The sequence below is a fragment of the Schistocerca serialis genome, chromosome 3 (genome assembly GCF_023864345.2).
Source record: "Schistocerca serialis cubense isolate TAMUIC-IGC-003099 chromosome 3, iqSchSeri2.2, whole genome shotgun sequence".
Taxonomy (NCBI): Eukaryota; Metazoa; Arthropoda; class Insecta; order Orthoptera; family Acrididae; genus Schistocerca; species Schistocerca serialis.
In genome coordinates this window covers 217322281-217444325 of record NC_064640.1, presented here as the reverse complement: position 1 = coordinate 217444325, position 122045 = coordinate 217322281, and the positions used below count along the sequence as shown (strand labels likewise).

Below are 122045 nucleotides of genomic sequence, written 5' to 3'. Positions count from 1 at the left end.
TGTTGCTTTTACAATATCAGCTGCTGCTGGTGTCACACTGTTTATTTGATGGGCTAAAAACACAGCAGAGAGTGAACATTATGACTGCGAGTAGTACGAGGTCACATTATTAATCATGAAGAATGTCTGAATCATTTTAAGCAACATTGCACAATTCAGAGTTCCAAAACTGAAGTCAGGCCGCCCAAGGGCTACTGCTGCAGTGGATGACTGCTACCTACGGATTATGGCTCGGAGGAACCCTGACAGTAACACCACGATGTTGAATAATGCTTTTCGTGCAGCCACAGGATGTCGTGTTATGATTCAAACTTTGCACAATAGGCTGCATGATGCACAATTTCACTCCTTATGTGCATGGCAATGTCCATCTTTGCAACCACGACACCAAGCAGCATGGTACAGATGGGCCCAACAACACGCTGAATGGATCGCTCAGGATTGGCATCACGTTCTCTTCACCAATGAGTGCTGCATATGCCTTCAAAAGAGACAATCGCCAGAGATGTGTTTGGAGGCAACCTGGTCAGGCTGAACACCTTGGACACACTGTCCAGCAAGTTCAGCAAGGTGGAGGTTCCCTGCTGTTTTGGGGTGGCATTATGTGGGGCCAACATACGCTGCTGGTGGTCATGGAAGGCACTGTAATGGCTGTACGATATGTGAATGCCATCCTCCAACCAATAGTGCAACCTTATCGGAAGCATATTGGCAAGGCATTCGCACCCCCTTCAAGCACATCTTGTGAATAACTTCTTCCAGGATAACAACATTGCTCGACTAGAGTGGCCAGCATGTTCTCCAGACATGAACCCTATCGAACGTGCCTGGGATAGATTGAAAAGCTCTGTTTATGGACGACATGACCTACCAACCACTCTGAGGGATCTACGCCAAATCGCCATTGAGGAGTGGGACAATCTGGACCAACAGTGCCTTGATGAACTTGTGGTTAGTATGCCATGACGAATACATGCATGCATCAATGCAAGAGGACGTGCTACTGGGTGTCCGGGGTACCAGTGTGTACAGCAATCTGGACCACCACCTCTGAAGGTCTCGCTGTATGGTGGAACAACATGCAATGTGTGGTTTCCATGAGCAATAAAAAAGGGGGAAATTATGTTTATGGTGATCTCTTTTCCAATTTTCTGTACAGTTTCCGGAACTCTCAGAACCGAGGAGATGCAAAACTTTTTTTGATGAGTGTAGTTTGTTCTATGTGCTGTCATCCAGGCAAACATGCGTATAAGGTAAGTAATAAGTAACAACTGACCTATGGAGCACAGGGAAAGCATTACTGTGAGCATCTATCATGTACAGCTCCATAGGGAACTCAGTAGAGTGTTAGTTTGCCGTATCAAGGGTCCCGGGTCAGAGCCCTGGTCATGACAATTTTTGTACTGTAGTAAGTTTGAAACAGTTATATGGGACAACATGTTCCTGAAATATAAAGAGACTGTTCAGAGTTTATAGCAATGTTCTACTAGCAGTCCACTTTTGCTTAGTTTACTTGAAAGTAGCAAACCTACAGAGTACATTTGTAGTTTCACAGAATAAGCATAAATAATCGGAACAGCCAGTAGAATATTGCAATGGAATAATCTTCTTAATCTGCAGTCCTTCGCATAAATCCATTGTGTTCTCCACATTTCTGTAATTCTCACTGTCACGGCTGGATAATGGCTAAACTCGTTAATGGTCTCAGACCCTTTGAAAGTTTGACACAGTTCTGTTTCAGGCATAAGCTTTCATTCTGCATTCTACAGGGTGGGCGTGCAAATATGGGATTCATCAAATCTACTTGATGAATGAATGCAACTTGCATCACACACTACTTTGTGCACAACTACTATTGTCAAACCTTTCTTCCTGAATGAAAACACTGTGCATGTGTGACGGTATTTGTATTTATTTCTGAATGCTATGTACTTACTATTATTTTGTTTATTATTAGTATTATTATTTTATTATGCCTATTATTATTATTGAGAACTTTTAACATTGCAGCGCATCAGCAATCATGAATAATTTGAGGATTATAAAGAACTCGCCTAGATTGCAAATAGAAACCGGATGTTGCCCTAGGTTTCGGCGCAGATAACCACGCCTTCTTCAGAACACATTAAAACTACAAACTGCCTAAAGAGGCATGGTCCAACATTAATACAGAACGCCCAAAAGGGCAAAAGACATTGCATAAAATGTACCTAAATGGTACGTGTGTACCATGTCAATAGCTGTACTTAGCTCAAACGTCAGAAACGTGCTTCCTCACTCCAGTCAATGTTCGGTGGGCCGCGGGCTCTCAGGTGTTTGTTACTACCATTAATACTTCCTCATGTGTGATGCAACTATTTCTTTATTCTGCTGTTCAGATTATTTATGTTTATTCTGTGAAACTAGAGATGTACCCTACAGGTTTCCTACTTTCAAATAAATGAAGTGAAAGCAGACTGCTAATAGAACATTGCTATGAACTCAGAACAGTCCTTTCACATGTGAGGAACTTGTTGTTCCATAAAACGGTTTCACATAGAGTACAGTATAAAAACTGGCATGATTAGGGCTAGAACCCAGGACCCTTGGTACTACAAAATAACATTTAAATGACTTCCCAGTGGGAGATCTACAGGAAAGTGGGGGTCCTGGGTTCAATTCCCAGCAGTGTTGGGGATTTTCTCTGCCTGGGGACTGAGTGTTTGTGTTGTCCTCATCATTTTATCATCGTTCATGAAAGTGGCTAGCCTGGATTGTGTAAAGATTGGGACTTTGTACAAGTGCTGATGACCGCGCAGTTGAGCGCCCCACAAACAAAACATCACTACCCTCACAGTTAAGCTTTTCCCGTGCTCTGTAGGTCAGATGTTGCTTATTACTTACTGTTCATGTATGTGTTCTTGGGTGACAGCATATCAGAGTTTTGGTTGATACTCTGTCGATATACAATGTTTTGTACCTATCTGAGTATCTGGCATCTGAAAGTTTGGATGTAACACACTCCTGCAGTTGAGTCAATTTAAGGAACTCCCTGACACCTGACAGCACTTTTGACAGTTTTCAGCTGTGAAGTGCAATGGCTGCAAGCAAAAAACAAAGAGCAATGAAGAGGCATTGCCATAGAGACATTTACAGAATGGCCTTGTAGACATGTGAGATAGCTTTGTAAATTATGCATCTTTCTTTGTATGAAAGTTTCATAATTTCAAAGGTGTTTCCGCAAATACATGGAAATTAAGTTTTTTCGATATTACACTAGAAACATAGTTCTGTTCTTGTTTCAGTTTCCAATAGCAAACTGGCAGAATGAATAACCGGACAATGCTCGGTTTGTCAGCTACTTATCCTATGTTTTAGCTTCACTTTACTCAAAGCCTTATGTGAACAATTACAACTACTTGGTGGGAAAAAGATAAAACAATCTATAGTTTCTATGTTCACGGCATTGTAATTTATCATCTGTGACATATGAAAACCACAATCTTCTCTTCACAGACATCAATATGTACTAGAGCTACTGCAGTCAATAAAAACAAATGTCTTGAGGCTTCCAGCCTAGTGCAAGCCTTTCAGTTGATGCCTCTTTAGCCACTTGCATCACTTACTTTCACAAGCATGTTTTAATTTGGTCTTGCAGCTATCAAAAACTTCCCCATGGAAGAAAAACGTAAGGTGGTCATCAGGAATTGGATCTAAGACTTACTCTTTAGCATCCAACAACACTAACCTCTAACCTGTGGATGCACTAATAAATCTGTAGATGTCTTACCTGTCCACAATAATACAACAATGAGGCTAAACCAAAAGACACAACTTTTTCTTTGTGCGTTGTATCGTGTTCCAGTTGTACCAACTTACACACACACACACACACACACACACAAACAAACTGATGAGCTATAACATAATGGCCACTGTCCCCTGCAAGAATGAATGCTGCCTAGGACTACAGCTGGCACATGAAGTGGTAAGGAAAATACATAAGCAGAACAGAGATGAATGGGGAGCTATTCTAGTGACACTATGGGCAGCAAATGGAAAAATCCACTGACATAATTGACTTTGACAAAGGGTAGACTGTTAGTGCCCAGCATCTGGGAAGAGGTACTCAGAAATGGTGAAGTTGGTTTGTGTTCATGTGCTACTGTCATGAATGCCTACTGAAAGTGATCGACGGACAATGAAACCACCAGCAGGTGATAAGGTGTTGGACATCCACACCTCATCACAGAACAAAGAGGTTGGAGGTTCGCCCACTCTATACAGAAAGACAGGCTACAATCCACTGCAGATCTGATGACAGAGTACAATGCTGGTGGAGGACAATGTGTTCAATCCACGCAAACTGCTACTCAAACATGCACAAAACCAAAAGTGCAAATTGGTGGTGGTAGTAGCAGTAGCAGTAGTAGTAGTACTAGTACTAGTAGTAGTAGTACCATGCTATGTGGGATATTCACCTGGGCTTCCATCGGACCTACAGTAGTTGTGGACTATGTGAACATTATCGTGGACCAGTTGAATCTCTTCATACTTGAAGTTTTCCCTGATGGCAATGGCATTACCAGCAAGGTGACTGACCACATCCCAAAGCTGTAATTGTATTACAGAGCTTTGAGGACCATGTTAGTGAACTCACTATGTCTTACCCAGCAACTTTGCCTGATCTAAATCTGATGGAACACATCTGGGACACTACTGGTCACTAGCTCTGTGTCCCGAACCCACCAGGCTGGAATTTATTGCAATTGCATGACTTGCACATAGACATCTGGTGCCACATACCTCCAGAAACCTATCAAGGACTTGGTGAATACATGCCAAGCAGCATTACTGCTGTATTGTGTTGCAAAGGTCAGCCAACACGCTATTAAGCATGTGGTTGTAATATTTTGGCTCATGCATGTACACAAAGTGTGAACAGGAAGACTGAGTCACAAACAGATATTATTCTATGGCCACATTCACCAGTTCTCCATCATTTTTACACACGATAAGTAGGCTCTTTGTGACACTTTCAATTTTTTTCACACTATTTTAACTTGTTAGATGTAGCTATTTGTCTGGCTTTTGTTATGTGTGGATTATAATTGTAGAATATGATTGTTTTGTCATCATAGTAGGCCAGTGAACTGCAGGTAGTCTTTGGTTGGTCTGTTACAAAGGTCGAACAGAAGAAACCCAGACATGCCTCTTACTGATCATTGTTCAAAGTTCTGTTCCACAAATTGTATAAGCAATTTTTGTGTTTCACCTACATCGATTGACATAATTGACATTTTTAATTTACATAAAAACCTATTTGAGTAACATCTGAAAATATTATTTTGCAGCTATGCTAATATTACCACATTTATTTATGTTGAATGTAACAAAAACAGCCACATGTATTACTGGGTTGAAATGGCATGTTACTCTTGTATCTGATGTAGTTATGTGCCAAGTTATAAATACTATTCTTGGTAGTGATAGCTCCTGATTGCATGCTGACATGACCACATAATTCTCTATTTTATAGTTTGTGTTTCATTATATGTACACACCCAAAAATACACCAATTTGTTTTGGAGCAAATCTTCCACAATTGCTGTGTCTAGGTATACGAGTTACATTTATGCATCTTTAAAAATATTTCTTCCTGTCAGGTGCTTGTAAGTTCTTACTGTTAATTTTTTGGGCTTTTTTCATACCTATCTGGTGAACAATAAACCTCAGAAATTACATCTTTGATATGCACAATTTCAGCTATGCAATTGGTTTCCAAGTCAGTACCAAATTTTGTGGCAATGAGGATATGCAGAGTCACCTTCCCTCACAATTATCTCTCTCTCTCTCTCTCTCTCTCTCTCTCTCTCTCTGTGTGTGTCTCTCTCTCTCTCTCTCTCTCTCTCTCTCTCTCTCTCTCTCTCTGTCTCTCTCTCTCTGCCTTCCACGCTAGTCCACACACACCACAATGAGTTATCTTAATTATATTTTCATACAACAAGTGTCATTTCCTAAAATTTTATTTAAATAATACTGTATTGAATACAATAATTCTGTGATATTAGTATACATAAATGAACAGACACATAATTAGTGTTTGACAATGCAGCAGTAAAAAGTATCACATGCCTCAGAGGAACTATTATTAAACATGATCCTATATTACTAATAAATACTTTGTACATTTCTTGGTGTAATGCTAATTTCACTTTGAGAGCCCACATTTGAATCAAATATGGGATCCTCTCAATGTTCTAATTAACTTCCATTTATTGAAATTCTTCACAGCCAATTGTAGCTTACAGTGGTAGAGGTGAGATATTTTATTTCTAGAATTAGCTGATAAAGAACGTAGTAACTAAACAATGCAAGCAGAAACCACTTAAAATTACAATATTTAAAATGGAAGACCAATGAAAAGTAAAAGCTATCAGTGACAATAAGAAATAGCAGAGCAGCCCCCAAGTCTTTTGCTATTAAGACTACATTTCGATTATTTTCAGCACGGACCATGAACCATAGGGAGTACTTGCATAAAAATATGTCAAAAGAACTTTATCATTGATCAAATACAAAGGTGAACAATTTATGCCACAATAAATATGAAGCAATCAAAATGCACATAATATAGATACATAATAGCAGCCAAACACTTAAACTAATGTATTTGAAGGTTGTAATGATAATAATAATAACAAAAAATTTAAAAAAGAACCATACAATCTTACTTCATATAAGGATATTGCCAGTCTTTTAAGGGTACAAATGTTTCCTTCACTGCCTGTATTGAAGTGAATCTCAGTAAATAATGTGGTCCACCAGCTTTGTCATTTGTACCTGAAATTATGAAACACCAAACATGAATCAGTGTTGTGGAAACAGTAAGCTCTCAAACATTAGTCAACTTTTTAGCCCTCCTCTATCCATTAACCAAGACAGATTAACATAAACACAAAATTGCTGTTGCTGTGCACAGAAAAAAAGGAGGCAGGGGGGCTGAGTCTTTTCTCTAACGTTTGTCATAATCACGTTGGCAGCTATAAATATTGATAAGATTTCTTGTCTCCCCTGTACATGGCATCTCAAAACATACTAGATAGCACAAATTTGTTATGCGTATAAATTCCTTACTATACTGAGAGTGTATCACCATGACTGTTCAAGAGAAGGCAATGTGCTGAATGGTGTGTGTTCAGACCAAATCAGACACTCAAATGCAAAGGTACTTTCAAACACTGTAAATGAAGAAGCTGTTCTCACACCCTCGATACCAAGTTGGTACAGTGATTTTATATAGGTAGGCACTGTGAAAGTTCACTATCCTTCTGGCCAACCAATTACACACGAATACATACAGCTGACATTCGAGTATTCATCAAATAAAAATCTCTTTGGAGGGCCTTACAGTAGTTACAACTCCCCAGGATGACCATGGAACATGACAGACAAGCATGGCTAATACGCACAGGTTTGACAGATGGTGTTGTATGACCCAAGTCCGGCACAGTCACTAGAAGGTAGCATGCTGAAGCTGTTAGATTAGTGCAGACCTCACATGATTTCTGCTATTGGAGGGATGTATCAACCACAAAGTAAACTGCAGCTCTCAGGAGGACAGATGGTAAACTTAAAGCTTACTGTGTACCCCCCTCCCCATTTGAAGCTAATTCATTTGTAACACAATGAACATCTAATGAATGCAATCTTTGCACAACTATGTCGTTCCTTCAGAAGATTAAGAGGAAAATAACCTGGTTTACATTTAAAAAATATTCCTTTTTCAGTAATTAATTTTGATGCAAACTGAAGTGCTGATACCCAGTTTGTGGACAGAAAATAATCAATAGCACCAGTGTACAGTGACACTGCACAGCAGTAACTGTGCAGGAAGCGGAGCGATTCACCACACCAGGGCAAGTATCTTGTTATGGGAGAGATGACTAGGCATAGAGATTTAGTGAAACAAATGGACAATGGAGGCATATAAATTAGTCTGGATTTTAAGGCAGGGATAACTTCTTGCTGTTGGAAGCCAGCAGCAGGATCATGATGCCAGAAATATATCAGAAAGTGAGATGACTGGGCTACACCAGTAGCAGCCATGGGTTCGAGACTGGACTACACCTTCCACCCACACTAAGTCCTTTATGGGCCCGGTGCCATAACCCTGTCGACCTACAATCCATGACAAGACCAACACTGAGTTCCTAGTGTGGTTTGGCACCACAGCACCAGCTGCTATCACACTTGTGTCCAAGGCCAACGGGTTGAACCCTGTCCATAGCCGACTCCACACAGTGCCACCAGATCCACTTGTGGAGCCAAGGAGCTGTTCCTCGAGTGGAATGCCATCAGAGCACAACACATAGCACCACTGACATCAGTCATGGCCTGCAAAGGTAGCCGGCCTCAGCAATGCAGAGTGCTGGCTCAGCAGTTATGGGCGGTAGCCATTGCCTTTTCATCAGCACCAGCCAGTGGCAACGGGGAGAGGCGTTGCATGCCTCACTGTGTCATGTAATGAAGTCAATAAAATTCATTTGTAACTTTCAACAGGGTCTCACACGGACCCACTGGCCTGTTAACACCATTCACTCATCCCCCAGCATGTAAAGCATGCTATAATACCATGAATACTATAACATTCTCTGGAAAATCAGTGTTTAAAGTTAATCATGAATGGTGTGGCTTGTTATTATATCCACTCAGTTGTGTAATTCCTGCTGGATTTCCAGAAGCAGACTGTAATTTTGAAGCCTTGAAGTAAAGTATTTAACTTAGCGATAAAAATAAAAATCATGTGGCTGGCACACAGATATGCAGTTTGGCAATATTACTTCCACCCTGCAAGTCGGTTGACCCTTGTAATCTATAAACATGCTATCATACATGATGGTGTTAGTTTGTCCACACCAAGAATTCAGGATCAGACAAAACTTACAACTGACCTCTCCCGTACCCTGAGGACCAAATTAATCAATAGTTTCTTTGAAACATGGAAAAAGTTTAAGCAACAATTTTCCAGATGCTTTGATGGAATACTGCACTATGTACGAAAGCACTATTTTATGTACACTACCAACTGCAACAAGGATTAGCTATTCTCCCTTATGTGATAACAGGCGCTGAATGTTACTCTTCACAAGTCTTGCTCACAATTGTTTTCATACAATGAGGCTTCAAATAATCTGTTGTTATTTCTTGCCAATTTGCTTACCTTATTAACCCTCTTATTCCTACCAATTTTGATGCAGAAAAAAAAGAAAAAAAGTACAAACTGCAGAATGCATATGGGAACTGAACACAGGTTCTCTGCTTTCGAGCCAGATGCCTTGGTCGTTACATCAGTGGCGCTTTTGTCTAACACTGCATACCTTATGGGTACAATAGTGGAAGTTGAAAAAGTTTATTTACCAGATTCCTAGAAAAATATGCATTTTATGAACCCACTAACATGTAGATGAAAAAACGCTCGATTTTCAGCTACCTATTGATACCACCAGTTCTCAGTCGATGCATGTCATCAACTTTAGGATCAGTTTTGTCAAAGACTGTGTGTGTGTGTGTGTGTGTGTGTGTGTGTGTGTGTGTGTGTGTGTGTGTAGGGGGGCAGGCATTGAGCCAAACTATCTAAAAGAGTTCTTAATTTTAGGTTGTACACAAGCAACTTGCCAAATAAGAGCCAAATCGGCTGGCTGCATTTGAGGCCTTCCCCTTGTAAATGTTTGAAATTTTTTATGTGACATGTCTACAGACTTCTAAAATTTTGGTATGAGTCTGTGGATTTTGCAGCCTTTAACTGTGAACTACAGTGTGGTGCTGAAGACTAAGTAAATTCTTGAATGAGTTCATGGAGCTATCTGTCACTGCACTTGCAGCATTTAAACACATGTGAAATAAACATTTCATTCAGTGAACTGTAGCCACTATGTGATAGGACATTTTTATTTCACAAACCACAGCCTGCCCACAATTCAGTCAGTTACCAGGAACATAGCAGAACAGTACTTTGGCAGTGCAAGAGGTGGGTACCCTCCATCTACACCCCAACATAGTAAACAAACTTTAAAGTCAGTCACACACTTTTATTAAGCTTTCAACATCCAAGGCTATTTATTACTATTATATAGCCACATCCCTAAACAAAGTCCAGTGAAAAAAAAAAAGAAAAATACAAGCCATAAAAAATGCAATTTGCTGTTCATAATCTTGAGCCATTAAATTAGCAATAGTTTTTCTTAAAATACATGGCATTAATGACTTCTTTTCATGTATGAAGTATGGTAAACAAACCTAATCCTTACGTCTTGCCTCCTACATCACCCAAGGAAAATCTGGAGGGGAACTGTCCAGTAGCAAATGGGTTCAGCCTGTGGCAGCGTTTAACTATATAGTCCCAACTGATGACCTAAGTGAATTCTACAGTATTGAACTGTAATTCCTCCGGAAATATGAGATTCCAGGAGAAATTCGAGTCTCACAGGTAAACATCTATTTATCTTATTACCGTATAAAATTTGTATGTGTCAGTTCCTTAGAGAACAATTTGAAATTGTTACAATAGAACCAAATTCCATTTTTATGTCACTGTGTTTCTCAATTCACATATATTCATAATAAAAATATGGATCTTCACAACTGTCTGATCTAGGATTTCAATTTTTTTTTTTTAATATGCCATTTTAAAGAAAATTTTAAGTAAATAGAAAAGTTACAAATATCACTAACAGTTTTGTGTTAAAACCTCTGCACTTTTACTTCATATACTTACCAAAAGGTGTGTTGTTGCCAAAAGATTTAACAAGACTACTACAGGTAGCTTGACTGTATCCAAATTGAATTAATGAACTGAAGCACAATATTATTAACCACTACACTTAGTAACATAAGAACCAAATGTAGTCAAACTGAACATGGCAAAATAAAGGCTTAAGTGAATGTTTATACCATATGAAGGGAGTGCTACTGCAGAAGCCTGACTGCAGCTGACTGCAAGCAGAATATTACCACACTTTGTAGAAGCTATATTCAATTTCTAACTTCCCAAAATCCAAACAGTGAAGATCACAATTTTATGGAACACACCATGTTTCACAATTACGCAGAATGGTGCTTCCTGGACTGTGTCCATCATTTAGGTAATAGAAGACTTGTGGCACAGACCAGTATGATTCATGGCTCGCACAAATGAAAACAAGCTATTACAATACATAGCACAAGTTAGTACAGTATGTGACTAAGAAAACACAACACCCCTGACTTGTGCCACCAAATTTTAAATGTAAACAGGCATTACATTTTTGTAGGTCTACATGTGAGGCACATGTGCCACTGACGATATTTTACACACAATAATTACGACCTTTAGAAAAGAAAGTACCTGATTTTCTAGCACCGCCAAATGGTTGTTGTGCCACAACTGCTCCTGTCGATTTATCATTAATATAAAAGTTTCCAGCTCCATGGATAAGATAATCATGTGCTTTGGCGATGAATTCCCTGTAACCAAAAAATATTCAGTTAGAAATTGCTACAACACTTAAATGATACAACTGAATGTACTGTTTTAATCTGATTAACTGTGCTTCAGTCACCACTGTTTACAAATTTTAGAGTAAGTGCTGTTCTACATGCACCAATTTTTAGATTACAGACTTCCAACCAATACAATGAATGGGACTTATGTTTCACCAAGTAAAAAACTTATTTTACAAGACAACACCATCCATAGTTCTCTCTTGCCACTTAAAATGAAAGGCAGAACACCAGGAATTTTTAACAGTGTCCTCCTGTTGGAGCATACAATATCCCTTGCCGATAATGAGTGATACACCACAGTCAACACACATCACTAGGCTTCCCACCAGAAGACGTTGATTGATTGATTGATTGACTGACTGACTGACTGACTGACTGACTGATTTCAGAACCTTATTATTATCTACCTCCAACTGCTGATGTAATAATAAGTTTCTGTAAAGATACTCAGAGAAGGTGCTTCCTTCACTGTTGCAGGTAACTTTCCTTCTCGCAGACTTACCCTGGTACCCAGCAGAATAACACTGCCTTTCCTTGGATCTGTTTATGTTGGAGTGTGTCTTGAGGATTCTGTATGGACCCCTCTGTTGTGTTAATTTGTTGTACTGATAGCAAAGTATTTACACAATCAGACCATATGAGGAACTTTGCTTTCACTCTAATTAAAGGATCATTTTTGTGAATTTAAGCTCTTTGCTCCATACAATAAATGTATTTAGTACATCAATCTTAGACAAGCTAAAACTATAGATGAGAATACCAAATCCCACTACCCAATTTAAACTCTGCTATTTATAGTGAAGTAAAGCCACTATTTTGTTTTAAAATATTAGTGAATATACACTTAAAATCATTATCAAACACCCACAATTACTTATTCTGAATCATGACTAAAAATCATTGGATCTTCTAAGGAGCCATGGTGGTAATCTATGCCAAGCATGACTAGAATTTATCTGACCTTAAAATTTCTAGACGCAAAATACTAATGATGGGGCAGAATCACTTTCTGCACTTCATGCACATGCTCAAACTTTCATTCAACCAATGAGGAAGTCATTCACTGCCTCATACCAGTTGTGTAGAGCTGTACCACATATTCATTGGAATCCTTGGTTCATTTGAAATGACTAAATATATTTAGAAAAGTAGCTATATCAAGTTTTTGATGAAAGCTTGGTGATTCTGAAAGCAGTAGTTTGTAAGATGCAGCAGGATTTTGGTGATAATGCTATGCAGTAAACAGAAAGAGAATTAACCAGATTCTAGATGGCTACACACCAGTAGCTGCATTGCACCTGTTGTTGACAAAGTGCAAATTTTGACAAAGGAATATAGTTGTTCAACTATACAGGAGATCACAGAATAGGTCAGGACCAATTAAGATCCTGTGCACGCAATATTATGCAACAATCTGAACATACTGGATACTGTAGACATAAATTCAGAATCCCTTAACATCGTTATAACTGGCAATGAGTCACAGGTGTACAGGTAACACCTGGAAACAAAAGCACAGTCATCACAACGGAAGCATTGCCCGCTCTCTAACAATGAAGAGAGCATAACTGGTGTGAAGCACGATAAAAGTTACACTGAGTGTTTTCTTTGATAGCTACTGAAATGTGCATTTGAAGGATAGTAACAAAAATAGTAGGAAGTAGAAGCTCTCAGGCATCTCTGTAACTTAGTTTGGTGCACAAACACAGATCATTACATGGTGAAAACCACAAGGTGTGTCTGAAAAGTTTGGTGAACAGTTCCATATGTTAAAAACTGTGCTGGTTAGGGTGAGGCACCCACGGATACACACTGAGATACATCACCATGTGTCTGTGGCTCATGGTTTAGTGGCTAGCATTGATGCCTCTTGATCATGGGGTCCCGGGTTTGATTCCCAGTTGGGTCGTGGATTTTCTCCGCTCAGGGACTGGTTGTTTGTTTTGTCCTCATCATTTCCATGTGTCTGTAGCTCATGGTTTAGTGGCTAGCATTGATGCCTCTTGATCATGGGGTCCCGGGTTTGATTCCCAGTTGGGTCGGGGATTTTCTCCGCTCAGGGACTGGTTGTTTGTTTTGTCCTCATCATTTCATAATCATTCAGGAAAGTGGCAAGACTGGACAGTGAAAAGATTGGGAATTTGCACAGGTGCTGATAACCACACAGTTGAGCTCCCCACAAACCAGATATCATCAACACCCCCTATTGTGTCCTCTATTGTGCAAATCGCCAAAGTGAAGTAGTGGTGCTTGTTGAGACCATGCTGTCAGTCAGTATGAGAACTCGTGTCATTGCAAAGTAGAGTAACATGTTAACATTAAGATTTACTTCAAATTATGGAAAATGATGGCGGACTCTTGTGGAATGTTAGTGCAGATATACAGCATTGAAGCAGTGAGTAAAAACTGTGCATTTGAATGGTTTACAGCTATATCTGAGAGTAGCCAGACATCCGTGCATGTGTCAGAACCCAGGAGAAAAACACCGAGAGCTGCAAGGCAGAAGGGCCACCTGAGAAAGAGAACATGACACCGAGCTATAGCCAAACTATGCATGGCTGACTGATGGTGGAAAGGAGAAAACCTAAGCAACTGACGTCAACAACAAAGTGCAAAGCAGAAACCCTCACCACAATGGTGTCAACACATCAAGAGCAAAGAGAGAGACAGTCTGAATTATAACCAGAGAGAAAGACCAATGGCCAAGTGAGATAATTATAGAATAGTCCATACTACAATGATGATGATGATGATCGACAATATGAGATGCGAATAGAGAACTGACTGACTGTTTTCTGGGCAGCCACATTTATATTGGTCACAAGAGCCACTAGTGGCTGGCATATTCACATGGCGGGACAAGTGGTACACCCAAGCAGTGAGTGCAGTGCTGCAGCTAGACTGCGTCTCCTAATGGCCATCTAGGTCAATTTCCTCCAGCGGGCATTCAACTTATGTGCAGCCTGATACCAGAGCTTTACAGACAGATGAGCCATGTTCAGGCCGACTGTCAACAAACAGATATCCCAGACAACATCAAATGAGTGTGACGGATGCTTGTGGATGTTTGGTGGCTGTCTTTGAGAATGATAATGGAAGAGTTGAGGGTAAGCAAATACAGTCTAATCACAAGTTTTCACAAACGTGTTCAGCACACGTTGACAGATGAGCAGAAGCAAACTGATGGAAAAGTCTGGAGATTTCACTGACATCTGTGACCGGAATCTGCAGCTTTTAGAAACCACCATTACAAGACTTAAGAGCTGGCGATACCAATATGATGCAGAGGCCAAATGACATTTAATAGCATTGTGTTCATTTCTTCTTCAATTCCTAAAAAAAAGTCTGCTAACAAAACCCAAGATTAAGACAATGTTGACTGCCTTTTTTGACAACAAGGGCATGATCCATCATGAATTTCTACCCCAGAATCAAACTGCCAATGCATAAATTTACAAGGGAGTTTTGAAATAGCTGCTGCAATGCATCTGGCAGGTTTGGCTAGAACTTTACTTGAGTGGACGGTGGAATTTCCTCCACAATGCCTTTCCACACACTGCGGTCAGCTTGCTCAACTTTCTCAGTCAATGCAAAGTGACTGTACTTCAAAATCCTCGTTATTCTCCAGATTTGGCACAAAGCTGAATTTTTGTATCTCCACCTTAAATTGGCCTGAAAGACTTCCGCTTCACAGATGTTGGTTACATCCAACAAACACATGACCGTGGTGCTTAGAGTGATTCCACAAGAAGTGTTTGCTGACAGTCTGCTACAGCATTGCAACTGATGTCAAAAGTGTGTTGCAGCTAATGGTGAGGACTCTGAAGACCAGTAAAAGTAATTTTTTTGTAATGCTTGTTTCCTCACAACTCATTCATTGATTCCAAACTAGTTTTGAGGTTGAGAAGTGGAATTATAGTGTAGCGAGATTCTTTAGCTGGAGACACATTTCTCCTTGCACCTGTTATTCATTTATAGAATTGAAGAATCTACTGAAAGGATACAGTGATAAGAGGGAGGATATGAAACAACAGTGGAGCTATGGCCCATTCCAAAAGAAGTCCTCTGCAAGTGTTTCCAGCAGTGGAAGGGTCAGTGAGCTAAGTGGCCAGAAGCTCCAGGACAATGTTCACAGAGCCATTTAACCAAGCCTCCTTCCCAAACTCCAAATGCAGATGGAATGGGAAGGAATCTTAATAGATAATGAAATTGGAAGTTCCATTTGTCATGCACTTCACTGTCATCTGCAGGACATAAGATGTAGAACCAGAGGATTTGAGTTCTAATCATGTTAGTTATGCAATATATTTTTCCAAGACGAAGGGCAGTACTTTTTAAACTGACCTTTATTATTACAGTTTGCTATACCTACCAGTAATGCTAAAAGGCACTTTCAGGTTAAAATACCAACAGACTCCGTGGATTTTAAATGGTTATTAATGAAATGATCACAGGACGATGACTCAAATTATCAGAAAGTATTTCCACTCGCCACTCGAAGAAATGTTCTACAAAGAAGAGTCACAAAAGAATATGTAGCCATTCCTTAATGCCTAAGGCCTCCGGCATGGTCAGGTTGTCCAGGGTAGTGGGGTACCTCCTGAACTCGCAGTGCAGTGGACTAATAAGACTAAGATGTGCTGCTCATGTTCTAATGGGGATGTTCTGATCATGATCGTTAGATATGTAATATACCTTAATTAGGAGTGATAAAGAGAGAGGACGTCAGAAGAAGGAAGGGAGGGAGGGAGGGAGGGAAGGAGGGGGGGAGGAGAGGAAATCACGTCAAACATCTTCATTACTGCAGCACCTTTGAGTTTGTCAGATCCAGTAACCTGAGCTGGGGCTGTTCAGAGCCATTAGAACTGTCATGGTAATCTCTGTGGATTGCTCTCTCTCTCTCTCTCTCTCTCTCTCTCTCTTTTTTTTTGGCTTCATACCATACAACAAAAAATTGATCAACATACATTTGAAATTATTGTTATTAATATTACATATATACATATTACGTGCTATCATTTAGAGATTATTGGAAAGGTCTGAATGTACCATGGCAGCCAATTTACTGTAAGGTTTTTTGTGTGAAACACCCTTTGTATTTTATGTGCTGTGAGCTGGCATCGCACGAGGGATGGCCATAAAGTTTTGATTAAACCTCAAAAAACTATTTCCTCTTCAATGTGAGACCTTTTTTTTTTTCGGGGAGCTGGATTGTAGTAGTTTGCGTTTTTGCTGTTCAGTATATCTTCCAACTCAAAAACTACCTTGTCACCATTCTTGAAACATGCAATAATTTCAAACAAGGAAAGAGGATGACGTCACTGGGTGCCAAGACCAAGAACGACATGCCGGTCATATGGTCCTGTAACAGTTCGCTCCTTACAAGCATGGTTTGCCCATTACAAGCATCATCTGTTAGCAACACACCAAGCAGTCCCAAAAATCACTTAGCATCATGTTGTCTGATTATGGATGAGTTTCTGCTTGTTTCGACAGTGGGAAATCTACAAGTTTCCACTGCTTGCTTTACTTCTTTGCCCCAAGATCATAGTGACACTTAGATATGCGTAGCACTCATCTATGTGATTATTTATTGATTTAATATATGTGCTCTGATAGTACACAGTGTGTTACAGACAGATGTCTAATAAAATTTGTTAACATTGTTAACATATAGTACGGACAGATTATGGTATTATAATACATTGCCACAGACTGACTAAATGGAAATGGAAATGCTGTGTGGTTAGGGACCCCCCCCCCCCCCCCCCCGTCGGGTAGACCGTTCGCCTGGTGCAAGTCTTTCAAGTTGACGTCACTTCGGCGACTTGTGTGTCGATGGGGATGAAATGACGATGATAAGGACAACACAACACCCAGTCCCTGAGTGGAGAAAATCTCCAACCCAGCCGGGAATCGAACCCGGGCCGTTAGGTATGACATTCTGTCGTGCTGACCACTCAGCTACCAGGGGCGGACACTGACTAAATTAGCTTCACTTAACAGTTCATGTCCTGCACTTAAACATAACCAGCAAGATTTATTTTGCTGGTATTCTTTAACAGAATAAAAACAATGATACTGCAATTAGGACTTCATGGCTCTGCTAAATTGTATGTTATTTTCAGTACACTTAATAATGTGGAAACATGTTGAACAGCTGGATGCCCATGCATAATGCTCTCTTTTTACAAAGTTGAGTGTTTCCATGTCACACAGAGAGTTGAGTTTCTTCTGGTGTTGTGTTTGTCTATTTCATTATTTTTTGAGTCTGGGTTCAGCTGGCACTGTGATTAAAAAAAAAAAAAAAATACAGTCTTCAGAATGTATAGACAAGGTAGTGTTAGGGTCTCCAGCTTCCTGAAGATGGATTTGCAGGAGTCTCTAGGTTTGCTGCCATTAATTATCCTCACGCTCTCTTCTGAATTTTGAAAGTGCACAGAGCAATTGAAGAATTTCCCCTAGAATGTCACTCCATGTTTTAGGTGGGCCTGTATGGAAGTTGTTGAGAGAGATGTGCATTTTGTGTGATGCGAAAATTCATGGAAACTGTCTTTTTATTGTTGATGGTTATTTTGGTGATAGTAGCTCAGCTGCTGAGTTCTCCCCTTTGAGGAGTACCAATTGTGTCATCAGCAAATATCATGGTCTTGCGTGCATATACACTCAGGCTCAAATCCTTAATATACAGGAGGATTAGTAGAAGTCCTAATACTGAGCCCTTTGGCACATCTTTTTTAACAGTGTAACAACTAGATAGGATTTCGGTTATTGAATTAAGCTGTTTGTTAGTGTACTTCATGCTGACTTTCTGTATGTGACTGCTTAGGAACAATGCAATGCTTCATTAGCCAGTCTTCTGATACCATATTGTTAAATCTGTTCCAGCAATATTCTGTGATCTGCTCTGTTAAAAGCCTTTGGCAGATCTACAAATATTCCTGTTGTGGACTGTTTTCTATGCAACAGATCTACTGGATAGATGTTATTAAAGTACAGCTACTCGCGAAGGTCCAATGTGCCGTAATTATCGTATGGCAGTGAAACTTGATAAATATTCTAATGCTTTACTTTGGAACCAATTTATGCTGGAAGACAAATTGGTTACAATTTTGGCCATCAGGTGCAAATCTGGCACTGTGAATGCAGGGAAGATGTATAGAAATGTTTCCAGGTGTAATGGATAGGGAGTGGAAAAATTCACATGTTGCGACAAATGCAAAATAGATGTGAATTCTGCTTCAAAATGAAAAAACACAAAATTCCCTAACAGACACTATTTCATGGTGAACTGTACCCAGATGAACTACTTTATCAGAGACAGTGTGAAATACCTCTACTTTCTGCGTATAAATATCGAAAATGTAGCCAATTTTCAGTTACTGGTATTGTACATTATCTGGCGAGGCCCAATTTGGAAAGATAATACACAACCCTTACAACACCAGAAGAGATTGGTAATCTGTGTGTATGTTCTGCTTTTGCAGAACACGGGTGTAAGCTGTTGTCCTGTGAGAGAGAGGTGGTGCTTGTTTCCCCTCTAGCAGTCAAAAATCTAACTGTTTACGCTCATAGCAGTCTGGCACTATACAGTGTCTGCACTCTGTGCTATAGCATCTGGAAAATGAAATCTGTGAAGTTTTCCTATTGCACCAAAATCCTTTCCCTAATGTTAAAATAGTTACTTTCAGTTCTACTTCTACACTAAATGCCTTGTCAGTTCTAACTGTGGTGTGGACCGCACTGCTACAAATGCCTACAAAAGGTTGAACTTAATATTTTGCAGATTTTCTAATCGTAAAATTGGATGGGAAAAGGAAAATAATGTCCAGAAACACCTTAAATCAGAGGCACATTCAGTTCACTGATGGGAAAATGTCACTCTTTACAATATAACAATCATTTGTTTAAAGCTTAAATAGAGCCAAATGAAGAAAACAAAGGCCATTTCTGAACAAATGCTGTTGAAGTTCTTACAAAACCAAACATTCCAATAAAAAAAGCTCGCAATCAGCACTTTTTAAACAGTTAATTTCAAAGAACTAAGGCTTTGCTTGCCTTCAACTGTATAATGTGACAAACTTTTAGATTTGTGGATCTAATAATTTACAAAAAAACAAAAAAATTGAAATTTTTTGCAATAATAGAAGCAAATTTTACCAAAAATAGAGGCTACATTTTCTGGTTCCTTAATGGATTAGCAACGGGATGTGGGCAGAAAAGGTCAAACAGGTGAGACAGGCATAATGTTGATTTTATTACTAACTACTGCTTACACAATTTGTTCACCATGAGCACTGGAGATGTCAACGATGTGCTGCATCTTTAAAATCATGTGATCACAGCAGTTCCAGTGGATGGTGGGCTCCATGTGGTTCCCAAGTTGTACAGCGACCGTAAACCATAAAATTACCCAATAAGTAGGAACCAGGCACAAAATCATTTTTATTTATTTACTTTTGCAAATCAATTTCAACTGATTAACAACCATCATCGGTGCTGTCAACGAATATGTGCCCTGAGTAGTAACACTGTCTTAAGCAGAGGTCAAACATAAAATTACGTTTGACTTCTGCTTAAGACAGTGTTACCACTCAGGCCACATATTCGTTGACAGCACCGATGATAGTTGTTAATCAGCTGAAATCGATTTGCAAAAGTAAATAAATAAAATATGATTTTGCGATTGGTTGCTGCTTATTTGGTAATTTTATAGTTCCAGTGGAATCTGAGCAACATGTCACCGTATACTGGCCTTCAGGTCCCGTAGAGACCGAACATGTCCCTGGTAAATGCATTCTTTTAAACATCACCAGAGCCAAAAGTCACATAGACTCAGACCGGGCAATCCTTCAGGCCTTACAACTGGAAAATCTCTGGAGATAACATGTTAATGGAGGGTTTTCTTTCACTGGGCGAGTGACATGTGGTGTTGTCCCATCTTGCCTAAAAACTGTGGTGCTCTTTCAAAGAAGGGATCACCTGCTGTACAAGGAGTACTCAACAACATGCAGATGTAACAGTATACCTGACAGGCCTTCTGGGCGTGTTCTCTTCAAAGAAGAATGAACCAAGAATAAAGGTACTTGTGAATCCACACTACATACTAACATACGGGGAGTACAATGACTCTTTATGCACAGAATACAGTTTAACAGTACCCTGTATGTGACAGTTGTTTGTATTCACTGCACCCTGTAGTGTTAACTGTGCCTCCCACATTTCATTAGCTTTGGTCTGTGCCAGAAACTGAAGAGCAAATTCAAGATGTTGCTGCGGATCATGAGATTTTAGTTGCTGCATCATCTGTATCTTGTACAGGTATCAGTGTAAAATAGACCCAAAACTTTCCATACTGTTGACCATGGGATGGACAAGTTTTGTGACACTGCATGAGCACTAGCACTACCCAGGGCATGTGCTGCATGGTCAGTTACAGTAACAGCCACCTTGTCAATGATTTCCACGGGGATAGGACATCTTCCTCCTCCAGGTGCCACACCAATCCCACACGTGCTTCTGAATTTTGTTATCGTCTTCTTTACATCATGTAATGATGTCAGAGGTCTCCTCAGACCTTCCAGTTGGCTATCCTCTCTCAATCCAGCACTGTAATTACTGCCATTCACACAAAACGGTTTCACTAACAGCGCTTGGTCTCTCTTCTCAATAGCCATATGGTTCACTCACGTTATGGCTTGTGAAGTGGATGTCACATTGTCATACAAACAGTCTACAGTGCCAATTTCCACATGGTGGGCACAACTGGAACTTTTTTTTCCAGTGTAAATCGGTTCCACATCAACACATTAGCAAATCTACCACATTTCACTGCCATACAATAACTACAGTCTACAATGGACTTCCGTAAGTAGAAACACTTTGAGTATAACCACCTGGTAGTATGGTATTGATGCAGTTACATACTGCTCTTTTTGTAGATTTATTGTTTCTAAACCCAGTTTAGGATAAACTCTGTTAACCTTTTTTATCTATGAAGCCCATCAGTTGTTTGTGCATAATTTGTTTCAAATATTGTACAGAACCAGGATGAAACTGTGATAGGCCTAGAGTTGTTCATGTCTTTATCATCACCTATTTTGAAAACAGGAATTACTTTAGGCAGTTCCAGTGCTTCTGGGAAAGGATCTGCCTGGAGAAAACAGTCACAGAGGCGAGTCAGTGGTTCAGCAATAGCATGCACACAATTTTTGATGACTGTTGGTGGAATACCATAAATGCCAGCTGAATATGAATTTTTCAGCACACTGTGGCCTTTTGCAACATCATTTTCCATGACTGTTGTAATGAATACTAACTCTGTACATGTGTGATATTTCTGGTTGGTATTTTGTGTTTGGATTATTTTTTACCAATTTTTCAGCTATGCTTGTAAAGAATTTGTCAAATGTGTTCACCACAGCTTCAGTATTAGATATAAATTCACTGTTGTGTTTAACTTCTATCTTGGTGTGTGTAACTTTTTTTCAACTCTCTTTCCCTTTTCATAATATTCTACACTACTTTCACTTTGTTGTTGGATTTGGCAATGTACTCGTCATTGTGCATCCTTGTAGCATGTCTTTTCACGCTTCTTAGGATACATGTGTAGCTTTTATAATATTTGATTGTTGAGGAGAGTCATTACTTGGTTTACATAACATATGGAGAATTCTCTTACTTTTGCAAGAGGTTTTTATAGCTAGTGTTTTCAGTTCTCTTGCTATTATTTATTGTTACTCATTTATGTGTAAAAGCCTTTTCAAAATGGTGGACCACTTTGTCAAGAAGTATGTTGCATTCTATGCTGACATCATTGGCTGCATACATCTCTGTCCACTTTTCTTTACTTAAGAAGGTATTTAGTTTGTTTAAGTTCCTTGGAGTGTACTACCTATGTAAAGTTTAATGTGGGATTGGGTTTGAGGTATCTGATAGTATTGACATCTAGTATGACAACTAGGTGAGCAAGGAATCCTGTATTGTGTACTTCCAGTGTTGCACTAAGTTTATTTCTATTTGCAATAATTTGGTCTATGGCTGTCTTTGATGTAGGTGTTATTCTAGTGGCCTTATTTACAAGCTCATGCAGATGGTAAGATCTTGCAATGTTAAGCAATGTCTCCTTGTTTCTATATTCAGTAAGGAAGTCAATATTAAAGTCACCCCATATAATGACAATCATATTTCCACTGAGTTATTTTGATAAAAGAAGAAAGTCCAATTTAAGCAGGAAATCGTGAATATTACTGGAGGGGGAATGGTAAATTTTAACTACAATGGGATTTAGATTTGCAAGTTTTATGGCTGCACTTTAAAAGTTATTGTATACTCCTATTTCCTTTCTGGAAAGGGCGAGGGGTGTCAGAAAGTTTTCATTTGGTCTCTGTGACTTCTTTACCCATTTGCACAGTATAACCACTATTACCCTTTATCTTATGGCTTGTTTGGCTTGACCCATTTGCTTAAAGGTAGCTGTTTTTTGGTTTCTGACTTCCAGTTTCATATTGTCTCCCATAGTCACCAGGAAGGCCAATCGATTGCAAATAATCTCCTTAGCACATTTGTTCAGGTGAAACTTGTGTGTTGTGAAGCGGTTTCTAGTTAGTCTCTCTATTTCAAAGTTCACAGCGATTCTTCTTTTGTATACACATTTTGCATCACTGAGTAACTGAATCAGGCAGAGGTTTGCACTATTAATTTTTCTATTTAAAATGTGTACACCATATCTCCTGGTTATAGAATGGATAATAATATTCATTTTGTGACTTAAGAGTGCCTATTGGTTCCAATGGTTCTACCACACGTTTCATCATTAGTTCAAGAGGTTTGTCAGTTTCATTCGAACCCCCATTACAACCACAGTAATCCACGTACAGTAGCTTCATGTCAGGTTTGTGCATTATTTACCACCTCTTTTAGAGAAGCACCAGTTTTCACTATGCTTTTTACTTGGTATGAGGGTCCTAGTTTGCCTTGCAGTATTTGAGCACAGTCTCTTCCACAACCATGACATAATATTAGTACTCCACTTTTTTCCAAGATTTTTTTGGTAGGTAACAGTCTGTTATTTCTTTTGTTTTTGTCTTGCACACATTTGGTAGATAGTTTTGCTCATTGGCAGATCGCTCATACACAGTGTGGCTGATTGCTAATTATTTTTGCGTTAAATCTTGTACGATATTGAACTGTATACTTTCTTTAATGCATCCTGCACCATCTGGTTATCAGACATTACAGATCTTTTAGCAATTTTTGAATCTGTTTCATATTGGCCTACTGTCACATTAGATTTTTGTAATATGGAAGTGTAGGCAACACTCGATAATGTTGGCAATCAATAGTGAGTTTTGAGCATAATTTATGGCATGACTATTTCTTGGAATTTGCTGAACCGGCAGACATCACTTTTTGCTACTGATATGTCTATGGGATACGAGTTCATAATTCATGAGTTTACTTTTTTGGTCCACTCAAGTACATTACACTTCTCTTCCAGATCTTGACAGGTGGCTAAAGAAGTTATATGGATCAGTCCAACTCAGCTGCCACATTTTCACTGTGTGTGTGTGTGTGTGTGTGTGTGTGTGTGTGTGTGTGTGTAGGGGTGGGGGTGGTGGGGTGGGGGTGGGGGGTTGAAAGGGCACGAGTCCAGTGGGCAAAGGCTTTCATCATGTGAGGTGTTGAAAACTTATCTGTGACTGAATTTCAATTTTTCCACTGTTGCCTCATTTGTGGTATGTGGGTCTCAACTACCAGGGCCTCCACTTCTCTTGTGATTCCTGGTTCTTCACAGAGTGATGGTCTGTCACTTTGTTGTTCAACATTCATACTTGTTGACCACACTTGAAGGTGCCACATACCACTGAGTCATATTATGATGCACTTTTTACCACACACTTCGATTTGCATGGATTGTTGCGGCACTGTTTCTTCAAAATTCAGAAAATGAACTACCACATATTATTTCAGTTTACCAATAGGCTGCATCATTTTGTTTTGGCTCCTCTAGTGTTGTATTATGGTACCGTGGAAGAAGAACTTCAGTGTGTGCCAGGACTGCAGACGTGTACTTGCAAACAAACAAAAAGTGAATTATGAACTTTCTTTCTTTCTTTCTCTTTTTTTTTTAGGTGATAATTTCCTGTTCATTCGGACATGTCCAAAAGAACACACACCACATATAGGCGAGTAGCCAACAATCTCTTCAGTGCAGATGCATAACAGGCTCGAACTGTAATGGGAATCGGTGAAATGCCGCGAGTAATGATAATAATCGACAAGGGGCACTACATTAGTACTGTGTGGATAAGTTGAGAATTTGGTTCTGACAAGAGGTGTGCTAGGGTAGTCCTTGCAGTTGCAGTGACCAATTGGTCCAGATGGTTTAGTGGTCACAGCATCTGCCTAGTAAGCAGGAGGCCCAGGTTTTAATTCTAGTCCGGCACAAATTTTCAACCTTCCACATTGATTTCAATTAATTCCCGCTGGCAACCAATGCATGTAATTCCTTTGTGTCTTAATTAAAACTTTTGACAATCCCTTGCATAGCGAGATCCCCAATAATTGGGGCAGGGAACATTAATTGTTTCATAGATTGGTGTTGACTGTAGGAACTCACCTACGTGTGCTGGTTTGATCAGGCTGGCTGGCTGTTTTGTGTATTTAATATATTTGTGGTTTCACTGAACAGCTGTTTTATTTGACATCTCTGAACAAACTTTGCCAACAGAGCCATCAATCATTAACTCAGACTGAAGAAAGAGATTCTATTGCTAAAATAGGTGTTGTCCTATAAACTCCTGTACCATATGAAAATGAAATAGGCAGACAGGCATAGAGGAGGTGGGGGAGGTGGTGAAGGGGGGGGGGGCAGATGGAAACACACTCACACATGATAAAATTAATGCCAGAGTTGTTTGCAGAATACAAATGTACACATCTATGTCAAACAACTATCAATAAACCTTTGTGTAAGTTCAAAAGTATACAATTTTATAGTTGTGGTAAATGTTTTAATTGCATGTGGGAAAGAGCTGGTCAGTAGATCAGGTTAACTGTTGAGTAACTCCAGTTTTAGGTAGCGCACTACTTCCATTTACCTCCGGTACCACCATATGAGCTGGCATGCAACCTGAATCTGACAGGAGTATATCTATTTCACAGATCCTGTCACCTGGCGAATTAATCTGATTTTCCAACTAATTAGATGCTTCCGGTTATCTAAAGTGTTGTCATCGAAGGCAGTGAAGAAACTGATAATGTGCTCATTCGATGAAAGTCAGCAGATAAGATACTGACACTGTGTGTTCTAATATGTTTCACATGTTATAAAGAGAAGAGGATACAGAAATGCTTCATACAAGAATATTATTACAATTATAATCAGAAAATAAATGTTTTTTCAGATGTGTTAAAATGGGGCTTGGATATGTGTTCTATGCCACATGTTGTAGCACAGCAGACAGTAGAGACCCAAGCTGGTTTGTTTTGGTAAGGTGAGGCAGTACATGTGCACACGCTATGGTGCAGCCACTAGGCAGTGCACCACCCTTAACTTGACAGGGAGGCCGAGAAAGCATGGTGACCCTGCTAGCGGGAGACACTCGGCACACCTGGTCCTTACGTATTCCATTAAGTGCCTCTGAAGTTATGCTTAAGAGAATATCTGGAGCAGCATCTAGTCCACAGCCCTGCTGGGTCGATGGACAAATTGCTTGATTTTGTGGAGCACACAGATAATGTGATATGTTACAGGACTGACAGAAGTAACCATCACAACAATAATGGAAAGAAACAGAAATAAAGGAACTGGAAGTGAGTGAAAAATTCAGATAGGGAATGATGCCAGCAGGACATGTATAATCATCAACAAAAACTCAAGAAATCCTGGAATTTATTGGCATAATAGATATGTAGATGAAAGCAGGCATATTGGCAATGGGCAGCAGAATAACATTCAACGAAGGTAACAGCTGAGAAACTAAGTTTCCTTTAGGCTGGGGTAGAAAATGGAGCAGGACAAACTTTGCAAAGCACTGGAAAAGTGATGAGACACGTGGCAGTAGCCTTTACGAGGCAGAACAAGAGGCAAAGAAATTTGCTACAGAGGCTGTGAAGGGCAACACGAAATTATGGGAAGGTTGGAGACAGTAAAGACATAGAGGTAAAAGAAAGCAGAAGCGATGCAGAATGTCAGTGGACGTAGACTTAAATTGCCTATTGAATCAAGAAGATTGTGATGAATATGATTTGGTAGGTTTGGCAACACTACAGGCGAACACTCAGGCAAGTGAATTTGTGATGGCTAAGGCAATGTTTCTTTGGGTGTGGCATGGGCAGAGAGAGTTCCAGAGTTACATACTATATGTAGTACCCAAAAGGATGTGGAACCTGTGGCTACAGATACAGGGATCAGGCATGCAATGGAACTTAAGTGTACTGGTAAAAAAAATTCCACTGTACAGCAGGATTCTGCAGTGAGCCTTATAGCAGATTCAGCAAAGGGCCTGCTGGAATCTGTTCATCATGAAAATAACATAAGCACTGCTAACAGCCATGATGAAATTATGATGAGAGTGAGCAGTTTGTTGTCGATGATAATCTACTCACTGGTTAGTTCAGCAAAGATGAATATGATTATGAACATAGTGATTACAATGCACAGACCAGAGTGGAGAAGATGTGGGCAAAAGAGAAATATGGTGATTGGTACAAATTTCCTGGCAAAGCAAGTGGGTAACATCACTTACAAGCACCGGTTTATAGAACTGGATACTGGTGTAAACTGAATGTATTTCAGGTTCAAAGGTGCACTTGCAGGAGTAAAAATGATGGCGAGATTGTGTTCAGATGATACGTATCAGCAACACTGTGTGTGTGTGTGTGTGTGTGTGTGTGTGTGTGTGTGTGTGTGTGTGTGTAAATATGGTAATTAAGACACAGAATTAATTTTGGTATATGGAGATGGTGAGGGTTTTCACACAGTTATTTTTGTTTTACTCTCCCCATGATTTCTTTATTGTATAAATTTGGTTTGCACAGGGGGGGAGAGGCTTCATATATCCTCACCTATGAGGGCATTGACTGAGATTTAGTTGAGTAGCTCATGGGTTGCTTTGTTTCTTTTGTAGTGAATGGTCTAGTGGGCACAACACGAGGGTGATGCAGCAATGATGGCTGCACAGAAGCTACCGCCACCTGAGGAAAGTGTGCACGAACATCAGACAAAATGCAAGCAATTCACAGCATACCATTGAGTGAGTTAAATGTCAGTTCAGTGCTTTGTAACATGGGTAACATCAGAAGATGCATGATAACTACATACATACATACAATCACAAAATGACATACATATCAGACTGAAAGAGGCATTTGTTCCTGCGAAATGGGTTTTTTTTTTTTTTTTTTTTTTTTAAAGTAGTCAGTTTATTCTTTGTTCAGCTCAATCTGTACAATTTTTAGCATAGGTACTGATTAGAACTCTTAACGCAGTCTCTGTAATTATATGTCTTTTTTCTTGTTCACAAAGTGTTATGCAGACATACACACAGTTACACATGAGGTTAAGTGTTTGTTTATGTTTTGGTACGGGAATGTGTTGTTCTAAGTGAGATTAAGAGTGTTACTCTCACATATTTCTGTTACATGTTTGGATTATAAAGTATCAGAAACTAGCCACAAATGCTGACTCTGCCAATGCCCAAATTGTTACACTTATATTTATGTAGTTTGCTGACGACTCTATGGAACTCTTTTGGTGAGATTGCATATTTTGGTACTAGTTTCCTTGTCTTATTCACTGTGTAAAAGATTAGGTAATCGGAGGCATCAGAACATGATGGAAAGTAGAGAAATCCAAGAGGGTTCGTTCAAGTGTGGCAGTTGGTGCGTACATTGTAGTGCGGCCACTGGCTGACACGCTGCTCTGACACTTGACAGGGAGTCCGAGAAGGCATGGTACCCCCATGAGGGAAGAGGCATTTGATGCACCTAGTCTTGTCAAATTCACATGAGTGGATATAATGTCACATCGACCCTGCAGCCTGCACAGTGGACTAGACAACAATATACATGTTTGCGCGTGTGTAAGTAAACCATCAAAATTAAAGCACAGTATGATATACTAATTTCAAGAGCACAGCTAAATGATTCATCTTACATACAGGTCAACTATTCAAATGATATATTTAATTAGATATTCGGCCAAGAAAGTGTCTGTAATTAACTTCCACATTATCTTTAATAACATTGTAATAATTTACTACAAAAAAGAGATCAATCAACCACATAAAAGTGCTCATCAAGGTACCTCAAGTGAGCTGCTTACAAGTTTATTCACATACTAAATTAGCCAATGACAGGAAAATGAATCAGATGTTTAATTAAAGTCAGTATCATTAATTACAGAAAGACAGATCCACAAACAGCATGGCAGTATGTGTTGGTATATGTAGTCACATATCTCAAACAACACTTGGATCATAAGTTTTCTGTGTTTAATTAGTGATTTAATTAATTAGAATTTTTCATTGTTTCACTCATAATTTAAATTCAATTTATATATGGATAGCTGAAATGGAAAGCGCAGTTGTTTCCTACAAAACTGATTAATGCATGTACTGTAACTAAACAAGCGTCAGGCAACAAAAACCAAATATTGATCTCATCATCTGAAATGTGAAATCATTCTAATTAAAACTGTGAGTGAACTATTTAACTAACTGTTTATTGTAATATATCATTTTCATAAGCATTTCAGCACACTTCAACTGCCACCTCTAGCTTTGATTGAATTTCTGCATCAAAAGTTGGGATTCAAACTCATGACTTCTCTAACTCACTACATGATATAAATTTGCAGAAATTCCAGTTACGGAAGCTGATCTTACAAAAGGGGGCCACCATCTTGGCCCTGGATCAGTCGTCCAGATGCAGTTGCGGACATGGGGTTTGCACTTCCCTGGGTGCTGATTTTTCAGCATGATTGCATGGACTTTGAAGTTTTTGGGACAGCAGTCTCAAAAATGTAGAACAATTTTTGTGGTGGTTTATTATGGACTCTGAATATTTTTGCTTCAGTCAGCACTTAGAATATTTCCATCATGTGTTAGATGGACTTGGGTTTACTGCAATTACTACTGGTCTGGACACAGAACATTATGGGACAGTTAACTCATGCATTTTAAATAATTTTGCAGTGTTACTGGATTTATTTAAAATTTATAGTGAGCTTCTAGCCATTATATGGAGGCTCTAGTCATATTACGTCTGATAAGCTGCAGCAAGCAGATTTTTGACCAGTCTTCCATTTAATAAATGAATAAATACTATATAATATTGAACCCTATACTCTTTGTTGGGGAACACTATTTTCATGCCGCATCTATGTATCAACCTCACAGTTATTTATTCCGATTTTGTGCATCACATATTCATTTACATCTTTATTAAAAAACACAGTGTTATGAACTCTAAGCCCCAGGACAGTGATACAAGCCAAAGACAATTATTTATTGTTATTTATCACTGTATTGTAGCAACCTGTAGGAATGTGTAATCTCTACAATCATTTAAAACTATTCCACAAAGACTGTAATAATATTGGAGCCAAACATAAGGAAATCAAAGCATGAAAAGGAAAGCATGTACAAGAAAATTTCTGAGGTTAATTGTATGCAAATGTATAAAAAACTTCAAAGCGGAACAAAGGGTATACACATATGGAGAGGGAGGGGGAGGGAGGGAGGGGGGGGGGGGGAGAGAGAGAGAGAGAGAGAGAGAGAGAGAGAGAGAGAGAGAGAGATATTTCTTTTTTTAGTTTTGAGTAGTATAAATGTATTTAAAATTAGGTTTTCCCAGTGTTCTTCTTTTGGGTTGAATACACACCATGAATTTACTGATCCTGTACTATGAATGGAGAATGCCTAACGAATTTCAGAACTGATCTAAATTACAGTGATGGGCCAAAGAAAATGGTACACCTGCCCAATATCGTGTAGGGCCCCCGCGAGCATGCGGAAGTGCCACAACACGACATGGCTTGGACTCGACTAATGTCTGAAGTAGTGCTGGAGGGAACTGACACCATGAATCCTGCAGGGCTGTCCATAAATCTGTAAGAGTATGAGGGGGTGGAGATCTCTTCTGAACAGCACGTTGCAAGGCATCCCAGATATGCTCAATAATGTTCATATCTGGGTAGTTTGTTGGCCAGTGGAAGAATTTCCTGGAGCCATTTTGTAGCAATTCTGGACGTGTGGGAGGGTGTCACACTGTCCTGCTGGAAATGTCCAAATCCACTGGAATGCACAATGGACATGAATGGATGCAGGTGATCAAACAGGATGCTTGCTTACGTGTCACCTGTCAGAGTCCTATCTAGATGTATCAGGGGTCCCATAGTCCTGTATCACTCAAACTGCACATACTCCACACCATTACAGAGCCTCCACCAGCTTGACCAGTCCCCTGATGACATGCAGGGTCCATGGATTCATGAGGTTGTCTCAATATCCACACACACCCATCCTCTTGATACCATTTGAAATGAGACTCATCCGACCAGGCAACATGTTTCCAGCCATCAACAGTTCAATGTCAGTGTTGATGGGCCCATGCAAGACGTGCAGACCTCCAAAAGCCCTTATAGATGATGTTTTGTTGAATGTTCCACACGCTGATACTTGTTGATGGCCCAGCACTGAAATCCGCAACAATTTGAGGAAGGGTTCCACTTCTGTCACGCTGAACGATTCTCTTCAATCATCGTTGGTCCTGTTCTTGCAGGATCTTTTCCTGGATGCAGTGATGTTGGAGATTTGATGTTTTGCCAGATTCCCAATATTCGTGGCACACTCGTGAAATGGTCATACAGGAAAATCCCCATTTCATCACTACCTTGGAGATGCTTTGTCCCATCGCTTGTATGCTGACTATAAAACCATGTTCAAACACACTTAAATCTTGATAACCTACATTTTAGCATCAGTAACTGATCTAACAACTGCGCCAGACACTTGTTGCCTTATATAGGTGTTGCTGACCGCAGTGCCCTAGTCTGCTTGTTTACATATCTCTGTATTTGAATACGCGTGCCTATACCAGTTTCTTTGGTGCTTCAGTGTATATTCTGGAACCAAAAATCCCACATAGTTTAACCTGAAAATATGAATTTTATACCGCCACATTGGTGGTTAATAAAGTTACGATAACATGCTGTTCATTATTTTACGAACCCAAAGACTTTATTCACTGAAGAGAAAATGTATCAAAGTATGAGGGTTAGAACTTAAATAGTGGCAACTATTTATTCACAACTGATACAAAAGAGTTACATGTTTGCACCTGTTACTGTCCTTCAAAATAGTCACCAGTGTTGTGTAGAACCCATTGCCAGTGATGTGGAAGGCGTAGTATACTGTTAGCAGAGCCTGTTCTGATGATGGTGCTAATGGAGCGGTCTACTGCCTGTCGAATCTCTGGAACAGTTCTGAAGCGAATGCCAGGCGCAAACATGTAACTCTTTTGTATCAGTTGTGAATAAATAGTTGCCACTATTTAAGTTGCAACCCTCATATATAAAATGAAATATGTCTCACCCTACATGTGGTTGCAATGCTATGTCATGACCACAGACATCAGCTGTTTGAAAATCCTGCATACTCCACTCAATCAAAGCAACTCTGAAGCTAACACTGAAATGGCTCAAAAGCTCAACCTGGAGAACCACTGCTCTGTGGCCAGGACTAATGTGGGGCAAAGCAATATATTGATTGACTCTTATTAGCATGCATTCTCTGAATGTATTTTGTTAATAGCCCTGTGCGTTTCACATCACCTCTCTTCTAACTACTGCAAATAATGGCTGCGTTCCACCCTCTGCAACTGCAAGTGACGTACAAAGTTTCAGGAGGCACAAGTGGCTGTACAGCAGCCAGGGACATGAATGTAAAATAAGGGAGACAACTGAAACATTGAATCAGCCTGAAAACTTGAACAGATAAGACAAGAGAGACTTCCGGACCTGACTGGCAGCACTCACAATCAGATGGGTTGCATGTAGTGCTAAGTATCAGCCTCTGACACATAAAAACAGAACTGGCATCATATACCTGTGACTACTAGCAGGAAAATACAGTCTTCAGAAGCTGGTTGCAAATTCACATTAGGCTACTAGCCATCAACAGGACTAAAATTCTACAAATTGCCATGAACTTACCTTCATCCTGTACACATGCTGGATAGGGACACATTAGACATAATGAAAATGTATTATAATGAGCCCAAGTAATCACATGACAGCAGTAGAGATGCAGTAATTGGGAGTCCCTATCTACAGCACCAACAGTGTATGCCCTAAATAGAGGCCTCTGACTATATGGACAAAATGAACAGTACATCCAGAAGGACTTTAATTAAAAAGCAGTAAGCCTACTGCTTAAGCTGTATATACTACTTGACAGTGATGAAAATGGTTCATATAGCATGTATCATAGATATTTTAATGAAGTCTTCTAAACCATTCACTATTATCTAGCCGTCTGATGTATGTTCAGTTCAATAAACACATACCTATCTGATGCAAAAACAGCTCCTGTAAGAGCGTATGGTGTAGTGGTGTTGACTTTTTCCAGAGTTGGCCACAAATCATTGTCCTTGTACACATACACAGTCAGAACAGGCCCAAAAATTTCCTCTGTCATCTGCTTAGTGTTTGGTGCTGTAGATTCTATTATTGTTGGTTGTATAAAATAACCAATCCTGGAAGACAAACAAGAAAATATTAATGAGTCTTACTGAAAGAAAGCAGAAATTGCTGACCTCACTATCATCAACTGAGATACTGTATTACACAAAATTTCACACTTACAAATATCGTGCAATTATGTGTTACATTATGTCACTGAAGAATAGTTTGGTGCTATGGGGTGAGGAGCTCACTCCAGATGTTTTCTCCTTGAACACTGCAGAAATTGGTGGTGATTACAAATACACTAGAAGGTGGTAGTGGAATAGAATTCACAAAAACTGCACTAGTGTTAAGACATAAGCCCTCTCGACTCGAGGCTAAAGAGTAGCTGCTGGTTTATCGTTGTTTCTAGTGGCTTTCACAATCCCTTTATTATGCAAAGTGGCTGCTCTGAGGCCATTGAGTAGCCCTCTTTTGCGGCTTTACGCAGCTGAGATTCTTGCAAAGGCTTATACACTGAAGGTGTGGGGACAGATAAAGAGCAGACAACACTGGGAGAGGAGTCTGGAGAGGGCCTGCGAGAGAGAGAGAGTCCTGTCACTAGTAAACATTGGAGGAGGTAGCTGCTTCTCCAGTTGGGGGAGGGAAGTGGTTTGAAAATATGGTGTCACAAGAACTCTGCGAGTGGAGGTCAGTGTGGTAGATCTGGCTTGGAAAAAAGTGGTGTGGGGTGGGGTGGGGGTGTAGGGTTACAGTAGTGACTTTTGTGTAATTGGTTATCAAGTCAACACAATGCAGATGTTCATATTTTTTTCTTACCTCAGCATGTGACAGGCAGTCAGGTGATTTGTACTTTTTGTATTTTCTTTTCTTTTTTAAATACTAGGCAAATCTGTCAACATGGAGGATGGCGTTCAGTATGAAGGTGACTGTTCATGATGATGACCTATGTGGAGTGATTGTCCATGACGACTCATGACCAAAGTGTAAACATTGGAAACACCTCATGGGCAGTGGGAGATAAAGTTTCATGTCACACATGCACATCATAACTACCTTTTTCTGCGAGGACATTTCTTTCAAAGGCTAGAATGAAAGCACCTGTATCTGTTCTGTTATCCTTGGGACCCTTTTGTACGGATCAGACAAAATGTACACCTTGCATTCGAGATTAGCTCATAGTTCTTTGTCCCTCTGAAGTGTAAGATCTGCCTGAAAGATAACTCTTTGCACCATATTCAAAGTTGTATGTGGGATAGTAGTCACCAGTATGTCACCCTGTCATTCACATGCCTGAACAGCTTGAGATTATGCAGCAGAGGCAGCCTTCATCAATGGTAACCCTTTGCGCAATTTTTCCAATGAATCAACTTCTCCAAATTCGTCTTCCAAGTGTTCCACAAGAAATAGTGATTTTGTAGCAGTAAAAGTATCTCCCAGGTATTGAGTAAATTGTTTCGCTCCGAGTCACCCAGTTTGTCTTCCCTTGCCATGGGTAGCCAGGGTGAAGAAAGCAGTAGGATTGTAACCATCCACACTGAAGTAGCTAGACCTTTCTGTCAAGATGACTAAATCAGAATGGCCATTGTGCTGGTTCAATTTGATATCTTTCATGTGCAAAACAATGAAATGTCCATCCTGATGGTACCTACTCCGAGCAAGAGTTCTGCTCAACGGCACTGCCTATCTGCAGCAAAGGTAGACTGGCAAGATGGCCATTGCTGAGAGTCCTAAAGCCCCAGGAAGATGGACATCTGCCCTTTTGGCATGTGTGGGGATCTAGCAGTTTCAATATCAGCAGTGTGATTCCCTGCATTGTTAGGGGGTTCTACTGAATGGGTACGTAACGACCCTGCCAGATCATATATATTACTGTGTTGGTTTTCAATTGCACATGAGTCTATGCATTTATTTTTCACAGAGGGTCACCAACACCGTAGGCAGTAGGGGCTACTTAAGGCATTCTTCCCCAGTCCGTCCACAGCACAAAAAGAATTTGACAATTGAGGTCAAACTCAGTAGGGAACCAAAATTATTTTGCCTCAAAAGTGGTGTAAGGAAAATGAATGGAGATGCCAATGAACAGAAGTGAAACCTAGGGAAATAGCCAGTTCAACATCAAAACGCCATCAGAAACAGAAGTGCGGATGTTGAAGATGAGAGATTGCAGTACAAGAAAGGAAGTACCATTTTTACCTGATTATACGATGCGATTTTTTCCTATACTCGCCATTTGAAAAATATGGGGTCCCTCATATTAGCAGATAAAACTACTGCTACCGAGGTCAGTGTTTTCACATTGTTTAACTGAATAATATAGGAGTCATCTAACATTTATGGATGAAGCACTGGCTATTAAGGTTTTGTACAAATTTATTTTGAAGAATTCCAAAGCCACTTGCGTAAGAGTAGGCTCAAGATTTTCTGAAATATCGAAGCACTTGATACAGTATTGACCTTTCTCTAACAACCATGTGAATTTGACTCATGGTCCTAGTGCAAGGGATATGTGAGAAACTATGAACTAATCACTGCTCTGCTTAAAAGTTGACAGTTTTGTGAAACAGGAGGAAATATAATTTTATTCTAAAAACTTGCAAACTTATGTTGTATTTGAACAGATTTGCCATAAAAGTTCTCATATATGTATGAATACTGTATACATACATTTATGCTGCTTTTTAAGTAAATGTAACATTCAAAAGCAAAAATCTTGGCCTTCAAAAAGCATTCCTTGAAACTGAACCAAAGTCAGTATTTTATTTGATTGTGAGAAACTGTAATGGTTTAGCAAGTAGGTTGTAAATGATTCAGTTGTTGTTCACATGTTAGAATACTGGAGAAAACTGTTACCAGGTTTTAGTCAGCTTCAGAGCAAGGTTGTGACATTCACATGAAACAAGGGAAAAAATATCCTGAATCAAACATCTAACAAATGAAATAAATCACATTAAACAGATTGCCATTGCTATTGTGAGAATAAATTACAGTGGCAAAACCCTACATGGAGATAGTACCAACAGAGGCCACTATAATGCAGGAAGAGCAAAAGTTCAAGAATTGGACTGAATCATAATTGTGATCTTTTATTTATGTACTACTTACTATTGTGACAAATGATTTGCACACTAGAGTACATTGCGGTCTGTGTTTCACTTTTGCTCAAGCACAGCACTACGGAGCTTTGGACAGGGAACAGTGACACCATCTTGGCTGAGAACTACATTAAGTGCAGGAAGCAGTGTGTTGAGCAGGCAGAAAATGTCATCCTCTTGTGAACCGTGGGAAACTATACTGCTTCCTTCAGCTTTTTATGAACATCTACAATGTTTAAACTGCAGTTTGCTTGAATAAGTTTGTATTTGGAATTGAAATTACTTTAAAATTTGACAAAAATTCAACAATAACATACATTTCTGCAGGAGATGCTGAAAGTCTAGATTGAGGTCAATGACATACCTATATGTTTAGTGCAGCAATGTTGTTGATGCTCAGAGTAAGGTATGATGAGAACAAAAAGGTGGTTTGTCAGCTGCTGCTTCTACACAGCCAATGAGAGAATGGAAGGCAGATGGTACATTTGGAGGCAAGAGACATTATAACATTCTCATGCCAGTATAGATGTGACATCCGCAATGTTTTCAGAAAAACAGTTATGTACTACCCACAACCTTTGAGATCATAATATATTTGAGATAAACAGCCAAATATTTGTGACAATAAAGATATAAGTTTCACAGCTGTCACATTAGGATGATGATGATTAAAAACAGTGACATCATAGATGACAGGCTAAGTAAACAGAAAAGGCAGTGAATATAAAAATTAATGTAAACAATTTCTTTTTCTTTATTTTATGTCTCCTTGTACTATCAAAATGTAGACAATCAATAAATGACATAAGAATGAGTGTAATGTTAATTTCTTAAGAAGCTGCCTTACGTCAATAAAAGTTTCTAATTTCACTTGGTCATAATATGTTAAAAAATATATTTTTCTCAAGGAGCCTTGTAAAAAAAGGGGGAGGGGGAGGTTGTCTTACATTTAGTGTCGTCTTATTATCAGGCAAATATGGTACGTGCCGCAACACCTTGGGGCCCCGTGTTCACCATGCACAAACTCACGAAAGAGTCGTGAGGCCCCTTAGGGATACGAAGATCTAACACCAGGGTTGTAAACGAATATAAATTCTTTTAAAAATTTGTAAGTGTTCCCCAGACAATAACTTTAGTTTTGCAATCAAGGAAGGAAAAAAGCAATTTTCCAATCAAAGGCCTTCTAAAAACAGGTACTTACACTCCAACATTAATGATAATAACGAATAATTGGTCACCTGTGTTGCACAGTTATGAATTATGGAGTGAAATAATAAATCTTTATTGAATTTTCTATGAGGAAATAATAATTTGTTATGTTCTTGTACTAGACCAGTAAAAAACAATGAAGTTAGTTCTTACTCATCTGAATAATCTCCTCCAGCAATGATTGTTGTGGAAGACTCCTTCTTTGCTAGATCTATGTACGATTTGATTCTCTTAAATGCATTCTCATCGATTACAGCACCCATGAATGATTTGAAGTCTGCAGGATCTCCAACTTTTATCTGATCCCGAACTTCAAGAAGTCTTGACTTAATCTGCAAAGAATGGAAATAAATAATAGCTTTGTATCAATTCATCAAGACACAACACTGGTGAATATATATATTTTTAACTAATGTCTTTTTACTGAAAAGTTGAAATGTAATTAATGATCTTTTTTTAATAATTTATAATTTTCCAAAATACCCCACCACCATTACAATTTTAAAAATAAAAACTTCTGTTCTAACATAAATCAAAGAAGCTTTCATGTCACATTCACCCATGTGAAATAAACCTGGTTTCTGAAACACTATTTTTGGTAAATACGGTGTACACAGTGTGTGTCAGAGCATATTCAAAATACCTAATTAAAAATCTAAATTCTCATTATGATTCTTTTGTTTCATGTTTTAAGTTGTTATTTTATGTTCTAAATTCTTTTTTGTCTTTAGTTTATAGTTATACATATATGTATTTTGTTAATTCAAAATAATAGGTAACTCATTTTTACGATACAAAATCATCACAGTAATGATAATCTGTACACAAGTGCTGAAAACATAACATTCTTCTACACCATGCACATAAAATGAACAAAACTTCTTTACATAACACTAACGATGGACAACACAATATAAAACAAAATTCAGCAGGGTTCGATAATATTGGCGGGCGATCAACTAAATATCCTGATTTGTATCAGGCATATTCAAGTACATTGGAAAACCTTGACAAAGAGAACTGATTATGAACTAGGACTGCAGCTTCACTATATTGTGTCTCAAGTGGTGATTGACATTGCAATTGTAGTAACTATTCAGTAAACGAGGCTGGTCCAAAGTAATCCAAATATGGCTTTTCACATGAAGCACTCAACTACAATGGAAAACACATTTCCATGGATCACCATGTAACAAGACACAGTACACTGATGTGAACAGCGCACTGGAAAGACACACAAGAGAGACCAGTTAGCACTGCTCCGTGCCTACGTATGCTTGAGCCACTGGCAGACACCTCAGTGGAGACCACGCCTTCCGCTGGTGACCTCCAAAGGCCAGTCCACACTGATACAGTTGGTGGCCGATTCAAATGTGCTTGCAGCGACATCACACTCGGCACACATGCACTAGTTGCAAGATATCACATACCTCTGCCTCGTGTGAAGTGGACAGCCATGCGACGGAGGAGATGCCAGTGGCCTGACGAGACACATCCATCAGGTCCGGAGTGGCAGCAGCCGGTGCAGAGGGGGTGGGACAATGCGCCAGGCGGCCATCAGAGCACAGGGTCAGAATGTGAGGGGACGCAGGCTTGTGGGCTCGCACGAGAGCACGCGGCACCTGATGACAGCGCCGGAGAGGAGGAAGCCATTGCCATTTCAACGTCATCATCATCAAGTCCCAGTGCAGGGACGACAGGATGGGAACCCACTCCCCATCGATGACGACTGATGTGGTAATGGAGAGGGGGGCTGGTGGAGCGGCCTGATCAGAACAAGGGGCTGCAGTAACGGACCTGAGGTGGGAGATGGACTGTCACCCAGAACTGGAAAGCTGGAAACCCTGGGCGCCGCACTGGAGTCAGCAGCCAGTGTAACAAGGGTGGCTCCACAGCAGGTGATGGTGGGCTTGGGGTGGAGGGCAGTGGGGCATGCGATGGTGACAGGGGCACAACCCACAAACCAGTAGCTTCTGGCAACTCATCAAGGTGCACGCCACTAAACCATCAGCCATATGGATGTCACACAGACAGTGTCCTCGGTGGTGGACAAACGTAGCCAGTATCCACTTGGGCCAGCTCCTGAAGTCTTGTGCCGACACTGGCGATCCCGGCACTAAGTAGCCAGATGAACCCACCAGTGGCAGGTGCTGCGCAGGCCGCAGAAGGTGGAGGAGTGTGCATGGCTGCTGGCCATGAAGCATCTCAGCCAGGCTCTGCTCTCCCATAGGCGTGAAGTAATAGGTGCTCAGAAAACGGAGAAGGGCATCATCTGGCAAAGAATCCATAACAAACCTTTTCATTTGGGACTTCACCATACCAATTAGAATTTCTACCGCACCACTGTACTGCGGGTGGAAACGCGGAGGCATAAGATGACCAATGCAGTGATGGGAATGAAACAATTGAAAAGTGTGAGGAACAGACTGGGGGCCATTATTAGAAACTAAGTCACAAGGCAATCCCACAATAGAAAACAAACCCTTAAAACTGTACCAAAAAAGGAAACTGGGAAAATGCATCCACAATCAAGAGCCAACAGGAATTCAAGAAAGGACTCGCAAAGTCTACATGAATGCATTCCCACAGCTGGCATGGAGTGGGCCACGGGGACAGAGAAGCCCTGGGAGCTGTTGTTGTTAAGCACACTGCTCACAAGCCGCAACAAAACAGGCAATTTCTCCATCAATACCTGGAAGGGGGGGAGGGGGGGGAGGGGAGGAAGAAGTCTCCTAGCTAACTCCCCAATGGCCCTGGAGAAGGTGTACGTCATACCATAATGAAGTGGGAATGACGACTCTGGGAGAGTAAGGTCTTCTGTGGACAACAGCAAAACTCCGTCAAAAACAGGGGCGATAATGTAAGGAAAAATAGTTGCACAGAGGGTCCGAAGCCCGACGTGGTGGTTTATCTGGCAAGCCCTGTTGAACAAACTGAACCACCTGGCAGAGAACTGGGTCAGTGGCAACAGCAGCTGTAATGCGTGAGCTCGTAATTGGGAAACTTCCAAATGCAGCCTGCATTTCCATATCAAGACAGAAGCAAAGCAATTCTTCACAATCAAAGTCAGGATCAGGACCCACAGGAAGACGGGACAAGACGTCTGCATTGGCATGTTTAGACGTGCGTCGAAAGCAGATTTCGTAATTGCATCAAGACAAGAACAGCGCTCAGCATTGGTGGCGATGTGCTGCCTTGTGTTAAGACTCAAACTGTGCACAATAGGCTCCATTATGCGCAACTTCACTCCCGACAACACCAAGCAGCACGGTACAGGTGGGCCCAACAACATGACGAATGGACCACTCAGGATTGGCATCACATTCTCTTCACCAATGAGTGTCACATATGCCTTCAACCATACAATCATTGGAGACATGTTTGGAGGCAAACCAGCCAGGCTGAATGCCTTAGACGCACAGTCCAGCGAGTGCAACAAGGTGGAGGTTCCCTGCTGTTTTGGGATGGCATTATGTGGGACCGACGTACGCCGCTAGCAGTCATGGAAGGCGCTGTAATGGCTGTACGATACGTGAATGCCATCCTTCGACCCATAGTGCAACATATTGGCAGCATATTGGCGAGGCATTCATCTTCATGGATGACAATTCGTGTCCCCATCATGCACATCTTGCGAATGACTTCCTTCAGGATAACGACATCACTCGACTAGAGTGACTAGCATGTCCTCCAGACATGAACCCTATCGAACATGCCTGGGATAGTTTGAAAAGGGCTGTTTATGGACGACGAGACCCACCAACTACTTTGAGGGATCTACGCCAAATCGCCGTTGAGGAGTGGGACAATCTGGACCAACAGTGTCTTGATGAACTTGTGGATAGTATGCCATGATGAATACAGGCATGAATCAATGCAAGAGGACATGGTACTGGGTATTAGAGGTACCGGTGTGTACAGCAATCTGGACCACCAAAACCTCTGAAGGTCTCGCTGTATGGTTGTTCAATGTCCAATGTGTGGTTTTCATGAGCAATAAAAAGGGCGGAAATGTTTATGTTGATTTCTATTCCAATTTTTTGTACAGGTTCTGGAACTCTCGGAACCGAGGTCATACAAAACTTTTTTTGATGTGTGTATATGGCATTCGATCTTGGGAGAACATGAAGATTTTCAGATATAGTTCTGGTGAATGGTTATGTCAAATCTCCACTTGAGAAACAATATAATCAAGCTGCAGTGGCTAGTACATGATCAATTCTCTTTGCCAAGGTTTTCCATACTAAAATATGCCTGAAATAAATCTGGATATTTCAATGATAGGCTGCCACTATGAGCAAACCCTGCTGAATTTTGTTTTCTATTGTGCTATCCATCATACGTATTACGTGAAGAAATTTTGTTGATTTTGTGTGCATTGTGTAAAAAAATGTTATGTTTTAAGCATTTGTTTACAGATTATCATTATTGTAATGATATTGTATCATAATAATGAGTTTCTTATTGTTCTGAATTAACAAAATATACATATGAGAGATGGTATACTAAAAACAAAAAACACGAACTTAAAACATAAAACAACAACTTAAAACATGAAATGAAAATAAGTAAAACAAATAATAATGAACATTTAGATATTTTAATTAGGTATGTTGAGAATACTCCAACATCACACCGTGTACAGCGTATTTACAAAAAAGGTGTTTCAGAAACCTGGTTTATTACACATGGATGGATGTGGCATGAAAGCTTTTTCATATTATGTTGTAACAAAAGTTTTTATTTTTCAAAATTAATTAATGCTGGTGAGGTATTTGGGAAATTTTAAAATTATTGCAAAAGCTAATTAGACAGTTTTCAAGAACATTAATTATGATTCAACTTTTATACAAAACACATTTTTTTATCCACCATGGTTGTGGAGTTATTCCCTGTAAACCTAATATGCTAAATTACCATTCACGGTGTGTATTACATCTTAAAAGTGAAACTGGGCAAAAACGAAAAAAACCGTGTTGCATTATTTTGCCCCCTTTACACACCTGCCAAGTTTTATCAAGATCATATATTTACAACTGGAAATGTTCCCGTGTCAGTGACAAGAGACAGCGCCATTCAAAGCAGAATTCCATACTCACTCAGTGAAGAGACTGAATAACAAGGCGTATATGTAGACAAGAAAAAAATATTCCTGGACTTTTCCTGGTTAAAATATATTTTTCCTGGGTGAAACAACACTATATTCCAGGCAAAAGCATATATTTTCCATGTCAATTGACAATATACTTTCCCTCGGAGCTGTAAAACTTATCAGTCCTTTGAATGGTATAGGTTTTATACACGGGCGTAGAACATTCTAGCATTTTAAGGGAAAAAAAAAAAAACTAATTCCACCAAATACAGCACACTAGCTTCCGAAGCACTGAAATTGAGATTGCGTGTCACATGACCTTCATAGATGTTCAAAGCACAGGACACATAATGTAGTCAGCCTATAGCAACATGATTGTTAAAGGAGTGTGAACACACAATTAGGAAAAGTTAATGGTTTACATTAAAATATATACAGTACAGTTACATGGAAAGCTGAGCTTTTACCGTGCACAGAACATTTCATGGGTTACCTGACCGAATACACATTCTGTCGAGCACTTTGATCTTTCCATGTGAAATTGCTCAAGAATTCACCTCACACATTTTTAGGGATAGTTATAATTTTTGCCGTGTTGTTGCATGATTTATTATCTAGGAAAGAACTAAAAGAAATATGAAAATCTAACCTTGAAGCTTGGTCGTTTTTAGGGTGTGTTACACTTTAAAATATATAAAGCACAGCTGCACCAGTAAAATTTTAAATAACGGTATAGATGGTTGGTCCTTTGGACCCAAAATTTTCCTAAGTTCCTCAAAGTGTTAAATTTTGAATGAGAGTCAAATGATCTGCAATTTAATACATTCACCATACAGTCTCATACATAACATAATTTGCCTTGCCTAAAAGGAAACTTACACTGAAAGTTGTTTGTTCTTGTGGTCTTCAGTCCAGAGACTGGTTTGATGCATCTCTCCATGCTACTCTATCCTGTGCAAGCTTCATCATCTCACAGTACCTACTGCAACCTACATTCTTCTGAATCTGCTTAGTGTGTTCATCTCTTGGTCTCCCTCTACGATTTTTACCCTCCACGCTGCCCTCCAATACTAAACTGGTGATCCCTTGATGCCTCAGAATATGTCCTACCAATCGATCCCTTCTTCTAGTCAAGTTGTCCCACAAATTTCTCTTCTCTCCAATTCTATTCAATACGTCCTCATTAGTTATGTGATCTACCCATCTAATTCTTCTGTAGCACCTCATTTCGAAAGCTTCTATTCTCTTCTCGTCTGAACTATTTATCGTTCATGTTTCACTTCCATACATGGCTACACTCCACATAAATACTTTCAGAAATGACTTCCTGACAGTTAAATCTATACTCGATTTTAACAAATTTCTCTTCTTCAGAAACGCTTTCCTTGCCATCACCAGTCTACATTTTATACCCTCTCTACTTTGACCATCATCAGTTATTTTGCTCCCCAAATAGCAAAACTCATTTACTACTTTTTTCTCATTTCCTAATCTGATTCCTTCAGCATCGCCCGATTTAATTAAAATACATTCCATTATCCTCGTTTTGCTTTTGTTCATGTTCATCTTATCTAATCCTTTCCCTTTTCCTACTATCGAATTCCAGCCACCCACGACTATTAAATTTTTGTCTCCCTTCAGTATCTGAATAATTTATTTTATCTCATCATACATTTCATCAATCTCTTCATCATCTGCAGAGCTATTTGGCATATAAACTTGTACTACTGTGGTAGGCGTGGGCTTCGTATCTATCTTGGCCACAATAATGCGTTCACTATGCTGTTCGTAGTAGCTTACCCACATTCCTATTTTCCTATTCATTATTAAACCTACTCCTGCATTACCCCTATTTGGTTTTGCATTTATAACCCTGTATTCACCTGACCAGAAGTCTTGTTCCTCCTGCCACCGAACTTCACTAATTCCCACTATATCTAACTTTAACCTATCCATTTCCCTTTTTAAATTTTCTAACCTACCTGCCCGATTAAGGGATCTGACATTCCACGCTCCGACCCACGGAACGCCAGTTTTCTTTCTCCTGATAACGACATCCTCCTGAGTAGTCCCCACCCAGAGATCTGAATGGGAGACTATTTTACCTCCGGAATATTTTACCCAAGAGGACGCCATCATCATTTAACCATACTGTACAGCTGCATGCCCTCGGGAAAAATTACAGCTGTAGTTTCCCCTTGCTTTCAGCCATTCGCAGTACCAGCACAGCGAGGCCGTTTTGGTTAGTGTTACAAAGCCAGATCAGTCAATCATCCAACGGCAAGGTCCATGGTTCATGGGGGGAACTCTGAAAGTAAAGCTTTTCAAACCATCATTTGCAATTTTTTCCCATGACCTGTTAGAAATGTAAACAGTCATGACATCAAAAGCACTTTCTTGTTACATAGTATTGCATATCTTCATCCTATTGCCTTTTGACACATTTTGCTGTCAGCAGACGCTTGTGTGTGTGCGCTATATTTTGTTGTTGTAAATGGCACATTTTCTTTGCAACTTAAGTTTTATTTTGGTGTTTTTCTCTAGTTTGTTTTATTGCTGCAGTAGTATACTGCAGTAGCAGGCTAAAGTAAAATTGTTAGAATATCAGTTCTTACCAGTCAAAAGTACAAAAATTTAACTCAGAACTAAAACAATAAAAAATTCCCAGGGTTTTCCCCAGTGAAAATATTCCCAGTTTTCTCCCAGAGTTCTCATTTGTCTCAGGGCATATACACCCTGAATAAAGTTGAATGCCAATTCTGCCAAAAGTTTCTAATATGGATTTCTCCATTGAAAAAGTATGAGAAATGGATAGTAATAAAAATAAAGCAGAATATGAGCAATATAATTATAATGCATTTAAATTGAGTACGGACTCATAAGAAGGAACAAATACAAGCGAGTCCATAGAACACCATGCGATGAAACCAGCTTCTGTTTTATATGAGACCAAAACTATCATGGAATCATTCTCCTCACTCAATATTATGCATGCGAGCAAAAATTAGGTAGAATATGAGCAACATATTTACAATGCAATTTGAAAAGTGGAATACACACACGAAGTCTTAATTAGAAATACAATGCGATGAAGCCACCTTCTGTTTATTGCAAAAAGAAAGGAAATATGAAAGACTTTAAATTGCCCAATAAGAAAGCAATATGAGAAATAATTGATAAACTAGCAGTGCTTCAACTGACCTGGCAGTGAATCAAGGTTGTGTTATCAGAAGTCTTTGAGTTTTGCCCCCTGAGCTGCATGACAATGGCAACACACAGGGAAAACAATGTTGGATAATCACACATTGTTACTTAATACTGGTACTGATATGGAATCACTCCCTAGCAGAGTCGATGTGATATGTGTGTAAATTAGTTTCAAGATAGTAATAAATTTCTGCTGAAAACCATACAGAGCTACAAGCTTCCACGAAGCTCTAGTTTTCCATGTCAAATGCTTTAGCGTGGCCAATAAAGGCAATGTAAAGAGGTCTATTTTGTTCTCTGCATTTTTCTTGAAGCTGACATGCTGCTAATACCCGGAAGTTGCACTGGCTCTCTGGTAGCAAATCTTCCTCAAAGGGAATGGTACAATCTGTGAGAATTCAAGCCATTAGCTTTCCAAAGGCAGACAGTTACTATATTCCCCAGCAGTTACTGCAGTTTCTTAAATCAGGAGACATTTCTTCAGTGGTACAAGTTTTGACAATAAGTTCCTGGATATGTCTTAGGAATTCCTCACCATCCTCTTTGAGCTTCTGATGGGGTACTATCATGACCTGTTGCCTCATGTTCCTTTGCCTGCTTAATAAAACACTTCATCTAGTACTGATTCGGGTCTTGTAGATGTTCTTTCCACCCATTCATCATGGAGCACTGATCTTTTAGACACTGATCTTTTAGAAGTGAACTCTTCTTACTAAACCTAACTGATCTTTTGTAGAAGGTCGTGGGACCATAAATTGCTTCTGTGCCTTGGAAGAACTGTCCCATACTTTTGTTTGCAAAATATCGCTATTGTTATCCACCACACATTCTTGAACACATGGATAGTTATTTGTAAATCTCCTTTGGCAAGACACAAGGCCACACATAAAAGGCTTTCCTGTTCTCTAATATTAATGCTTCAATTTCATCACCTTTCTGTTGAACCAGTTCTGATGTTTCCCATTTTTATATCCCGTTTCTTTGCAAACATCCAGAATGATGGTCTCCAAGCTCTTCCACTGCTGCATTACATCAAGACATTCCTTCAACACTTTCTGTACTGAGAAGCATATTCTGACTTACGAGGCTTTTTGGAATCATGTGTGTGGTTACAGCTCTTCTCTTGTTTCCTCCTCTTGAGGGGATAGAGACAAATGCATGACGGATCTAGGAAGTTCATGGTCTGACCAAATGTCATTAGTTCCAGTTGTTTTCGTGATGAAAACTTCCTGTAGATCTTTCCTGTGCACTATCACGTAGTCAACGGGATACCACTGCTTTGATCGAGGTTGCTACCGTGCTGTTTTGAAGTGATACTTTTGTCAACAGATGGTGTTGGTACTTGTTTATCCATGTTAAGCACGTTTTGAGAAGAGTCTAATGTCACTTGAGTTTTCACTGCCATCGTCCTTGCCAATTACATCACTTCACACTTTGTGGTCCCTACTTTAGCATTAATATTGCCAAGTAAGATTATTTTGACTTGGCAACTGATATTTGATACAATGTCATCCAGATCTGAATGGAATGTTTCTCTGATATCATCATCATAATCTAAGAGTGGGGGCATACTGTGGCATGTTATTTACCACCCAGTCAATATCTTAATGTCATGCAGCATTCATTAAGCTCAGTTGGAAGCTCAGCCAGGTGCCTGAGAAGCTTGTTCTTGATAGCAAAGCCCATTCCATGTATTTGATGCTCATTGGTAGTCTTTTGTATACATAAGAAGCTGTGTCCTGGAGAGTGCTTCCATGTCAATGTATATCTTCTTAACACTCTAACCACAAAAGGGGGGGAGGGGGAGGCGGGTTACAGTACCTTAAGATGGTATCACCCACATGTCCACTAAACTTCTATTAACATTTCAACCACCTGCTACACTTATCCAAAAAAGGCTGTGGAGAAAAGACAGACATTACATTTAATCAGCTATAGTAAACAAGTGGACCAACCCATGAACAGAACATCATTAAGGCTTGAGTACAAGCTCAGATTGGATACAATTTCGGAAGGAATTCAGCTAATGTTCTTTTTTAAAGCAATCATCCTGGCATGTAGCTTCAATGATTTAGACAAACTATGGAAAACCTACATGTGGAAGGTCAGGCAAGGACTTGACCTTTGCTGTTAAATCCAGTGGTCCACTTAATGGCCTACTTTCTGGGATGAAAGCTGGCCATGACAGGGTTTTCAGACATTTCTCCACAACCATTTCAGAATATTTATGTATTAAAGCTGCAAAAGTCATTACTGGAGTTCACAGGAAGTGAGTGGCTACAAATCTGCCACCCTGGAAGAAAACAGAAAGGAAGGGGGGAATTTCCATGTATAGCAAGTGGAAATGTGCTAATGGATAATATGACCTGGACTTGATCTAGATTTTTTATTTTATTTTTATTTAAATATGGTTTTCCTGGGTCACTTCAACTGTTACTTAAATGCTACAGATATTTGTATAATTGTAAGTTTACAACATTGATTATTTTAAGGCATAATTAGCTTTACCTTCGGCCACAATGATGCAGGCACATAGAGTCGTGAACAAGCGGAACACTTCTGTCCCTGGTACTCAAATGCTGAACGGATAGTCTGAAGGGACGCAGACTCAACATCAGCACTTGGATGAATGAAGTGGAAATTTTTACCACCACATTCACCAATCAATCGTGGATAACTCTTGTAACGGCTTACGTTATTGCCGACAAGTTTCCAAAGTACCTCGAATGTCCTGAAAAAAAAATTTCTCTTTTATCAGAATGCTATGAGGAAAATCACTTTATATGTAACAGCATTTTATTAAAAAATGTATGGAATGGAAATGAAAAAAATACAAAATACAGAGTAACTACCATTATTTTTATGTTCTTTAGTTGCTCCCATATAGCTATTATGAATGAATGACACCTGGGGCATTTTACTTAAGACCTATGTAACTTATTAATGCTGCTACATATATAACTAAACACTCTAAAGGTGGATAGATTGTCACAAATATTTATTTACAGCTTACAACTAAAAGTAAGAACAATCAGAACATGAAGCAGAACAGAGAAAAATTGAAGTAAAATGATGGGTGCACAGAGTATGAGGATAAAAAGTGAGGCTAGCAGATACATATGAAAGCTGTGACAAAAGGAATGAAAGAGATATTCAAGATTTCATTGTGCCCCAAAAAGTTGGAAGTTTAAGGAAGATTCCACAATATTTGCTGAAAATCTAGTTCTGGAGTATTGTGGCATGTAATATCTTTATATACAATTAGCAGTGGTACTTCGATGCAAAAATGTATTGTTCAGAATGTTCTTCCAGTCATTGGAGGATAACAGTTTTAATCCCAAACGGGTTGTATGAAACAAATATCAGAATATCAGTATACGAGACCTGTTCAAAAAATTCTGGACATTCATAATTTCACACTAATATAATGTGTAACTGCCAGATGTTTCATTGTTGCATGTCAGTTATTTTTCAGTGCTGTATTGAGCAGAACGTTGTGTCGCTGAGTTTGCGAATTTCGAGATGGCAGAGTTAGAGGAGAAATGCATCTGCGTTAAATTTTGCATGAAACTCAAGAAAACCTTTACAGAGACACACCAAATGGTGCAGGAAGCCTGTGGTAATAATTCCTTAAGCCATACTCAGTGTTACAAATGGTTCACATGGTTTAAAAATGGCTGGACGGAAGTTGAAGATGACCTTCACTCAGGACACCCTTCGATGTTTACCGATGGATGCTCATATCTGGAACACCAATGAAATTGTGCGGGCCAATCAAAGACTGATTGTCTGCAGAAGAATGTGACATTTCAGTTGGATCATGTCATGAAATCCTGACACAGAACCTTGGAATGCATCGTGTTGGCACTAAGTTCGTCCCACTGCTCATGAGTAAAGATCAGAAAGACCTATGCCTCACAATTTGTGAAGAGCTTTTGGATTGCACAAATGAGAATGAGATGTTCCTTAAGAGAATCATAACTGGTGATGAGACATGGGTCTATGGAAATGATGGTGAGACCAAGGTCCCACCTTCACAGTGGGTTGGGAAAGGTTCTCAAAGACAGAAAAAAGCTCGTCAAGTCAGTTCAGGTCAGGTCTTATGTCAAAGCCATGCTGATAGTTTTCTTTGACGTTGAAGGATTAGTTCATCATGAATTCGTGTCACAAGGACAAACTGTTAATCAATGGTACCATCAAGAACTACTGCAATACCTGTGAGAAAATGTGTGAAGGAAACAACCTGAATGATGGGAAGACAACTTATGGCTCCTGCATCACAATAATGCACCCACACATTCATCCCCGTTAGTGCCCGACTACTGCACAAAAAACGAAATCACTTCACCCTCATATGCACACAACCAGTTCTGGATGATGCATGCTGTGTGAACAGGGACCTTGTCATTTTGGAACATTGCATCACCACTGGGAACAAACATTGTACCATGGATGGACATGACCAGCCAAAATGGTCACATAATCCTTGGCAGTAATCTGACCTTGCAGGGTAACCATGGAGCCCATGGAACATCACAGACAGCTGCCCAAATCACCACCGAACCCCCACCATGTTTCACTCTTGGAATGTAAATTAGGCGAGAAGTTGCAAACAGTGTGAAACAAGACTCACCCGACCAAATGACACTCATCTGACCCAATGCCCCCATAACGGGCATTTTCATCACTGATGAGCAGGTTTGGAATTCAAGATTGCCCTGCTTCTGGAGCTCCCTTCATGGTGTTTTGGCACTGACAGGGTTCCTGAGTGTGACATTCAGTTCTGCAGTGACTTTTGCAGCTGTCATCCTCTATTTTGCGTCCCAATCCTCTTTAATGGCTGTCTGTCAGAATCACTTAACCCACACTTTTATCCACATTGTAACTTAGCACGTGATGTTTTTCTGCATTCCCTGCATCCGGTATAAATCTTTGATACCGTGTCTCTTGAAACACCAAACACTTTGGCTCCCTTGGTTATGGAAGCACCCACCATATGACCACCAATAATCTGCCCATGTTCGAATTCACTTAGCTCCAACATAATGCACTCATAACTATACAGAATACTGTTTTGATCACAACTGACACTTGCAACACACTGAGGACATTGAACAGGAGCCTTCTGTGGTCAAACACAGTGCTACAACATGCAGCCTTGGCTAGAATCTGTATTTAAATTCAAGCATGCGTTTCTTGCAATGTTTCCATATTTTTGCCCAATCCCTGTATGTACCCTGTAGAGCAGTTCATGATGAGGAGCACCCTCCCTGGTATACAGCAAAGTAGTAAGTACTGCCATCCTGCAGGTGGTGGGAGCAACCAAGCGGGCGGTCAAAGTATATTGGCCTGTGGGGGAGCGACTGAGCTGTATCCTCCTCGCACTGAGCTTTTGCCACTGGTTGGCGCTGACATCTGATGAGAATTGTCAAAATAATGAATAGTAACCACTGCTGATACACAAGTTTGCTCTTAAAATAAAAACAGGTTGCCTGCGCTGATCCAGTTGGATTTGTGCTACTCTATTTAATACATTTTTCCTACAATGAAACATACTGAGGGCATTGCACAGGAGCCAGAAACAACACGATTTATTATCGTACCTTTCAAGCTCACTAGCCAGGTAAGTTTCAAAATTGTAATATAGGCCTAATAGCCTACTGAGGATATAGTAATACATTTTTAAATTTATTAAGATGCAGAGCCCAAACATAAACAACTTTTTTTCTTTTTTTCTCCACAGATTGCCACATGTTAATAACAGTATGTTATAATTGCAGAAATATAATGAAATTTTTTTTATGAAGTTCAGTTCCGAATGCCGAATATTTTAGAAAAGAAATTGCAGATATTAAGAAGAAACATGCAGAATATAACACAGAGTAACAGAAATATGAATGTATACCAGGGCCTACAAACCATCAGCTATCAGTGTGCCTAATATGTGAAAGAGTCTTCTCTAATAAGGCCATGAAGCTTTCCACAATAAATGAACACCTAAGAAAGGCACATCCTGACAAGGTGACCACAAATTTAACTTTCTTTAAGTCCCTCCAAATAAATTTGAGGAGCAAACTACTCTCTCAAACATGTTTCGCAAGGGTTCACAGCAAAATACTGATGGTTTACTTGCAGCATACAGTATTTCATTGTTGACAACTAAGTCTGGACAATGACATACAATAGGTATGGGATTCATCCTACTATGTGTTGGTGAAGTACTGCAATCAGTGTTAAGTAAGTCACCATAGAGGATAATCAAGACTACACTACTGAGCACCAGTTCTGTGCAAAGGCAAACAGATGAAATGGTTCAAAACACAGAAAGCATGTTATACTCTACACTTAGAATGGTTGATTTTGCATTACAACTTGAGTCAATTTTACCAGAGTCTGCATCTTTACCTTTAGCTTTTATGTGCCTTAAAAAGGATGTAAAAGCTTGGTTCATGAGCTATTATTTGCAAGGCTACTAGACACCAAAGGAAAATAATATATGGTGTGGTATTGAACAATTCTTCAGAAAGAAGGAAAACCCAATGAAGAAAGCTGTTCTGGGTGGGTTTAGAATTCTCTTTGTTATTCATCACCAACATTTAGTGGCAAAAAACCTAAGTGACTGTTCTTACAAATCACTTTAGACTGTCATTGCTGCAGTGAATAAAATTAAATCCAAAGCTCTCAATGACAGACTTTTTTGGCTGCACTGTGATGAGTATACAAAAGTTAAATGTCTATCAAAAGGCAACTGTGCTAGGATATTTTATGAACTCTTTGATATTGTTGTGGAATTTTTTGAAAGAAAGAATTCATTGCTTGGTGAAGTATTAAAAGTCATCAGACATGATGTTGCATACTTGTCAGGTCTGTTTGCAAAAGTTAATAAAATTAAGGTCCAACTGCGGGGTAACAAAACCAGTCTTCTCAAAGCCACATCTGTGAGCTCAATATTTGTTTCAAACTTGGCTTCGTTCAAGAGAAACCTAGGCTGTCGAGAGTTATACTGATTTCCAAGCCTCTCGGTGTTAGATAAAAAGAATGGAATTCATGCTGCTGATCTGCAAGTTTACTGTGATCATTTGAGTATGTTGCATGAAGATATGCCTGAATGACTTAAGAATCTGCTTTTGATAGAAATTCTTGACTGGGTGATAAATCAAGTTTCAGGTATTGGGAAAATGGGAATTTTGGAGGAATAACTAAGGAAGCTAAAAAAAAGAATGAGAGCTCAAACCAAAATTTAAGATTTCTTATCAGAAGTTTTGCCCACAGAAAAAGATCACTGGCCAGTCTCCTGCAGTATGGAGATAATAGTGGATTAAGAAGATTTGTATTTCATTCCAAACATTGTATTTGGTAGAAGATGGTTGCAATGTGGTGGTGCAGCATGTGGTGAAGCAAAGACATTAACTTAAGATTACTCAATGTCGAGATCTGAGGCTCTTATTAACTGGATTAAACCAGATATCGGAAAATTTTATATAGACATAAATGCTTCAAATAACATGGGGGTTTCATCAAATCCAAATAAAGAGCACAAAATGACAAAAAGATGGTGCTTCATATGCTACAGAAGCAATAGCTAGCATAACAATTCATTTTCAACAAAGATGATGTTCTTTTTAACAAATACTCAACATGTCAGCCATCATTCATCAACAATAACTGTAGTCCAGGGACTATGTTGTGAACAGCACTGTACAGGATATCAGTAGATATGGTGATAAATTGCTGTCAGATACTGTCTTTTGGCATCTCCAATGAGATTGGACAATCATGGCAGACTTGCAACATAGGTAGCCCTACAACCAATAATCACACAGACTCAAGTCTGGGCATCGGGGAGGCCAAGCACAATGGAAGTGGTGGCTCAGCTTGTGATCCCCACCAAATAAAGTGTGCAAGAGATCTTGGATGGAGCAAAATCATGCCTTTCTGGTAAAGTCACCATGCTGCAACTGCTGGCACATCTGACTACCTCTTTCAATCTCTTTCAATACAGCTCATTTTATACACAATTCTCATGCGATGTCACTGATGTGTTGCTGTCCAGCCCCATCGGTTGACCAGTTTTTTGCACTTGTTCTCAGTTTCAATAAAACCCCATATCATTTCTGTGAATTAGTGCATTTTCAAATGTTATCAGACTTCTCAGTAACCCTGTATCTTCATCAAGTCAATCCATCGCATTAAGGTTTTTGAGTGTTGACTCAGAACATCAATACTATCTTGTCACATTTCAAAAGTCATTGTTTAGTTATAAAATTTAAAATAAATGTCAATTTGTTGTTTTAAAACAACACACCCCTTTCTGCCAATTCAACTGTGTTTATACCGAGTGCAGCAGACTCTCTCTCTTTCATTACTCTATTTATTCTTTGGCCACTGCTTTTCCAGTTGGTCACCCCAGCACTAAGCAACAGTAAACATCAAATCAGCGCTTTGTTTATGTTTTACTCATCATAATGATTTCAAAGAGACACTCGATTTCAAGAAGTAATCTTATTGTGTTTATACTCATATTTTATCTGTATAAATCATAAATGTGGGCAGAATTATGTGAAGAACATTTAAAAGAATTTAGAAAAATGAGAAAAGCTTTGTGGGCCACCTTCCCATATTTAGATTTTAAAGATTAATATAGGAAAATTTAGGGGGGCACTAAGGACGAGTGCATTTGGCTAAGTGGGTGGTAGTCTGAATACACTTGTGAACCACTGGTATATAGTTACTGTAAAGAAATTTCTAAAGTGGCCTAGACTACTGTACAATAGGTGTGAAACAAAGCATAGGGCTATAGATACGGAGATCTACATGAAATATGTTTGGCTCTCATGAGAGCAATGTGTGAAGTATTCAATGACTACCACAGCAAAATATTGTCAAAACACATTTCATACAACCCAAAGAAATTCTGGTCATGTGTAAATGTTGTTAGTGGCACCAAAGTTAGTGTCCAGTCACTCATTGATGAGACAAGTACTGAAATTCAGTGTAGCAAATCAAAAGCAGAAATGCTTAACTCTATTCTCATATGTTCCTTTAAAAGGAAACCCACAAATATTGCCCTAATTTAATTCTCATAGCATCTCATTCTTGGATCAAGAATCATGAAAGAAGGTTGTATACCTGGAAGAGCCCTGGAGATACTGGAAGGTTCCAGATAGATTACATAATGGCAAGACAGAGATTTAGGAACCAGGTTTTAAATTGTGAGACATTTCCAGGGGCAGATGTGGACTCTGACCACAATCTATTGGTTATGAACTGTAGATAAAAACAAGAAATTGCAAAAAGGTGGGAATTTAGGGAGATGGGACCTGGATAAACTGAAAGAACCAGAGGTTGTACAGAGTTTCAGGGAGAGTATAAGGGAACAATTGACAGGAATGGGGGAAAGAAATACAGTAGAAGAAGAATGGGTAGCTTTGAGAGACGAAATAGTGAAGGCGGCAGAGGATCAAGTAGGTAAAAAGACGAGGGCTAGTAGAAATCCTTGGGTAACTGAATAAATATTGAATTTAATTGATGAAAGGAGAAAATATAAAAATACAGTAAATGAAGCAGGCAAAAAGGAATACAATCATCTCAAAAATGAGACTGACAGGAAGTGTAAAATGGCTAAGCAGGGATGGCCAGAGGACAAATGTAAGGATGTAGAGGCATATATCACTAGGGATAAGATAGATACTGCCTACAGGAAAAGTAAGGAGACCTTTGGAGAAAAGAGAACTACTTATATGAATATCAAGAGCTCAGATGGAAACCCAGTTCTAATCAAAGAAGGGATACCAGGAAGGTGGAAGGAGTATACAGAGGGTCTATATAACAGCGATGTACTTGTGGGCAATATTATGGAAATGGAAGAGGATGAAGATGAAATGGGAGATATGATACTGCGTGAAGAGTTTGACACAGCACTGCAAGACCCAAGTCAAAACAAGGCCCCGGGAGTAGACAACATTCCATTAGAACTACTGATAGTCTTGGGAGAGCCATCCCTGACAAAACTCTACCATCTGGTGAGCAAGATGTATAAGACAGGCAAAAGACCCTCTGACTTCAGGAAGAATATAATAATTCCAATCCTAAAGAAAGCAGGTGTTGACAGATGTGAAAATTACCGAACTATCAGTTTAATAAGTCATGGCTGCAAAATACTAACGAGAATTCTTTACAGACGAATGGAAAAACTAGTAGAAGCCAACCTCGAGAAAGATCAGTTTGGATTCTGTAGAAGTGTTGGAACACATGAGGCAATAACAACCCTATGACTTATCTTAGAAGATAGATTAAGGAAAGACAAACCTACATTTCTAGCATTTGTAGACTAAGAGAAAGCTTTTGATGGAATACTCTCTTTCAAATCCTGAAGGTGTCAGGGGTAAAATACAGGAAGCGAAAGGCTAATTACAATAAGAGTTGAGGGGCATGAAAGGGAAGCAGTGGTTGGGAAGGGAGTGAGACAGGGTTGTAGCCTATCCCCGATGTCGTTCAATCTCTATATTGAGCAAGCAGTAACGGAAACAAAAGAAAAATTCGGAGTAGGAATTAAAATACATGGGGAAAAAATAAAAACTTTGAGGTTCAGCGATAACAATGTAATTCTGTCAGAGACAGCAAAGGACCTGGAAGAGCAGTTGAACAGAATGGACAGTGTCTTGAAAGGAGGATATAAGATGAACACCAACAAAAGCAAAATGAGGATAATGGAATGTAGTCGGATTAAATCGGGTGATGCTGAGGGAATTAGATTAGGAAGTGAGACACTTAAAGTAGTAAAGGAGTTTTGTTGTTTGGGGAGCAAAACACCTGATGATGGTCGAAGTAGAGAGGATATAAAATGTAAACTGAGAATGGCAAGGAAAGCTTTTCTGAAGAAGATAAATTTGTTAACATTGAGTATAGATTTAAATGAGAGGAAGCCATTTCTGAAAGCATTTATGTGGCATGTAGCCATGTATGGAAGTGAAACATGGAAGATAAATAGTTTAGACAATAAGTGAATAGAAGCTTTCGAAATGTGGTGCTACAGAAGAATGCTGAAGATTAGATGGGTAGACCACATAACTGATGAGGAGGTACTGAATAGAATTGGGGAGAAGAGAAACTTGTGGCACAACTTGACTAGAAGAAGGGATCGCTTGGTAGGACATGTTCTGAGGCATCAAGGGATCACCAGTTTAGTATTGGAGGGCAGTGTGAAGGGTAAAAACCATAGGGGGAGACCAAGAGATGAGTACACTAAGCAGATTCAGAAGGATGTAGGTTGCAGTAGGTACTGGGAGACGAAGAAGCTTGCACAGGATAGACTAGCATGGAGAGCTGCATCAAACCAGTCTCTGGACTGAAGACCACAACATCACTGGAAAGGTGAGTGAAATAGATATTAGCATCAGTGGCATTGAGAAACAGCTTAAATAATTAAAACTGAAAAAAACTGTAAGACCTGACGGAATCCCAATCAGTTTTACGCTGAATTTGTGTTGAATCAGCCCATCTTTCAACTATTATCCAAATACATCCCTCTAACAAAAAAACAATACCTAGTAGTTGCAAGAAACTACACGTCACACCCGTCTACAAAAAGGATAGCAGAAGTGACCCACTAAACTACCATCCAAATATCCCTCACATTCGTTTGTTGTAGAATCTTAGAACATATTCTGACCTCAAACATAATGAGGTATTCTGAACATAACAACCTCCTCCAAGCCAACTGGCATGGATTCTGAAAACATCGATCGTGTAAAACACAACTTGCACTTTCCTTACACGACGTCCTGAAAGCCACGCATCAAGGCAGTCAGACAGATGCAGTATTTCTAAATTTCTGAAAGGCATTTGACTCAGTATCCCGTGTCTGCTTAGTATCACACATATGACCATTTGGGATATCAAGAGTAATTTGTGACTGGATTGAGGGTTTTAATTTTTATTTTTTTTTGAGGGAGGATGCATGAGAGTGTGGTAGAGCACTTGCTGTTGATGTTGCATATTAATGGCCTTGTGGACGATATTAATAGTAAACTCAGATCTTTTGCAGATGCTGCAGTTATCTGTAATGAAGTCTCTCTGAAAGAAACTGAATACATATTCAGTCAGATCTTGATAACATTTTAAAGTGGTGCAAAGATTGGCAACCTGCACTGAATGTTCAGAAATATAAAACTGTGCACTTCACAGAAAAAAAAAGTATAGTATCCTATGACTATAACAAAAATGAGTCACAGATGGAATCAGTCAACTTGTACAAATACCTGGGTGCAACAATTTGCCAGAATACAAAACTGAATGGTCACATAGTCTCAATTATATGTAAAGCAGGTGGCAGGCTGCAGTTCAGTGCTATAATACAAGGAAAATGCAATCTGTCTACAAAGGAGACTGCAAACAAAACACTCATGCAGTCCATCCTAGAATACTGCTTAAAAGAATCAGGATGTAAAAATGACATAATAGTGACTTTTTTACTGTGTTAAATTATACTCCATTTCTTCCCGGACAAGAATAACTATGTTTTTTGTATACTGACTTATACTGTTAGGAAAGAGAGAGCATGACAATTTGTCAATTGTTAATCCCGGATGTAGCAGACTCTCTTCCTTTACTCTATCTGTTCTTTGACCACTGCTTTCCATGTTGGTCACCCCAGTGCTAAGAGAGAGTAGATAACAGCTGAACATCAAAGCTGCACTCTGCTTAAGTTTTACTCATCATATTGCTTTGAAGGAGACGCTTGATTTCAAGAAGCAATCTTACTGTTTATACTCATTAGAAACACTGTGTGGGCCACATTCTTTCACAGAACTGCTAAATATGAGGACCCCTGTCATTCTCCCTACCCAAAGGGCCCTGAGACATGTTGTAAGTATCAGAGCGCTAGTGTAACTGATGATGTATATAAACACAATCACCTCCATCAATGTCAAAAGCAGATGTGCTATAAAACCTAACTACAGGGACTTTGCTAGCAAAAACTTGCTTGCTTGCTAAATGCAAATGTGAGAACTCTAATCCCCAACAGAAGTCTCAATAACCACATGTAGAATGCATGCCTATAACAGTATGTATGGGCCTCAAACACCTAAAGACTGGTGTTATGGATGCAGTGTTGTGTTTCAATGATGGGTCATGTCAGCAGGCTGAAAATTTTCACTGATATGGGGACAGAACATTTGGTGAACATAAAGGAAGTGTTACTGTCAATTGATCAGCTGAGGGTGCAGGAGGCTGAGAAAAGTACCCTACAGATGAGAAGAGGGTAAAATTCAAAAGAGGGCCTCTGAATATAAGTTGGAGGATACAGAAACCCACGACAATGATAGCTACGGATCTGGCGAGTTTTAACTCTGAAGGTAAGTTGAACACATTGTATCAATGACATTAAATGTATTTTCCCGAAAGTGTTACATTTTCAGTTGTACGTGCAATTTTCTCCGAAACTATCATATTTACCTGAGTATATGATGAATCTGATTTTAAGACAACCCTCTCTTTTTCAAGAGACTTCTTGAGGAATTTTTTTAAACATACTCTGTCTAATCAAAATTGCAAACTGTTTTATTGACATTATGTATCCACCAAAAACGTTAACATTATATCTATTCTAAATTTATGCCTTTTATTGGTTGTCTACGTTTTGACAAGACAAGGAGGAATAAAATAAACAAAATGAAATGATTTACATTAATTTGCAGATTGTTTTCTTTCCTACTTTTTTCAACTGGCATCACTATTTTAAATAATAATAATAATAATAATAATAATATAATAATATAACTCTTCTATGCCGGTCCCAAGCTCGGAGTCTCATTTGCAAGAGATGAGGAAGGAGGAGGGGGAGGAGTAACAACTTTGTAAAAAAAAAACTTGAGTCTATCTGGCTTCAGATGGTAACACCCAGCAAAAGCTCCTGTCTAGGATTACCAGGTGAAACCTGGTCAATGGTCTCACAGGCAGAAGAGGAATCTCAGTTCCCAAAGGCAGAGAGAGCGGAATAACCTAGTGGAGTAAACCACGAAAAACAATCATTTCGGACAAACAATCCGATTGTATTTAGGAATTTATTTCCTCCACTTACACAAAACAATTTCATATACAGAATGGAAGTATCACTATATAAGAGCACTACCCTAGTTAGTAACTTGAAAAAGGAATCCACCATTGCAATGCGCAATGTATCAGGACCTCGGATTCTGGGGAGTCCCACTATCCACACACAAGATGAGTCAGAGCGCGTTTAAACACCTTCCAAACTGAAATTCAGGGGCCGGCCGCGGTGGTCTCGCGGTTCTAGGTGCGCAGTCCGGAACCGCGCGACTGCTATGGTCGCAGGTTCGAATTCTGCCTCGGGCATGGATGTGTGTGATGTCCTTAGGTTAGTTAGGTTTAACTAGTTCTAAGTTCTAGGGGACTGATGACCTAAGATGTTAAGTCCCATAGTGCTCAGAGCCATTTTTTTTTTTTAAGTTCAGGAAGAAATGCTTCATTGGGACCATAAATGTAAATTTGCTCCTCCAAGTCAGAAAACAGAAAGAATTGGAAAAGCTCCTGGACGAGCATGAAATTCAGATCTTGGCTGTACAAGAGACCAGATTCCTAGATGAGCACATCAAGAACACACAACACTACAGAGTATTCAAAGGAAAGCCAGCAATAAAGAGAATTGTTAACACCCCTCTCCTGGGGACTGCTTTTTACATTAAAAAAAACAAACCATAGTGAACAATGTCATACACATCTCATCAAAATCTGAAATATTATCCATACTGACAATCAAGTGCAAAAACAAGAAAGACAACAAGAAGAATCCACTGAAAGTAGATGACTTCTGGGATCTACTGGAAACAGAAATCTCCAAGATACCTGTGAACCATACAAATATCCTTCTGGGAGACTTCAACACACAGATCGGGAGAGAAAGAAAATATAGAGACATAGTAGGAGACTACCCTACACACAGGAGAACAAATCAGAATGGAGAAAGGCTCATTGGACTCTGCAAAACTTTCCCGTTGAAACTAATTTCAACTCATTTTCGGAAACTCCCAAGAAAAGCAAAGACATGGGTATCTCCAAATCCCAACGTACGAGAATTCCAATTAGACCATGTAGCAATAACCAGGACAAACACTAGAGAAGTGATGAATGTTAAAGTAATTAGAAACTGTAAATTTGACTCTGATCACTATCTCTCCAAAGTTAAAATGCATTTTCTCCCACTAAAATGAAAGAGAGATGCACCCAAAGTGACCAAATATAACACCAACTGAATTGACATCGACCAAGACATTATAAATAACTTCAGAGAAGAAATCCGCTCCTCTAGAACAGAGACCTGGCAACACCTCCATACAGGTATCTATGAAGCTGCAAAGAAGACACTCGGTCTGACAAAGGCAAAACAGACAATCTGGTGGAATGAAGAGTGTGAGAAAGCACTCAAAAAGAGAGTTGACACATGGAAAGATGGAAAAGTTCAGGAAATATGGAACACTGGGATCAATTCAGAAAACAAAGAAAAGAAACATCAAGGATATTCTGCAGAGTCAATCAATCATTTGAGAACGCAAAATTACAAAATCTCCAGGACAGCTTAGCAAAAAATAATAGCAGAGATTTCTTTCAAACTTTCAAAGCAAGCTCAAAGTATACCAGCTCCCAAGTGTAAGCTTCAAAAAATGAACAGGGCAAAATTGGATTGAACAATCAAAAAAACTGCAATATACTAGCTGTTCCACCTCCAACCAACAAACTGTAAGTTCTGGCTCCTCCTAAGAACTTTTATGATATGTCACGGACAAAAGAAAAAATAAAGGAAACCCTAAAAAGTCTCAAAAACAACAAGGTCAATGGAAAAGACTCAATATTACCGTATTTACTTGACTCTAAGCCGCACTCGAATCTAAGACGCACTCGAATCTAAGCCGCACCTGAAAAATGAGACTCGAAATCAAGGAAAAAATATTTCCCCGAATCTAAGCCGCACCTGAAATTTGAGACTCGAAATTCAAGGGGAGAGAAAAGTTTTAGGCCGCACCTCCGACTCGAAACAAAGTTGGTCCATTGTAATATGACACACAGTTTAGGTCGAATGAATGACGATACAGCTACAGTAGTTTGGTTCGAGTCGTAAGCTTAGCAGTTAAGCTTTACCAGGTAGCCATTGCTATGCGTCAGATGCTCTGTCCGTATTTATATGGGTACCCTTCCTTTTTCATGTGCTTCGTGTGGTTTGAATTTATTGCTTATTTTTATTTGATCTCATAAGTGCCGTTCTCTTTGTTATAGGTGTTTACGTCACTTTAAGCTGAAAATGCACTACTGTACTGTGTCATGCATTGTTTGTCGCATTCTGATAATGAGTGTTTACGACCTGTCCCCGCTCATGGCACGGCTTGCTTTTGTGCGCACTACCGCTGCTTACAATTAAAAAAAAAATAAAAAAAAGAGAGGAATCATCTCATTAGCGAAACAATGGCAAGAGACTGCTATTTGTTGTTACTTGCACTGATGCTTTCTTTGATAATGATCAACAAGCACCAAATAATAGACTGCGTATGATGGAAGATGTTCTGAACGAGAGTTTAGCGAAAATTTTTCTCTGTTTGAAAATCTTTGCAGACGCCTCTTTAGTACGTTACATTCTGCACAGAAATTAGAGTCATCTTAGATTTAAAAATCTAGTCAGTTGTCGTGCTTCATTTCTGACTGTATCACTATTAGGCATAAGAATAATGTGAATATAAACATGACATAATATGTATATTCTTCCGAATTTGCTGTTGTCTCACTCGACTTTCGTAGTTTCTCAGGCAGACAGGATTTAAATAGGATAGCAGCAAACACGAAAGAATACATGGCAAAATGTTTATATTAAAGAATACATGGCAAAATGTTTATATTCATATTATTCTTATGGTGAAGAGAATACTGCATATGATTCACAATTCATAAAAGTTCCTATTAGTAACAATCTCTTCTCACAGGTATGGAAAAATTCAGAACGTAGAGTTGGCCATATTGACAAACATCCCAAACAGTCTTGCCAGTTGGATTTTCGTAGTACATTGAAATGCTGCTACTTTCGAAGATGAACAATACGGAATTTGTATTTACTTCGTTGGATAACGTATGAGAATGCAGTGGTCGAAACTCGGGGCGGAGAAAAAAGCTCGTCTTCCACCTTTTTTTTTTTTTTTTTTTACTGGTGCAGAGGTTTTGGCGCCAGTATTTATCTTTGTGCCTGCAAAGCATGCCTGTGTAGCGTTACATATATTCGACAGCAGAAGTTAGTTGTGGCGGCACCTACCAACATTTTTCAGAACTTCCGCTTACTTTGCAATCGATTCTAAGCCGCAGGCGGTTTTTTGGATTACAAAAACCGGAAAAAAAGTGCGGCTTAGATTCGAGTAAATACGGTAGTAGATATGCTGAAATGGGCAGAACTGGAAATCCTAGACGACCTATGCCGAATCTTCCAGCAAATATAGGAGACAGAAAAACTGTCAGATGAATGGAAAATGGCAGTGATCCACCCACTCCATAAGAAAGGTGACAATCAAAATGCAAACAACTATGGAGGCGTGTCACTACTCCCAGTCACCTACAAAATCCTCTCAAGATACTGCTGAAGAGAACTAAAGAAATCCTACATAAACAACATGGAGAATACCAGGGTGGATTGCAGAAAGGCTGCTCCTGTGCAGAACAAATTTTTAATTTGAAATCAATAATCTGACACAGAATGCTGAATGGCAAAAATATAGTGTTTTCTTTCATTGACTTCAAAAAAGCCTTTGACTCGGTGGATAGAGAGAATAGAGAGACTCTAGATATGATCATCAGAGAATTTGGTGTAAAGAAAAAGCTGGTAAACATTATCAGAGAAATCTGAAGAGGCACAACTTCCAAAGTGAAGTTTATCGGAGAAATGTCCCAACCATTTGAAATAAAGACAGGTGTGAGACAGGGTGATGGATTATCGCCAATACTATTTAACTGTGTCGTGGAGAAGACTGTGAGAATTTGGAATACTGAACTTGAAAATAAAGGGAATAGCCCAATCTGTCTAGGAAGAAAATCGGGAGTAATCAAAGGCAACTGCTAGACATTCGCTGATGATTTTGCAATGTTTTCAGAGAACTTAGAAGAAGCGGCCATACAGATCGACCTACTAGAAAGGATCGCTGTCAAGACAGGACTTAGGATCTCAAAAGAGAAGACCAAATTCATGACAAGTGACAAACACGGACCACGATTCCTTGAAACAGAGACTGGATGGATTCAGAGGGTAAAAAAATTCAAATACCTCGGTGAAGCCATACAAGAGAACAGACTGGAGAAAGCTGCTGTGGGGGAACAGATCTCAAAAATGGAGAGAGCTTACGGATTAATTAAAAACATTGACAACAAACAGTGCATCTCTTGGAATGCCAAAATAAAGCACTACAATGCTGGGATAACAATAGAGTGCCTGTAGGCCAGTGAATGCCTCTGAATGAAAGCTGGAGATACTAGAAAGAAGAATATTACAGAAAATCGTTGGTCCATCCCAGCTTGAAACTGGCTGGAAACTTTGGAGCAACAATGAAATCTACAATGAGGGGAAGAAAATCTCGGAGACCATGAAAAAGAGGAGGTTGTCATTTCTAGGACACCTGTACAGAATGGACAAAACCAGACTAACCAAAAGGATATTCAACTATCTGTGGTAAAAGAAGACAACAATGACATGAATTAAGGAAGCTCGTAAAGATCTGGAAAGGTTCAACATTCAGGAAGTTTAGATGTTAAATAGGGAAACATTTTGGACCATGACTCAATATTTGGAAGGATTTCAATTCAAAAGAACTAAGAAGACTGGAAGACCCTGGACGGATGAACACAGAAGCAACAGCACAGCATCCATATGAAGGAGTACTGGAGAAAGAGGAAACTTCAGTCAAGAAGAAATGAAATTGTAACGTGATCCTAAGTGGTCAATTTGCAAATTAAAAAAATAAAAATAATAATATAATAATAATAATATTAGTAATAATAACGGCACAGTTGCGAAAATTTATGTCTTTGTTGTCACAAATATTTGGCGGTTTCTTCCAAGCATGTTGTGATTTGTGAGGTTGTGGTTGCTGTGGGACCTGAGAACACAGCTATTTTTTATCCAAATACATTACGAATTTCACTTCTATACTAACGTGAGAATATTACAATGCCAGTTGCTTCCAAACGTATCGTCTTCCTGCCACTCCCTCACTGGTTGCATTGAACCAGCAGCTGACACACCCTCTTTTGTTTCCATCATACACTGTAGCAAGACAAGACTGTTGCAAGAAACATGTAAGTACTCCACTGGCCCCTATCTAGACTTTTACTGTCTCCTGCAGAAATGACTATTACTTTGAGTGTTCGTCCAAATGTAAAGTCAATTCAATTCCAACAACAAATGGACTCATGCAAATTGCAGTTTAAACATGGTACACGTTCCTAAAAAGCCAAAATACACATTCTACATTCCCATCATTGGTAACATGTCGTAATTTGCTGCATTCCTGTAGTTCTCAATAAAGCTGGTATCACTGTTCCCCTCTAACCCTTCCACAGTGCTGTGCCTAAGCAATTGTTAACCACAGACTGCAATATCTTCTAGGGTGTAAATCATATGTAACAACAGCAACTAATACATAAACAGAAGATTGCACTCATGATTCAGTCCAATTCTTGAACTTTCACTCATCCTGCGAACAACTGATGTCTTTTGGTACTATCTCCACCATGGGTCTTGCCACTGTAAATTATTCTCACAACAATTAAAGTCAGTTTAAAATGAATGATTTTGTTTGTTAGACATTTTATTCTGTATTAACTTCCCTTCTTGTTTCATTTGAATGTCACCATCACATTCCAAAGCTGATTAAAAGCTGGTAACGTTTTTACCCAGTATTCTAATATGTGAACAGTGACCGAGTTTCTTATTTGCAACCCACTTAGTAAATCATTACAGTCTTGCATCATCAAATATTGATCTGGGTTCAGAAACAATTAATATTTTTTAAAGGATAACATTTATACTCTTTAATGTTACCTTCACTAAAAAACAACATTAGTGTTTGTTCACAGTACCAATACATTTGTGAGAAATTTTATTATAAACTTGTTTAAATACAACAGTAGTTTGTAACATGATAGAATTTAGTACTATTTCCTCCTGTGCTTCACAAAACTGTCACATTTTATGCACAATAATAGGTTGTTGTGGTTAGTTCGCAGTTTCTCATGTACCCTTTGCACTAACACCGTGTAAGTCAAATGTCACATGACTGAGCAATGTTGATACTGTATCGAGCACTTAGGCATACCGCGATATCTCAAGCCGACTCGAATGAAAGTATTGTTTGCTAAGCCCTATCCTTCTGAATTCTTAAAAATAAATCTGGATGTGACTACATTATTCAAAGCTTCACCTGTAAATGAAAGACAATCCCTATATATTCTATTAAACAACATAAAAATGTTTACCTCAACAGTTCTACATCTACATCTACATCCATACTCCGCAAGCCACCTGACGGTGTGTGGCGGAAGGTACCTTGAGTACCTCTATCGGTTCTCCCTTCTATTCCAGTCTCGTCTTGTTCGTGGAAAGAAGGATTGTCGGTATGCTTCTTTGTGGGCTCTAATCTCTCTGATTTTATCCTCATGGTCTCTTCGCGAGATATACGTAGGAGGGAACAATATACTGCTTGACTCTTCGGTGAAGGTATGTTCTCGAAACTTCAACAAAAGCCCGTACCGAGTTACTGAGCGTCTCTCCTGCAGAGTCTTCCACTGGAGTTTATCTATCATTTCCGTAACGCATTTGTGATTACTAAATGATCCTGTTACGAAGTGCGCTGCTCTCCATTGGATCTTCTCTATCTCTTCTATCAACCCTATCTGGTACGGATCCCACACTGCTGAGCAGTATTCAAGCAGTGGGCGAACAAGCGTACTGTAACCTACTTCCTTTGTTTTCGGATTGCATTTCCTTAGGATTCTTCCAATGAATCTCAGTCTGGCATCTGCTTTACCGATGATCAACTTTATATGATCATTCCATTTTAAATCACTCGTAATGCGTACTCCCAGATAATTTATGGAATTAACTGCTTCTAGTTGCTGACCTGCTATTTTGTAGCTAAATGATAAGGGATCTATCTTTCTATGTATTCGCAGCACATTACAGTTGTCTACATTGAGATTCAATTGCCATTCCCTGCACCATGCGTCAATTCGCTGCAGATCCTCCTGCATTTCAGCACAAGGTCATTTATGTATATTGTGAATAGCAACGGTCCTACAAGACTCCCCTGCGGCACACCTGAAATCACTCTTACTTCGGAAGACTTCTCTCCATTGAGAATGACATGCTGCGCTCTGTTATCTAGGAGCTCTTCAATCTAATCACACAATTGGTCTGATAGTCCATATGCTCTTACTTTGTTCATTAAACGACTGTGGGGAACTGTATCGAACGCCTTGCGGAAGTCAAGAAACACGGCATTTACCTGTGAACCCGTGTCTATGGCCCTCTGAGTCTCGTGGACGAATAGCTCGAGCTGGGTTTCACACGACTGTCTTTTTCGAAACCCATGCTGATTCCTACAGGGTAGATTTCTTGTCTCCAGAAAAGTCATTGTACTCTAACATAATACATATTCAAAAATTCTACAACTGATCGACGTTAGAGATACAGGTCTATAGTTCTGCACATCTGTTTGATGTCCCTTCTTGAAAACGGGGATGACCTGTGCCCTTTTCCAATCCTTTGGAACGCTACGCTCTTCTAGAGACCTATGGTACACTGCTGCAAGAAGGGGGGCAAGTTCCTCCGCGTACTCAGTGTAAAATCGAACTGATATCCCATCAGGTCCAGCGGCCTTTCCTCTTTTGAGCGATTTTAATTGTTTCTCTATCCCTCTGTCATCTATTTCGATATCTACCTTTTTGTCATCTGTACAACAATCTAGAGAAGGAACTACAGTGCAGTCTTCCTCTGTGAAACAGCTTTGGAAAAAGACATTTAGTATTTCGGCCTTTAGTCCGTCATCCTCTGCTTCAGTACCATTTTGGTCACAGAGTGTCTGGACATTTTGTTTTGATCCACCTACCACTTTGACATAAGACCAAAATTTCTTAGGATTTTCTGCCAAGTCAGTACATAGAACTTTACTTTCGAATTCATTGAACGCCTCTCGCATAGCCCCCCTCACACTACATTTCGCTTTGCGTAATTTTTGTTTGTCTGCAAAGCTTTGGCTATGTTTATGTTTGCTGTGAAGTTCCCTTTGCCTGCACAGCAGTTTTCTAACTAGGTTGTTGTACCACCGTGGCTCTTTTCCATCTCTTACGATCTTGCTTGGCACATACTCATCTAACGCATATTGCACGATGGTTTTGAACTTTGTCCACTGATCCTCAACACTATCTGTACTTGAGACAAAACTTTTGTGTTGAGCCATCAGGTACTCTGTAATCTGCTTTTTGTCACTTTTGCTAAACAGAAAAATCTTCCTACCTTTTTCTAATATTTCTATTTACAGCTGAAATCGTCGATGCAGTAACTGCCTTATGATTGCTGATTCCCTGTACTGCGTTAACTGTTTCAAATAGTTCGGGTCTGTTTGTCACAAGAAGGTCTAATATGTTATCGCCACGAGTTGGTTCTCTGTCTAACTGCTCAAGGTAGTTTTCAGATAAAGCACTTAAAAAAATTTCACTGGATTCTTTGTCCCTGCCACCCGTTATGAACGTTTGAGTCTCCCAGTCTATATCTGGCAAATTAAGATCTCCAACCAGAACTATAACATGGTGGGAAAATCTACTCGAAATATTTTCCAAATTATCCTTCAGGTGCTCAGCCACAACAGCTGCTGAGCCAGGGGGCCTATAGAGACATCCAATTACCATGTCTGAGCCTGCTTTAACCGTGACCTTCACCCAAATTATTTCATATTTCGGATCTCCGTCAATTTCCTTCGATACTATTGCACTACGCATCGCTACAAACACGTCTCCCCCTTCACTGTCCAGCCTGTCTCTGCCGTATACATTCCAATTTGAGCTTAGGATTTCATTACTGTTTACGTCTGGTTTCAGCCAACTTTCTGGCCCTAGTACTATATGGGCCTTGTGACTGTTTATTAATGAGAGCAGTTCTGGGACCTTTCTATAGACGCTCCTGCAGTTTACTATTAGCACTTTAATATTGTTATTCCCTGTTGCATTTTGCCCACTTCTACCTTGCCGCGTCTCAAGAGGCGTCTTGTCGGGCCTAGGGAGGGAATTCTCTAACCTAAAAAACCCACATGTGCACTCCACACGTACTCCGCTACCATTGTAGCCGCTTCCGGCGTGTAGTGTTTAATCTGTGAATATAAGATGACCCTGTATTTTTTGAATGATGAATTCAGGAAAAAAAAACCTTGTCTTACAATTGGGTAAATACAGTAATACATCTATGTCAATGAAACTTTGTACAGAAATTTATTAAATCTTTCATTTAAATGTTCTCAAATTATTGCAATAAAATAAAATGTGTGACCCACATTTAGACATTAAAAAATAATAATTTCAATTTTTTACTATGATAATGAAGCTACTGTCATATAAGTAATGCACTTTGAAGAAGATATGATAACTTATGCAGGTTGCAAATTTGGCTTGATCTGAGCAAACCGTTTTTGAGAAATGTGTATCAACATTAGTTTGGTCAACCATAGGAAATACTCTCATGACAGGATTCCCTTAATTGTGTGAGACCCATACCACATAGGACTGACAAATAATATTGAATAGATACAAAGAAAGGGCACCATGAATGGTCACAGGTTTGTTCGACCCATGAGAGAGTGTTACAAAGATGCTGAAAGAACTGAACTGGTAGATGCTCGAAGATAAGCAAAAACTATCCTGTGTGAACCTATTTAGAAAGTTCCAGAACCAACTTTAAGTGATGAATCTAGGAATATTTTACAATCCCCCATGGATTGTTCCCACAGGAATTGAGGAAATAGGATTAGACTTATTACAGCACACAAAGAGGCATTTAAGTAATCATTCTTCCTGGATTTTATACATGAATGGAATGGGAGAAGTCCTAATAACTTGTACAATGAGACGTACTCTCTGACATGCACTTCACAATGGTCTGCAGAGTACAGATGTACAAATCACAACTGTCTGCTAACACATACATACTTAAAGAACATGTACCTACCAAATTCCACTACATCATTCAAACAAAAATGTTTTTAATGAGAAGTGTGATGACAAAAAATACAATAATAATAATAATAATCTAAGAGAAGGTTCTAACATAGGAGTGGACAGACTTGCATCGAAATACGCCCTGTTTTTTTTTTTTTTTTTTTTTTCTTCCATTGGTAGTTAACATCAGTTGTAAACCACATTCTAAATTTCAGCTGCCAATATGAACAGGAAGCAACTGCAAAACAATTATTAAATGTGACATTTTTTGCATAGTTTTCACACTTGCAGCTGCCTGATGTACTGCCCTGAATTCTCATGCTGTGCAATGCAGTGTTCTCTTGTCAGTGCTTCTACTGGCTTGTGAGGCTACAGCCGAACTGCCAATTGAAAGTGATCTTAATATACTTAATATCCATAAAGAAATATGAGTCATGTTTTCTCCACAAAGTTCCTTCTAAACTGGTTTGGAGAATGCACAAATACATAGATGGTTGCTAGCATGTCCACATTAATTTTATTCTGTGTAACTATTGTAAAAATTTGAAATATTGATGCAATGTCCCAAATTTATATTTTCTGTGCACAATGAGCATACAATTAAGGATAAAATTTGACGGTCCTGAGAATCACAGTCAGTCACTTTTAGACAAAGCTGGGCCACGATCAGGAATAAAGTCAGCCTAATACTGGTGTAATTTGAGGAGTGCCACACATGCTTAATCACATTTTGAAACCAAGGAGAGGCAAACTGATACTGTATTAGCAACTGCAATTTGATAATATTGTCGCACTTGTAGGCTGGAAACTGCAGGATATGTCTCAAATAATTTTCTCTGAAAACGTCTGTGTAGAATATTATCTTTTCAGACATAGTCCAAAACTACCATTAGATTCTTGAAGACAAACATATTGTACCGATAACAATGAACCATCCACACTGATTACAGTCATTACTCTCTCTCTCTCTCTCTCTCTCTCTCTCTCTCTCTCTCTCTCTGTGTGTGTGTGTGTGTGTGTGTGTGTGTGTGTGTGTGTGTGTGTGTCCTTTCAGCTTTGATGAAAGTCATGTTGTACAAGATGGTATAGTTGGAACTAAACGACTTTTTCTGACTTCAAGGAAAAAAGTACAAAAGGAAGTGCATTTAATGTTGCCATTATATCCAATTGACTCTTATCTCATTTTGTAACTTAATTTTTCTATCCATACAATTCATGTTCTGAACAGTCACGGCAAAATTCCTTTCGAGCAATACTCTTACATATTCATTTATTACCGCTTTCACTCACTCAGTACATCACTGCTTTCTCTTTGCATGATAAGGTAATTTTAGTTCTTGGTGTTTCTTTAAAAAATTACAGATAATTAAATGTGCACTACCACTTCACTTGATCGGTGAAAGACGAAGTACAAAAAATGCTCAGGGAAATACAGAAATAAAAGTAAATTGGGAATGAAATAAATACAAATTGCAGGGAAGGTAAAGTGAAATGGCTGCATGAAAACGTGGAAAAAAATCAAAAATGAAGTGACTGTTGGGAGGACTGAGTCAGCATATAGAAAAGTCAAAACCACCTTTACTGTAACTAAAAGCAACGGCAGTAACATTAAGAGTGCCATGGGAATACCAGTGTTAAATTCAGAGGAGAGAATGAATAGGTGGAAAGAATACATTGAAGATGGGGGAGGACTTGTCTGATGAAATGACAGAAGAAGAAACAGAAGTCAATATAGAAGAGAGAGGAGGTCTAGTACTAGAATCAGAATTTAGAAGAGCTCCTGAAGACAAAATTAGGTAATGCAAAAGGGATAGATAACATTCAATCAGAATTTCTAAAATCACTGCAGGAAGTGGCAACAAAACAACTATTCACACTGGTGTGTAGAACGTATGAGTCCAGTATACCATCTGACTATCAGAAAAACATCATCTACACAATTCCCAAGATTGCAACAGCCGACAAGTGCGAGAATTATCGCACAGTCAGCTCGACACCTCATGTAGCCAAGTTGCTGACAAGAGTAATATACAGAAGAATGGAAAACAGAATTAAGAAATGTTCATAGGATTTGTCAACCTGGAAAAAGCATTTGACAATGTAAAATGGTGCAAGATGTTTGAAATTCTGAGAAATATAAAAGGGGTAAGCTATAGGGAAAGACGGGTGATATTAAATATGTACAAGAACCAAGAGTGGAAGGCCCAGCACAAAGTGCTTGGGTTAAAATGGGTCTAAGACAGGGATGTAGTCTTTCGCCCCTACTGTTCAATCTATACATCAAAGAAGCAATGACTGAAATAAAAGAAAGGTTCAAGAGTGGAATTAAAATTCAAGGTGAAAAGATATCAATGACAAGATTTGCTGAAGACATTTCTATCCTCAGAGAAACTGAAGAAGAATTACAGGATCTGCTGAACGGAATGAACAGTCAATCACTACAAAATATGGATTGAGGCCAAACTGAAGAAAGACAAAGGTAATGAGAAGTAGCAGAAATGAGAACAATGAGAAACTTAAACACATCAGGATGTGGCCACACTTCCTCGATCATGAGCTTCGGTAGTTAGGTTTTTGAATATCTCTGTATTATTAGAGACAGTTCCTGCATTTTTGTCAGGGTCTAGAGTAGATTTCCATAGTGCACGTCGATAGTCATTTGTTTGTTGGTTTTGAAAACTACTGACTGCTTGTTGGTGTTAGTCACGCAGTCAGGCAGTAGTAGCCGACCGAGACAGACACAGCAACAGCGAAGTAACCGCTTTTGTGACATTTACGAGCTCCTAACCAGGAGCGAAGGGTCCTCCCGGATACCATGAAGAGTACAGTGCAGCCAACTGCAGATGGTTGCTCACGTCGGTACCAATGATGTGTGTCACTTTGGATCAGAAGAGATTCTCTCTGGTTTCGAGCGGCTAACAGAAGTGGTAAGGGCTGCCAGTCTTGCTTGCAAGATGAAAGCAGAGCTGACCATTTGCAAGATAGTCAACAGGACCGATTGCGGAATCAGAGGCTCAGACGGTTCTGCGACTGTGTAGGCTGCAGATTCCTCGACTTGCGCCAAGGGGTGGTTGGGTTTCGGGTTCCGCTGAATAGGTCAGGTGTCCACTATATGCAGGAGGTGGCTACATGGGTAGCGGGGGCTGTTTGGTATGGACTGGGTGGTTTTTTAAGTTAGAGGGTCTCGGGAAAACACAAGGGTGCAGGCTTAACACAGGAAGAACGTAGATACAGGAACCATTGGTATAACAGTTGTAAATTGGCGTAGCTGTGTTGGTTAAGTACCAGAGCTCAAAGCGCTAATAGAAAGCACTGATGCTCAAATCATTACAGGCACTGAAAACTGGCTAAAGCCAGATATAAGCTCAGCCAAAATTTTTGCAAAGAACCTAATAGTGTTCCAAAAGTATAGGCTAAACACGGTTGGCGGTGACATGTTTGTTACCATTAGAAGTAGGTTAACTTGTCGCGAAATGGAAGTAGATACTTCCTGTGAGTTAGTACGGGCAGAGGTCATTTTTGCAATCAGAATAAAATAATAATAGGATCGTTTTACTGACCTCCCAATTCAGATGATACAGTTGCTGAAAGATTCAATGAAATCTTGAGTTTGATTTCAAACACATACTCGACTCATACGATAATAGTTGGCAGTGACTTTAATTTACCCTCAATATGTTGGCGAAAATACATGTTTAATTCCAGATGTACGCATAAAATATCATCCAAAACTGTGCTAAACGCATTCTCTGACAATTATTTCGAGCAGTTAGTTCATGAGCCCATGCGAATAGTAAACAGTTGTGAACACACACTTGACCTCTTAGCAACAAATAATCCTGAATTAATAATGAGCATCAAAACCGATACAGGAATTAGTGAACACAGGGTTGTTGTAGCGAGATTGAATATTGTAATGGCCAAATCCTCCAAAAATAAGCGAAAAATATACCTATTCAAAAAATTAGATATAAATTAACTTGACGCCTTCCTGAGAGACAAAATCCACTCATTCCAAATTAATAATAAAAGTGTAGACCAGATGTGGCTTGAATTCAAAGAAATTGTATCGGCAGCAATTGAGAGATTTATACCAAATAAATTAACAAACAATGGAGCTGTGCTTCGTTGGTACACAAAACGAGTTAGAACACTGTTGCAGAAACAATGAAACAAACATGCCAAATTCAAACAGACGCAAAATCCCCACAACTGGCGATCTATTACAGAAGCTCCAAATTTAGTGCGGACTTCAATGTGAGATGCTTATAACAGTTTCCACAATGGAGATACTATCGAAGACAGTGCTGCCAAAGCAGAGTTACTGAACACAGCCTTCTGAAATGTCTTCACAAAAGAAGAAGAAGTAAATATTCAAGAATTCAAATCGAGAAGAGCTGCCAACATGAGTACTGTAGAAGTAAATATCCTCAGAGTAGCGAAGCAACTTAAATCACTTAATAAAAGCAAGTCTTCTGCTCCAGGCTGTATACCAATTACGTTCCTTTTGGAGTATGCTGACGCATTAGCCCCATACTTAACAATCATATACAACTGTTCACTCGAGGAAAGATCCATAGCCAAAGACTAGAAAGTTGCACAGGTCACACCAATATTCAAGAAAGGTAGTAGGAGTAATCCACTAAATTACAGGCCCATGTCGTTAACGTCGATATGCAACAGGATTTTGGGATATATATTGTGTTCAAACATTATCAATTACCTCGAAGAAAACTGTCTATTGACTCACATTCAAACATAGGTTTAGAAAACATTGTTCCTGTGAAACACAACTAGCTCTTTATTCACATGAAGTGTTGAGTGCTATTGACAAGGGATTTCAGATTGATTCCATATTTCTGGATTTCCGGAAGGCTTTTGACACTGTACCATACAAGCGGTTTGCAGTGAAATTGCGTGCTTATGGAATATCGTCACAGTTATGTGACTGGATTTGTGATTTCGTGTCAGAGAGGTCACAGTTCGTGGTAATTGACGGAAAGTCATCAAGTAAAACAGAAGTGATTTCTGGTATTCCCCAAGGTAGTATTATAGGCCCCTTGCTGCTCCTTATCTATATAAATGATTTGGGAGACAATCTGAGCAGCCATTTAGGTTATTTGCAAACGATGCTGTCGTTTATCGACTAATAAAGTCATCAGAAGATCAAAACAAATTGCAGAACGATTTAGAAAAGATATCTGAATGTTGCGAAAATTGGCAGCTGACCCTAAATAATGAAAAGTGTGAGGTCATGCACATGAGTGCTAAAAGGAATCCGTTAAACTTCGGTTACACGATAAATCAGTAAAATATAAAGGCCGTAAATTCAACTGAATACCTAGGAATTACAATTACAAACAACTTAAATTGGAAGGAACACATAGAAAATGTTGTGGGGAAGGCTAACCAAAGACTGCATTTTATTGGCAGGACACTTACAAAATGTAACAGATCTACTAAGGAGACTGCCTACACTACGCATACACTACTCTACTGCCTACACTACTCTTTTAGAATACTGCTGCACAGTGTGGGATTCTTACTAGATAGGACTGATGGAGCACATCGGAAAAGTTCAAAGAAGGGCAGCATGTTTTGCACTATCGCAAAATATGGGAGCAAGTGTCACAGAAATGATACAGGATTTCGGCTGGACATCATTAAAAGAAAGGAGTTTCTCTTTGCGACGGAATCTTCTCACGAAATTCCAATCACCAACTTTCTCCTCCGAATGCAAAAATATTTTGTTGACACCGAGCTACATAGGGAGAAATGATCACCAGGATAAAATAAGGGAAATCATTGCTCGTATGGGAAGATATAGGTGCTCGTTCTTTCCGCACGCTATGCGAGATTGGAATAATAGAGAATTGTGAAGGTGGTTCGATGAACCCTCTGCCAGGCATTTAAATGTGATTTGCAGAGTATCCATGTAGATGTAGATGAGCACAACACTTGCTGTAACAACAGCTAATGAAATCAAGGGGTGTCAAACCCTTAGTTCCCAGTGAAAGCAAGGAAAAGATCAGTTTTTGTGAATTCCAGTTCATGTTGGCAGCTGAAATTTAGCATGTGGATTTTAACTAAGGTTAATCAGGAATGGAAAAAGAGACAGGGCAAGTTTTAACATGACAAGTCTGAGCATTTCCTTGTAACATTTTCAACAACTCTGATAAGCTGATCTTTAAGAATATTAATTAATTTAGTAAATCATACACTCTGGCAACAAATAAGTGCACAAAGCAATAAAAAAAAAGAAAAATTCAAAAACTTTACTACTTAATCTTTCTATAATAACAGGAATTAATACTAAATACAAAAAAAAAAGAGGTGCCCCCACAATTTCCTTAGATACGTAACAGTTTAATTTTATATTCAAATGTTTTAAAATAAGCAACTGTGAAGATGAATTGAATTTAGAAATGAAGAGTTAATACTCACCGTGCAGAACCAGTGAAGTTTATGGCAGCTAAATTTGGATGAGAAGTTATCGCATCACCAAATGTTGGTCCAACAGCTGGTACAAAGTTAACTACACCTGGAGGTAAGCCTGCTTCTTGCATGATTTTGAATATTAAATAATTGGAAAGTGCTGCTGTATCAGATGGTTTCCATAACACAACACAACCCTATCAAGAAAAGTATCAAAATCAGTATCAAAGAAATAGTCCCATAAAAACAATATCTTCATTTAGATGCAATGAGAGGAATAAAAAAATTGTGCAAGGGACTCTAAATTTGTACACAGAAATATGATTACATCTTCAACTGCACCATTCAAATAAAAATCTGGTGAAATAATTTAGTGTTTAGATTAGATTAGATTAGATTTACTTTCATTCCAATTGATCCGTAGTGAGGAGGTCCTCCAGGATGTGGAACATGTCAGAAAAACAACAATACATGACAAATATTTAAACTAAAACAAATAAGCTAATGTACCATTCCACAGGTCCCAAGTGGAATGATCGTCATTTTTTAATGAACACTAAGAGTCATTTTACAAATACTATTGCACTGAATTTAAAATAAAAAAGTTTTATATTTATTTATAAGGTAAGAAACATGTAATACAACTACTGTAATACTTATTTACAATGAACACATTACTGCACTGAAATGGTGCAGAAGTTAGATTATACTTACACACACACACACACACACACACACACACACACACAAATTTTCAGTGAACACATTACTGCACTGAAATTGTGCAGAAGTTATGTTGTACTTATATACAAATCAGTTGGTTTTCCTCAGAAATTCATCAATGGAGTAGAAGGAGTTGGCCACCAATAAATCCTTTAGGCTTCTCTTAAACTGAATTTCATTGGTTGTTAAGCTTTTTATGGCTGCTGGCAAGTTATTGAAAATGTGTGTTCCTGAATAATGCACACCTTTTTGTACAAGACTAAGTGACTTTAAATCCTTGTGAAGATTATTCTTATTTCTAGTATTGATTCCATGAATTGAGCTGTTGGTTTGAAAAAGTGATATATTTTTAATGACAAATTTCATTAAGGAATAAATATATTGGGAAGCTGTAGTTAGTATCCCTAGTTCCCTAAACAGGCTTCTGCAGGATGTTCTTGAGTTCACACCACATATAATTCTTACTGCACGTTTTTGTGCCCGGAAAACTTTAACTTGGCTTGATGAATTACCCCAGAAAATAATCCCATATGACATTATGGAATGAAAGTAAGCATAGTATGCCAGCTTTTTCATTTTTATATCCCCTATGTCTGACAAAATTCGCATTGCAAACAGAGATTTGTTAAGACGCTTCAGCAGTTCTGTGGTGTGCTCCTCCCAGTTGAATTTATTATCAAGCTGTAATCCCAAGAATTTAACACCGTCCACTTCTTCTATCTTCTTGTCATCATATGTTAGACATATACTCTTGGGACACCCCTTACAAGTTCTGAACTGCATGTAGTGTGTTTTTTCAAAGTTTAGTGACAAAGAATTGGCTAGGAACCAGTGATTAATGTCTACAAATATTTTATTGGCTGATCTTTCTAAGACTACACTTGATTTGCTATTTATTGCAATGTTTGTATCATCAGCAAACAAAACAAACTTGGCATCTGGTAATGTTACTGATGAAAGGTCATTGATATACACAAGAAAAAGTAAGGGCCCCAAAATGGAACCTTGTGGGACCCCACATGTAATTAGTTCCCAGTTGGATGATGCCTGATAGCTTGATACATGTCTCTTTCCTAATAACACCCTTTGTTTCCTGCCAGAGATATAAGATTTGAACCATTTTGCAGCATTTCCTGTTACACTATAATATTCTAGTTTACTTAAAAGGATATTGTGATTTACACAGTCAAATGCCTTTGACAGATCACAAAATATACCAGTTGCCTGCAATTTTTTGTCTAATGAATTAAGTACATTTTCACTGTAAGTGTAGATAGCCTTCTCAATATCAGAACCTTTTAGAAATCCAAACTGTGACTTTGACAGTATGTTATTTGAGATAAGATGGTTATAAAGACGACTGTACATTACTTTTTCGAAAATTTTTGAGAATGCTGGCAACAGTGAAATTGGACGGAAATTTGATGCTATTTCTTTATCTCCCTTCTTAAACAGTGGCTTAACTTCAGCATATTTCAGCCATTCGGGAAATATTCCACTGATAAACGACTGGTTACACAGATAGCTTAATATGTTACTTAGCTCAGAATCACATTCTTTAATTAACTTTGTTGATATTTCATCATACCCACTAGATGTTTTTGATTTTAAAGATTTTATGATGGACATTATTTCTGTTGGGGTAGTGAGGGTCAAATTCATATTATGGAAGTTACTTGAAATGTCTGGTCTAAGGTAATCCATAGCAGCATCTACCGAACCTGACAACCCCATCTTTTCAGTAACAGTTATAAAATGTTTGTTAAAAAGTTCTGCAACACTATACACATCTGTCACCAATGCATCATTTACTCTTAATGCTATTTGTTCCTCTTCATGTCTGGTTCTACCGGTCTCCTCCTTCACTATATCCCATATTGTCTTTATTTTGTTATCTGATATGACTATCTTTTCCTTGTAATATATTTGCTTTGACATCCGTATTACAGTCTTTAATATTTTGCAGTATTTCTTATAATGTGCTATAGCATCAACATTGGAAATGTTTCGGATTGACAGATACAGTTTTCTTTTTGTTTTACAAGATACCCCTATTCCTCGAGTAATCCATGGCTTCTTTGTAGACTTTGCTCTAACCTTGGTAAGTTTTGGGGGAAAGCAGTGTTCAAATAAGGTAAGCACTTTATTAGCAAAAATGTTATATTTTTCATCCATGCCATGAGCACTGTAAACATCAGTCCAGTGAATGTCTCTGAGGAGTGTCCTAAAATAATCAATTTTTGGCTTACTGATTACCCTCTTGAGCTCAGATTTAACAGATTTTATATCCTGTTCAGTATTAACATTTAACAGAAGGAACTGCATGTCATGGTCTGAGAGGCCATTGACTATTGGTTTTGTAATATAATTTTGTTCATTTGACTTTTCTATAAAGATATTATCAATGGCTGTTTGTGAGCAAGTGGTTATCCTAGTGGGGAACTTTACTGTGGGAATTAAGTTGAATGATAGTGTTACTAACTCAAATAGGTTCTTATTGGGAGAGTCTTTAAGGAAATCTACATTGAAATCACCAGCAACCACTATTTCTTTGTTTTTGGTTGTTAAATGGGCCAGTACAGCTTCAAGGTGGTTTACAAACAGATTAAAGTTACCTGCAGGTGCTCGATATACACCTAATATTATGAAAGATTTTTTGTGAAAATCTAATTCTGTTGCACATGCTTCCATATGCTGTTCTAGGCAAAATTTATGAATGTCTATGTTCTTAAATTTATGACAGTTCCTGATGAATGTGGCAACTCCTCCTTTCTCCATTTCTGATCTACAATAGTGAGATGCTAACCTAAACCCTGTAACACTTAAAAGTTCTATACCAGTGGTCACATGATGTTCAGAGAGGCAGATTATGTCAGCTGGGTTTGAAGACTCTAATTCATCTATGCAGATAGTTAATTCATTAATTTCATTTCTCAGTCCTCGAATATTTTGATGCAATAAAGATAGCTGACATTTCACATTGACTGACTTAAAATTGGATGGAGTTAAAATATCTGCTGACAGTTGAAAATTCTTAACCAATGGCTGTTTATGTTGATGTGGTATTTTAGTACAGACAAAGCATTTCCAAGTCATCACTACAATCTCCAAGTGCAACAGCATCCAAGGAATTACTGTCTCAGTCACAGGCAATGCTATTTTTAATGACAATAGTTTGTGCATTATCAATAAGTGACAGAAGAAAGGAGACATACTGTCATACATACCAATAAATATGTACTTTTAGACATTAGTTAGGATGGAGACTATACCCAACACATTTTTGTTTTATTCTCACAACTCAAAACAACCCACTGCATTTTTTGTTCAGCAGATAATTGGGTATATGGAGATGGAGAGAGAGAGAGAGAGAGAGAGAGAGAGAGAGAGAGAGAGAGAGGTATCCACCACCAGTCCACCAGAGCTGCTGAAAAAGCTCATTCATATTTAGCAAATTTTATTCCCATGGGAAACAGGATACAAATATGCTCTAATAGAATGTTGCACACTTAAACTCTAATAAAACTAGATATGGCAAATGTTCTTAATGTTGGACACTATTTGGTTTTAGCTTCAAAACATACGGTCACTTTCTTGACACATCCCTCATACATGATTTAAGTCCTTCACCTCCCCCCCCCCCCTCCCCCTTCCTCAACAAATAAAATTATTCCCATTTTACCCCCTCTCCCCCCCCCACCCACACACACTTTCACCATAAAAGTTACCTGTGATTGTTCAGTTAAAAACTGTTTGCAGGCTGCTAGCACTATCCAGTTTGATTGACCAAGTTTATACCTGAACACTGCTGAATAACAATCTGTTAGAAGCTACCCACTGACTGAAATATATTTCCCCAGAAAGTGCAAGAAAACTACTACCATGGAGTTTTCATAGCATTTTTGAAGAGGACATGAAGTTGGTCTCTCATGAGCTTTCCTGCAACCTTCTAGCACAAACTTTATTTTCAGATAATAATGCAATGTTTCTCTGCTCTTTTCTTCCACAGCACTTTCGGTGTAGGTGAATAACTCCAGTTTTCTCCTAAAACTATGTGCACAGAATGGCTTTAACATGCCTTTAGCTTCAAGCGATGGTGTAATATAAAGGTGGAAATTCTTTCTCATGTCTTGTTACACACGTTTTATAGAGTCAAATGTATTTCCTTTTGCTACCGCAACTGTTTCGTTAATTTTATACATAAAATATTTTACTTAGTGATTATTTCAACAAGAGTACTACTTATTGGCAATTCAACTCTTCTACTGTTTCACAGTGACATACAGAAATACTTATCATGGAAAATACATTATGTTCAACTCTGGGAGTTTATTCTTTGGTACACTTTTAATAGTGATTAATTCTTCTAACAGTACCACAACATGTATCAACATGAATAAAGACATATCACAGCCCTCTTATGTATGATACACCAGGTTCAAGATCAGCCTATAACACAATGAATGTGAATTGAAGCAGCTTTCTAAGGAATAAGAGTCCATTCAGTAGTTATAAAACCTATCAAATCGAGGTTTACAAGGGCTCTGAAAACCACTGCTTCGTAAAGGAAGTTAGGTGAAGTTCCTTGTGCCCACTTGTTTCACATTTTAAGAACCTCCATGGCACTGATACAGTCACTCAGAGTATAGTAGTTTCCATGGTGAAGTAAATTTTAAAAGCATCAGAAAATATTTTAACAAAAACTGAGATCCAAAATCAACACTATCCTTTTGTAGCATACTATTGGCATACATGCAATCCACATAATATCCCCTTGTAAATTCTCTTGAATACCTCTTGTTTTCAGCTGATGCACCACTCTTTAGAACATAGGCAAGCTGTGCCTGTTTATAATTGGTGTCAATTTGATGCTGCTTACATTGAAATGTGCCACCTAACGGAAAATTAGCAACTTACCAAATCAATCTAATGTATATTGCAGTGAAGTCTGTACCATATGCATTAAGCATCCACAATGTATGTAGATTATCTGAAGAGCAGTATGAAAGTATCAAAACTAGTTATGGTTTAAATAAGCTCTTCACACACATGACTAGATCTGCCTTTTAGCAAAAAGAAAATTGTTAATTTGCACAAACATGTTTCAACATAATTGTGGTGTCATCAGTGGCTGTTTATTTTCTCTGTAAATGTATATTTTTCACAGGATAAATGATACTTACATATTTACAAAATTATAATCTACTCATACAACTACCGAATACTATTTAAGCCAAATCAATTTTGGTTTAAAAAAAAAAAAAAAAAAAAAAAAAAAAAAAAAAAAAAAAAAAAAAAAAAAAAAATTGGGCAAGGGGCTGGCTGTCACCAACCTGAAGGTTGGTTTGAACAACACAGTGCTTTACTAGGCATGTTCCTGATGAAGGTGTATGCCATTGCCTTCCTCTGACCTTTGAACTGATTGACTCAGTCAGTTATACGGGGACCTACAGTTTAACATGGATTACAAACCACAGTGAAACTTGACATTTTCCATATTAACGAACACTGTCAGAAGTGAAAGAAGTAATATATGACAGGTAAAAACCTTAGAACTGAACGATGATTTACCCAAGATCTGTAGATCTATAGACTAGCACCTGACTAATGAGTCACATTACACTTACAGCACAAAATACAACGATAATTTCTGCTCTCCACACACCGATTGCAATTACTTTCTCAGAACACACAGTATAGAACAGTATGTGAACCAAAACATATGATAAATTAAGCAAAAAAGCTGTATCTCATAGAAAGAATAAGGCTGCAGGACATTCTGTGGAAAAAATGCTGCTACTCAGCAGAATAACACACACAGGATGGACTGACAAATTGTGCAAGATGAACCTTCATATAAGATTTATCAAGTGGCTCTCTCTATACAGTATTAATGTACTGTATTAATATTAAGTTACTGTTATCAGCGTAAGGTATATTGGAGATACAAATTTTTTGTATCTCCAATACCTGAATAAAATTATCCAAATATGTATTTTATGAGACTAATAAAGTATGATGCAACAATAGCAATGTGTAAACACAAATATATTTATTGTATTTGCCTTGAAAGAAAAAGACAACCCTATTAATCACATTTTCTGCAAACATGGGAAAAAGAGATAAAAAATTTAGATTTGTTCTACATGTGACTGGTTGCTAATACAATAATATGCAACAATATTATCTATCATAATCACAGAATATCTATCAATAAAAATGTGTGCAGCATTAATGAAATTGGGGGGGGGGGGGGGGGGGGGGAGATCTGAAATTAGTGCTGTACCACTAATAATAACTTTAATGAGATGAAAAATGTACTTGCCATTAATGCAGGAGCATATGCCAAATTTCCTCCAATTGCTGTGAAATTAAATGGGCTTATGGCTGCTACAAAACCTTCCAGTCCTCTGAATCTGACACTATTTAGTGTCACCTTTGGGTCAACACTTATTGGCTGATATTTCAACATCTCTTTCAGATAATAGGTGTTAAAGCTGCAAAACAATAGCACCTATGATGATCCTGAAATACCAGCTTGAGAATAATAAGTTACACGATTATTTGATGTAATGAGTGCAAGAAAACATACAATTTAATCACTGTGTAAAATTGCAAATCAAATTCTGCTAAAGCACTACACAGAGACATTCTTACATCATAACAAATCTAATACGAAGGTGCTGTCGCGTGTGCACCTCCATCCTAATAATAATGACACACTTCACAGTTAGTGACATAGGAGTTTGTTAATTCAGATCAACAGCAAAATGTTGTTGGCATTATCATCTAAACTATATTCATTAAAGCAAAAGGGAGCAATTGACAGTAATCTGAACTGCAAAACCTTCTCCACATGACTCAGTAAGGAAGTATTACCCACGAGAATTAAGTCCACAAATGCAGTTGTATTTCTTGTTTCCGTCAATGTTTAGAATAAGTCTTCACTACTTTTTAAATTGTGGAGTGTACAATGTAAGGCAGAAAAAAATTAAAAAATTCAACATAAATTCCAATTTAAGTGCATCGGACAACATTTGTGCATTGCATTTTTAAAAGTAAAAGGTTCTGTGCCATACAGACTTTCATATTATTTTGGGAACCCCCAGACTCAAAGTTCACCAGAACCTTGACAGACCATGTGCTGTATTTTCCGCTCATAACTGTACTGTATTAACTTGTTGAAATAATACACAGGCTACAAAGACAGATGAGTTATGTTTGCAAAACTTGAACCTTTTATAATGATTAATGTTTCTTTCACTGTAAAATGTTTACTTGGAACAGACATGCACAATGTAAATTTGTGCAAAAAGCTGTGTCAGGAATTAAAAATTAATCAATTACCTTGTCATTTTCATGCTTAAAGCCAATGGATCTTACAAGTAATTGGCTCGCCTGAGCCTAAATGTGAAAATCTTCTAATGTTTGGTGCTCTGCAGTATGCAAGTATTTGTTAAAAGAAAACTCGCTGTACACAATGAGTCGCATGTGGCTTTCTAATATTTTGTTATTTCACATGGGTAGGAAGGTAGCCAGAAAGCTATGATCATTCAGTATGTGTGTAAATTAAGTAACCAAGTGATGTGGTTAATAACGACACAGATAAACAGCAGTAAAATAAATGTCCCAAAAGTGTAATTTGTGCTCAAAACTTATTTATGGTCAAGTAGCAACCAATGGGAATGTTTAAATAGACATACATGTTTTGACAAATTGTATGAGTTACAACTACCCTCGATCTCCATCACGTTCTGTTGAACCATCAGTTAAATACAGGTCTTCACATCACAACCAGCAACAAAAGTTGCACAACTACTTGAACACCCACTCCCTGCTACACAAGGTTTGGCTAAATGAAGGAAAACATGGAACTCAAAAACACCAACTGCTGCTGCTGCTGCTGCTAAGGAGTTTGAAGCTGAGTTAAACAATATCAAATAGGATATAGTTGTTTTATCAGAAATGCAAAAGAATTAGAAACAATTGCCATATTTTATGCCAGAGGAACAGAGCAAGAAGGAAATTTGAGTAAAGTTTTTATTGTAAACAAGAAAATTAGAAATGATATTGCAAATATCAAAGTAATCTCAGTCTGAAGATTGTTATTTAAAAAATAACATAACATGCAGCAACGTGCTCACATTTGGATGAGGAGATAAAAACCACTGTGGAGTTACATAAACGTATAAATGACAGCAAAGGCCATTTCAAGATAGTTAAGGGATATTTTGAATGTAAAAGTATGGCGAATACTAAACATCAATTATTTGGTTGGAAATTTTGGTTATTGTATCAGGAATGAAAGAGGTCATTAGGACATTAACTCCTCCAATTTTCCAAAAGTGCAAGATGTTTCTCTTAAGACATTCTTTGACAAGAAAATTAATATAAAATGGTCTTGGCAAGGATAAAATTAAACTGACACTATTTTATGGTACAATGCATAAATTGTACAGTGTGTGATGGTTGTAGAACATTTCAAAATTTCAAGCGATTATACAACTATTAAGATGCAGTATGTAGAAAAGCCTCTGTGGAGATTGTAAAGAAGGATAAACAAACTACAAGATTTAAAACTTACTTAGATAACACAGTTGGCAAGAACATTGTCTGAAAAAGACAGAAAGTTTGGGTATTTAATTCCTGGAGTGCATATGGTTGTAATCTGTTATGAAATTTCACTATGATTAATATACCTGGTGCTAACACATTATGATATGCCACAGAACACAACAGTTCCTTGGATTTGTAATGTGGGTACTCATATAACTGCCTTAATCACCCTTCTCACAGTCAATAGAAAATGCAGGTAGAACAAGTACAGAGTAGGTCGTTCGCCCCTTCAACACTTACTTCTAGCATTACAGTGGTTTCAGTGGCACACTACTCTTCTAATTTTTACTTATGTCATTTCCAGCATTGTTAGGAAGTGAAGTCACTAGCACAGTTTACAAGGTATATTATAGTTCCAGAGAAATCATTTGGTAATGCCTGAGTGAAATAGGTAAGGGAGGGGGGGGGGGGGGGGGAGAACAACAACAGAAGACAAATAGCTAGCTTTGCAAGATGAAACAGTAAAGGCAGGAAAGAATAAAGTAGGTAAAATACAAGCCCTAGTAGAAATCCTTGGATAGCACAGGATATACTAAATTTATTGTTGGAACAAGAAAACATAAAAATGCATCAAATGAAGCAAGTAAAAGGAAATACAGAGATCTAAAAAATGAGACAGACAGAAAATGGCTACACAAGAATGGCTAGAGGACAAATGCGAGGTTGTAGAATCACAAATGACTAGGGGGACATGTATATACCACCTATAGAAAAATCAGACACATTTGAAGAAAAGAGAAGCAGCTATATGAATATCAACAGCTCAGATGGCCTACATTTATAGCATTGGTATACCATTGGTGTATTTAGACTAATGTTGACTGGACTACATTCTTTGCAATTCTGAAGGTACTAGGGATAAAATACAGGGAGCGGAAGGTTATTTATTATTTGCACGGAAACCAGACTGTGGGTATGAGTCCACAGACATGAAAGGGAAGCAATAGTTCAGAAGGGCATGAAACTGGTTTACAGCTCATCTCAGATGTTACTCAATCTCTGCATTGAGCAAGCTGCAAAGGAAACTAAAGAAATATTTGGAAAAGGATTTAAAGTTCAGGTAGAAGAAATAAAAATTTTGGGGGTTTGTCGGTGGCACTGTAATTCTGTCAGAGAAGGCAAAGTACTTGGAATAGCAGCTGAACAGAATGGGTAATGTCTTGAGAAGAAGATATAAAATGAACATCAACAAAAATAAAACAAGAGTAATGGAATGTAATTTAATTAAATCATGTGATACTGAAAGAATAAGATTATGAAACAAGGCACTGAAAGTACTAAGTGAATTCAGCTATTTGGACGGCAAAATAATAGTTGATGGCTGAAGTACAAGGGATATAAAATGCAGACTGGCAATAACAAGAAAAGCATTTCTGAAAAAAGAAGTAATTTGTTAAAATCTAACATAAATTAAAGTTAAGAAATCTTTCATGAAGGTAGCTGTGTGGAGTGTAGCCTCCCATGGAAGTGAAATTAGGATGATAAGAAGTTCACACGAGAGAACAGAAGTTTTTGAAATGTGATGCTAGGGAGGAATGCTGAAAATTAGATGGGTAGATCAAACAACAAATGACAAAGTACTGAATAAATTGGGGAAAAAGATATTTATAGCACAACATATCCTTAGGTGTTGAGGAATAGTTAATTTGCTAATGAAGGGAGTGAGTGTATTAGATCAAGCTATTCTGCTTTGTATTTAATACTAAAGGAGAACAAAATTACAATAACTTCTTGTAACTCAAAATAGCGAGAACCTAAGCATTTAAAAGATAAATATTCTAATAGTTTTCAAAACTTGGTTTAAATTTAACAAGAAAATCTCCAAAAATATGGTACTGACAAATTGGCTTCACACAAACTACTATCCACACATCGATTCTTGCTCAGCAACTTTATGCTTCTGCATAAGATGCTAACAGTATTTTGGGCCAAATTTCTAAACATTCATGTAACCCAAACATGTTTCAAAATGCAGATTGCATTCAAGATCTTACACCAGTCATTTCAGAGACTGCTATTACCTTGGTACCTCTATAAGGAGAAAGTGACTGCAGTACTTCAAGAATGAATGATTTGTTGCAATCATTAATTAGTTTAGATTCAATACATACACCAGAAAATGGAAAATCAAATGAAACATTTAAGCTTCAACCCCTTAAGTAAGATTTTTCTATTATGTTATGAAGGCTATTCAGAAGGTAGGGAATATTTCCATCTGATGCCGCTAGGTGCGCGCCGATCGCATATATGTACATGCTCAGCAGCTCAGTCAGCATCCATCAGGCTACCACAAATTTTGTGCAAGATGGGTGCCCAAAATGCTTACATAGCACCATAAAGAACAGAGAATGGGGGCAACGTTGACATTTCTGGAGTCCTACCACAAACATGGTGATTCATTACTGGATTGAATCGTAACCAGTGATGAGACTTGGGTGAAACACGTCAATTGCAAGACAAAATTACAGTCTATGGAGTGAGGGCCCACAAGGTCCTCCCAAAAACCAAGAAAATGTTTGCAAACCTTGTCAGCAAGGAAGTTGATGGCGACAGTGTTTTGGGATAGGTAAGGTGTGCTGCTTATTGGTTTTTTCAAACGTGGAGCAACCATAAATTCTGCCCAGTACTGTCAAACTTTGCACAGCCTTAGAACAGCAGTTCAAAACAAATGCCAAGGAAAGCTGACATCCAAAATTTTGTTTCTGCACGACAATGCCCGACCTCACACGGCAAACCACACTGAATAACTCCTTAATTCATTCAAACGGGAAATTTTCCCTCATCCGCTCTACAGCCCCGATCTTGTACCAAGCGACTTCCACTTGTTTCCCAAGATGAAGAACTGGCTCGCAACGCAGTGCTTTGATGATGACGCGGAACTCCAGGCGGGCGTGACTCACTGCCCGAAGTCTCAGGCACCAGAATTTTATGATGAAGGTCTTTCAAAGCTTGTCCACCACTATGAAAAGTGCCTCAATGTGTTTGGTGACTATGTGGAAAAGTAATATGTCAGTCGCTCTTTCAGATGTATATAATAAAATATATTTCTTCTACTTAGTTTTTTTTTAATGACAGAACATTCCGTACTTTCTGAATAGCCCTCATATCTTACAGTCACATGAAAACTTTACAGATCAGCCACAAGCCATCAGAAATTCTGCAGCATCAGAATCTTATCAATCTCTATGTAGGGCCACCACAACTTGGAACAAAAATTTGCAACTTGCGACAAGAATGAGGCATGCTCTCTCAAGTTGCATATTTTCAAATATTTAAAGTAGTTAGTCTGCCAAAACATAACTGATTACCCTACAGAAGTACACCATATGACTTTCATAGCACAGTACTTACTTAAAGAAGTCTGCTAGTTCACAAGCTGAGTCAATTTCAGCTTGAACCACTGTTTTGGATTGACCCAACATAGTAACTGCATTAATATCAAATCTATACTTTGTTGCAATCATTTCTGCTGCTCTCTGAAAGATTTTTATTTTCTCTTGCCAAGGAACCTGTGCCCATTTCTTTTGTGCTTGCAAAGCAGTGTCTATCGCATTATCTAACAATTTCTGGAATGAGAATAATTTTTTTAACAAAAAATAAAAGAAAATGGTCATTTATGACATAACCTCATAATTAACTTGCAAAAGAAAATATAACTAACCTTATCTGCCTGGTACACTTTAGCCAGCTTCTGATGTCTGTTGTGTGGCTGCAAAAGACAGGTATTAATGACAGACATTAATTATTGGCCATAAGGTACTACATATTATTATCAAAAGTTAAAAAATTGCACATGCGTCCCTGTAGGACTATAAATGAATGCAACTACAATACAATATCAAGCTTATTCCATATCCCGCACATTCCTCAAACTATTAGGCAGATACATTTCCAGTCAAGTATGTGTCCAGTCGATCTTATCTCCATATTTATTCATCAAGAAGCTTCCATCACCATATTTGTCCATCAAAAATCTTGGTATAATACAAAAGTGGCAGATAGATACTTCTACTTTAACTTACAACAAAAGCATATGCTTTCATGGTGACCTGACATTTATACACATGGTATCTGAACTGGACATGTGTGCACAGACACCACTGCAAACAGGCCCATGCTGAGGGCACAGAAACAATGGGGACACAAAAACTGGCAAAAAAAAAAAAGTCAATTTAAGATCAGTTCACGATAGATATGTGAGGTCTCCTATCCCTGCAGAATCTATCTTCTGCCTTTGAGAAAAAGCCTTTTGCTTAGCCCATGACCGAACGTGCTTGCTGTTGTGACAGTATCATTTCACCCAATTAGCATCATAAAGAAAAAACTACTATTGAACAGGTGTCAAATAGGTTATGATATGTCAACAGTCTACTCTGTTCACACAGCTCCCTTCAACACAGCTCAATCATGTTCAACAATGGAGTTTTTGTTGCTACTTTGCTGTGGTATTCGAGTATCTCAGATGCCACCGAGCAAGTGCTGAACCAAATATACTATTTGACTGAAGGCTTCTGATTTTTGACGATATCTGCCAACTGAGGGCTGGAGTGTCACTGCTTCAAAGTATCTGATAGAATGGTAAGTGAATTGGCATGCAGATCTCACATAACTCATAATTTCACCTCACTTTACATTCCTGTTGGGAATGCCTTAAATGAGAACTCTGTGTCTTATTTTGAAAAATATACCTCAGATTTGGTGTCACATAGAGCAGAAATATCACTACAGATGAGCTATTGAATGAAACAGCAGCTTTAAAGTTCCAGTAGAAAGAGTTGATGAGCGCTGATACAGCTTCTTATTTGCATGTTTTGAAGGTTTTTTTTCCGGAGAGTAGGTTATGAGATACTTATCTAAACAATGAAATAGCTTTGGTGTTATTTATGATAATTCAATTGACTGGAGCATTCTGTCAACACTATTTCAGCAAATTAAAGATGATAAAAAGCTACTTAAGATTGAGTGTATGTGAAGCAAGACTGTGAAATTCAGTTTTGTCAACAGAATACGACACAGCTGCTACATTTGGCTTCAATGACATATTCAAGGGGTTTTCTTTGCTCAAATTAAGAAAATAAAAAGTAAAATTATAACAAAAACACAATTCTTGGAACGGTATGTGTTCTCCACACTTAATTACAGCCCTTTATCTTTTATTTCCAATTAATAATTTATGCACTAATAATTTATGAGGGGCAAGTAAACTATGTTCTTTATTATACATCATACTAAAATATAGTAGATGCCATGAACATTAAGACATATATTTAGTTTGACTTCCAATTTCTTTATACAGTTTATACAATGTTTTATTAATTTCCTACAATGATACATCTAATTTGTAGGGTGCAATATTTTTCCATTTATATAAATCATTTACGCAATATTTTTCAGTAACACTTCTTTTTTATTAAACCTATTTTTGGAATTATTAGAATTTCTTAAGTATGTCTAGTTTATTCTGGAGGAGCGGGGGAAGGGTACGGGGAAGGGGAAGTGGCAGCTTTGGCAGTTCTGCCAGAGGGTTGAGCAGCACCTCACTATGGCTCTCATGGACACTAATCCAGCCATAATTAATTGTTTCTGTTATTGACAGACAGGAAACAGCATCAGAACATTGTATCTGTGTGTTCTTGTGTGCTACGAACAATCACTTATGTTCAGCTATCAGGTTCCAGTTCTTATTTGTAAGCTTATCCGTTACATAATTGACTTGTTACTTCTATTGATTTGATTGCTAAAATGTTACTTACTTATTCCTTGGTTTGTCTATATCCTTTATTTTATTGTTTATGATAAAAGAAAGTTCAAGTGTAAAAGACGTATTAACTCCATTGGAAGAAGAAATTCAATAAAGTGAGTTCACAACAAGAAGCCTCAAATACCATTGCAGTAATTGTAGTTGTGGTAAATAATGACAAGACGTGTCAGAAAGGTAAATGTACCCGCACTCCTAAATTCATCATCATCATCATCATCATCATCATCATCCAACACAATCAAGATCTTTCTATGTATGAAAAATGTGATGTTACAGTAGAAAGTGGTGAGAATTTATATGCTGCAGTCTAGCAAGAGCAACGTATGATCCATATCTGTAACCCAAATTACTGTTGAAGCTATACAAATTGCATTTATCATAGTAATGTTGGCACATGATCATCACACAGTGACAGTATTCACACAGAAATAATTGAGCAAGTGCTGTAATTAATCCCCACTCATTTAGATGATTTGTACCCGAGCAATACATAAGTAGCAATGAAACCATTTACAGTGTGTACATATTAGGCCAACTCATTAACGTCTCCACTGTTTGCCACCAGCTTTGTTGCAGAATTTCTGTAAGAGGGTTGTGTTAACTGAATACCCTATATTCAGTAATGATTATGGCAATGTCGTAAGGATCTTATAAGCTCAACCAATGTTTCCTGATAATTTGTGAAGAGTCCTGTTCACTGATTTAGTTTTTCAGTATTCCACCAATGAATTGAGTTCTATCAAATGTCCATATCTGTTCTCAAACCACTGATACAAAACTGATATTTTCCACAAAACAGAATATTTAAAATTTTCTGGTACTGCAGATTACCAGTAACCTTCATGTAAGAAAGCTTCATAATAAATGTATCAGGACTCATGTTTTTATCAAAGCAAATCACTTACAATAATGGTCCAGTGAGACACACGTAAGGTCACCTCCTTTCAGTGATCATGCTATAATGAACACATGTTTCATAATCTTCATTAATAAACTTATTTCTTGTTACTAATCAATTTGCAATTAAGAGTTGACATATACTGTGTAAGTAGTTAAGTCCAAGAAATATAACCAGTGGTCCTGACATTCAGATCAAAATTTTCAAACGAATTCCATAAAACACGTATGTAGGGAAATACAATCAAGAAATTCTGTTAATCCTTGTGAAAATACGTTAAACTTTTTGTGCCTTTTTAGTCTCTGCTTCTCTTGCTTCTCAAGGTATTAATCAGAACACTGCTTACTGTAATGTTAATTGAGTTACCAATTCAAAACCAAACATAAATATAAAATTCCTGTAAGGCAATTTATTTCAAAAAGTATTTCTCTTTCATTTTATTGCCATCAATTCATATGAGCATAATTCAGGAGCAACTAAGCTGTAATCAATGAGAATAAAAATTTCATCATCGTGAAGCCCTGATGCACTTCCTTTCCGTTGGCTATCATATTACCATTTCAATCAACCCAATTTGTTACATTTTTTAATTATCTACATAATGGTCTTTTTAGTAAACCCATTGGATGTGCAAATGGTCAAGGCCAAATATCACAGACCAGCCATAAGAGGTTCTGTAACAGGATAAATATAGGACTGCCCAGTGGCAGTCTTAGCTCAGTTTTCTGTTATCTGACCTGCCTCTGCAAATGGGATTGTGCAGTGCTATGGCTGTTTATTTTGTGTTTAGTGTTATGATCCAAAAACTTGTGGTTTCTGCCAATTATTGTCCATATGGGACTTTTATTACAAAATAAGTATTATCTGACTAAATCACACTTTGACTTTATTAAGTTATCTGGAACTATCTCATATTAATTTCCATTGTGGTTCAAATGAATATTTCACCAAGAATTATTACTGTTTGGTTCATGGACTAACAAGTAATTTTACATTGTTTTTACAGAAATTACCTGTGTTAATAAACATTGTTGGCTCTCAGTGAGGGCTTTGTTTGTAATTTGTAAACTGGCGGAAAATACAAATTGGAATATATGTTAACGATGACACAGCACCATCCAAGGTGCTTCAGTTCATGCTGTATAAGCAGTTCCTTTGTCAAAGTCTACAGCAATCCTATTTATTTATTTATTGCTCCTGTAAATCTAAGCCTGTATGGTGTACAAAAGATAATGAATCATTCCTTAAGTACCACACACGTTATTTTTTTGTCCATATATCAATTTAGCAAAGGTTAATATTACACAATATCTTATTAGCCTATACACTTTACAAAAACAATCTTAATTTGTGCTGCAGTTTTCATTTTCTTGAAACTCCCTTATGTGTAGTAGCAGTGCTTCACCAAGTAATCCTTCTCTGTTGATTTGAAATTGTTTCTGTCTATTATTATTTTTGTGGATTTTGGTAATGCATTAACAGTTTGGAGTCATGGTGGATTATGCATTTCTTTAATAGTGCTGTTTCTTTTCTGTTGTACATGTGCATCACATATTTGTCTTGCATGGTAGCTATGTACAGATTCATAAGGAGACAATGCATGGACTGCTACTGCTTGATTTTTCTTTTATAATTATTAAATTTTCTAGTATGTAAATATAATGGAAGGAAACATTCCACGTGGGAAAAATTATATATAAAAACAAAGATGAGGTGACTTACCGAACAAAAGCGCTGGCAGGTCGATAGACACACAAACAAACACAAACATACACACAAAATTCAAGCTTTCGCAACAAACTGTTGCCTCATCAGGAAAGAGGGAAGGAGAGGGGAAGACGAAAGGAAGTGGGTTTTAAAGGAGAGGGTAAGGAGTCATTCCAATCCCGGGAGCGGAAAGACTTACCTTAGGGGGAAAAAAGGACAGGTATACACTCGCACACACGCACATATCCATCCACACATACAGACACAAGCAGACGCTTGTGTCTGTATGTGTGGATGGATATGTGCGTGTGTGCGAGTGTATACCTGTCCTTTTTTCCCCCTAAGGTAAGTCTTTCCGCTCCCGGGATTGGAATGACTCCTTACCCTCTCCTTTAAAACCCACTTCCTTTCGTCTTCCCCTCTCCTTCCCTCTTTCCTGATGAGGCAACAGTTTGTTGCGAAAGCTTGAATTTTGTGTGTATGTTTGTGTTTGTTTGTGTGTCTATCGACCAGCCAGCGCTTTTGTTCGGTAAGTCACCTCATCTTTGTTTTTATATCTAGTATGTAAATACATGGATGTGGTAGTATTTTATTTTTCTTAAGTAGTGGCTTCCATCATGGTCTTTGATCTATCCCTTCCATTAGTCTAGAAACCTTTTTCTGTAATTTAAATTATTTCAAACTTGGTCCACAATTTCCCCAAAATACTACACAATATTTTAGTACTGAGTGAATATAAACAAAATATATGGTCCTGAGATTATCATATGATTATGAAACATGCTTTGCCCAGTTTTCTGTTTATGTAGCCTACATGTGTATCCCATTTCATATTCTGTTGTATGCATACACAAAGAAATTTTGCACACACTGCTTTGCCATTTGTTTAGCCATTTATTTCAGAATGTGGATTAGCTAATGTCCTATTCTTGGTGGTGAACACGTCCACTGCAACAGTTTTTTCCCAGATTTATCATCAAGATGTTTGGATCAAAGTATTCTGCTATAGTCTTTGTGAAGGCTTTACTGTTGTTTTCACATATAGTTCACCATTGCCATTTGAGTTTACATATTATCATTTTGTCATTTGGAGATAGTGAGTGGAATTGTGGGCACTAGAAAATGAAGTGCAAAGTGGAGAAATTGGAATATTTCCAATGTATTCTCCTGTTTAAGTTCAATACAGAGATGACAGCACCAGAGGCAGCCAGAAACATTAGCATGATGTATGATGATAATACCAATGGACAGAGCATGGCAAGAAAATGTTTTCTCATATTGAGGAGGATCATTTTGACATTAGTGAGTCTCGATGTTCAGGAAGACTTTCATGTTTGAAGCAGATCGTTTAAATGCACTAATCCACAATCATTCATGTCAGTGAACTTGAAAACTGACAAATGTGATCAACTGTGATCAGTCCACTGCCATGTGACGTTTGTATGCAATGGGGTAGATTCAAAAATTACGTGTATGGGTACTGCATGCTCTAATCCAAAATCACAAAAACCAGCAGGTGGCCATATGCACATATCGACTTGCTCGTCATCAATTGGCTCATGAACAACATTGACTATCCCTATCCTGTATCACTGCTGTTGATGAGAGTTGAGCCCAAACAAAGCAGCAATTCCCCCTAATGCATCTGGACGAACAGCAACATTGTGGTGTACTACAAATTGCTTCCCCCAGGTGTAATCATCACTGTTGATATTTATCATCAATAACTAAGATGTCTTGCAGAGGCAATCCAAAAACAATGACCAGAAGACTGAGTGAAGTGATGCTACTCCACGATAATGCATGCTTGCATTCTGCTAGATCAACAAAAACATTGTACACGAGTTGTGTTGGTAAGTCATGATGCACCTACCTTATTCACCTGATCTTGGGTCCTCAGATTTTCACCTTTTCCTCTCTCTATCAAACAACATTCAAGGGACTTCCTTTCTGGATAAAATGCACTCTGAACATGACTCGACAAATTTTTCACCTCAAAATCACACGACTTCTACAATCGCAGAATCAAAAAGTCACCCCAGCACTGGCAGACTGTTGTAAATAGTGAAGGAAAGTATATTATTGATCACTAAATTCTCTGTTATGTGTATTTGTTGTTTTTATTAAACTTACAGAGAAACAGTATGAACTTATGCAACAACTCAAGACCATTCACATATATTAAGAACAGGATTGGACCCAAACTGGAACTTTAGGGAACTCCATGTTTGACCACTAATACATCACACTGATGGGTACTGACTGCCACATTTACTTTATATGTTATCTCTATCAGCTGTTTTCTTTCATGGATGTATGATTTAATCCAATTATGTGCTACTCCCCTAACACCTAAATTACGGCTCTTACCAAGTAATTTATCATGACTTATGGCATCAAACATTTTTGATAAACCTAGGAATATGCTCAGGGTATGTTCCTGCCTACCTATGGATTGTAGCATTACATACAGAAAAGAAAAGTTGCTGTTTCTGTTGAGTGATTTTTCCTAAAACCACGTTGTGATTTTATTAGTATATTATATTCATTTATGAAATTAAACAGTCCTTCATAAAAAAATATTTCTCTAAAATTTTTGAAACTACAGACAGCAGAGAAACACTATTGCTGGCTTCTCTTTTTGTAGTCGTTTCACTTTAGTAATTTTTAAGCATGCTGGAAAACTGCCAGTTGAGCCTTCTGAGACAGATCAGTGGTTCAGAGATTAAGTCCATACATTTTTTTACAATGAAATCTGGTATTTTATCTGTTCCTGATGAGTGTTTTGCTTTAACAATCTTGCTGTACTTTTTATATATTAGTTGGCATGAGAAATATTGTGTCATCTATCTGATTAATTTTTTATATCATTTGTATGGGATGTTTATGGGTCGGTTTGCTCAATAGGCTTTTCTCCTACATTCACAAAATCACTAAATTATGCAATACATTGCAGAGAACTGTCAAAGTTGCAATATTGATTTCCTTTATTACTTGATCACTAGTTTTGAGACTAAGTTCATTATCAAGTCATCCCACAAGCTATGCAATACCATACTTTACTGCAGCCACATGAATGTTCATTGTAGTACAACATATCTTTAGTATACAGCAGTACATCTACATCTACTTCTACATACATACTCCGCAAGCCACCGTATGGTACATGGTGGAGGGTATGCTGTATCACTACTCCTGCCCACCCTGTCCATCAGATCATTTATGCATACAGGAAATAAAAGCACTCCTATCACACTTCCCTGGGGCAATCCTGGCAATACCATTGTCTCTGATGCACACTCGCCATTGAGGACAACATACTGGGTGCTATTACTTAAGAAGTCTTCGAGCTGCTTGCATGTCTGGCAACCTATTCCGCATGCTCCTACAACAGTCTCCAATCGGGTACTATGTCACATGCTTTTTGGTAATCTAGAAATATGGGATCTGCCTGTTGCCCTTTATCCATAGTTTGCAGTACATGATGTGAGAAAAGGGCAAGTTGAGTTTCCGAAGACTGATGCTTTCTAAAACCATGATGATTTGTGGAAATAGGCTTTCCAGTCTCTAGGAAATTTATTATATTAGAACTCAGAATATGTTCTAGAACTCCACAAAAAACTGATGTTAAGGATATTCTTCTGTAATTTTGTGGGTCTGTTCTTTTAGCCTTCTTATATACAGGAGTCACCTATGCCTTTTTTTCCAGCTGCTTGCGATTTTGTGCTGGCAAGAGATTTATGAGAAATGTAAATAAGGGGCCAATGCTAAACAGTAATCTTTGTAAAAGTAAACTGCAATTCCATCAGGACCTGGTCACTTATTTGCTTTCAACTCTTTCAGCTGTCTCTCTACACCAGCAATGGGTTAGGTTAGTGGTGTTTAACGTTCCGTCGACAACGAGGTCATTAGAAACGGAGCGCAAGCTCGGGTTAGGGAAGGATGGGGAAGGATATCGGCCGTGCCCTTTCAAAGGAACCATCCCGGCATTTGCCTGAAACGATTTAGGGAAATCACGGAAAACCTAAATCAGGATGGCTGGAGACAGGATTGAACCGTCGTCCTCCCGAATGCGAGTCACACCAGCAAAGCTTATCACTGTGTCCTACATAGGAGACTCTGTGTGACAGTAACAACAGTATATTTCTACGATTCTTCTGTGTGAAAGATTTCTTGAATGTGGAATTTTGAATTTCGGCTTTCATTTTGCTATCTTCAACTACCACACCAGACTGGTGAGTGAGTGACAGGATGGAAGCCTTAGACCCACTTAGCGAATTTACATAGGACCAGAATTTCTCGAGTTCTCGACCAGATCTTTTTCTAAGGTACAACAGTGGTAGTTGTTGTATGCTTCACGCATAGATCTTTTCACAGACACACAGACCTCTAACCTTTGCCTGTTATCCTGCGTGCGTTTTCTTTTGAACTGTGAGTGCAACAGCCTTTGCTTCCTCAGAATTTTCCAAATTTCATTGTTACACCACAGTGTCTTTTCCACCCTTAATACACTTACTAGGTACATACTGGTCCACAGCATGATTTACAATCAGTTTAAACTTTGCCCATAATTCTTCTATGTCCACCATACTGGAACTAAACAATTGCAATGCACTAAATGAGATGATAACAACTGCTTACCTGCTTTTTCAATCAGAAACACTCTCCTAGCCTTCTTGATTGATTTGTTAACTTTTCAAAACACATACGATGATATCATGATCACTAATCCCTGCTCTATACTGATGCCATCAATATGGTCCGGCCTGTTTGTAGCCACAAGGTCTAAAATATTTCCACCATGTGGGCTGCCTAACTAGCTGCTCAAGACAGTTTTCGGAAATAGCTGCTCAAGACAGTTTTCGGAAAATGTGTTCAAAAGTATTTTGCAAGACTGTCTGTCTGCACCCCCCACAATGAATCTGTAGACGTCCCAATCTATACTTGATAGGTTAAAGTCGCCTCCAACTATTATTGCATAATCCGGGTACCTATGCACTACTGGCCGTAGACTTTCTTTGAATGACTCTAGAACTGTCACAGCAAAGTCAGGTGCTGATAAAAGCATCCAACAATTAACATTATTTCACCTAGACCTGTTATACATGACCAGATAACTTCACTGTCACCCTTAATTTCAACATCAACAGACACAATATTTTTGTCAACTGCAATGAACACTCCCCCTCCTATGGCATCTAATCTGTTCTTCCAATAAATATTCCACGACACTAAGTACCTCAGAGCTTTCTACTTCGGGTTTTAGCCATCTCTCAGTCCTAGGAATAATTTGAGCATGAGGAGTTTCCTGGATGGCAGTAAATTCAGAAACTTTATTGTGAATACTTAAGACAATTTACTGATAAAATTTTACAGTCAAAATACCTCTACTCTATACGTGGTCTGATGTCCCTATCTGAAAATCAACTAGTGAGTACTCATCAGAGTACCTCAGACTAACATCTAGACTAAAAAAAAAAACCATGTGCACCCCACAAGCACTCTGCTAACCATGTAGCTGCTTCTCTCATGTAGTGCACACTTTGACCTATCAACATGTAGTGCACACTTGACCTATCAAGGTGAGTCCTAAAATTCCCTACCAGGTAACACAAGTCTAGAAATCTGCAGCCAAGACCGTCACAGAGTCAACGATGCCTTTGTTCGAGACCCTCCACTCGGCTCCAAACCGAAGGATCCTGATCAACTCTGGGAACAATGCTGCAAATTGCAAACTCTGCTTGCACTCTGCCAGCAGCCTTCACCACCTCTGCCAGCTGTCTGTCTGAAATGGGGATGGCTTCAGGACCCATGTGACAGGCATTGTTGTTCCCGACATTAGCCACATCTCGCAGGCGACTGCACCCTGCACTATCGATAGTCGCAGGCAAGGCCACCTCCTCAGTTATTACACAAGGACTGAACATTCTGATGGAAAAGCATAAAATTAGGGACCACTTTTTGTGGATTGCTTGGTTTAGCACATACTTCTGTTTTGTTTCCTGACTCCTGTTTCTCCTTTTTTTGAGTAGATGATTTATTCTACTGGAGGACAGAAATCTAATATTTTTGTATTCTTATTTAAATTATCACCCTCTTTACTGAAACTCAGTTTACCTTGTTTTTTTATAACTGCACACATATCTACCGAAACTTTACTGCAAGTTCAAATGAAATTCATCTTGTGTTAGGCAGTTACTCGTAACGAATTTATTAAGACCTAAAAATACTGCCCCTAAAGTATCACACTGTTTTCCCATCCAGTTCTTTATTCTGTTCTGTTTATCTATCACTCACTGATCTTCTATGCATAATTCCACTTATCACTATCTTGGACCCGGGACAGACAGTTTTGGCTGTTCTAATTATTTTTGTTGTTTTATTTATGATCTGAATTTCACTGCAGCTGCGAAGACAATCTGTCCCAACATGCACAAAGACACTTTTATATATTTCACTGCAGGCTGTAGACCACACTACCTCTGAGTTTTGTTTGGCCATCCAGATGTTTCTCAGGTGTTTATTCATCTGAGGTATCCAAATCCCAGGTCTAGCATTAATTTTACAATTCAGGACATCGATATTTTTCATAAGAGAATAGCCAATGAAAAGGCACTAGTTTTTGACATGCTGTTTCTCTTTGTAATTATCAGTTCTCTTTGTGTTTATTCTTAAACCTTTGTCTCATGGGTCATAACCCTGTGGAAGACACAGGTGCAAGACCTTTTCCACACACATAAACCACTCCTATTCCAGAACTGTCATCATCATTTTCTATGCCAGCAAAGACAGGGCCTCCTGTAAAAGCTGCTACACCATAACCAACTAGTCTGTAACAACTACATAGCATTCTATGTAAGTAAGAGCAACAACAAACAGTCCACACTTATGAATTGCAACCACCAAACTAGCTAAAGTCAAGTGGAGTGAGATGTTGCAGAACATGCTGCCCAATATAATTTGGTTGATTACATTGTTGCTTCGCCACATAGAATATGGATCCCCCCCCCCCCAAATTACCTGCCACTCCCGCCAACATGTTTAACATTACTGTGGATAAGAGAGCTCTCCCTCCGATACATCCTTCATTGCAACAACCCCCTGTCCTTAGTCTCACCCCCTGTCCTTAGTCTCCCCCTCTCAACTGGTCCCTCTCCTCCATCTGTCTCCACCCTTCCCCGACCCTCTCCTCTTCTTCCCATCCCATTCCACACTACTCCACTACTTATCTCTCTATCTTTTTTTTATTTTTTTTAATATATACTTCAGTGTTTCTCCTAATGGTCCCCCACCACACTACTGAACACATCATCAAATCCTCTCCTCATTCTGTCCCTCCGCCTCCTTCTTTCCAAGTTAAGATTGCTTTGTTACCCACTACTTAACACAAGACAGTAGATAGATCTCATTATTAAGGTTTCCAAAGCTATGCCTACATGAGCATATACTTTATTTTGCAGCTATTTTTAACCTGAAATATCACATAAATTATTTACATTTCATATTTGTTATGAGTAATAACTTGTTTGGTAGTGCCTTTTGTCTAACAATTGATTAGTGTCCCCTCAACATTACAATTTGTCATGATAGGTTTTTCATGGTGACTTACTTGCTATTACAGCCCCCCTACCCCTCTTTTTTGTAACATGGCCTCTATTTTTTATACAATTTGGTCTTTGTACACTATTTCCAAAAAGTGTGAGTTTTAGTGCAGTATTTTAAGCACTTTTTCCTTCAACATAGGCCTACATTTTGCTGCTGGAAATTATTTTATATCCATTTTAGTTCACTGATTATAAACTCAAAACTAGTTTCACATTCATCGTTTTTTTAATTTCATCCTCATCATTTATATATGCTTTCTTTTTACATGCAAAATTAACATTTTTTTCAGAGATATACTTTTATATTGGCCACCATATTTTATATCTTTCTAAAATTTCTTAAATCCTTTCATTGGTGTCTACAAGATCATGGAGCTTTGCCATGCATTATTCAAGGTAGATCTTCTAGTACAACCAAAAGTTGTTATTCCATAAGACATCAGGAAAATAAGAGGTTGTTTTAATGGCTTCAACGTCATTTAGGTAGTTGGTTAAGAAGTTTCAGAATGTTTTTCCTCTGTTTAAATTCTCCTCTAAATGTACATTCCAAAATTATAAGATTATTTTCCACCCACTAAGCCACATTTCTCACTGATGTTTAACCACTATTGTGCCGCACCAGTTATAACTACTTTATATAAAATTAGGGGAGGTACTATTTATGGAAAGAACATGTTATATATAAGGAGTAATCAAAAGGTTTCAGCTTGAGGGCGCTGGTGGAGAATATATGCACTGTAGCACAACTGCAATACAGATGCACGAACACCTACATGTAGGCAATGGATTAGAGTGGCATTTCTGTCTTTCTGATGAGTGTGCAGTACATGCAAAAATGTGAACTATACCCAAGTCATTACCAAATATGTCCAAACAGAACCACTATGCAGTTATTTCTTTCTTGGCTGGAAAAAAAAAGAAAAAAAGAAAAAGAAAAAAAAGTGGTAGACATCCAATGGAGAACTAAGAATGTGTATGGAGCAGCATGTCTGTTGAAAACCACCATTGTGGAATGGTGCGCCAAGGAGTGCTGCTGCTTCATGTTAATGCATGTCCCCATACCAGAAATGTAATAACGCATTAGTTATGCCAACTCAAGTGGAAGACACTTGAACACTCGCCCTACAGTCCTGATCTCCACCCACACAATTATAATTCCTTCAGTCCTTAAAAAATGCTTTAAAGGATGTGCAGCAGGCAGTTATGCACTTCTTCACACAGGAGGACACAGTCTTTTACCAAACAGGTATCTTCAAACTTGTGCATCAGTGGGATGACTGCCTCAGTGCTCATTGTGATTTGCCTGACTGGCATACCGATTTCAGTCTGTATGGCCTCTGAACAGAAACTTCTTGGTTGCCTTTTATGTATCTTTAAGAAAGCCATTCATCCTTTCCTACAGTCTTTTTAATCAATCCAAATATGGAAAATACTTATGTCATCAGTAAAAAGTACACATTCTAATCACTGAATAATAAAAGGATAATCAAAGGCAAGAGATGCCACAACATCCTGAAAACTTTTGCTCCATTATTTAAGAAAACAGTCTGCATTCTTTTTGCTGAACCCAGTGTGATCCAACAGTCATCCTAACAGTTTCACTTTCTGCTATCAAAAGTCAAGATTTAGACAGTTAATAAGTCACAAAATATACAAAAAACTGTATTATTTCATTATTTAATTTTTGTAACACAGCACCCATGATGATTAATCAGAACAACATTTTTAGATGATAAATAATTGTACTGTGCATGCGCATAATGATTTTTATACCCCTTATTTGGCAACAATTAGAATAGGTGTCTTTCTTTTTAAGTTTCTCGGCAGTAGGCTCAATTTAAATGTAAATATTTTCACCAGGAAAATGTTTGCTGTGATTTGTAGGCTGTAGGCTCCTGAAAATATCACCATCTTTGACACAGTTCCTAAGACGTGTGAACTACCTAACTGACGAATGAACATTGCAAGTAATAAACTGTGACAGGTGTGATATGTTCTAAAACTACCCTCAAGTTAATCAACAGCATTCAGCTATATTTATAGTGGACTAAATAAGCATAAAATCAAATTTTCAAATCAATATATCAACTAGGAGTAGTAACAATCATAAATAGAACATTAACAGATTACTAGCACAAAATCCAGTATTATGATATGTAATTAAAAAAACTACTGCACTAAGGATACAGAGCATGCAATTCTGATTTAAACCTTTTCATTTTCTTCTGTACCACTCTTGGATATGAAATGCCAGTACTGTAGAAAGTTAAATAGTCAAAGTTCTTTTTTGTGCTATTTAAAGGCAAACACATATGCCATGTTGAAAAATGCAGAAGTACTGGTACTCTCGATATTAAATCCAATTGCTAACACCAAATCAACCTTTCTACATGCACCACAGCTGCTGATCAAAATATTACTACTGATAAAGATACATAAATTCATAAATTTACATCAGGGTGAAATGACCATGTTTACATTAAAAAAAATAAGTGGATCACAAAACTTTTAAAGTTAATTTGAATTTTAAATTAAACAGAATCCTGTGTTCTGTGTGTTTCATTTCTGCATCTTCAGCATGCTGGGATTTGAGTGCATCTACAATTTTTTTGTGATTACAATAACTGTTATGAAAACAATGTTAAGTTACACAGGAAGAACATTTATTTACAGATGACCAGTTTTAGAATGCTTGTCTATTATCGAATCAGGCGTAACTATAAGTCTTGCATTATACCAGTCATACAAGTGGAAAACTGGCCATAAAGTCAGTAAGTGTGATACAAAACATGGCCTCCACATGTGCTCATCGCTAACTGTCAGAGCAAACACTCTTCATTTCATTTGACAGCCCCATTGAAAGATAAATCTGTCAGATGTTAATCCTACATTCTTTTACATATCTCTCAGTCCTACAAATATATCGTACTTTAGAGTGCAAGGAAACATTTACAGTCACATTATATACCAGAAACATTTTTGCACATTTTATATATGAAACCTTCCAATTTTTGCAGCACTCATAGGTCTGGATAAAGTCTTTAATTGAAAGTAGTGTGTTTACTTTCTTTTGCATAACAAAAGTCTTTAAATAATATTTATCTTTAAAGTGGGTTTTCACATTATCTCAAATCAACCAAGTGTCCTCCTTGCCAACATTTAAACAAATTATATCTCCTCTACACAAAGCTAATCATCTGGAGGAGCATGAATTCTTGGGAACTTTTGAAAACAATTGACAGTCCCATTTTGCATTTAAATCTGTCATCCAATAAATAACCAACTTTTTTGATAGTAGGTTCCCAGCATCTTAGCTCACTTGCACTGTCCTCAGAATATGTAATATACAGCAATGATACAGCTACACTCTTACCACACTCTGTATGCAGCATGTAATAAAGCTTGAATTTTTATGAGCATCTCAGAAATTTAATGTTCACTCACAGTATAAAGAAAAAAACTATGATGTTTCCATACATGAAAAATTGGGCAAAATCACTTTCTAATCAATCACAATGAATTGAGAAGATGATTAAAATAATTTACCTGGTTGCATGAACAACTGTAATCAAAGACAAGCTAAAAATAAAGTAAGTACTGGACACGACACTCTGCTGTTATCATCCATACATTAGCAACAATAGGTGTGTTATTCACAGTTTCGTTCCAGGTGCTCTGCAAGAGTTGCTCTCCACATTATTTTGTAGTTGCTTTCTGCATTTTGGGTATGTACTTGCAATTAAGGCTGTGTTGATCAACTGATCCCTGATGTAACCTGATGTCCAGGAGTTCAGCTGGACAGTGATACTACAAGTTGAGGAAAGCCATGATTGTGATTATCAGAAAACGCTTCACTGTAGTTGCTGAACAATTCATGTAAGAATTCAGAAGACAGATTGAATTTGACGGTTATGTACTTTTCATTGATGGCAGACTGTGTGACAGGACAGAGCGGAAGGCCTATATAAGCTTAAATTGCTGCCTCACAATTGGTGTTTCACCGTTCTGCAATACATGCAAGTTTAGCTTCAATGTACCTCTACAAAATATGTCACCTGGGTGCTGTATTCTAATTGGCTACTTAACAAACTGCCAACACATCCTACAATTCCACTACACCTCTCAGCAAGAACTGCCAACATTCCCCCACAAAACATACGAGAGCTATTCACAAAGAAGGGAACGTTTCCATCTGATGCCGCTTGGTGCGCACCGATGGCGTATATTTTGGTATGTGTGTGCTCGGCAGCTCAGTCGGCATCCATCTGTGACAGCGGGAACGTCTCTGTGCATCTGGATTTTTCAATAATCAAATCACACCAGTTGTGAGGTGCGATCTGTGATATGGTTTTTGTTGGCAAAAATCCTAAAACCTATAGAAATTTATAGTGAACTGTGTGAAGCATACGGGAACAGCGTAATGTCTGAATGTTCTGTCTGGAAATGGTGCATTCAGTTTAAAAATGGCTGAACCAACGTTCATGATGAAGAGAAGAGTGGTCACCCGAGCATTGTGACTGATGATCTTGTCACTAAAGTTGATGAAAAGATTCGTGGAAACCATCGCTTCACAATAACGGAGCTTTCGCTTTCTTTTCCACATGTTTCATGGACTTTGTTGTTTGAAATTGTCACTCAAAAGCTAGGCTACCACAAATTTTGTGCACGATAAGAACAGTGAATGGGGGCAATGTTGATATTTCTGGAGACCTACCACAAACATGGTGATTCATTACTGGATCAAATTGTAACAGGTGATGAGACTCAAACACGTTAATTGCGAGACAAAATTACAGTCTTACAGTCCATGGACTGGGGGCACACAAGGTCCCCCCCAAAAACCAAGGAAGTGTTTGCAACCTTGTCAGCATGGAAGTTGATGACGACAGTGTTTTGGGATAGGTAAGGTGTGCTGCTTATTGATTTTCTCAAACATGGAGCAACCATAAATTCTGCCCGGTACTTTCAAACTTGGCACATCCTTAGAAGAGCAGTTTAAAACAAACTGCCGAGGAAAGCTGACGTCCAAAATTTCGTTTTTGCACGAGATTGCCTGACCTCTCATGGCAAATCACACTAAAGAACTCCTTAATTCATCCAAATGGATAATTTTCCCTCATCCGCCCTACAGCCCCGATCTTGCACCAAGCGACTTCCACTTGTTTCCCAAGATGAAGAACTGGCTTGCAACGCATCGCTTTGATGACGACGCAGAACTCCAGGCGGGCATGACTTACTGGCTGAAGTCTCAGGTGGCGGAATTTTATGACAAAGGTCTTTCAAAGCCTGTCCATCACCATGATAAGTGCCTCAATGTGTTTGGTGACTGTGTGGAAAAGTGGTATGTCCGTTGCTCTTCAGATTTATATAATAAAATGTATTTCTTGCACTTAGTTTTTTTTTTTTTTATGCCAAAATGTTCCCTACTTTCTGAATAGCCCCCTATAATAGCACTTACTCTATACTGAAGGTTTACCATAATCACAATACCTAAAATTATTATTGAACGCATTAACAGGGCTCTGTGTGAAACATTTAGCCATGACACTTACAAACATCAGAGACCTTCCTTCCCTTTATTAAAAATGGAATACTGAATACACAAACATATTAAGTTCCTGATGGGCTGCAAAACATTTAGGATTATCTCATTAATATTTCCTTAAAAATTTATTTTCTAATCATTCACTTGGTAGTTTTCAAAATTTTATTCCTTTAAGTAGAATCTACACTATCTTCCTCCACTTGTGGCTTTCATACTACAAAGGTAACTCTGAGAAATACAAATTTAATCATGTAAGATTCAAATTTCTGCTTTGATAGCCTAATAGTAAGGTTGCTGCTCATGAAAAACAGGACATATGGGTTGAAGTCATCACACAACCTTTCATTTGTCAATTCAGAGAGATTCAAACTGTTGTCATTCTGTGCACAAATAATTAGGTCCCTGCATTACATACCATCAACTGATAAATGAAATCCCCATCTTTGTATTCTTTATCGCCAATTATCACGGGGATTTCTGTAGTTGTCTTGGACCATTTTGACAGGGCTGCTTGCAACTGCTCTCTCTCCTTTGACCCAGGCTGATACTCTGAAAATTCACAAAGACATTGCAATATCTCTTAATTAAATCATTTCATAAAAGGACAAAATTTTAATAATATGATAATAATAAATTTCTACATGTCCACATTGACAAATAAAAATAAAACCATATTTCAACTGTAATTAAAAAATAATATGCCAAATTACTCTAACAAAATATATCTGATGATGTAGGTTTAAAATGTATGAAAATGTGCAGACTCACAGTTTTCTAAACACGAGACACTAACAAGCCTTCCACACACATAAACTACACAATGCTTATCAACAAATATGTGCTTTTAACATTGGGGGGGGGGGGGGGGGGGGGGGGGAAGAATCAAACCCCCATTACTAAAGGAATGTGAAGAGAGGGAAAGTACAAATATAAACCACAATTCTCTCTTATTTGTCACATTAACTTGTGCCTTCACCAGATGATATGGTAGTACATCTTCCACAACCACAATACAAACCTATTTACTTAAGTAGCTCAGGATTCAGTGCCATTATTATTATTATTATTATTATTATCTTCACTTTCTCAGACATTAAGTCCAGTTAAAAATGGAGTGACGCGGACCTTGATCAAGCGTCACTTACTTTTAACTGTACGGTATGTGTTATATTGCATTTAGGAACTTTCGGGTAATTGAACATGTATCAATAATTACGGATTTCTGTAGCTGTATATATATGTTTGGATGTAGCTGTATTGCATTGATGTACTGGTGGATATTGTGTGGTATGACTCCTGTAGTTGATAGTATAATTGGTATGATGTCAACTTTATCCTGATGCCACATGTCTTTGACTTCCTCAGCCAGTTGGATGTATTTTTCAATTTTTTCTCCTGTTTTCTTTTCTATATTTGTTGTATTGGGTATGGATATTTCGATTAGTTGTGTTAATTTCTTCTTTTTATTGGTGAGTATGATGTCAGGTTTGTTATGTGGCGTTGTTTTATCTGTTATAATGGTTCTGTTCCAGTATAATTTGTATTCATCATTCTCCAGTACATTTTGTGGTGTATACTTGTATGTAGGAATGTGTTGTTTTAAAAGTTTATGTTGTAAGGCAAGCTGTTGATGTATTATTTTTGCGACATTGTCATGTCTTCTGGGGTATTCTGTATTTGCTAGTATTGTACATCCGCTTGTGATGTGATCTACTGTTTCTATTTGTTGTTTACAAAGTCTGCATTTATCCGTTGTGGTATTGGGATCTTTAATAATATGCTTGCTGTAATACCTGGTGTTTATTGTTTGATCCTGTATTGCAATCATGAATCCTTCTGTCTCACTGTATATATTGCCTTTTCTTAGCCATGTGTTGGATGCGTCTTGATCGATGTGTGGCTGTGTTAGATGATACGGGTGCTTGCCATGTAGGGTTTTCATTTTCCAATTTACTTTCTTCATGTCTGTTAATGTTATGTGATCTAAAGGGTTGTAGAAGTGGTTATGAAATTGCAGTGGTGTAGCCGATGTATTTATTTGAGTGATTGCCTTATGTATTTTGCTAGTTTCTGCTCGTTCTAGAAAGAATTTTCTTAAATTGTCTACCTGTCCATAATGTAGGTTTTTTATGTCGATAAATCCCCTTCCTTCTTCCTTTCTGCTTAATGTGAATCTTTCTGTTGCTGAATGTATGTGATGTATTCTATATTTGTGGCATTGTGATCGTGTTAGTGTATTGAGTGCTTCTAGGTCTGTGTTACTCCATTTCACTACTCCAAATGAGTAGGTCAATATTGGTATAGCATAGATATTTATAGCTTTTGTCTTGTTTCTTGCTGTCAATTCTGTTTTCAGTATTTTTGTTAGTCTTTGTCTATATTTTTCTTTTAGTTCTTCTTTGATATTTGTATTATCTATTCCTATTTTTTGTCTGTATCCTAGATATTTATAGGCATCCGTTTTTTCCATCGCTTCTATGCAGTCGCTGTGGTTAACCAATATGTAATCTTCTTGTTTAGTATGTTTTCCCTTGACTATGCTATTTTTCTTACATTTGTCTGTTCCAAAAGCCATACTTATATCATTGCTGAATCCTTCTGTTATCTTTAGTAATTGGTTGAGTTGTTGATTTGTTGCTGCCAGTAGTTTTAGATCATCCATGTATAGCAAATGTGTGATTTTGTGTGGGTATGTTCCAGTAATATTGTATCCATAATTTGTATTATTTAGCATGTTGGATAGTGGGTTCAGAGCAAGGCAGAACCAGAAAGGACTTAATGAGTCTCCTTGGTATATTCCACGCTTAATCTGTATTGGCTGTGATGTGATATTATTTGAATTTGTTTGGATATTAAGTGTGGTTTTCCAATTTTTCATTACTATGTTTAGGAACTGTATCAATTTAGGATCTACTTTGTATATTTCCAATATTTGTAGTAACCATGAGTGGGGTACACTATCAAAAGCTTTTTGGTAATCAATGTATGCGTAGTGTAGCGACCTTTGTTTAGTTTTAGCTTGATATGTCACCTCTGCATCTATTATCAGTTGCTCTTTACATCCTCGTGCTCCTTTGCAACAGCCTTTTTGTTCTTCATTTATAATTTTGTTCTGTGTTGTTATGTGTCATTAATTTCTGTTTAATGACTGAAGTTAATATTTTGTATATTGTTGGTAGGCATGTTATGGGGCGATATTTAGCTGGGTTCGCTGTGTCTGCTTGATCTTTAGGTTTCAGATATGTTATTCCGTGTGTAAGTGTATCAGGGAATGTGTATGGGTCTGTAATGTAACTGTTAAATAATTTAGTTAGATGTGAATGTGTTGAGGTGAACTTCTTTAACCAGAAATTTGCTACTTTGTCATTTCCAGGGGCTTTCCAATTGTGAGTAGAATTAATTGCTTGGGTGACTTCATGTTGCAAAATTATCACTTCAGGCATTTGTGGTATCATCTTGTATGTGTCTGTTTCTGCTTGTATCCACCGTGCATGCCTGTTATGTTGTACCGGGTTTGACCATATGTTGCTCCAGAAGTGTTCCATGTCTGTTATGTTTGGTGGATTGTTTATTTTAATGTGTGTGTTATCTATTGTCTGGTAAAATTTCTTTTGGTATTATTATTATTATTATTATTACTCATACAATCAGCTATCAGTGGCCTGCAGATATGTTTAACTCCAAAAAGTGAACAGATTATGTTACATTTTTCAACGTCATTTTCTGCTGAAAGTTTGCTTCCCAAAAATAAAAAGAATCCACACACTTTCCTAGGAAGGACAGTAGCAGTGCAAAGGAAAACTGCAAATACTGTACAACTGCTTTGCAACATGCAATGCACTTACCAAGAGTAGGTTCATTCTTCACAGTAAAATCTTCTACTGTACCAAGTGCACTGGAAGAATATAATCTGCATGACAGAAACCTGTAATGGAAAAATATATATATATATCTCAATACGCATGACACATACTGTATTTTCAGCTGGTAAGAAATAGTTGGATAACTTCACAAAACTCCTTAAAAATTTACTGAGAACTACCCGTTTTAATTATCCTTTACAGAGAAGTAAGAAGACAAGAGTACAGAGTTAATGTCTAATTGATTTCACTGTACACTGAGCACCAGCAAAACTGGACAGGCAATGGCGGAGAGAGAGGGGAGGGGGCTGGAGGAATGTGTGTGTGTGTGGGGGGGGGGGGGGGGGGGGGAGAGAAAGAGAAAGAGAGAAGCTATACTCTTACATAATGTACCATGTCCCCTTTTGTCTCAAGTAAGCCAAGGAAATTACAGGAAACTTAATTCAGTATGCCTTTTGCACATGCACTGCACTTGTACTCAAGTCACTTTTGTAGTTCAGTTGCTGACATTTTCTAGATACGTTCAAATACTTATTAGAAAAAGCACTTAATGAAAGGCTGAAAGATTTATATGAGACCCGACAACAAGATTGAGTAGATTGCTGAACTGATGCATTTGGTACCACCTTCCAGCTTCGAGCTGTGATGCCATGGTGCTGGGAGAGTGACATCATGCAAAAGTGCTGCTTTCAAAAGTTAGTTTGTTTCATGTAGGGGCATTCTTTAATTTATATGGTGTTAGTAGAGATTTTTTTGACTGTCCCAAAAGTGGGTCCAAGTCATCTGGGGTAGTATGTTTTTAAATTAGTTTGGTGTGTGCTTGTGTTGAAAACAGTGTACCTGTGTGCATGGGGGGAGGGGAGGCAGGCAGAGGCATGGTACATGTGTGTACATATACTGTGATGATAATTCCACTGGTACTTGAATCTGACATTTTTTATTAAGTTCTACAGTTGTTTAGTACACTCTGGGGAAGATAATATTGAAAGTCCTGTTGACTAGGAAGTGAGATCAAGCTAGAGGAACTCTTAAACAATTGAAAAAAAAAGGGTGTCTTTACTCCCAACTGACCATGACTTATTTCAGTCTATTCTCTTTTCTTTTTTGCCTTCTATAATAACTACAGAATCCAACTTAAAAATTTAACTGTACATTACCAAGGCCCTGGATATCATGGCAGAAAAATTGTTGGTTAACAGCTACAACACTCATAGTACAAACTGTCTACAAGGTTTGCACCACTGTCATGTTGTGTAAATTTTCGTGGAGTTCAGAGCAATCTGGCTGGCCCTTAAAAAAAAAAAAGAATTCTGAGTATGTCTTTTTATTGTGGAATTCTATTGACATGCCAGTTTAATTCAATTTAATGTTTAGCGTATTTTGTAGTTTATGCTGAAAATTAGTGTACTGATTAAAAGTTGTATAAATGTGTTGTTACTATTCATGGTGACTTAACCACTGCTCACTTCTTTTAAAGTGAGGAAATTAGCATCACCCTCATGATAGGGGGCCATGCCCAACACCTGCTTAACAGCAACCATGGGTATTTCTTCTCCACAGATTCCCAAGCCTGATGATACATTCCTTGCCAGAGGCCAACACCAGAAGAGGTATCTTTTGGGATCCTAAGCTTAATGTTTACTTCAAGCTGCATGATTTTTTTTTTTTTTTTTTCTTACAGGTCTCAATAATTTGTTGTAGACTAACATGAGGAAAAATATTACCATCGGCTGGATGATTCATGAATGGTGCTGAAATAACTGCAGTAATGTTCTGTTCCAGAACCCAGTACTTGTAACTCCTTTGTGGCCAATAAAATGCTGCATGCATTTATGAAAAAGAGTGGTGAATTGGAAAGATCTGTGAGACTTCCCAATATTGTACTTTTGTATCTGACTGTTGTCCTACTCTAGTTCAGTTTGGCTTTCCACAAAACCACCAACTCCAGCAGTTGTCCATTTAGTTACCTGTTCCATATTTAGGAATTGGATTTACTTCAGAATTGACAATTTTAACTTTTTTCTCTCTCTCTCTTTTTTTGCAGTACTGTAATGTATGTTTGTTATGCAATAGGTACCATCACTTAATTCGGTTGGTGATGCAATTTGGCCATTCTGATGACGTCACTGCTCAATGCCATTGGAAACAATTTGGAAATGGACTGGGGTAGGAGCTATTTTACATTTGGAATCACCATTTAAATGCTAAAAAACAAAATGCAGAATTGACTAAGTTTATCAATAACATACATGGTTCAGCACTTACTTTCTCAATATTGCTCTCTCTTTACTTCGCACACAAAACCAGAAACTTGGGAGAGTTGCAGAATTTTACAAAGAATATAAATACTAGTAATTACATCGCAACATATGACCACATTCGGACAGATCTTACATCCAGCCCTGCGCCTTATGTTGACAAGCAGAGTACAGTGAAACACTGAGCTTTATCAACCAATTGGGGACTGATGACCTCAGATGTTAAGTCCTATAGTGCTCAGAGCCATTCGAACCAACCATCAACCAATCATTTCAATGCACAAGTAGCAGTGTGAAACTGAGGTGTATGTATGCGGGTGGTTTGAAGGTGAAAATACCTGAAATCTCCTAAAACATAAATCCAATTATTCTCTTACATATAAAATCAAAGCACTACTCCACCCAAAATTAAATAAATCAGGCAGAAGAAAAAAGATAACTATTACTCCTCTAAAATCTTACCCATTTCAACTGTGCATACAATAACTGTAAAGCTTAGCAACTAAAAGTAATAAATGGCATTAATGAAACTCATGCAGGTTTCCTAGATATCTGACTGCAAGAAGGCAAACTCAACATTAGTCATAGGCTGCACAACAAAGTTTATTCATATATACTTATGAGCCAAAACATTATAACTACTGCCCACCATGAGACTGAATGCCACCTGGTGGAATCATTGTGTGCACTATTTAGAAAAGAAAATTTATATAAAACACATCTGGGATGCCATCAGACAACAGCTCTGTGCCCACAAACCACCAGTCCATGGTTTATGGGAATTATTTGAATTGTGTAAGTATCTGGTGCAACATATCTCCTGAAACCTACCAATGACTTGTTAAATCTTTGCCATGCAGAATTGCTGCTGTATCACATTCCAAAGATGGTGCAACACATTATCAACCAGATGGTAATATGTTTTTGGTCATTTGTGTATGTACATAGCACCTCTTTCTACAGAGGCTACAAATTGGAGAAGTGTTATTTTATTCATCTTCAAATCTGGCACCAAGCCATAACACCAGACAATAATCACATAGCACGTACACACTTCTGGAATCTTGTGCATAGCTGATAAGCAAGACAGCTGCCATAAATGCTTCAAACAGGTTCAAATTTTGAAATTATCCCTCTTAAAAGATATTACAGCTCTTTCTGTGTGTAAAACAGACAACTATACTCCACAATGGAATGCTCAACAAACTAGTATGCATGGTGGATTCACAAGATGTGTTCAGTAAATGGGGGGAAAAAATTGCAAAGCTCTGTCCTCCCTCATGAGACATTTAAATACCAACAAACAAAACACTATTCATTTATATGAATCATTCAAGTGCATTGAATCATTAAGTACATATGGTACAGCCAGCTCACAAAGTATCAAGCAATATGGGTTTTTGATGAAAAAAATCATGAATTTCAATGATCAGCTTGTCACATACAATAAACTAAACAAAATAACAGCTTTGCTTTAGAATACTTCTTTACTTTTTTGTACAAGCAAGTGGCATTTGCATGTACACAAACAGTAATTATATACACAACCAACAGCTACCCCATCCCTCCGCAGATCACAGTTGTTAGTACAATTCTGAAAAAAAAATCAGCAGTTGGCCTTCTATTTGGGTGGTCGTCATACATTTTACAAAGGGACAATACAAATTCTAAATAAATTGTACTTAATTTTGAGATATCCTGAACGTGGAAAACTTGGAAACTGCTTTGACCCAGGACATAATGCTAGTGGTATGTGTGGTGTCACAACGGCGTGGAGTTTTTGAGTTGGTTGTGTTTGTAGATTTCGTGTTGTTGTATTTGATTGTGCTCTCAGGTAGTGGATGTGGACATGCTGAGTTTCACGTGTGGTACTGGGTTTATTTGAGTTTTGTTGTCATTGTGCTAACGTGGTTTTGAGTTTAGGTAGTTGGTGTGGTAATGTGTTTTGTGGAAGTGTTTTCAGTGAGTTATCACGGTTTGTTTATGTGTTTGGCATTTTTGTTACATCTGATTAGTTTGGTGTTTGTTGTGCAGAAAGAAGTCTAATTTTTTTTATTGTTTTTTTGTTAGGTATGGATATGACAGTGAAGTTCACGAGTGTATCATTATGTTCTGAGATCGGTGGTGATATGCTGTTTGACACACAGTTTCTGCAGATGTTCGGTCTTGTTGTGTCACTTTTGTGGCAACAACATGGGGTTCTGGCAGCTTGAACCACGGACACGTATATGTTGCATTATTGTGGCGCGCATCTCTCTCTCTCTCTCTCTCTCTCTCTCTCTCTCTCTCTCTCTCTCTCTCTCGTTTTGGTTTTATTATATAGTAATTGTGATGTTTTGTGTGTGGTATATTTATGGTAGATCGGTTGTGCTTTAATTGATGTAGTGAATATGGGATATCTGGGTTTCTGAGTTGCTGGGGTTTTGGTTCCACTTTTTGGAGTTGTAGGTGCTGATTTTTTGGTATTGATAGCTGCAGTTGAGCTATATAGGTCAAGAGAAATGTCCAGGCCCACTTTCTGGAGTTTTAGGGGTTGGTTTTTTTGGTATTTCTCTCTGTGGTTGACCCATAAAGGTAAATGGAAATGTCCAATTACACTTTTCGGAGTTGCAGAGGTTGGTTCTTTGGTACTGATATCGATATGTCAAAGGGGCTGTTTTTCATAGTTTGTGAACAAATGATCTCAAGATGTTGACAGAAGATACTTTTAAAAATCAATTCAAGCATAGCTTATCTATAAATGCCAGTATAAGATGGATTTAATATAAACAACAATGTAGGCAACAACCTTGTGCTAGAAATAACTATAATGGTAAATTGCATATAAAACCAACTGTGTACTATGGAATGAATTACTGTCCTGCTTAAGGGGTTCATGGGCATAGCATCAGATAATGTTGTCAAAACTACACAGTATTTCAGTGAGACAGCTACTTGCTATCTTGAAGTGTCCTGCAGTTTGCATTATTTAATGGTAGCATACTGTGAAAAAATAATGTTTTAATTTTTACTCTGCTGACAGTGAGTGTGGATGGAATGTTACATGTTATGAGCAGAAAGTAAATTTAGTATTAGACCATTTGGCTTTAAAGAGAATGCTGTGAACTACCATACAAAGTTGTAAAGTGAATAATCTCACTTTACAACTAATTCTCTGGCCAACTACTCTAGTTATTGCACAATTAATTAACAGTCCATAAGCTTCTGATCTATGTTAGCAACAATTACATTAATTACAAAATAATGAAAAATTACAAAAGAATTTCAGGCTCTACTGCATAAGTTAAATATTTTCAGCTGGCAGAAGAAAGCAGTTAGATGCAGATTAGTCAGTCTTGCAGAAAACACTTCAAAATCCCTTAATATTGCAGCATCTAGTTGTTTATAAACACACAAGCTAGTTATTTAATGTATGCTACAAAAAGAAAAAAATTAATATGAGATTATTATGTACATAGCACCAGAACCAGCCCCTATCTAGATTTTCCTTCTTCCAAGACTGTCCCTGATCCACAGTAACTACAAGTATCTAGCACGCAATCTTTCAAATCATATCTCCAATTGTTTAGTCTCTTTAAATAAATTTTAGAGAGTATTAAAAACTGACATAAGTGCAATCAAGTTCTGTTAGAAATTAATGATTTTGAAATAGCTTTACACATGTGGTAAGAAGCCTTTTACATTTCTGTGTTCATCTATGTAATTATTGTACGAAATTCAGCTGCACTGTTTGGTGACACCAGTTGTAAGGAAAATACAGAAAGGTCAAAAAAATATTTGCTCTCTACAGGAAAAATTCTCCACAGTAAACCCTGCAGCAAATATTCTTACTGTAGACTAGGAAATGCTTCTACACTGAGTGCATATACCATTTCAGGCATTTTTTAGGTGTGTTAATGGAGAATTACTATTCTTGAGAGTTCTTTAATAAGTTCTATTCGTATTGCAGCTCTGTGCATTTGCATAGTGTTATTAATCTAAGTTCACTCTCTGAATAACAAGTTAAAATATTAGTACATGAGACATTCAGCACCAACTTTTAAACTCCAAATGACCAGAAAAGTTATAAGGTATGACAGTGCAACCACTCTGCTACAAACATGGAAATCAAATCGGGATCTCTATCTCCCCCTCCCCCATTCCTTGATTTGATTTCCACATGTGGAGCAATGTACACAGTTCAGTCATACTGTTTGTTTAACTGATGAAAATCTGCTCATTTGGATACTTAAGGTGTTAGAGCTGAATATCATTGTACTAATTTTTATCTTGTCATTCAGAGAGGCTACAGGGCCAGTTTTTTTGTTCCAAAATTTAATTAAGACAACACAATTTCAATGCAAGTGCCACTTCATGTGGGTTATTTTTTTCCCACTTTAGAACCATTATTCTCTCTGACCTGAAGTACTACAGTTACACATGGATGAACCAAGGAGAGAATATCTGTCCTAGTCAGGAAAAATTCTCCTCGACTAAATATGGAACAAAGATTCATTATAGAACAGGAAACTTTAAGAATCATATCTATTCTTTTTGTATTCCTCTCATACAGCAAACACCCCCCCTCCCAGTAGCTTATCTTTTACTACTACTACTACTTTCATTTTAATAGTACTCAAGGATGAAAGATATGATGCTTCTCAAGATACATGCTTAGGGTTATTTTTTCTTTCACTATTGAGCAATACAATACTATCAGTTTCGAGCAGCCTATATACCCAATTTACACCATCACTGCCAGCAGTTTCTGTTTTTCTGGAAAGGAGGAGGGGTGGAATGGGGGGTTAACTTTAGATGGCTTTATGCTAGCCTTAAATTTTTTTCATTTACCATGAGCAAGTATTCTCAAACACAACTAGTACTTATATACATTCTATTTATTGTATTCAATCCTATTAAATATGGCAAACAATGACCAATTTCACAATGACTTTTTCTCTCTATGTAGCCAAAATTTAATTCCTAATCATATGAGCTGTTTCCATGCAAAAAAATCAGACAGACACAAACCAACCACCACAGGAAATGAGGCATGATGTCTCACATAATTACACTAAATTGAAAGAATTTATACCAAATACTTCCAGCATATTGTGAAACTATTGCCTTCACACACAACTCTCTTGTACGTCATAAAGTCCTCCAATGTTGCATACTGCATGACAGTAATGTCTTGTCATTCTTCTGAGTTCAACATCTCACTCATCATGGGGAAATGTTGGTTCATTTTTCTAAGTGGACTGAAGGGAGGACATGGAGATGTGCACGTTTGAAACGTTGGTGTCAATTCTCTGGATGAACTGAAAGGAGCACAAGGGGAACAGCTGCACATTCTAGTCCTGGTGTCACCACAGGATGTCCAAAGTGTGACCAGTGACAGTGCAAAGAGATGCAAACAAACAGTGCAAAACTATTTTTCATATTACAATTTATCTTGTACAAATTGTGTATCAACAAAAGAACATAGTACAACTGGGTCCAACTGAATGAAGCAGTGCAGTTGTTAAAGCACTGACATATTCAGGAGGATGGAGATTAGATTAGGTTTTCATTCCATAGACCCAAAAATGAGATGATTCTTATGGGTGTGGAGTGTGTCAGAAAATCTAAAATAAAGAACAGAAATCATCTGAATATAATACTCACTACCCTGATCCTTTGTCAGGAGATTGTCAAAATATGTGAGTGGGACTGCTTATATTTACATAATTAATACCCTGTCAGAATGAAATATAGTTATGCACTTTTAACAAATTTACCACACACAAAAACCTAATCTTGACTTTTGTGACCACGTGCTGTAAAAACTGAAATCTAACTTACATTATTATTTAAACCGGTCTAACTGCCCCTATTAAGATATTCGTTTATAGAGGCGAATGAGTTGCCTATCAGGAAAACTTCCAAACTCTGTTTAAACTGTGCCTTATCAGAAACCAAGTTTTTAATGGTGGCTGGCAATTTATTGAAAATTGAATATTGAACCCCTTTCTGGACCAAGGTAAGCGATTTTAGGTCTTCATGTAGATTGTTCTTATTCCTATTATTGATACTATGTATTGAGCCATTGGTTGGAAATAGTGCCATATTACTTGCAAAAAATTTCAACCAGTATACTGAGAAGCAATGGTTAGAATAAAAGATTAATTTAACAGGTTTCTACATGATCATCTTGAATTTACAGCACAAATGAGTCTTACTACATGCTTTTGCACTCTAAAAACTTTTGCTCAGTTTGACAAGTTACCACAGAATATCCCGTATAGAATGAAAGTAAGCAAAGTATACAAGTTTTTTTTTTTTACATTTACATTTTTCCTCTGTCCAGCCAGCCTGATTTTGATTTTTCTAAATCATTTTCGGCGTGGCTTCTTGAGCAAGATGATGACTAACCACCCGTCCTATTCTCATAAAGAATATTTATATATTCCACGTGTATGTATACCTTCTGAGCAATTTTTTTCATTGCATTATAATCACAAATCCAATATGACTGTAAAATGATCCCCCACAATAATGTTCCAAAACATGGATATGGTAACAATGAAACTGTTGTCTTAGTTTAAGACTACTCCTTTACGTAAACTACTACGAGGATTTGTTTTGAAACCTACTCATGCAGAGGGAATTTCTGCTATTATTACGCAGTAATGAAATTAATTTGATTTCTGCTCGCTTTCTCGGCGACTTTTTTTTCATTTTACTCTACACACACAGTCCACCCACGAAGCGCTAACTTATACCTCAAATGATAACAATAATCTGTGTTTTAGGCATTTTGTGTTGAGGAAATACTCAGAAAACCGTTTTAAAAATTGTTTGAGCTTTTTGAGTATGAAGATCGTCAGAGTACCTAATCCAGCAATAAAAAATAAAACGGAATATTTGCTTTGCTCTCAGTAAAAGTATTTAACAGTGTTTTCTTTATTTTGTTTCATGGGAACTTTGGCCAATTCATTGACAAGTTAATTCTGCTTGACACTTCCTTTCCGCCTACGACTACGAAAGGAAAGATATTTAATGTACACACTGACAGCTGCTATGATAAGACTCTGTTTGTTTACCTCTCACCGAACCCAATAAGACGAAATCTTCCAAGGGTCAACATGCCACTTCTGATAGCAAGCTTCGAGTCAAACTAAACAAACCGACTCACACTCCTTACACCTTACTCCCACACCGCGCACCCATCACAGATTTTATATTCTTTCCATAGAAGAAATCGGCAAGGTCTCTGCATGAGATTTTTGCAAAGATTGCTTTGTCCAGAAAATTACGTGGACGTAGCTACAAGTTTGAACACAACAGTAATTAAATTAAGAAAAAAACATTTGTATCCATTTGGAGAATACTTTTTTGTGAGCTAATTACGAGCAACAGTTAAACGTTCAACATTTCTTTTAGCTAAACGTAGGGGCAAAAGGAAAAACGTTTTGGTCACACAGCTTTTTTTAAATCGTATGAGGAGGTATCCATCCCATTGATCTGGTAATATTACTACCGGTACCACATTTCTTTCAGGAATCTTTACTAATACAGATGGAGAACACAAAACAAAAAACGAAGTGCAAAGGCTTTCTTGCTTAGCTTTTTCATTCCCTTGATCTTGCAAGATGTTATTGGATGCTATGGGAGTCTGACGTGTGGATCTGCACTCTTACTAACATTACAGTTTGTCAAAATTATTCATTACTCATTATTTGCTTTGTTTGCACAACGCAAAAAACAACTGCCCTTCACAATATCTTGCGGCAATGTTCAAGCAGATTTGACACTATGAGTTTAGCAAGGACGTCATAGCTCCCTGATTTTTTTAGTTTTATTTGTGCAGTCGTGCGTCCACTTCATTTATGTATGAGGCTTCTGAGAGTAAAACGAAATGTTAGTTGCTCCCCACTTTCTGGATTTGATATGTGCATTACAGCTGCAATCACGAAGATAGCGTCAAGCAGAAATTAAAATATCCAGTGTCTTCTATATGTTTCTCGCTTTTGATCAATGAAATGCAAATCTTCCATTATGGTGCAGAACACATGTACTGTTCTCGGATGATCTGCGCTGCATGTGGAACCACCAACTTTTGTGGATAGAAATGTAATACACAGTGTGTTGAAAAAAGTGTCGAATACTTTGAGAGGTGGTAGAACTCACCGAACCAAGAAAAATAAGTCCAGTAAACATCGGCCCGGAAACTAATACTTTCCGAGATAAACACGAGTTTATCGGAGGGACTGTGCGACGCTTGGTTGCGCATATTAGCGCAGTCGTAGCATTGACGCTCCGTATATTGTGACGGCAGGATACTATGATGTCTTACTCACGGTACTCTACATTTGGTAGTCTGCAGTCAGCTGTGTCATTCGAGGCGTGTTGTAGGTTACGTTAGTTTTCGCAACCCTGGGTACGTATCACGGCGTTCTACCTTCTTCCAAACATGGATTCATTGTTTACTGATATTGCGCTGTTTGTAGGGACAAATGTTATAGTTCGTTTACCTTTTCTCTCTTCCATCACTTGTTAGCAACGCAAGCCTACTACTCGACAAGTAAACTGGCGGATATGATATTCTGCT

At 38.2% G+C, this 122045-nt stretch overlaps 1 protein-coding gene across 1 annotated transcript; it reads right to left on the bottom strand.

The window, feature by feature from the left end:
- Positions 1 to 5987: 5987 nt before the first annotated feature.
- On the bottom strand, positions 5988 to 120692 carry LOC126469947 (delta-1-pyrroline-5-carboxylate dehydrogenase, mitochondrial). Its single transcript, XM_050097354.1, has 12 exons — positions 120538 to 120692; positions 111201 to 111280; positions 107771 to 107904; positions 89502 to 89549; positions 89192 to 89406; positions 83550 to 83721; positions 76511 to 76698; positions 48326 to 48548; positions 37672 to 37850; positions 33097 to 33285; positions 11366 to 11484; positions 5988 to 6822 (listed from the first exon to the last, which is right to left on the bottom strand). The coding sequence occupies exons 1-12, from the start codon at positions 120579 to 120581 to the stop codon at positions 6710 to 6712; spliced, it is 1704 nt and encodes a 567-aa protein (XP_049953311.1). The 5' UTR covers positions 120582 to 120692; the 3' UTR covers positions 5988 to 6709.
- Between the last annotated feature and the right edge of the window lie 1353 nt (positions 120693 to 122045).

What these genes read in the sequence shown, in the direction of transcription:
- LOC126469947 (XM_050097354.1), bottom strand. Translation starts at nt 120,581, where the DNA reads ATGTTGACCCTTGGAAGATTTCGTCTTATTGGGTTCGGTGAGAG. An exon ending in AAGTGTACCAGGCAGATAAG is followed by an intron (nt 89,407 to 89,501) that starts GTTAGTTATATT and finishes TTCTCATTCCAG; the next exon opens with AAATTGTTAGATAATGCGAT. An exon ending in AACTTCACTGGTTCTGCACG is followed by an intron (nt 48,549 to 76,510) that starts GTGAGTATTAAC and finishes TTTTTTTTTCAG; the next exon opens with GACATTCGAGGTACTTTGGA.